This window comes from Helianthus annuus, chromosome 13 (assembly GCF_002127325.2).
Source record: "Helianthus annuus cultivar XRQ/B chromosome 13, HanXRQr2.0-SUNRISE, whole genome shotgun sequence".
In the NCBI taxonomy this organism is placed as follows: Eukaryota; Viridiplantae; Streptophyta; class Magnoliopsida; order Asterales; family Asteraceae; genus Helianthus; species Helianthus annuus.
Genome location: NC_035445.2, coordinates 114,064,452 through 114,208,630, shown reverse-complemented (window position 1 = coordinate 114,208,630; position 144,179 = coordinate 114,064,452). Strand labels below are relative to the sequence as shown.

The 144,179-nt window shown below is 37.7% G+C and overlaps 2 protein-coding genes and 4 long non-coding RNA genes across 18 annotated transcripts; 2 read left to right on the top strand and 4 right to left on the bottom strand.

Moving 5' to 3' along the window:
* The first annotated feature begins 49,151 nt into the window (after window positions 1-49,151).
* Window positions 49,152-52,223, top strand: LOC110899074. Of its 3 annotated transcripts, none has more exons than XR_004875926.1 (3): window positions 49,153-49,703; window positions 49,792-50,232; window positions 51,968-52,223. It is a non-coding gene; the product is annotated as an uncharacterized LOC110899074 (long non-coding RNA). The 3 variants fall into 3 exon arrangements; XR_002569908.2 differs by lacking the exon at window positions 51,968-52,223 and having other exon boundaries at window positions 49,155-49,703; window positions 49,792-49,911; window positions 49,985-50,367; XR_002569907.2 differs by lacking the exon at window positions 51,968-52,223 and having other exon boundaries at window positions 49,152-49,703; window positions 49,792-50,367.
* Window positions 52,224-59,264: 7,041 nt separating this feature from the next.
* LOC110899073 lies at window positions 59,265-63,559 on the top strand. Its single transcript, XR_004875927.1, has 2 exons — window positions 59,265-62,152; window positions 62,278-63,559. It is a non-coding gene; the product is annotated as an uncharacterized LOC110899073 (long non-coding RNA).
* A 7,060-nt stretch (window positions 63,560-70,619) lies between these two features.
* Window positions 70,620-73,830, bottom strand: LOC110901532. Its single transcript, XM_022148353.2, has 3 exons — window positions 73,059-73,830; window positions 72,565-72,789; window positions 70,620-72,322 (listed from the first exon to the last, which is right to left on the bottom strand). The coding sequence occupies exons 1-3, from the start codon at window positions 73,828-73,830 to the stop codon at window positions 70,620-70,622; spliced, it is 2,700 nt and encodes an 899-aa protein (XP_022004045.2).
* A 251-nt stretch (window positions 73,831-74,081) lies between these two features.
* LOC110899072 lies at window positions 74,082-83,958 on the bottom strand. 7 transcript variants are annotated; one of them, XR_004875922.1, is made up of 9 exons: window positions 83,720-83,958; window positions 83,008-83,287; window positions 82,787-82,895; window positions 82,349-82,581; window positions 82,030-82,071; window positions 80,530-80,596; window positions 78,919-79,087; window positions 75,784-75,850; window positions 74,082-74,314 (listed from the first exon to the last, which is right to left on the bottom strand). It is a non-coding gene; the product is annotated as an uncharacterized LOC110899072 (long non-coding RNA). The 7 variants fall into 7 exon arrangements; XR_002569894.2 differs by having other exon boundaries at window positions 78,933-79,087; XR_004875924.1 differs by lacking the exon at window positions 74,082-74,314 and adding an exon at window positions 74,345-75,592 and having other exon boundaries at window positions 81,657-82,071.
* Window positions 83,959-100,785: 16,827 nt separating this feature from the next.
* Window positions 100,786-103,117, bottom strand: LOC110901531. The gene is made up of 3 exons (XM_022148352.1): window positions 102,512-103,117; window positions 101,786-102,455; window positions 100,786-101,699 (listed from the first exon to the last, which is right to left on the bottom strand). Exons 1-3 carry the CDS (start codon window positions 103,115-103,117, stop codon window positions 100,786-100,788), a joined length of 2,190 nt encoding a protein of 729 aa, XP_022004044.1.
* A 17,639-nt stretch (window positions 103,118-120,756) lies between these two features.
* LOC110899071 lies at window positions 120,757-132,118 on the bottom strand. Of its 5 annotated transcripts, none has more exons than XR_002569892.2 (3): window positions 131,917-132,112; window positions 131,625-131,844; window positions 120,757-121,095 (listed from the first exon to the last, which is right to left on the bottom strand). It is a non-coding gene; the product is annotated as an uncharacterized LOC110899071 (long non-coding RNA). The 5 variants fall into 5 exon arrangements; XR_002569889.2 differs by lacking the exon at window positions 120,757-121,095 and adding an exon at window positions 123,225-123,266 and having other exon boundaries at window positions 131,917-132,110; XR_002569891.2 differs by lacking the exon at window positions 120,757-121,095 and adding an exon at window positions 129,829-129,946 and having other exon boundaries at window positions 131,917-132,111.
* Between the last annotated feature and the right edge of the window lie 12,061 nt (window positions 132,119-144,179).

The following is a 144,179-nucleotide window of genomic DNA, read 5'->3' as shown; positions in this document are numbered from 1 at the left end:
AGGCATTTCAACAAACACCTAGCGGGTCAGATTTTCTCATAATTATTACCAAGTTCATGACTTGTAATTATCATCTAATTTCACTTCAACTAATCAACTTTGCACATATTTTAGCATCAATATTTCAGAAATTACTTCCTATGATCAAATTATACTAGAATTATCATTCCAAGCCCTAGTGTTCATCATCATCATCTTGTAAAACCCATAACCTCCCTTCAATGGGTTCATGGAATTTCCTGAATTTGGACATGAATTCACATGTAGTTGTCTAGGTTTTACTCCTAGACACTATATCATCACTAATCTAACCAAATCACAAACATGCATCAACAAATTTCAGATTTCCTAAATTCGTGAGAATTTCAAGTAGAGAGTTCTCATCAAATTTTACATACCTTTTAATCCTCTTGCAATGAGGATCACAATTCTAAGCTCGGATTTCGTTTTGGACCAGATTTGCACCTTCAATTTATGAGATTTATGGATGTTAGGGTTTGAGAGTGGGGGTGTCGCCCCTGCTTGTTCGACCAAAACCCCAAATGGGGTGTTTGGTTTTTGTTTTTGTTACATCTAGTAACTTAAATTTCAATTTTTGACATTATTGGCCTCTCCACTTTTGTTTAACATATGGTTTTAGTTATTTAACCCTATTTCAAGTTATTTTTAGACTTGTAATTAACTAGGTTATAATTTTCCTAGTTAGTAAGTTCTTGTTTATTTACACTTTATAATTCTAATATAAAGTTTTATATTTTCGGGGTGTTACATTTCAATCGATCGGACATTGAATCGTAACAACGATCGAGTTATTACCCTGTTGTCGCGGCAGCGTTTCGTGCTGTGTGTGTGTTTTTGGAGTAAACAGAAGCTATCTCAGTGTACGAATTGAATTTTAACGTCGAAACAAGCGAACTGATCAAGCCCCAGGCCAGGGGCTTTATAGCCCATTTGGACCCTCCCGTGAGTCGCGAAGGGATCCTCCTCCCCTGTCGCGAGTCGCGGGGCATACCCCCTAGCCTAGGGTTGCCTCGTGTCTTATATAGCCTTGGCGAGTCGACAATTTTCGAATTTACGCGTTTTACAATCGTTTTGAGCAGATAAACATAATTAGGGAATACCCCCCTTGAGTTTTAGGGGGCCCTGATCCTAATTCCGGCTGTTTTGAAAATTTTAGGGGTCACACAATACTACTTGGGGGTTTCAATTAGGGTTTCCTATTAGACAAAATAAAATAATAACTAATAGTTTTGGTGAGAGTTGTTACAAAATTGATGGGGATAAGAAGGAGTTACGAGTTTTGAAGTAAGATATATCAGTTCTTGGAGCCCTTTTTGATCATCTCCTTCACCTTTAACCTTTCTCTAACCTCTCTAACCCTAACCTACCCTCTATCATCTCTAACCCTCATCCATTACACCATCATCATTCACCATCCTCTTCATCCATCCACACTCACCATCCAAACCCTAACCCTAACCTTCATCATTCATCCACGACTCAAGATCATGGTTCGGTGTTCGTGTTTGTGTTTGTCATCCGGTGTTCATGATGCATCAACCATGAGCGACTAGTATCTTCGGGTTTCACCCCGGTGTAGATTTTTGTAAGATTTTATAGGGTTTAAACATTTGTATTATATGTGATTTCGTGACAAGTTGTTTAGTATTTGAAACCTTTAATAATTGTCTTGCATTTGTTTTGAACTCGTAAATTGACGAGTGATGATAAAATTTGACGTTACGAAATGGTTATGTGCAATTATGCACTATCTTAGGTTAGGATTTACATGTTCTTGGTAAAGAAGTGCATTGCGGTCCGTTTTTGTAACGTTGATAGCTTTTGGCACCTAAGCCACGTGACACTAAATTTGTTAATCACTAAATTCAACTAAATCAAGTTAAAACATGTAGGAGCCCTAGGTCTTGCAATTATCGAACCGGGTATGGAACTTGTTTCTAAATTATTGTTTTAACTCATTTAGTTCAGTTCTGCAATCCTAGTTAATAAACAGCAATTTGTCGATTCACTACGACTTCTTTTCAAATCAATCAAACAAACAAAGAAAATTAGCAAGCGTCATAATTATTTTGCACATTTTTGTAGATAGTTTATATAATCAAACAACTCGTGCAAAACTGACCACATTCTCTTCATGGATACGATACTCGACTTACCCTAACTACCTAGGTTAATTGGGTTTTTGACTGATCGGGACGACACGGTCTGTCAATACACGTTTTTAATTAAAAACCAAGCCATACATCGAGATTATTTTTTTCTCAAAATGATATTCATACATGTCTATACGTTACACATGCTTACATACACCTTAAAACTCTAAAAACATTATTAACAATGCAATTAAGGCATAAAATAATAAGCCAAACAACTCACAGGGTGAACATGAAATTTTGGGTTTTTCGGATGGTCCACAAGGGGTCCCTCGAACATAACTCATTTCAGTTCGCGAATTTGAGTCCATTTTCTTTCCTTTCAACCCCTAACTGTCACACCCCAAAAACATCGCATCGGAAATACAAACGTGGCGGTGACGGAGGTTGGTACCTATAAAACATCCTAGTGGTCGATGCATTGTTTATATTGAACAATTTATTATTTAAAAACATTAAGTGTTAAAGTTGTAAACATAGTTCACAACCATAACATAGTTAAGTGACCCTTAAAGGTCTTAGTACACACGGTCCCATGACAGTTTTAAAAGTGTACAACGAAATTATTTAATTACGACAAGCATCAACAACCACATGATACATAAGTGACATACATGGTTTTATACATTTATTTACAGTATTTTCACACGCAACGAACCGGGTTTTAATATTTATAAAAATGGTTTATACCTTAACATTAAAACACACATAACAAAGGATAAGTGTATCCCGTCTTATATGTAGCAAAGTATTGGCAAGAGCCAGATATCGATCCATGGACCACGGGCGTTATTAAGCACTAAATCTTTGTCATTAGATTACCATATAAAAGGATAAGTGAATGGTTGTTTAACTAAAATTATCTAAAATTATATCTAAAACATAAATATATATTATCTTGTTTCACAAACATTCTAAACATGTTATCTACATCACATATGTCACAAAAGCACTTAATCAATTTTCCAATTTCAAGATAGTTAGTCATCCGCTAGGAGTTTTCTAACATGATGATTCTTCGGAAAGTTAACGCGATAAACACACGTTAACCACCTAAACTCATTCTTTAGCGAGCTATTGATATTCATTCATGTAAACCTTTAAAGATAGATTAGTCATCCGCTAGGAGTTTTCTAAACTCACTTATCAAAGAAAGCAATACCGATGGCCACAATACAGCCACGAGGATAAGCATTTAAGTAGACCATATAACAAAGTATTTCACCTTTACAAGTCTTGAGCACAAATCTACCATGTCAGCAATTTCAGACCAAAACTACTAAACAAAGATCATAAACCGCGTCAAGAACATGTAATCAACACCATATAATTCATTAGAACCCTTACGTGCAAGAAAGCATTCTCAATCAAAATCCGATATATCTTAGATAAAACCAATACCCCTCTCGAGTCTCATAGTGTAAACAAGTTTACAAATAAGTGATTAATCAAGAAATAGTTACCATCCCACTAACCACAGATTCATTATCCAAGACAATCAAACATAATCAAGAACTCAACATCAATGAAACATTCATTATATAATCATGAAGATTCAAACATGCAAAAGTACTAAAGATTCATACAAACAAGAGTACAACATAAAGATTATTCAAGAAACAAGTTCATTACTACTATTACACAATACTACATTAAACCTAAACTAACATCAGCTCAATACTTGAATAATGATCAGAATACATGTATAAGAACAAGGAATCGAACCATAAACAAGCAAAGAATTGATGGGTTGGATCGGTTATGCTTCCACTCGATCTTGGTGCTTCAAATGGGTCTGATCAGGATTGCTTCGGAACCCAGAAATCGCCCAGAAACATGGAGAAAAACCCAACATTGAAACCAGTAGCGAATGGCTCTATTCATAGGCAAAATTCAGTTTGGCACGACCGTGCCATCTGGTCGCACGGTCGTGCAATGGGTCTTGTCGGGTGACGTCATTTCTCCGATTCGGGGTTAGACAAGTGGACTAGTGGATGTGTTGTCTAGGTCACCAGATTGGCACGGTCATGCCATTGATCGCACGGTAGTGCGAGGTCATCATAATGGTGATCAAAAATCATGGTCCAGCTAGTGCACGGTCGTGTGGCAGGTCGCACGGTAGTGTGGTCCGGGAAAACATCGGCACCATCAGTCGCACTGGCAGTGCTTCCGAGGTCAGACGACTCGCACGGTCATGCGACACCTGGCAGTATCAGATTTTGTCCGTTTTATCAGAATTGCATCAGAATTTATCCGTTTTCATCAGATTTTTCTTTTGTGTTCCGTTTAAGACCTGAAAATATAAAAGTACCAGATTTGGTACCTAAACGTCACGGTTTCAGTAAAAAACGCTTAAAACGGAAGTGTTTTGTGGGATAAAAACATGTATAATCTAACGTATATCAAACATCCCCACACTTGAACTTTGCTTGTCCTCAAACAGACTTTAAATAAAGCAAGGAAATAAATTTGAATATTTACAAAGTTACTAATTTGTTTGGTGGTCAAATTGGTTTTCAAAAAGTCATCATCAAAGATTTAAAACAAACAAGCTTTGTTGGATGTATGAATGGATAACCATAAAGCAATGATTCTACGTTCGATTGACATGCAAATCTTTACATTTCTCACAATGTTCACACACATTCGGTTATATTTCTGAATCATACATATAATGTGTATGTAAAACACTCGATGCCTAGTCAATGAATCATGCAATATCATAAGCTTGTCAAAAGATCTAATCTCCACCAATTAATATGTGAAAACATAAATCAAGAGGTCTTTGATGGTTGTAATGATAGGCTATGGTTAAGCGTATGGAATGGATATTTGAAAGTGGTTAAAAGGTCAAAACTCGGCGATTTATTTTCTAGGATTCTGAACACACATTGCTAAGCTATTGTGTATATGTTCAGAGTTTATTCTTTTTACACTTCTACTCTCTATTTTCTTCTTAATGATTTTCCATAATTCTCTTAGAGAGTTTTTGACAAACGGGTTTTTTTTTCAAACAATCACAAAGGTTTACATCAATCTAGAAAGCTACGGCCGAATTTAAATTAATAGGGTAAATATGAAAAGGTTATATTTGGTTAAGTAGGCTTAAGATTTGGGTAAAATTTTGAAAAATACGGAAAATAGGCTCAACATGGCGAACTAATGGATAATGTTGAGTGCGGGATATAAACAAAGAAAAAGGCTAACAAAAGGGTATCCTAAGTGCCTCTATCATTTTTATGTAATTTCACATATTCATGATTTTGAAAAGTATACAAATGACAAGTTCTAAATTATATGAAACATCCGGCTCACTCATTTTCCGCAAAAACAAATAAGCATTGTCAAAAAGCAGTAAAGGCTAAAAAAATATGCTCACGTAAACGAAAGGAATGGGTATAAATATAAATATAAATATAAACATGCAAATCTTTCTTCTTGTTTTATCACGCTTTTAGTTATCTTTTTCAAAAATCAATTTGGCTTGTCGGTTATTATCAAATTTGATGCTTTCTACCAACCAACCAACCAACCAACCATACCCAGTAAATCCCACAAATAGCAAAGCTACTTATAGGGTCTGGGGAGGGTGGGATGTAGACAGACCTTGCCTCTATCCATAGGGATAGAGAGGCTGCTTCCAGAGAGACCCTCGACTCGAAAACGAATATCAAACCAATACACCAAGTCAAAAAAAAATATAGAAAGAATATAGAAATAAGAAGTCGCCCATGCCAAGTCAAAGAATATAGAAATAAGAAGTCGCCCATGCCAAGAAAGTGAACAGAGTGGCACAATATATTGTAAATCATGTAAGATTGCATACAACATCATTTGTGCATAAACATAAGAAGGCAATCACCGGAAAAGTCACTTAAAGAAAAACCTACGACCCTGAAATACACCTAAGAGCTTACTGCCATATCCTCTAGAGGTCCTTAACCCTAATCCTATGCCTCCACGAAGTCCTATCTTGGACCATGTCCTCAGAAAGATGCAACTCTAATAAATCATGCCTGATCTGCTCATCCCATGTCAGTTTGGGTCTGCCTCTTCCTCTCCTCCCCTCCACAGTAAGAGTTTCCACTACTCTAACTGGTGCCGTCGTTTCCCTCCGCTTCACATGCCCAAACCATCTCAATCTCCCCTCCTTAATCTTCTCTGATATACTAGTTACTCCTAATCTTTCCCTAAAAACCACAGTTCTTATCCGATCTAACCTCGTGTGTCCACACATCCACCTCAGCATCCTCATCTCTGCTACCTCCATCTTGCGCGCTTGTGTCTTCTTGATAGCCCAACATTCTGTTCCATAAAGCATAGCTGGCCTAACTGCTACCCTGTAAAATTTCCCTTTTAGTTTAGTTGGGAACCTCCTATCGCATAATACCCCACTGTCTGCCCTCCATCTACACCAGCCAGCCTGTATGCGATGGGTTACATCACTATCTATGTCACCATCTCTTTGTACAAAGACCCCAGATACTTAAATCTAGTTACCTGCGGGACCAATTGATCCTCAATGGTGATTTGGGTGTCATCGTCAACGGCTACACCGCTGAAATCACAGTGTAGATACTCAGTCTTAGATCGACTAATCCTTAGGCCCTTGCCCTCTAAAGCTACTCGCCACTCCTCTACCCTCGTGTTCAGGCACTGTTTAGTCTCTGCAATCAACACAATATCATCTGCAAAAAGCATGCACCACGGAACTGTCTCCTGAATCAACTTGGACAACTCATCCAAGACAACCACAAAAAGAAAAGGGCTCAACGCTGACCCTTGGTGGAGTCCTACCTCCACAGTAAAGGAGTTTGTATCTCCTACAGGCGTGCGGACACTAGTTTTCGTTCTATCATACGTATCCTTAATAACGTCTATATACTTCCCCGGTATCCCTCGACCCTCCAAACTATCCCAAATCAGTTGGCGTGGGACAGTGTCATATGCCTTTTCCAGGTCGATAAACACCATATGTAAATCTTGCTTCTTCGCTCTAGATTTTTCCATCAGCCTCCTTAGAATATGTATCGCTTCTGTAGTTGGCCTCCCTTTCATGAATCCAAATTGGTTTACTGAAACCTGAGTTTCTCTTCTAATTCTAGTTTCGATTACCCTCTCCCAGAGCTTCATAGTGTGACTTAGCAATTAAGGATATAAATGAGAACAATTAAGGACAAACAAATGTTAAAACCTTTTAAACCCCTCCCTTTCATTATGCTTTCTAAAGAACACAATTGACCTTTTTTTGTTTTATTTTCGAAAATATGTACAGAAATGAGAACAATTAAGGACAAACATATGTTAAAACCTTTTAAACCCCTCCCACACTTGAACCTCACATTGTCCCCAATGTGAAATACATATTAGTTAAGCAATTATGAAGAGCTAAACTAATATTGTGAAAAGGGTAAGAGGTACTCCCTCAGAGCTTAAGTTGACTCGTTTGAGTAGACTTTAATTGAAGTCTTCTCAACTCTGTGTGCATTCTTTACAAATCTGTCAAGCATGTCACTTGCTAAAACAGCCAACATTACCATTGATTAAAATGTTGGATAACCAAACCAAATCCATTATTGAAACAAAACAAACACACTAATTAAATATCAAAAACAGACATAAAGTTTTAAAGATCCCAAATAAAATAAAGTACTAAAAATAAAAAGAAGATAAACTATGATAAAACACCAGTTTTTCTGACTGGTCCGGTCCACCTCCTCCTACTCCTCCTCTTCCTCCTCCTCATCATCATCATCATCATGGTGGCGTGTTCCAGATGAACCCGCCCCGTAGTTACCTGGGTTTCCAAGTGGAAACTGTGGAGGCTCTCCGAAGTGGCTAGGATAGACACTTTGTAGCCCTCCGAAGATGTAGGAAAAACTTGCATACATCTCCTCCCTCATGGTGTCCTGAGTCGCTCGCATAGTCTCCTGAGTGGCTCTCATAGTGTCTTGAGTAACCTGCATGTGTTGAAACTGCTGGTATAACTCGGGATAGGAAGGGATACCTTGAGGCCAGTTCTTCTGTGGTGGATATTCATACTGGTGCTGGGGGTGTTCGTGCTGTGGCTGATCGTGTGGCGGCTGGTTGTGCTACGATGGTGGTTCTAGTACCTGATGTACGTGCATCTCGATGTCTTCGTCCTGTGGGTGTAGTGGATCCTATATCTCTCCATTTAGACCCTCAGTCTCGGGCCATTGTCTGTATCCACTACTAGACCCATTGCTTTCAAAGACTTCATGTCTACATCCCCTCCTGTGTGAACCATTGTAAGACCACTGACTACATCATCTGTCATAATACCCATATTGTATGTCAGCTTAGTCACATATTCACCACCGTGGATCTCGCTGCTTGTAGTCCTCCTCGCGCTGTTCAAGAAAAATTCAGCCATTCTGGTGGCGAGGTTAACATGCACTCCATTCACTATTGAATATAAGAAAAGAAGATCTAGAGTGGGACAGTTTCCTGCACTGTCCATGCGTCCGCATGTGGTGTGACTCATGACCTGATGAATGACCCTAAGAAGGGGGTCTTGTAGTCTTGATGCTTTTGCTTTCCTAGCATCATAGGGTGGCCCATCTGCCACCTGTGCCCAAAAGTTAGCCCGCTGCTAGTCATTGTCAAACTTGTAGATGTTGGTGAAAAGGTCTGAATCGAGGTCTTCAACTGAGTATATTCCTAGCCTTCTCCCCAATTTAGCAACTGACCATTTATGCCATTTTCTACCCAACCTGAATTGTATCGTCTCTTTATTCTTAAAGTCTGGATTTTCGCTTCTTGGTTTGTCATAGGAGTATGAAGCGAAAAATCCAAAGTAAGCTCGAGATACACAGGCCGTTCAATGTTAAACAACCTTGACATTGGATATGAAATCATGTTGGATAGTCTCTCGTCTTGGTTTAGGGCTGTCAGGGTGGTCCTCCTTCTTGGTTCGCCGATTTCCCCCGTCGATTCCATAAGGCCTCCAATTTGGCAATACATGGACGGTCTTTTGTTTTGTTTTGGTCGAACTCGAGGAATCGGTGGTTCATCTGCATACAGGAATATAGCAAAATAAGAGCAAAATCAAAAATTTTAAGTGCTGCCACCGTAACAGGCTATTTACGATATTCTGTTGTCGTTTCAGTAACCGCACGGTCGTGCGACCTGTCGCACTACCGTGCCATTCCGATATCGCTGACTGAATGTTGCCGGCAAGTGATGTTGCACTGCCGTGCCGATTTTGGCACTACCGTGCGTCTTGGAATCGTAGTTCTGGTTCACTGGTTTGGTTCAGATTTCGGATCGGCACTGTCATGTCGTTCAACCGCATGACCGTGCGTCTCGAAATATCATCAGAAATCAGTTTTATTCACTGATTTTAACCTTTATAATTCAAAATCTAACTTGTAAACATTGAATGGACATTAAATCCATGATCAGAACTATCGATTTAGCCTCAAACATTTTAGAACAAGGGTTTATTTGACTTTATGAAGAAAACCCCCAAATTTCTTGATTCAAAACCCCAGATCTACATCAGAAATTAAGTGAAATCTGAAAACAAGTAGGAAACATACCTTGGAAGAAGATTGGAGTGAAATCTAAGCAAAAATTGGTTGATTTTAGGGTGTGGGCGACCTGGAACTCCCGTTCGGCTATTAGGGTTTCGAGTGAATGAGAATTTTTTACTGAAAATTCGCTTAAATACCCTCTTTTTACTGTTTCAATTTTTACTCGCACGGTTGTGCGACCTGTCGCACGGTCGTGCCAATCCGGATCGCACTTCTGGTTTGCCCGACAGTGCCGTGTTGCACGGTAATGCAATGGATCGCACGATAGTGCGAGTCCGATGACTGTCGGTGCATATGTTCTGGTCTAGTCTGACTACAAAGTGCATGACCATGCCGATGACCGCACGGTTGTGCGTCACCTGGGCATTTTCTGGTCAGTTTCAACAGCAAGTTGTTAACTCCGTATTTTCGCCTAATTTTTCCATTTTTGCAAGATTTTGTATATTTTAACAGTAAATCAACTTCAAAACTCCAAAAGTTATGGATCGAACTTGTATGTACCTACGTTTAAATCGAAAAATTAATGAACTAGGAAATAAATATGACAAACTAATATGTACAAAATTACCCATAGCGTGTGAAAACACGCCCGCTAAATTTCTCAGTGAGTCGACAGCTGGACTCATTCTCCCCACACTTGTTTTAAGTGTGTGGGATGTAGAGTTCGAAAATTTCCTCCACTGAGTCAATCGGTCCGTTGATGTAACTTTTGAGTCTATGTTCGTTGAATTTGAAAGTGTCCCCGCTTAAGTTTTCGATGACGACGGCTCCGTATGGAAATACTTCTTTGACCGTGTATGGGCCCGTCCATCGTGATCTTAACTTCCCGGGGAATAAACGCAGTCATGAGGAGTATAACAAGACCAGATCCCCAACGCGGAAATCTTTATGTTCTCTCAATCTTTTGTCATGAAACCTCTTGACTCGTTCTTTGTACTTGCTAGAACTCTCGTAGGCATGGTTTCTTAGCTCTTCAAGCTCGTGGATTTGGAGAAAATGGGCTTCACATCCGCTCTTCAAATCCATGGTTGCCGTTTTCAAGGCCCAAAATGTCTTGTATTCTAGCTAGACAGGTAGATAATAGGCTTTTCCGTAAACCAACCTAAAGGGAGTGGTCCCGATAAGTGTCTTAAATGCTGTTCTAAAAGCCCACAGAGCGTCATCCAACTTGTCTGACCAATCAATGCGGTTGTTATTAATGGACCGCTCAAGGATTCTTTTCAAACCTCGATTCGTGACCTCTACTTGCCCGCTTGTTTGAGGGTGGTATGGCGTAGCCACTCTATGATGAACACCATAATGGGACAAGGCTCGGTGTAACTGCGCATTACAAAAATGTGTTCCTCAGTCACTGATTAGTGCTTTTGGAGCACCAAATCAGGCAAACAAACTTTTCAAAAACCTCACAACCACCCTAGCATCGTTTGTGGGCAAAGCTTGTGCTTCGGCCCATTTTGAGACATAGTCTACAGCAACTAGGATGTATTTGTTGCCTCGTGAGGCTGGAAATGGACCCATGAAGTCGACACCCCATATATCAAAGACTTCACAGACTTGCATTGGATGTTGAGGCATTTCATCACGTGTGGAGATATTTGTTGCCCTCTGGCAAGCATCACACGCTCTAACCCATTTATGCGCGTCACGAAAGATATTGGGCCAGTAAAACCCAGAGTCTAACACTTTCTTTGCAGTGTAATTTGCTCCATGATGACCTAAGGTTGGCCCTTCGTGACAGTGGCGCATAATGCTAGTTGCCTCCTCTCCAAATACACATCTTCGGATTACCTGATCGGCTCTGACTCTAAACAAGTATGGTTCCTCCCAGATATTATATTTTAAGTCTGCAAAGAACTTCCTCTTTTGCTGATATGATAACCCATTAATAAGGATTTCACATGCGAGATAGTTTGCAAAGTCGGCGAACCAAGGTGACTCGTCATTCATCTCGATACTCAAAAGGAATTTGTGGGGGAAATTATAACAACCCTCCTAAATAATCCGACACCCTGAAAATATTTAGAGTGCCTTAATACGTCATAAAATACACCTCGTGTATGAAAACAAGCCCCGAATACCTTTATTTTTATTAAATTTAATTCAAAACCCAGATTTTAGGGCTGTTGCGGGCCACGTAGCCCTTGGCTACCTCCTATGTGGGGCGCGACAGACTGGCCACCAGGCTTAACCTGGTGTTGCCACGTGTCGTCGATCGTGTCGAGGCTAGTTGGCTGATTAAGCAAAGCTAGGCCCTACCACCCTATGTTGCGGGTCGCGTAAGCCCCAGCTTAATCTTACGCGGGTCGCGAGGGACTTGAAATCAGGCCCTATATAAAGAGGGCATCGACATTTCAGTCGAATTCACTCACGATCTTTCCCTCTCTCGAATTTCTGCATAGTTGAAGTAATATTTGGGTAGTATACCCCCTAAATAACGAAGTGTTGCCTTGTTGTAAGTATCATAACCCCGGTTACGTATTAGATACGCTGCCCGATTGATCTAGGGTTCTGTAACGGCTGTCGAGGTTCTGCCCGACGTAGTCGTTGGAATGCCGTCTCGGGGAGGGTATTGCTAATGTAAATATAGGGTTATTATACTAACACGTGTGCATTTGTGTAATTTATAGATAATTACCAGGAAACCCTAAAGGAAAACCTAAGACAGCAATGTGAGTAATCTCCTTTTTGTAAACTGTTTTTACAAAACCTTAAATATTTTACAATGTGATTAAGCAGTGATTGAGTCTTTGTAATTCTTCAATTACTGCCGGTAAGTTGGGGGTTTGTATACAAAATGTGGAACATGTTACCATTGGACAAAGAGTTAGCCAGTGGGTAATATGACCCACCACTCAGGATTGACAATACTGAATGAGTAATTGTGTAGATGTAAACATTGTAATCGCTCTCAATACTGTTAATTGATAAAACTCTTCTTGATTAAACTGAGATCACTCACCAGTACTTCCCACTGACAAAATGTTTTTAAGCGTGTTTCAGGTAACAAAATGTGAAAGCCAACTTGAAGCCAGCTGGACAACACTGAAGGCTTGGAAAATTGGCTATAAAAGTTACCTAAATAAAGAAGATGTTTTATTTCAATAAAATGGGGTTTACCCCTATAAATCAGTTTGTAATGAAAAACTTGGGTTTTATCCCAATATACTTATTTATATAAAATATGGTGTTTTACTTTGATAAAATATTTCCTAACTAAGGTCCTGATGTAATTTTCGCTGCCAAATTGATAAACACCGATACCATCTGACAGGTTCGCGGCTCCCGCTCCCAGGATGGGGTCGAGGGTTGCGACAGAAGGTGGTATCAGAGCTAAGACACTGATTCAGCCATAGAAATGTTCTGTTGAGACCAATATATTATTCGGATTGTTAGGAAATTTTCTACGGAACTACGTGCATATCTGTATTTTATTGTTGTGTGTTATTTGACTATTTGTTAGTTTACAATATGAGCGACCAAGGACCTTCCGACGCCTACCGTCAGTTGTCCAGCTCACCTAGGAGCGAAGGCACCTCTTCACAGCCTACCCTCTCAGGGTATTCAGCTGACAATGAAGATGGGATATTCGTGTTTAAAGCTCAGTCTGAAGAGCCATTCCCTCCTAAAAAGAGAGGATGGTTGAGTAGAGGAGCGCATGAATGTAGGAAAAGAATGAAAAAGTTACAACAGCAACGTGTTTTAGCAGCCGCTAAGAGAGAGACAGATACCCATGTCCAGGATATGTTAAATAGGAGTCTAGCAAACTTCCATATTTTAGCAACTACAGCAGCAGATCCTAACTTGGAGCAACTTATAGCACCCCAACCATTACCCTTGTTTCCCACCCAGCCAATGGAAATTGAAAACAACCAAGAAATCAAATCCAAATGCATGATTTTAACCTAGAAGAGATACCTAGAGTGACAGCACCCAATCCCTTAGACCCAAACTATGACCCGTGGTTTGATGGCCATAGGGACTGCCAGCCACACTACCCAATACCAGAAGACGAACCCATGCCAAATCTAGCAGCCTACCCAGGTTTGGACCCTCAAGATCCCTTCTATGATTGTGATAAATACATTAGGGAAATTCTAGAGAATCCATACCCGTACCAGGAGCCCATGCCCCAGTTCCCAAACCCAGCACCAGCACCTGCACCCCCAATGAGTGCGAAAAATGTGCAAGAGCTCCGAACCTTCGGAGAGGAGATTTTAGAAAGTAGCGAGAGGATGAGGCAGGTCGGAGAGCGACTCGTCTGGAAGTACGACGAACGCAATATGGAGTTCTGGATGAACCCGTATCAGTGATGGTGGTGATAATAGTAGTAGTTATAATAATAATAATAATAATAATAATAATAATAATAATAATAATAATAATAATAATAATAATAATAATAATAATAATAATAATAATAATAATAATAATAATAATATATGATATGTGTGTATGTCTGAAAAAAAAATCTAGACGATAGCTGTGGATGCATAGTAGTATTGTAATTTTAAATTACAGTTCCAGTTTGTATTAGATGCATACTATATATAAGAAAGAGTAAGTCGCAATGCTCAACGTTTTTGATCAAAATGCGTGTTGTGTGATTGTTTGCATTGAATGTTATCTTGTGATATTAATAATTGGAAAATGTTTAAAATTCAGATGGACAACGAAGTGAACCAGGAAAACCAGAATGACAATAACCCGAATAACGATAACCAGAATAACAATGATAATCCGAACAACAATAACAATGGAAACCAAGTGGATAATAGTGCCATCCAACATATAGTGGCACAAGGAATTATAGATGCAATGCCATTTATTATTCAAACGGTTAAGGAAGCTGATAATAAAAGTAACAACGGCAGTAAGCGACCGACTGAACCTGAACACAACGTAAATAATGGACCCATACTTCAAGTACCCATTCCCAAAAGAAGAAGAACCATATCTTATGGTAGTTCTTATAAATAATTTTGGTCTTGTAAACCAATGGAATTCTCGGGCAATGAAGGGGCCGTTGCAACTCTACGCTGGATAGAAAAGACTGAGGCAGTCTTAAAAATAAGCAAGTGTGCGGAAGAGGATAAGATAATGTTTGCTTCCAATCTGTTTAAGAATTCAGCCTTAGAATGGTGGAACACTATCCTCCACTCTAGGGGAAGTAACAGGGTTTACAATATGGAATGGGAGGAATTTAAGAATATGGTAGAACGGAAATTCTTCCATCCCAATGAAAAGGAATAGATAGCAAATAAGTTCCTAAACCTTAGAATGACTGGAGTGGATAGTAAGGGTTATACTACTACATTCTTTGAATATGCTAGAATAGTACCAACCCTTGCATCACCAGAACCAATATTGATCTCTCGTTACATCTGGGGATTAATCGGGGAGATTAGGCGTGTAGTCAAGGCAGCTAGACCCCAAACCATAGAGGAAGCTGTAGAACTAGCAAATACCTTGACAGATGAGTTAGTGCGTACACGGGAAGAGGATCAAAGGAGAAACCTAGCTCAAAAGCTTACACATGAATTCTGTTCTGGAAATTCCAACCGTGGGAAAAATGTAGGTTCTACCTCTGCACCTTATTGCAAGTATTGCAAAAGGAAGCATTCTGGAAGATACTCTATATATTGCAATTTCTGCAAAATATCTGGACACAAGGAAGAAGACTACAGGAAGAAACCTAACAATAGGATATGCTACAACTGTGGAGAACAAGGTCACATCAAGCCAAACTATCCGAAACTAGCTCCAGCCATGAACACCAAGACTACTAAAAATGCTAGAGCATTTGTGCTGACTACAGAAGAAGCAAAGATGATTCCGGATGTGATTGCCGGTACGTTTTTAGTTAATGATGTTTTCGCTAAAGTATTATTTGACTCTGGTGCGAACCAATGTTTTATTAATACTTCATTTTGCAAACTTCTCAACCAACCATTAACTAAACTCTCACAAGAATGTCTAGTAGAGACAGCAAATGGGGAAACCATTAAGATTTCCGAAATCTTGCAGGAAGCAAGAATAGAGTTTTTAAATCAAAAGTTTAGTGCAAACCTTTATCCAATGAATCTGGCAGGATTTGATGTTGTATTAGGAATGGATTGGTTAATAACTAATAAAGCTAGTATTCTATGTGATCAAAAGTCAATCCAAGTAAATTTACCAAGGGGTGAAAAGATCACAATTAAAGGAGACAAACCCTCTAGATTCATGAAATTCATTTTTTTGATGAAAGTAGCTAGTTATATAAGAAAATGATCATTAGTGTATTTGATTTCTATAATCACTAATACTAAAGGAAAAGAACTGAAGGATATTCCAGTAGTATCCTAGTTTCCAGATGTGTTTCCAGAAGAACTACCAGGATTACCGTCGGACAGAGAAGTTGAATTCAGAATCCATCTGCTACCAGGAACAGCACCTATTGCCAAAGTACCTTACCGTTTGGCACCAGCAGAAATGCAAGAACTGAAGAAACAATTAGACGAATTGTTGGAGAAAGGATTCATACATCCAAGGTCATCGCCGTGGGGAGCACCGATACTGTTCGTCAAAAAGAAAGACGGGTTAATGCGAATGTGCATTGATTACCGTGAATTGAACAAAGTCACGATTAAGAATCGGTACCCATTCCCAAGGATCGATGATTTGTTTGATCAGTTGCAAGGAGCTCGATTTTTCTCGAAAATCGATTTACGGTCAGGATATCATCAATTAAAGGTACAGGAAGAGGACATTCCTAAGACCGCATTTAGAACAAGGTATGGCCATTATGAATTTACTGTCATGCCATTTGGTTTGACCAATGCTCCAGCCGCATTTATGGACATGATGAACCGAATATGTAAGCCATATTTGGATAAATTCATAATTGTCTTTATAGATGATATTCTTATTTACTCTAAGAGTAAGGAGAACATGCAAAGCATTTACACGCACTTCTAAGTTTATTGAGAAAGGAAAAGCTTTATGTAAAGTTTTCAAAGTGCGAGTTTTGGTTAGAACATGTGCAGTTTGTTGGACATTTAGTCAATCATGAAGGAATTCATGTGGATCCCACCAAGATCGAGGCGATTACCAAATAGAAAACCCCTGAATCACCAACCGAGGTTAGAAGTTTCTTAGGATTGGCCGGTTACTATAGAAGATTATTCGAGATTTTTCTAGAATAGCCATTCCCTTAACCAAGTTAACCTGTAAATCCATTAAGTTTGAATGGGGACCAAAACAAGAAAAAGCCTTTAGAATCCTTAAGCAAAAACTAACCAATGCACCCATACTAGCGTTACCAGAAGGAACTGAAGACTTTGTAGTCTATTGTGACGCTTCTAAGTTAGGTTATAGATGTGTGTTGATGCAACGTCAAAAGGTTATAGCCTATGCATCAAGACAACTTAAGAATTATGAAGAGAATTATTCAACCCATGACTTGGAATTCGGAGCCATAATTTTTTCCCTTTAGATTTGGAGACATTACCTTTATGGTAGTAAGTTTACCATTTTCACCGATCATAAGAGTTTAAGGTATGTCTTCGGGCAAAAAGAGTTGAATATGAGACAAAGGCGCTGGATGGAAATTCTTAGCGATTATGATTGTAATATCCAGTATCATGCAGGAAAGGCTAATGTAGTAGCTAATGCTTTAAGTTGGAAATATCATGAAAAGCCAAAAAGAGTACGTTCTCTTAAATTAAATCTACAAGTGGATTTAAGTGAATAGATTAGAGAAGCACAAGAATCAGTAATCAAGGAAGATACTGAAAATCTAAAAGGAATGATTAAGGAATTAGAACAAGGAACAGATGGAATTTGGAGATTCCATAAGAGAAGAATGTGGATACCTAAATTAGGAAACCTACGCCACCATATATTAGAAGAAGCCCATAAGTCTAAGTATACAATGCATCCTGGAAATGATAAAATGTATCAGGACTTAAGAAAGAATTTTTGGTGGATAGGAATGAAAAAGGATATAGAAGCCTATGTTTCTTAGTGTTTAACCTGTTCACAAGTCAAAGCTGAATATCAGAAACCCTCGGGATTGTTGCAGCAATTAGAAATGCCAGTTTGGAAATGAGAATTAATAACAATGGATTTTGTTACTAAATTACTCAAAACTAGAAAAGGTAATGATACAATCTGGGTGATTGTAGATAGGCTAACTAAGTCAGCTCATTTTCTACTGATGAAGGAAACTTTCAGTATGGAACAGTTAGCTAAGCTATATGTAAATGAAATAGTTTCATTACATGGAATTCCCTTATCAATTGTTTCTGATAGAGATAGTCATTTTACCTCTCATTTTTGGGCAAGTTTCCAAAAGGCAATGGGAGCCAAGTTGAATCTAAGCACCGCTTATCATCCTCAAACTGATGGACAAAGTGAAAGGACAATTCAGACAATGGAGGACATGCTTAGAGCTTGTGTAATTGATTTCGGAGGTAATTGGGACGATCACTTACCATTAATAGAATTTTCTTACAATAACAGTTACCACACAAGTATCAATGCTGCACTATTCGAAGCACTTTATGGACGAAAGTGCTGAACCCCAGTCTGTTGGGCAGAAATTGGGGAAAAGCAACTATCAGGACCAGAGATAGTGCAAGAAACAACCGACAAAATCATTCAAGTCAAGGAACGACTAAAAGCAGAATGTGACCGACAAAAGAGCTATGCAGATAACAGACGCAAGCCGTTAGAATTTCAGGTAGGAGACAAAGTGTTATTAAAAGTTTCTCCTTGGAAAGGAGTGGTAAGATTCATCAAAAGCGGAAAGCTAAGCCCCATGTATGTTGGACCTTTTGAGATTATTAGAAAAATAGAACCTGTAGCCTATCAACTACAACTGCCAGAGGAAATGGCAGGAATACAAGACGTATTTCATGTATCTAATCTCAAGAAATGCTTAGCCAATGAATCACTAGAAGTACCTCTTAAGGATATAGAGATAAATGAGCAACTTAAATTTGTAGAAAGACCTCTACAGATTGAAGACAGGAAAGTTAAGAACCTCAAACACAAGAGATTAGTTCTGCTCAAAGTGAAATGGGACTCCAAAAGAGGACCAGAATACACATGGGAGCTTGAATCAGAAATGCAAAAGAAATATCCGCATCTATTCCAGTAGATCTCGAGGACGAGCTCTAAAACAAGGTGAGGAGGATATAACAATCCTCCTAAATAATCCGACACCCTAAAAATATTTAGAGTGCCTTAATACGTCCTAAAATACACCCCGTATATGAAAACAGGCCCCGAATACCTTCATTTTTATTAAATTTAATTAAAAACCCAGATTTTAGGGCTGTCCCCTTGGCTACCTCCTACGCGGGGCACGACAGACTGGCCACTAGGCTTAACCCGGTGTTGCCACGTGTCGTCAATCGTGTCGAGGCTAGTTGGCTGATTAAGCAAAGCTAGGCCCTACCACCCTATGTCGCGGGCCGCGTAAGCCCCAGCTTAATCTTACGCGGGCCGCGAGGGACTTGAAATCAGGCCCTATATAAAGAGGGCATCGACAGTTCAGTCGAATTCCCTCACGATATTTCCCTCTCTCGAATTTCTGCATAGTTGAAGTAATATTTGGGTAGTATACCCCCTTAATAACGAAGTTCTGCCTCGTTGTAAGTATCATAACCCCGGTTACGTATTAGAGACGCTGCCCGATTGATCCAGGGTTCCGTAACGGTTGTCGAGGTTCTGCCCGACGTAGTCATTGGAATGTCGTCTCGGGGAGGGTATTGATAATGTAAATCTTAGGTTATTATACTAACATGTGTGCATTTGTAATTTGTAGATAATCACCAGGAAACCCTAAAGGAAAACCTAAGACAGCAATGTGAGTAATCTCCTTTTTGTAAACTGTTTTTACAAAACCTTAAATATTTTACAATGTGATTTAGCAGTGATTGAGTCTTTGTAATTCTTCAATTACTGCCGGTATATTGGGGGTTTTGTATACAAAATGCGGAACACGTTACCATTGGACAAAGAGTTAGCCAATGGGTAATATGACCCACCAGTCAGGATTGACAATACTGAATGAGTAATTGTGTAGATGTAAACATTGCAATCGCTCTCAATACTGTTAATTGGCAAAACTCTTCTTGATTAAACTGGGATTCACTCACCAGTATTTCCCACTGACAAAATGTTTTTAAATGTGTTTCAGGTAACAAAATGTGAAAGCCAACTAGAAGCCAGCTGGACAACACTTAAGGCTTGGAAAAGTGGCTATAAAAGTTACCTAAATAAAGAAGATGTTTTATTTCAATAAAATGGGGTTTACCCCTATAAATCAGTTTGTAATGAAAAACTTGGGTTTTATCCCAATATACTTATTTATATAATATATGGTGTTTTACTCTTATAAAATATTTCCTAACTACGGTCCTGATGTAATTTCCGCTGCCAAATTGATGAACACCGATACCATCTGACTGGTTCGCGGCTCCCGCTCCCACGATAGGCGAATGTGCCGAAAGGACATGTGAATGTAGTCTTTTCCTGGTCCTCATGAGCGATAGGAATTTGAAAATAACCTGAAAACCCATCTAGAAAACAGAAAAATGAATTCCCCGACAGACGTTCCAACATCTGGTCGATGAATGGAAGCGGGAAGTGGCCCTTACGGGTGGCATCATTGAGTTTGCAGTAATCGATGCCAACTCGCCATCCGGTGACAGTACGGGTAGGAATAAGTTCATTCCTATCGTTTGGAACTACAGTAATACCACCTTTCTTGGGTACTACTTGCACTGACTTACCCAAATAGAATCATATATAGGAAAATACAGCCCTGCATCTAACAACTTAATTACTTATTTCTTTTCCATGTCTTGCATGTTTGGATTCAAACGCCTTTGATGCTGTGCACTAGGCTTGTAATCGTCGTCCATTAGAATCTTATGAGTACAAAAAGAAGGCTAATGCCTTTGATGTCCATAGTCTTCCACGCCATGGCTTTCTTATGAAGCTTTAGAACTTCGAGAAGCTGTCTCTTTTCCTCTTTTGCTAAAGATGCTGAAATGATGACTGGCAAGTGACACTCCTCATCAAGAAATGCATACTCGAGATGCGGTGGGAGTTCTTTTAACTCTAAAGACGGGGGATCTTCAACCGACGATTTTGACTTTTCTTCAACTTCACGGTTAATTTCCATAAATTGATCTGGACTTTGGGAACCATCATCACCGATTTGGCAAACCGGCTGCTCAACTTCGTGGCCCTCCTGCGAAATACCATCTAGGTTCTCAAATAACAGATGTGTGTCCGTATCAATTTCTTCGATCGTGCCTTGGAAATGAGAGCATAAACAAGTGTTAACAATGTCTACATAGTAAAGCATGTCATCGTGACTTTGCGGATGTTGCATTGATCTTTTAATATCAAAAGTCACGTGCACGTCATTAACTCGGATCGTGATTTGGCCAGCTGCCACATCAACAATTGTCCTCGCAGTATTGAGGAACGGGCGTCCAAGTATTAATGGCACTTTTTAGTCTTCGTCCATGTCTAAAATAACAAAATCCACTAGAAACACAAATTTATCGATTTTAACAAGCATGTTTTCAAAGAATCCACGTGGATACTTGATTGAACGATCTGCAAGTCGAATGCTCATTCTAGTGGGTGAAGGTTCACCCAGATCTGTTGGTGCAGTCATCTGTCGACTTCGTCTTAATGTCGAGTCTCGATCTCGTTGCGGATCCGATCAAGTGTGACATCACAAGTGACATCACCCAAGTGACATCACCCAAGTGACATCACCCAAGTGACATCACAAGTGATGTCATGAATCAATAAATTGAGTGATAGCCGTTTAATGTCAAAAGCCACAAAAGATATATATGTTCACAAAAGACAAATCAAGATATGGTCCAATAAGATACTTAGGCTAAAAGGTCCAATGATATGTTACCAATTGAAGGTCCAATGAAAAAGTTCATGTGAAGACAAAAGTCAACTAGGAGGTTTGCTTTTAAGTCAAATGGAGGGGTTCGCTTTTACGGCAATCAAGGGAGGCTCGCTTTTACGGTTTTTGTATGGTCCGCTTTTGTGGTTTATGTAGCTTCGAGCGAACCGGCAGTAGTATAAATAGGATTGTTGTCATATTCATTTGTAACGTTGTTCAGATCTGCTACCGAGGTATTGCCGGTGTTCCTTCTCAATGTAAAAGCTGTAAAATCAATATACAAGAGGTTTAAAGTATAATTCTAGCTGTGTACACGTCCGTTTCTTTGTTTCCGCCTCTGAAACGGATTTGAGCTCTTCCGGACGACTCGTTTAGGTCGTGACACGATCCTACAATTGGTATCAGAGCCAAGGAGGAGGAGATCTCGCATATACAGCTCGTTTTCATCACTTTTTCTGTTTCTACACCTTTCTTTTTCGAAAAAACAGAACTTTTTACGGTCAGAATCGCTTTAAATTCACACAGTGTGTGCGTAATCATGTATTAACAAAACTTTGAAAATTTCAGAACTAAAATCGGCTTAAAATCGATTCAAATTGAACTTTCGCTCGAAAGTTGTTCGTTATTTGCTGACATCACCAAGGTCCGCTCCAAAAAATTGCTTAGATTCGCTCATAAAAGTCAGGTCCGCTCCAAAATTCAAACAGGTTCGCTCAAAAATGAAATGGATCCGCTCAAGTGGTTTCATCATTCTTGGTCCGCTCATTGTGAATAATAGTGGGTTCGCTTTTTGAGACAGTCGAGGTTCGCTCTTTGTGACATTTGAGGTCCGCTTATAAAACATCATCGGTTCGCTTATAAGGCATTAATATGGTTCGCTCTTTAATGACATTAGTCTTCACGTGAAAGTACATCATGTAGTGTGATACATAATTCGAGGTGTCAGTATTGGGAAAGGAAGTAAGAATCAAAAATATTTTGGACGGTTGTCGGCCACTATTTTTGATGATGTTGAAAGTATTTGAAGTTTCATTATATTAGCGGCCCTATCAGAACAAAGTTTCCACCGCCCATTATTCATAAATCATTGGCCCAAATCTTCGGCCCAATCGGAATTTAAAAAAAAAATATACATAACCGCCCCATTATTCTCAAAGGTCCTATCAAAATCATTAGAAAGCGGCAGCCCATATAATCGGAATTGTTGAAAGAATTGTATGTTGAAAATCAAATAAAATTGAATATAAAAAAATCAAAATAAAAAAAGGTTAAAAGGTCACGACCAAATTTAGGTGTGATCAAAGTCTTGATATTTTTTGTGAGCTTCATATATCAACATCAATTACCAAATTGTTATGTGTAAATCTCGGCTCAAGGTTTGATATTGTCCACATCTAATTCAATTTACACCAGTTCAGTCAGGTTGTTTGAAGTTTGGGTTCATTAGATCACACGAGTTGTTCAATTTGCTTGAAAAAGTCATCTTTTTACTTGGAGTGGTTAAAATCGTCTTCAGGTCGTACGAATTCCAGATCATTTGAATTTTGTACAGTTCGTTTGCCGTATTCATCAGATCATTTGAAAGGCAGTCAGTCTACACGAAAAAGGGTCACGCCATTCGTATTTGATCCTGGTCAAAGCAGTCCGCACAGTGTGTCAATCTTCTGTCCGCAAAGTGTGTCAACTTTCAGTCTGCACAGAATTTTCACCAGTTCGAGTACCAGTTCGTTTCCATTAATTGATAAATTTTTAAACTGATTGTGTTGTTTGTGTGTCATTCAGGTATTTCCCGAAGTATCATCTGATTATTGAAACATGGAAGAGAAATTTTACAATGCTCTTGCTACATCGGTTGATACAGTTTCAGCTGCGTTATTGAAGAAATCATTTGATATGTTTGTGGCTTTTGAAGATGAAACAACAAAGCAGATAATTGATAGATATTGTCATATGGTATTGGAAATGGGTAGATTGGACATTAAGAAAGAGGATGATGAGTGGGTCGATAAGCTAGCTGAGGCTTTACCCCAACAGAAGTGGGGAACTTATCTGTTGATTGTAAAACACATGAGGAAGTCTCAAGATATGAATCTGGCACAGTTTATTCAGAAAATTGAAGAGCATGAGTTGGATATCCAGAAAAAAGCAAAAGTTGAAGAAAGTTTAACAAAGGAAGCTGAAGGACAGAAAGCTGAAAAAGAATCTGATGAACCAGTGACTGAGAAAGAAGTTGAAAAATTAGTGGATGTCGAGAAACTTGTTGAAGTTGAAAAGACTGTCGAAGTTGAAAAGATAGTTGAAAAGGTGGTTGAAGTTACTAAGCCTTGTGAGAAATGTTCAGAATCTTGCAAAGAGTGTGATGAGAAAGACAAAAAGATTGTCGATTTAGAGAAGATTAAGGAAGATTTACTGTCAGATGTGAAGTACGTGAAAGAGTCATACGACGTATTGAACAGGACAGTTGACAGTTTGAAAAGAGCAAATGCAGAATTTGAAAAAACAAATGACAAGATGAGTGCAACTTTGATGACAAAGCAAAGTGTCATAAATGATTACATTGAAGATTGTGCAAATTTGAAGAAGGAGTTGGAACTTGAGAGAATCGAGAGTGAAAGGATCAATCGATTGTTGTTGAGTTATACTACCTGTGATTATCTGATTGATCGTGTTTATCCTATTGTCGCAGGTCTTGAAGCTTTCAAGAAGAAAGAAAAAGAAGAGGATACTGGTAAGAAACCAAGTGTCAAGTATAACAGATGTCCGCCTCCTATCTTTGAGAGTTATTCCCCCAGGAAACCAAACGAGGAACAAGTAGACAAGGCTCTAAACATCAAATTAAAGTCTGAAATCACTGATGAATTACCAGACAATATTGATGTTACATTCACAGCGTCTGACACTGATCATGAGTTTGAGTTAGTCAAAAGAGTTGTCGATCAGGTGTTGGATATGGATGAAGAGTCAAAGTCGGAGTCTAAGTCAGATAGTTTGAGTTCGTCTGAGAAAAGTCTGAGTTCGCCGGCTAAGAGGGTTTACAATAAAGAATTCCTGTTATCAAAATCTAATTTGAATGACGAATCAATCAAAGTAGCATATACATTGAATGATTCAGACAAATTATATTCTGATGAGAAATTCCCAATAAGAAGTGTCAAAACTGAAATGATCAAACAGGTTTTCAAATTAACAGAAATTAATATTTCTGAAATAAAAGATGTAAATCTTACTGAAAAACCTAAAAAGTACACTTCAAGAGTTCAACAGAGATTGAACAAGAAAAAGGGTTATGATTATGGTTCAGGTTATCGAAAGAAACCAAACCATAATGGTAATCTCAAAAAGAAAGGTGTAGAAACAGAAAAAGTGATGAAAACGAGCTATTTTTGCGAGATCTCTTCCTCCTTGGCTCTGATACCAATTGTAGGATCGTGTCGCGACCTAAACGAGTCGTCCGGAAGAGCTCAAATCCGTTTCAGAGGCGGAAACAAAGAAACGGGCGTGTACACAGCTAGAATTATACTTTAAACCTCTTGTATATTGATTTTACAGCGTTTACATTGACAAGGAACACCGGCAATACCTCGGTAGCAGATCTGAACAACGTTACAAATGAATATGACAACAATCCTATTTATACTACTGCCGGTTCGCTCGAAGTGACAAACTACATAAGCGAACCACATGAATGCCGTATAAGCGAACCAAACCAATTCTGAAAAAGCGAACCCCACATGTTCCAAATAAGCGAACCTCTTCATTTCTTTTGTCTCTAAAGCAGACCTTCTCATTGTTTTGTCTTCAAGTGAACCTTCAATGTGATTGAACCTTCAAACATAAGCACTTCATTGGACCTTCACATCAAAACTTCTCATTGGACCATTTCTAATTTTGTCTTATGTGAACATGCAAAGGATGTAATTAAACGGCCACCATATTTACTTTGTTTCATGACATCTCATATATCATGATGTCACATGTGATGTCATCAAGGTGATGTCACATGTGATGTCATGCTTGATCGGATCCGCAACGAGACTGAGACTCGACCTAAGACGAAGACGACAGATGACTGCACCAACAGACTCCCCCTCAGATGTTGACGAGTCTTAAGTGTCGAGTCTTCAACGACTTCAGTCTTTCTCACAGTGTAAGCATCCTCAAATCTTTCTCTTCTCTTTTCATCATCACCAAAAAACTCTCCACGCACAATCTCTACTCGGATGTCATCAGACTCCCCCTTTCGATATGCTGGGATCGCAGTCTGGCATGTTGTAATCACAAAGTCTTCAGATATCGGAACCTGGATCTCTATCTCTTAGAAACCTGCACATCCTCTACCCAAAAATAAATCTTCCGATGATAACATGTAAATATCTAACGAATCATTCACAGAAATACAATCAAAGAATGTTACAATGTTAATCTTTGAAGAACCATTTGAAGATATATCATTTTTATTTTCAAAATAAACACACTCTCCCAAATCATTTGTTCATCATGTTTAGCACTCGGAATTTTGAACATCAACTTTTCAATATCAGTTGTCGAAAATCTTTTTGACTTTTTCACAAATTTATGCTAAAACACACTGAAAATCTTTTTGGATTTTTGACATAAGAGAAATAAAATGCAGTAAAGAAATATTTACAAACATTATTTTTGTGAGTTCGTGTAAGAGGATCGTATCAGCTTATGAGACAAATCACCAACACCGTTAAGCTTCATTTCATTTTAAGTTCTAAACAATTTACCTAGATTGTCAGTATACTGGTCCATTTAAATTTTCACACAAAGTTCAACTGATCCGAGATACGATATTAATGTTTTAAGCACTTAAACTTATCCGTGTGTCCCACTACTTGAATATACTCCCGTATCCAGATCCCAATATTCAGTCTTACAGGTGAGTATACCACAGCTGATATCTGTAAGGGGTTAGGTGCGAAACCGTGAGAGCTCAGGTCAGAACTTCCGTTCAGCAGAGAGATGACGGCTCGACTTTTGGTGGGTCCCCTTTAGAGGATCTTTTTTACAACAGCAATGACTATCAATTTTATTGTTTCATCGATTTGCTGAGGGCGGCGCTTTTTCAAGCATTTGCAGAAAGTATTATCCGGGGACTAGGTCAGTACTTCCATACAGCAGAAGTCCCGGGATAATACCCCAGATATCACTGTGCATAAAGACCTAGTATCTCAGAATAAGGGACCTTTCAAACAAGATTTCAGGGGTTACCTATATATCCAAGTTTGTGTTAACCCACAGAACAAGCAAGTTTGAAATTTAGGTTTATATCTCATCACAGTTTATTAAATGTGCAAAAATCTACTGACACATCCACAGTAAGATTGTTTAACACTTTTAAACTTTCCAAATCTTTAGCATGTTGTGATAGTCCGCTAATGTACTATCATTTCCTCTTTTTCACAACAAACTCATTTTTGGTTTTATCATGTTTTTGTTTTTTTCAAATTTTCTAATGTTTTTGGATTTTCAGAGCCAATAAGATCCTACAATTGGTATCAGAGCCAAGGAGGAATAGATCTCGCAAAAACAGCTCATTTTCATCACTTTTTCTGTTTCTACACCTTTCTTTTTCGAAAAAACAGAATTTTTTACGGCCAGAATTGCTTTAAACTCACACAGTGTATGCGTAATCATGTATTAACTAATCCTGGAAATTTTCACCTTTTAAATCGACTTATTTCTGGTTCAAATTAGTGTTTCGCTTGCACTTGGTTCGTTCGTTGCTGACGTCACATTTGGTTCGCTTTTAGAACATGAGGTTAAGTCTGGTTCGCTCCAAGGTCAAGTCTGGTTCGCTGATAGTGACAGTAAAGGTCCGCTCTTGTGTCACATCATTAGGTCCGCTTTAAAAGACATTCTGGTTCGCTTATTTGACAACTCAGTCTCGCTTTTGTGTCACTGCAAACATAGGTCCGCTCATTTGTTCGATATCAGTAGGTTCGCTCTTGTGGTTTCAATAAGTTTCGCTTTATCAGTCATCACGTGAAAAAGTATGTCGGTTCATGTATTTGCACTGCTCGAGGAGTACATGTTATTATAAAGGTCCAATCAGCATTAAGGATTGCATGTGTTTGTCGATTATCACGTGAAGTTCTTTGACCCATGTGCATTTGAATTGAAGAGATTAAGTAATTATTGGCTGATATTGTGCATATTAATAGACCAAGTCAAACGGTCCAATCAGGTTAATGAATACATAAAGTGGCAGTTCATTTTAATATTGTTCACGTGACTTGTAAATTTGGCCCAATCATCATTTGAGAGATCATAAGTTGCGGCCCTATCAAGTGTTTAAAAATTGTTGGGAGTTGGTTGTGTTTTCGGTGTGCATGTGAAGAAAGGTTCAATAGCATTGATAGGATAACACATCTTGCCACCAATTAAAAATTAGTTGGTCCAATCAACGGTTACACTCATTTTAGTGCAAATTAATATCGGCCCTATCACATCGGTATCACATTAATAATTGTCGACCCATAATCATTAAAGATATATCTGCGGCCCAATACAGTGGTAATATTAGTGGCCCTATCAAATCTCATATTTTACTGTTTTAAGTTGTGTTGAGGACGACCCAATAATCAGCCCACCACACAATATCGAACCAATCACTGATTTTTGGATCTGAAGTTGACGGCAAAATAGTTATTGATATGATAAAAGTGCATGTGATACATTTTCATGTGATCATTGTCATGTTTCTCATGTGAGTGGATTAGAATTATCAAGCATTTTTTAATTGTTGTGTGATGAATTAAATCGATCCATGTGAGTCACATTGCGGCCTAATCGTACTAAGTTGTACAATTTAGAAGCACACTCATTTGTGGTAAATTGGCAAAACAAACTCAGCCCAAGGTTTGAACTTGTCCACACAAAATTTTACACGCACCAGTTCAGGTTGTTGATCGTTTGAATTGTGTCCAGTTCGTTTGAAGAATTCATCAGGTCATTTGAACGTCAGTCAGTTTACACGAAAAAGAGTCACGCCATTCGTATTTGATCCGAGTCATAGCAGTCCGCACAGTTGGTCAACCTTCAGTCCGCACAGAACTTTCACGAGTTCGAGTACCATTTCGGTTCCATTAATAGATAAATCTTTAAACTGATTGTGTTTTATTTGTGTGTTGACAGGAATTTCCCGAAGTATCATCTGATTTTTGGAACATGGAAGAGAAATTTTACAATGCTCTTGCTACACCGGTTGATACAGTTTCAGCTGCGTTATTGAAGAAATCATTTGATACGTTTGTGGCTTTTGAAGATGAAACAACAAAGCAGACAATTGATAGATATTGTCATCTGGTATTGGAAATGGGTAGATTGGACATTAAGAAAGAGGATGAGGAGTGGGTCGATAAGCTAGCTGAGGCTTTACCCCAACAGAAGTCGGGAACTTATCTGTTGATTGTAAAACACATGAGGAAGTCTCAAGATATGAATCTGGCACAGTTTATTCAGAAAGTTGAAGAGCATGAGTTGGATATCCAGAAAAAAACAAAAGTTGAAGAAAGTTCAACAAAGGAAGCTGAAGGACAGAAAGCTGAAAAAGAATCTGATGAACCAGTGACTGAGAAAGAAGTTGAAAAATTAGTGGATGTCGAGAAACTTGTTGAAACAGAAAAGACTATCGAAGTCGAAAAGATAGTTGAAAAGGTGGTTGAAGTTACTAAGCCTTGTGAAAAATGTTCAGAATCTTGCAAAGATTGTGAAGAAAAAGATAGAAAGATTGCTGAGCTAGAGAAAATGAAAGAAGATTTACTGTTTGATGTGAAGTATGTGAAAGAGTCATACGACGTATTGAATAGGACAGTTGACAGTTTGAAAAGAGCAAATGCAGAATTTGAAAAAGCAAATGACAAGATGAGTGCAACTTTGATGACAAAGCAAAGTGTTATTAATGATTATATCGAAGATTGTGCTAACTTGAAGAAGGAGTTGGAACTTGAGAAAATCGAGAGTGAAAGGATCAACCGATTACTTTTGAGTTATACTACTTGTGATTATCTGATTGATCGTGTTTATCCTACTGTCGCAGGTCTTGAAGCGTTCAAGAAGAAAGAAAAAGAAGAGGATACTGGTAAGAAACCAAATGTCAAGTATAACAAATGTCCGCCTCCTATCTTTGAGAGTTATTCCCCCAGGAAACCAAATGAGAAACAAGTAGACAAGGCTCTAAACATCAAATTAAAGTCTGAAATCACTGATGAATTACCAGACAATATTGATGTTACATTCACAGCGTCTGACACTGATCATGAGTCTGAGTTAGTCAAAAGAGTTGTCGATCAGGTGTTGGATATGGATGAAGAGTCAAAGTCGGAGTCTAAGTCAGATAGTTTGAGTTCGTCTGAGAAAAGTCCGAGTTCGCCGGCTAAGAGGGTTTACAATAAAGAATTCCTGTTATCAAAATCTAATTTGAATGACGAATCAATCAAAGTAGCATATACATTGAATGATTCAGACAAATTATATTCTGATGAGGAATTCCCAATAAGAAGTGTCAAAACTGAAATGATCAAACAGGTTTTCAAATTAACAGAAATTAATATTTCTGAAATAAAAGATGTAAATCTTACTGAAAAACCTAAAAAGTACACTTCAAGAGTTCAACAGAGATTGAACAAGAAAAAGGGTTATGATTATGGTTCAGGTTATCGAAAGAAACCAAACCATAATGGTAATCTCAAAAAGAAAGGTCTTGGTTTCAATTCTTCGGAAAATTATAAAAATCAGAAAACTTATAAACCAAAAACAAAATTTGTTTCAGGAGGAAGTTCAGAGGATGAACAGAAGAAACCGTTCTGGAAGCAGTCGAATCAAGAGTTTCTTGCTGAAGTAAAGAAGAATGTGAGGAAGTTTGCTTCGAGAGTTGATAGAAGAACCTGTTTCAAATGTCAAAAAGTTGGACACATTGCTTGGAACTGCCAAGAGTCCAATTATTCAAAACAGGGAGTGTCTTCTAACTATGATATGAAAAAGAAATGTGTTGATAAATCGACTTTGGAAGTTGGTGAAACTTCAAAACGTTTTTACAAAAGACAAGTCGATTTGAGTAAACAAAAATGGGTTGTAAAGTCTGAAGGTAATTCTGACAATGAATCTGATTCCATAAAATCAGAGGAGTCATTGGTTGATAAAAAGATTGTGAATTCCGTTCCAGTGTTGAACGATGAGAATTTTCCGTCACTGTCAAAGGAAAATTTGATGAAGAAAGTTGGAAAGACTGAGATCTCAAATCAATTCTTCGCTGATAAAGGAGAATTTGATGTTGAGAAGGCTTTCAACGGGAAAGACAAACACATTTTTGGGAAGATGGTTGATAAGAAGGTAAAGGGTGCTAAAGAGTTTTATAAATCAAAATGTTGGTGGGACAGATGTGTTCCAAAGTCACCCAAGGCTGGTGAGGCTTCGGTGGACATTATGTTTGAGTAAAACACCGGACTTGCCGGAGATCCCAAGTTGGTAATCGTGGATTAGGAATCGGCATCTTTCATGTTTAATTAGAATGATTTGAAAATGTTTGAAATTGTCAAAATTTTACAGGTTAAAGGACTATGCCGGAGCTCCCAGGTAGGTAAGCGAGGAGCAGGTATCGGCATTTTTCTTGAGGAATTTACTACGGTAATGTCAATCATGCAAACGGTAAAAAGGTTTGTTTGTGTTTGTTTACAAGTGGTTAGAAGATTTGATTGTGCATAACTTGTGCATATGGTAAATCAAGGACATTAATTTGTACTTGCATTTTCCTACAAGTGATTGAGAGACAAGATGATGAACCACAGCCCCGAACTTAGTAGTGATATACTTACAAGTGGTAAAATCAACCAAACTTATTTTCCGGAAAAATCATTTTGATTAAAACAAACTTAAGTGTTTTGAAATCTAAATGAGAAAATAGTTTGTTGATAGGGGGAGTTATGATTGTTTATGCCAAAGTGAATGGCGATTTGATGCGATTTGATATCGATTGTCATGTTTCTGTACAGTTTGTTTTCAATTTTCGTTAATGTGTTTGCATTTTAGGGGGAGTAGAAAATTTCTGAAAATCCAAAAACATTAGAAAATTTGAAAAAAAAACAAAAACATGATAAAACCAAAAATGAGTTTGTTGTGAAAAAGAGGAAATGATAGTACATCAGCGGACTATCACAACATGCTAAAGATTTGGAAAGTTTAAAAGTGTTAAACAATCTTACTGTGGATGTGTCAGTAGATTTTTGCACATTTAATAAACTGTGATGAGATATAAACCTAAATTTCAAACTTGCTTGTTCTGTGGGTTAACACAAACTTGGATATATAGGTAACCCCTGAAATCTTGTTTGAAAGGTCCCTTATTCTGAGATACTAGGTCTTTATGCTCAGTGATATCTGGGGTATTATCCCGGGACTTCTGCTGTATGGAAGTACTGACCTAGTCCCCGGATAATGCTTTCCGCAAACGCTTTGAAACACAAGCATCGCCCTCAGCAAGCTGATGAAACAATAAAATTGATAGTCACTGCTGTTGAAATCAAAAGATCCTCTAAAGGGGACACACTGAAAAGTCGAAGCCGTCATCTCTCTACGTATACGGAAGTATCGACCTGAGCTCTCACGGCCCTCGCATTTAACCCCTGAACAGATATCATCTGTGGTATACTCACCTGTAAGACTGAATATTGGGATCTGGATACGGGAGTATATTCAAGTAGTGGGACACAAGGATAAGTTTAAGTGCTTAAAACATTAATATCGTATCTCGGATCAGTTGAACTTTGTGTGAAAATTTAAGTGGACCAGTATAGTGACAATCTAGGTAAATTGTTTAGAACTTAAAATGAAATCAAGCTTAACGGTGTTGGTGATTTGTCTCATAAGCTGATTTGATCCTCTTACACGAACTCACAAAAATATTGTTTGTAAATATTTCTTTGCTGCATTTTATTTCTCTTATGTCAAAAATCCAAAAAGATTTCCAGTGTGTTTTAGCATTTTTTTGAAAAATACAAAAAGATTTTCGACAACTGATATTGAAAAGTTGATGTTCAAAATTCCGAGTGCTAAACATGATGAACAAATGGTTTGGGAGAGTGTGTTGGTTTTTGAAAACAAAAATGATATATATCTTCAAGTGGTTCTTCAAATTGTAAAATCATTTTTTGATTGTATAATTTCTACAAGTGATTCATTAGATTTTTACATGTTATCATCAGAAAATTTATTTTTGGGTAGAGGATGTGCAGGTTTCTAAGTGATAGAGAACCAGGTTTCGATACCTGAAGACTTGGTGATTTCAACTTGCCAGACTGCGATCCCAGCATATCGAAAGGGGGAGTCTGAAGACATCCGATTAGAGATTGTTCGTGGAGAGTATGTTGATGATGATGAAAAGAGAAGAGAAAGACTTGAGGATGCTTACCCTGTGAGATATTTCAGAGAGCGTTCAGACTGATAAAGACTGAAGTCGTTGAAGACTCGACACTTAAGACTCGTCAACATCTGAGGGGTTGTCTGTTGGTGCAGTCATCTGTCGACTTCGTCTTAATGTCGAGTCTCGATCTCGTTGCGGATCCGATTAAGTGTGACATCACAAGTGACATCACCCAAGTGACATCACAAGTGATGTCATGAATCAATAAATTGAGTGATAGCCGTTTAATGTCAAAAGCCACAAAAGATATATATATTCACAAAAGACAAATCAAGATATGGTCCAATAAGATGCTTAGGCTAAAAGGTCCAATGATATGTTACCAATTGAAGGTCCAATGAAAAAGTTCATGTGAAGACAAAAGTCAACTGGGAGGTTCGCTTTTAAGTCAAATGGAGGGGTTCTCTTTTACGGCAATCAAGGGAGGCTCGCTTTTACGGTTTTTGTATGGTCCGCTTTTGTGGTTTATGTAGCTTCGAGCTAACCGGCAGTAGTATAAATAGGATTGTTGTCATATTCATTTGTAACGTTGTTCAGATCTGCTACCGAGGTATTGCCGGTGTTCCTTGTCAATGTAAATGCTGTAAAATCAATATACAAGAGGTTTAAAGTATAATTCTAACTGTGTACACGTCCGTTTCTTTGTTTCCGCCTCTGAAACGGATTTGAGCTCTTCCGGACGACTCGTTTAGGTCGCGACACGATCCTACAAGATCTAATTTAGCAAAAACCTTATAAGACATAAGATTTATGCTAGCTCCTAAATCACCCAATGCGTGACTGACAGACATGCTGCCAATGCGGCAGGGAAGAGTAAAACTGCCCGGATCTCCCATCTTTGCAGGTAAATGATTTTGGAGAAGGGCTAGACAGTTTTCATTCATCAACACACAAGACAAGCTTTCGAGTTTCTGCTTGTTTGTGAGGGTGTCTTTTAAGAACTTTGCGTATTTAGGCATTTACGCCAACGCCTCAACAAATGGTATGTTTATATGTAATTGTTTAAACATCTCTAAAAACTTACCATGTTGTTCATCGTTCTTCTGCTTCTTCAGTCTGCTCGGATATGGAACTGGAGGAATGTAATCTGCAACTGGCTCTTGGAGTTGTGCTGTACTTACTGGGACTCGCCTAGCGTGCACCTCGTCCGAAGCGTCAGTATGGACCGTCTCATGGATGGGTGGTGAGTCCGATTTGTCGGGTCCTATGGTTTTACCACTCCTTGTCATTACTGCATTAACATGCCCTCTCGGGTTTGGTTCTATGTTACCTGGAAGACTACCTTGGGGCCTTTCAGACAACATCTTGGCTAACTAGCCAACTTGATTCTCAATGGTTTGTATTGAAGCCTTCTGGCTCCGCATTTCCCCTTCTTGCGCCATGAAACGCTCCTCATGCTGCTGGTATCTTTTCTCAAATATTTGATTGGCATTGTTAGAGTTGTTTAACAGCTGTGCTATCATCTCCTCTAGTTTTGAGTTGTTTTGATAGGCTTGTGGTTGGGAAGTGCTTCCTGAACCTAAATTATTGTAACGTGGTTGAAAGGTTTGCCCTGATGGCTGAAAAGATTATCTCTGGGGCTAAAGGATTGCCCCTGAGGCTGTTGTGGCGCGGGAGCGCGTTGAGCATATCCGAGTGGGTTTTAGTTATTGGAATTAGATTTCCACCCAAAGTTTGGGTGATTCCTCCATCCCGGATTGCATGTGTTTCTATAGGGGTTATTCTGGGGCCTAACTTGATTGCCTAAATAGTCCACCTCTTTGTGGCCTGTAAACATAACACCCTGCTCACATGATGATTATACCTGCGAAACGTTCTGAGCTTGATCAAACTTTGCTTCCAAAGCTCCAATCTGTGCTTCAAGAGCCGTATACGTATCCACCTAATGAACTCCAGGAACAGATGATGCTTTATTTCGCACTCCACTGTGGCGAGAACTCGACTTCAAGGTAGCTTTCTCTATAATTGCGTAGGCTTCATTGGGTGTTTTTGTTCCAAGATCGCCTCCTGCATACAGCTTTAATAGATAAACGCCAAACTTAATGATGTGATGCCTTACATCCTTATCTTATTGAGTTTATCCTCACCTATTTTATTTACTGAGAAATGTTCTTTTTCTTTGGCGTTTATGTGTGTGTGCGATCTTCTATGGTTTGTTATGCACAAAAAAATGATGTAGGTTTCAAAACGCCATAACATTATTTTGCCTTACAAAAGGTAATTAGTTGTATTTTGTCATCTTTATCTAAAATGCCATTCATACCAAAACGCCAAACTTAATGATGGGACACCTTACAGCTTTAACAGATAAAGCTGAACAAACAGTAACTGAAACGATGGAAACTTTATTACTAACATTTATTATAATAAATTCTCGCCTAAACTACGCGCCAAAAATATCTTATATAAACAAACGCCATCATCATTTACTGAATATCATTCAATTTAAAACGCCAGAAAGTTCAAAAACCACACATGGCAAACGTCGTTTCTTGGAGATTCAGTTTTGTTCTCCATAAAGTTTCACTCAATGTGTTGGACAAAATTCTTAAGTGAGGATTTTGTCCATCTCAATGAGCAAAATCGTATTAAGTATATCCTCACCTATTTTATTTACTGAAATGTGGTCTTTTTCTTTGGCGTTTATGTGTGTGCGTGATCTTCTATGGTTTGTTATGTACCTTCTAAATCACATGTTATGCAAAAAAAAAAATTATATATGAAGAGGGCCATTGAAACACAAACGTCTATTTCAAAAAATACTTTGAAAAAATGCCATTAAAACAAGCATAAAGAACAAAACGCCATATCTATTGCATATAACGCGACTTATTGAGGGGAACATGAACAATGACAATCCTGCCCCTGCATATCATTTAGCGCCCCTGCCACGTGTTCGACCAGGATCCATTCTCACCGTTTCCACTATGAACCGCTTTCTCCTAATCCCATATGTGACAACTCGTAGTTCGAGCTCACTTCTGTGTAACATTATGTGCCGATGTGAACTATTACGATTGATATGACGTTATGATTCTGTGTTTTGTGTTATATGAGTGCATGTATGTATGTCATAAACAAACCGAACCACACAACATGGCCTTGGGTCGTAATATTTGTACTCGAGATGTGGGGCTCGGCCCACTCTCATGCCCGCAAACAAACACCTCTTTAGGGGTTATTGCCCTTAGTTAGTAACAACACACACACACAAGACTCTCGTCTCTCTCTCTCTCGGCTTAGGCTGAAACCCGACGGCATCCACACGCACAACCGAAGATCTTTCTTACTCGGATCACCTTTGTGTACTCTAATCGGTTAGTGTCTGATTATGATTGATGATATTATTCTATGTGTGATAATCTAGTATGATGATCTAGGGTTCATGATAGTATGTTTGATTTTGATGTTAACTATTAATGTTCATGGATCGACTATTATATGTGATTACCGGATATATATTGTATGATGTGTTAATGGTATCTTGGGTTTGATTATGATTTAGCTGGGAAATTGTTATGCTTTAGGGTCTAAATCGATTTATGTTTGGTGAAAAATTGATGTTCACGCTTTGATCATGACTAGGGTTCATGAGAGTTATGTTAAAACTGCCTGTTTGATTCGTTTGAATGGTAAACAAAACTGTTAATTGATTCTGATTGAATTGCCAAAATTATGCATAATCTGTTACGGAATTTAGATGCTACAAATCAGGAAAACTGTTACACACTTGGTTGCGACACATGGTTGCGAGTCGAGACCATGGTTGCGGGTCTAGTTACGACTCGAGACCCCACACTGGTACACACATAGCACAACTCGAAACCGTGGTTGCGAGTCCAGTTGCGACTCGTAACCAACGCACACCGACACAAAACAGCATGAACCGAAACCACTGTTGCGAGTCAGGATGCGACTCGTAACCAGACCATGACAAACCGAAACCACAGTTGCGACTCGAAACCCCTCGTTGCGACTCGAGACCATATAACCGTACATGCTGATATTGGGCCTGCACAATACGAGCCCAACTGATTGGGCTGAACACTTGGACTTTTCTTGTTTACGTGACTGTTTACGTCGATGCCTATACGTGAAATATGATGTCGAATACTTGTACAAACTTGTATACGAATCTGACTAGCATAATAACTTTGGTAGGACGGGGTTGATCACTTTGTAACTTAATTGAACTGTGTGAATCATACCGAGCAATTCCAGGTGAGTTCATTGCATTTTCTCGAGCATGTGTCCCGGTGGTTTGGGACAACTGGTAAACATTGGACGGGAAACATTGGGTAAACAACTTAATCGGTTTTGGTCATTGCCTGGAGGGCAGTGGGGGTAATTAGTTGATAGCGCTATTAGGTACTAATTATCTGGGTTTCACTATGGTTGTTTAGAGGCACACTCCTCGGTTACGTAAGGGCGGTTCCCCTAGGGTAACTAACCGAACAACATAGTGGGTTGCTAAGAGGCACACTCCTCGGTTACGTAAGGGCGTAGTCCCTAGGGTAATCTAACTTGAGCAACATCGTAACATATCATTGAATCGTATTAACATATATCTGGTAACACAACGCGTAATAACACCTTGAACTCACCAGCGTAGTCTGACGCACTTGTTGCATGCTTGTAGGTCGTTAGCTTTGGAACGTGGTCTTGCTGTCTGGAAGTGCTGGAGTTGTCATGGATCGAAGTTATTGGAATACTCGTATTGACACATTGGTTTTGATTTATTCTGAAACGATTACTAAACAATTTACTATATGCTTCCGCTACTCAACATTATTGAATTGATAATATGTTTCATTAAGTATTTCCTATTGGTTCAATGTGATTGGTGGCTCAGACCCTGATGTGTAACACGCCTCGCGGGGGTTCCCGCAGGTGGTAATTTGGGGGGGGGGGTGTTACAGTTGGTATCAGAGCCACTGGTTATAGTGAACTAGGTTTTAAAACGTTTTGTAAAACCAGACTATAACCGAACAACTTCGAAACTCGATCATGACACTCAGCTCCAGATTGCAAGGTTCGTCTCTCTCACTTTATACATTATTTACTTAGCAGCCACACACTCATAACATATATCGACTGAAACATCTAACACCATAGTGACTTGATGGTGTGACACTACTCTTCGACTCATGTGAACCATAGACTTGTGATATCATCTGTTGTGTTGTTTGAACGGGGGAAACTTCGAGCGTAAGTTAAGAGGCACTGAGATAAGCATGCAAATTGCCTTATTATTATGGGTGCACACTTAATAATAACGCGGGGTGCATGCAAGTCCCAGTGAGGCTTATCGAGCGTGAGAAGGGTTCTGCCTTACTATGTGTGAACTTAGTAGTACGCGAATATCAGTATGATACTTGACTCCTGTTCCATTTCGATTTCTAAATCGGTTTATTCCCAACTATAGAAACATGAGTGGACGAGGACACGGACGTGGCAACATCAACATGACTCAGGCTGAGTTGAATGACCTAATCAATACCCGCGTGGCTGAGGCTTTAGCAGCCTATCAAGCTGGTACGGAATGTACCAAGTACTCTTTACTCCTATACCACGTACACGTCTTTTCATTCCTATAATGTGTTTCCTCCCGTTATTTAGGTCAACAAGCGCAACCTCAACCTAACCAGCCTGCGTGTACGTTCAAAATGTTTATGGACTGCAAGCCACAGACCTTCACCGGGACTGAAGGGGCTGTGGGACTTCTAAGATGGTTCGAAAAAGCAGAGTCTGTGTTTGCTATCTGTAACTGTCCCGCTGGGGACAGGGTGAAATATGCTGCGGGTACCTTGGCAGATGGTGCCCTAACGTGGTGGAACGCCCAGGTACAGTTGTTGGGCATCGAGGCAGCAAATGCCACGACCTGGGAAGACTTTAAAGAACTGATCAGGGAGGAGTACTGTCCTCGGGATGAAGTCCAGAAGTTGGAAAACGAATACTACGACTTGAAGATGGTTGGATCTGAAGTCGAAGCGTATGTGAAGCGATCGTATGAACTGGCCGACATGTGCCCGAACTTGTCCCGGCCTATGTCTCGAAGAATTGAGTTATTCATCAAAGGATTGCCTCCGCGTGTGAAGAGCTTGGTCACTGCAGCCCATCTCAATGATTTGACACAGATTGTTCGTCTGACTCATAAGATTGTGGACCAAGAGGTGGAAAGTGATTCGTTACCTCCGCGCATTTCAGCCACTGCTGCTGCGACACCCACTGCTACTACATCTACCAATGATAACAAACGAAAGTGGAGCGACTACGACAAAGCATCCAGTGCTGGTCAGACTCAGAAAAGGCCAGACAACAGCAACCGCAACGTCAGCCAGTCGTCTTCTGTCAATCAAGGCCAGGGAAGTGGCCACAGCCAGGGTTCATATGCAGGGAGGAAGCCACGGTGTAACAAATGTGGCTATCATCATTGGGGGCCGTGTGGTCGGACGTGTAACAAGTGTGGCAAGCCAGGCCATGAGGCCAGGGATTGTAGGACCTCACAACCCAAACACCAGCAGCAACAGAACCAGCAAAACCAGAGACAACAGGGGCAACCACCCCAGCAGAACCAGGGTTTCAGAAAGGGGTGCTATCAGTGCGGTGACGAGGGTCACTTTAAGCGGGATTGCCCTCAGTTAAACCAGAACGCTAACGACAACAACCGCCCGAATAACAACAACGCTGGGAACAACAACAACAACAACAACGGCAACAACGGGGGTAATGGTGCTCGGGGCAGAGTGTTTCAGCTTGGAGCAGGGGATGCCAGGAATGACGGCAACGTTGTAACTGGTACGTTTCCTGTTAATGATCGTATTGCTTCTGTATTATTTGATTCGGGTGCCGATTGGAGTTATGTGTCCCTAGAGTTTAGTCAACGATTAGGGATAACCCCAACACCTCTAGAAGTTAAACAAGTAGTAGAATTAGCTGATGGTAAAACGATAGAAGCCTCGAACGTTCTTTTCGGGTGCAAACTAGATCTCGTGGGTAAGGTGTTTGATATTGACCTCCTTCCCGTTACGCTCGGTAGTTTTGACATAGTGGTAGGCATGGATTGGTTGTCTAAGCACCAAGCAGAAATTCTATGTAAAGAGAAGATTGTGCGTATTCCTCTCATTGATGGAGAGTCACTGTTAGTTCAAGGGCATCGTAGTGGGACGATGGTTGGAATTATCACGGCCATGCGTGCACAACAGTATCTACAAAAGGGGTACCCAGCAATGTTAGCGTTAGTTACCAACGCTCAATCTGAAGAGAGTAAGATTGAGGAGTTACCAGTGGTGCGAGAATTCGCTGATGTATTTCCAGAGGAGCTACCAGGATTACCTCCTCACCGTCAAGTAGAATTTCAGATTGATCTTGCACCGGGAGCGGCTCCAATTGCTCGAGCTCCTTACCGGTTAGCACCAGGAGAGTTACAGGAACTGTCTAATCAACTGCAGGAGTTGTTGGACAGGGGCTTTATTCGACCCAGTTCTTCGCCTTGGGGAGCCCCAGTCTTGTTCGTAAAGAAGAAGGACGGGTCATTCCGTATGTGTATCGACTATCGAGAGCTCTACAAGGTGACCATTAAGAACTGCTATCCGTTGCCACGTATCGACGACTTGTTCGACCAGTTGCAAGGGTCGAGTTTCTATTCAAAGATCGACTTAAGGTCGGGTTATCACCAGGTAAGGGTTAGGGAAGAGGATGTTCCCAAGACAGCCTTTCGAACGCGCTACGGACACTATGAGTTTTTGGTCATGCCGTTTGGATTGACCAATGCACCAGCAGTTTTCATGGATCTCATGAATCGCGTATGCAAGCCATATCTTGACGAGTTTGTTATAGTGTTTATTGACGACATCTTAGTCTATTCCAAGAACAAGGAAGATCACGAGCGTCACCTACGTCTCATCTTGGAACTCTTGAGAAGGGAACAGCTGTATGCGAAATTTTCTAAGTGCGACTTTTGGATTCGGGAAGTGCATTTCCTTGGGCATGTTGTTAACGAGAAAGGGATACATGTGGATCCTGCGAAGGTGGATGCAGTCAAGAATTGGGCGGCACCAAAGACTCCGTCTGAGGTGCGTCAATTTCTTGGTCTTGCTGGATACTATCGAAGGTTTATTAAAGACTTCTCGAAAATCGCGCAACCTCTCACCTCACTGACACAGAAGAACACGGCGTACTCTTGGGGAACGAAGCAGGAAGAGGCCTTCCAGTTGTTAAAACAGAAACTTTGCAGTACACCAATCTTGTCGTTACAAGAGGGTACTGAAGACTTTGTGGTTTATTGTGATGCTTCGATTCAGGGTCTCGGTTGCGTGTTGATGCAACGCGAGAAGGTAATAGCTTATGCTTCTCGTCAGCTGAAGGTGCACGAGAAGAACTACACGACGCACGACTTGGAGTTAGGAGCGGTGGTGTTTGCGTTGAAGATTTGGAGGCACTATCTGTACGGTACCAAATGCACCATCTACACCGACCATAGGAGTCTCCAGCACATCTTCGACCAGAAAGAGTTGAATATGCGACAACGACGATGGGTGGAATTATTGAACGATTATGAATGTGCCATCAAGTATCATCCGGGCAAGGCGAACGTTGTAGCTGACGCCCTCAGCAGAAAGGATAATGCACCTAGGCGTGTGCGAGCATTGCAACTCACGATTCAGTCCAACCTCCCTTCCCAGATACGAGACGCTCAGTTGGAAGCGTTGAAACCAGAGAACATTCGAGCTGAAGCTTTACGTGGCTCGAGACAACGACTAGAACAGAAGGGAGACGGCGCTTACTATGTAACTGGACGCATTTGGGTCCCATTCTTTGGCAATTTACGGGAACTTGTAATGGAAGAGGCACATAAATCACGTTACTCTGTACATCCTGGATCAGATAAGATGTACCACGACTTAAGAACAACGTACTGGTGGCCCAGCATGAAGGCTCATATAGCAACCTACGTCAGCAAGTGTTTGACTTGTGCTAAAGTCAAAGCAGAACATCAAAAGCCCTCAGGTCTACTGCAGCAACCAGAAATACCCACCTGGAAGTGGGAACAGATCGCTATGGATTTTGTGACAGGGTTGCCCAGAACTCAGACTGGGAATGACACTATCTGGGTGATTGTTGATCGCCTCACGAAATCAGCACACTTCTTAGCAATCAAGGAAACAGACAAGCTTTCTCAATTGGCAGCAATCTACCTTAAGGAAGTGGTCTCTAGGCATGGGGTGCCAACTTCTATCATCTCAGACTGTGATCCGCGTTTCACTTCAGAATTATGGCAGTCAATGCATAAATCGTTTGGTTCCCAACTCGACATGAGTACCGCTTATCACCCGCAGACGGATGGTCAAAGCGAGCGCACCATCCAAACCCTCGAAGATATGCTTCGAGCGTGCGTACTCGACTTTGGAAAGGGATGGGAGAAGCACCTACCGTTGATAGAATTCTCCTACAACAACAGCTACCATTCAAGCATTAAGGCAGCTCCATTCGAAGCACTGTACGGACGGAAATGTCGCTCACCTCTCTGTTGGCATGAGGTGGGTGACAGCCAGATCACAGGACCTGAGTTTGTAATTGAAGCATCGGAAAGCATTGTGCAGATCAGAAACCGTATGGCCGCAGCTCGTGACCGACAGAAGAGCTACACTGACAAGCGTAGTAAACCGTTGGAATTTGAAGTTAATGACCGCGTTATGTTAAAGGTTTCACCCTGGAAGGGTGTGGTGCGTTTTGGGAAACGCGGCAAACTAAACCCTCGTTATGTGGGACCGTTCAAAATTCTAGAACGAATTGGAAAGGTGGCTTACAGGTTGGAATTACCGGCTGAGTTGGGTAATGTCCATGATGTATTTCACGTATCGCAGCTAAAGAAGTGTTTGGTTGATGAAACACTAGTAGTACCATTTCAAGAGCTGAAGATAGACGACAAATTGCAGTTTGTCGAAGAACCAATTGAAATTATGGATCGGGAAGTTAAAGTTCGCAAACACAGCCGTATACCGATTGTGAGAGTTCGTTGGAACTCCAGACGTGGTCCAGAGTTCACGTGGGAACGCGAGGACCAGATGAAACTTAAGTATCCACATTTGTTCCCCGAAGGCCAGTCAAAACCTAGCAAAACCAGTACTGATGCAACTAGTGAATTTCGGGACGAAATTCCCATTCAAGTTGGGGAGGATGTGACACCCCAGGAAAACCAGCAAACGATATAACTTACCTAACTTGAACTTATCTAGCTTTCTAGCTTTCTCAGTGTGTGCGTACTAAATTTCGGGACGAAATTTCCTTTTAGTTGGGGATACTGTGACAACTCGTAGTTCGAGCTCACTTCTGTGTAACATTATGTGCCGATGTGAACTATTACGATTGATATGACGTTATGATTCTGTGTTTTGTGTTATATGAGTGCATGTATGTATGTCATAAACAAACCGAACCACACAACATGGCCTTTGGGCCGTAATATTTGTACTCGAGATGTGGGGCTCGGCCCACTCTCATGCCCGCAAACAAACACCTCTTTAGGGGTTATTGCCCTTAGTTAGTAACAACACACACACACAAGACTCTCGTCTCTCTCTCTCTCTCGGCTTAGGCTGAAACCCGACGGCATCCACACGCACAACCGAAGATCTTTCTTACTCGGATCACCTTTGTGTACTCTAATCGGTTAGTGTCTGATTATGATTGATGATATTATTCTATGTGTGATAATCTAGTATGATGATCTAGGGTTCATGATAGTATGTTTGATTTTGATGTTAACTATTAATGTTCATGGATCGACTATTATATGTGATTACCGGATATATATTGTATGATGTGTTAATGGTATCTTGGGTTTGATTATGATTTAGCTGGGAAATTGTTATGCTTTAGGGTCTAAATCGATTTATGTTTGGTGAAAAATTGATGTTCACGCTTTGATCATGACTAGGGTTCATGAGAGTTATGTTAAAACTGCCTGTTTGATTCGTTTGAATGGTAAACAAAACTGTTAATTGATTCTGATTGAATTGCCAAAATTATGCATAATCTGTTACGGAATTTAGATGCTACAAATCAGGAAAACTGTTACACACTTGGTTGCGACACATGGTTGCGAGTCGAGACCATGGTTGCGGGTCTAGTTACGACTCGAGACCCCACACTGGTACACACATAGCACAACTCGAAACCGTGGTTGCGAGTCCAGTTGCGACTCGTAACCAACGCACACCGACACAAAACAGCATGAACCGAAACCACTGTTGCGAGTCAGGATGCGACTCGTAACCAGACCATGACAAACCGAAACCACAGTTGCGACTCGAAACCCCTCGTTGCGACTCGAGACCATATAACCGTACATGCTGATATTGGGCCTGCACAATACGAGCCCAACTGATTGGGCTGAACACTTGGACTTTGCTTGTTTACGTGACTGTTTACGTCGATGCCTATACGTGAAATATGATGTCGAATACTTGTACAAACTTGTATACGAATCTGACTAGCATAATAACTTTGGTAGGACGGGGTTGATCACTTTGTAACTTAATTGAACTGTGTGAATCATACCGAGCAATCCCAGGTGAGTTCATTGCATTTTCTCGAGCATGTGTCCTGGTGGTTTGGGACAACTGGTAAACATTGGACGGGAAACATTGGGTAAACAACTTAATCGGTTTTGGTCATTGCCTGGAGGGCAGTGGGGGTAATTAGTTGATAGCGCTATTAGGTACTAATTATCTGGGTTTCACTATGGTTGTTTAGAGGCACACTCCTCGGTTACGTAAGGGCGGTTCCCCTAGGGTAACTAACCGAACAACATAGTGGGTTGCTAAGAGGCACACTCCTCGGTTACGTAAGGGCGTAGTCCCTAGGGTAATCTAACTTGAGCAACATCGTAACATATCATTGAATCGTATTAACATATATCTGGTAACACAACGCGTAATAACACCTTGAACTCACCAGCGTAGTCTGACGCACTTGTTGCATGCTTGTAGGTCGTTAGCTTTGGAACGTGGTCTTGTTGTCTGGAAGTGCTGGAGTTGTCATGGATCGAAGTTATTGGAATACTCGTATTGACACTTACTAAACAATTTACTATATGCTTCCGCTACTCAACATTATTGAATTGATAATATGTTTCATTAAGTATTTCCTATTGGTTCAATGTGATTGGTGGCTCAGACCCTGATGTGTAACACGCCTTGCGGGGGTTCCCGCAGGTGGTAATTTAGGGGGGGGGTGTTACACCATATATATATATATATATATATATATATATATATATATATATATATATATATATAGGATTCGATTCAAATGAAAACCACTACGAGTTGCGAGAACCGTGAGAACTTTTTGATCCGGTGCGAGTTGGGCCAAATTTTTTTGCACAAACGTAGATAAAAACATTATAAACACATATAAAAAAGTAAAAGAAAATTGTCGAGGCGTTAGTTTTGACTGATGCAAGTTCTTTTACGTGATGGCTTAAAATTTTACAATTGATAACTATTTTTTTTATCAGCGCGTAAAAAAAACCTGAATCAGTCAAAACTAACGTCTCAACAATTTTTTTTACTTTTTTTACAGATGTGTTTATAATGTTTTCATCTACGTTTGTGCAAAAAAAATTTGGCCCAACTCGCGTTGGATTAAAAAGTTCTCACGGTTCTCGCAACTCGTAGTGGTTCTCATTTCAACTCATCCATATATATATATATATATATATATATACAGGATTAGGTTCAATTGTGAATAACATCTTGAGAGTGAACTGTATGAACTGATCTAGACCCTTGATTTTTATGATCTTGAGATTTTAAATGAATGGCATGATGGTAATTATTTGGTTCTTTTACCATTTAATTAAATACATAAGGGTATATGTGTAATTACACAATCAAAAGAATTCAAACAAGAAACCTAAATTGTTTCCATTATTTAAAATCTAATCAAAGTCAAATCCATTATTTTTGTTTCTCCCCTTCTCGATACAAACAGAGTGCAACTTCTCAACAAAGATATTCTAGTTTCTATAAAGTCTACAGAGGAAAAAAAACTCCATCAAACCAAAAACTTTGTTTGCGGTAGAAGTTTACTCTGAATCCATTACTTTTGTTTCTCTCCTTCTTGATACAAACAGAGTGACACCGACTCGATACAAACAGAGTGCCGACGACGAAACAGAGTATCGTCTATGAAACACAGGCGACTAAGCAGAGTGTCGCCGATGAAGAAGAAAGCTACCGTCGACAAAGAAAAAGAGTTGCCGTTGACGAAGGAGAATAACTGCCGTCGACGATTAAGATTCGCCGAAATCTGCAGACATTGTCCAGCCACAAAGGTACACTGATATCGTATGAGAATAAGTATGTTTTGCTGTCATTTCTAATGCCAGAATCTTCAATCTAGGGCTTTTATTCAATATACTTTTTTTTGTTTTTTCTGATCTACTAGTGTATTAGGGTTTCGATTAAGTTGTTTAGTGTTTAGTGTTTAGTTTTTGCAAGACTTTGTTTTGATCCTGTTGCTGTTGAGTGTGTATGTGCCTACGAGACCGATTGGGGGTTAGGGTTTAGTTTCGTGTTTGAGGTCGGTGTACACATGTGTACTCTGTTTATGTAAATTGGGTATACACCTGTGTATAGTAGTAGTTATGTGATATTTCAAAAACTTGTGTCTCTTGTTTATGTAAATTGGGTGTACACCTGTGTATACAGTGTTGGTCTTTTAATTTATCTAAGATATTCATTGAACTGTGTAAACATATTTGTTTTTTACAATTGGTAACATATTGTAATTTGATTTTCAACGCAGAAAGACATTTTCTCCAAATACTTGAAATCAGTGAACCATCCGAAATGTGGACTATTTGAATGAATAATACCAGATAGGTTGCTGTGAAGTATGCTGTGAAGATTGCTGTGAAGAAGTATGATGCAAATATTTTGTTCTCCTATGCTAACACGCTCCGTGATGAAGTAATGGCTGAATCGGTAGCATACAACGTGGCGAGTAGGCTTACTGTTTAAAACATTCCATGCAAACAATAGTAGTAAAGACTATGTTTTTGTTTTTCCGATATGTGGTTATTTGTTTGTTTGGTTGGGTTATTTTTTGTATGTAAACTGGATGTTTAGTTGGTTGGTATACTTTATAATATGTTCTTGGATTTGTTTTTGGGACATGTTACGGTTTATGGTGAAGTAGTATGACTTTACTAATCTAAAAAAAGGATTATACACAAATGTATATATGACTGTACATAGGTGTATTAAATTTAAATACACATGTGTACTTCGAGATTCATGAATGTGTGTACGTAACTAAAATCTGGGGTTTTTTATCGATGAAGAAAAAATAAATAATGATGAACAACTGCTCGATTGAAAAAAAAAATCTGAAAAATGGTGATTATGATATAGATCTTGTTTAGATTTAAAAGATATTTTAAGTAATCACAAAAGATAGAAAAGTGTAACTGCCATGGATTAATTAAAATAAATAATTAATAATAACTTAATGTATAATTACAATCATATCCTTTATAACAAAAAAGATAATCAAGGACTATAATCAGTTCACACAGTTCACTCTTGAGAGGTTGTTCACTTTAGAACCTTACCATATATATATATATATATATATATATATATATATATATATATATATATATATATATATATATATAAATGAGATGGATTTGGGCCATGTGGCATGTGATTTTGGAGCTTTTTGATGATGTGACAACCAATGGTGGAGGTGGATTTTGAGTTTGGGTGGGAATCCATTCTGATTTCTCAATACACACACAATGACACGTGATCCGTTTTTAAATCGGGTTGGGCATTGTTTTGGGTCAAAAACCCTGGGTGATTCTTATGATGTCGGGTTTTGACACCGCTTTGCAGGTCTAATCTGTTCTGAGGGATGATAAGACAACGTCCGTGGCATAGCATTGTCAGGCACATTCACTTCCGATTCCAAGCTCGATATGTCAAGATCAACGGTTTAATCCTCAGCTTCCGTTGGATCCTCGTCAAAAGTCGGAGCGGGTTCCGCTTCTGAGTCGTCAGATTCGTCAAACGATGGAGCTGGTTCCTCTGGTGGTTCGTGAGTTGTTCCACTCGGTCCTGCTTCATTGTCGTGAGTACCCACAGTGGGTTGAGGAACTACTGGCGGATTAGACACTTGCTCTTGTGGCATGCGTTGCTCATACTGATGCATAAGTGCTAGTTCCACATCACTCGGCTCGACCGACAGATGAAACGACTCCCAGAGCTTATCGTAATCGAAAAGGAATCTTTTTCCGGGAAGTTGTGGCGATGGAGTGTGTTTCTGACAATCCACGTGCTGGACTTGAATCACCTTCCCCAGGCATGGTACGAACACCCTCTTCAGCGGGCTTGCGTAACCTACAAAGAAACCCTCATTAGATTTAGGGCCAAATTTACCATTTTCTGTGACAACCAGTAATTTACGCCCTTAATTATGTGATTAACAGGCAATTTACACGACAATAAATAGTGTTTACAGCGCAAATAAACTTAATTAGGTCTTTGGAGTGCCTAGGAACGTCTATACGACTTTACAATACGCGTGTGAAGATTCGCGTGGGATCTGCGGAACATCAAACAACAACGGACTGACACCGTACGAAATGCTGACAACGCCAACAAATATGGATGTTGCACAAATATTTTATGCTTATGAAGTTTGGGTCGCGATACCGGGTCTCGTAGTAATTACAGACCACTTACACATGAGATAGACTTGTGGGCCCTAGGCCCAAGCCCAAAACGCACAAGCCTAAACCTACACCTAATATATTAGATCTTATAAGATCTGGACAAAATATTGCCAAATCTCTACAAAAGATTTGCAAAATCTCACCAAATCTCTGAAAATCTTTACAAAATCTCTAAGAGATTTTTGGTCTCTAAAGTTTGGAGCATAAGAACTAAAGGATAATAGATTGCTGGAAAATAATGATATTAACCACTAAACAAAAACCATATTCAAGTTTATAAATAGGGATCCATATCCCCACAATTGTGCAAACCAATCACAGTGTGTCTTCACACACTTAAAACTTCACACAAACAACCCTCACTACCCACCTCCCTCTCGATTATTTTTCAGTAAACATAAAGAACTCATGACACACACACACACATAAAATACCTCCCTCTCTCTCACTATTACCTAAACAAACACAGGAATCAACTCCTCACAAAACAAAACCCAACCCAGCCACACCCCTCCCCTCCCTCTCGATCTTTTCTCGGTGAAGACAAGCACCCGACCGGCGAGACCACCGGCGGAGCTCCGGTTGGTCAGGTGGTGCCGGTGAGGCCCCCATGACTCCCCCGTCTTCTTTCTTGTCTGACGGATCGGACCACCGCCACCACCACCGTCTAGTGGTGGTGCGGCGACTAACAAACAGAGAGAGAGAGAGAGAGAGACAGAAGGAATGGAGAGGAGAGAGAGATAACCGGTGGGGTGGTGAGCGGTGGTAACTTCTCGGACCGGTGGTCCTCACCTCGAACTAGTGGTCCTTGTCTCGGACCGGTGGTCCTTGACATTATCCGTCGCGTTTCGCGGTAAGACTCCTCCTCCCTTGTTCATCTCCATTTCTTTTGATTGACGTTATTGAGGTCCGGTGATGATGATCGTGATGTTTCAAGCCAGATTTATTTTTCGTTCGGGTCTCGTAAAGTTTGGTTTCGGTTCAAAGCTCGATCTCAGTCAGGGACGCCCGTTCGGTTAACTCGGTGGTGGTTCGGTTCAGTCGCGTATGAGGTTCAACAGGTTTGGGTTTGTTTCGGATATCTCTTTTATTTCAGCTCAGATTTTCAGCTTCGGGTGTTTTGTTTCATCTCAGATCTTGGTTCGAGAGTTCAAGTCAGCCGCGGTTCAGGAAGTTCGAGTCACGGTTCGGTTTTTGGGGTTTGGGTGACGTCTCGGCTCGGGTCAACAGTCAAAGTCCGTCAACGGGTCAGCTTGGTTCGGGTCAGATTATGAAGCGGTTTGGTCGACTCGGTCAAACCGAGTCAACCCGGTCAAACACGGTCAACCCGAGTCAACTCAGTTGACTCGGTCGACTTGCAGCAAAAGCGGGGCGAAGACTCGGTAAAGAATTTAGGATACGTACAGTACGTTAATTATTCCTTATTTTATTACGTGATACGAGCTCGAACTGGCCGATTACAATTTACGTTTGTTATATATTTGACAAAATACATATGGTTTAATTGATATTGATTATATTGTCGAATTTTGATAAAATGACGACAACTTGTGTTGCCGGGGGCGTCCAAAAATAGAGGAAACTCTGCCCGTTTTTCGAGAAAACCCGTAAAATAAAACGAGTTTTATTATAAAAACGTGCTTTTCTTGTAAAACGACAACTACTGTATTAAAGCGACTTTTACGAGATACAAATATAAAGTTTCCTTCGACAACGACTTACAACTTACGAGAACAACGATATGGAAATTATTTCGACAACAAGAATAAATATAGTTATTATTATATTTATTTCAACGAACTCGAATCCTTTTATAAATAAATATAGTTATATATTTATTTTTCCAATACAGGTCGACGAATCTTTTACAAAATAAATATAGTTCACATATTTATTTCGAATATCAAATGACATGATTTCATTTTGTAAAAAAATAAATATAAAGTTTTTATATTTATTCTAAATATCAAACAAGATGGATTCGCTTTTATAAAAATAAATATAGTATATATTTATTTTAAACATGCAACGACTCGATGAAGTTTTCATAAAATAAATATAACTTATATATTTATTTCGAACGCCTAAACGACATATACATTCGACATATAGTAAACGAAACTTAGCAAGTATAACTTCTTCGTTTCTTATAAGTTAACAGCAAACCGTCGAATAGTTCGGTTAACGATTCGGTAGAGCTCGGTGACACGTAGTTAGTTACTGCTTTTATTTAGAAACTTATTAGATATTCCATGTTAGGAATATTGTAGAATGCACGCTAGCGAGTCTCGTCTTGGAAACGACATCACGAAGTCGTATTTAGCTAGCTTTGCACAGGAATATTTAGGTGAGTTCATAACCCCACCTTTTCACTATTTTACATATTTCTAAATGTTTTCGGGGTGGAAAGACATGCACATTTTACAAAGCATACAAGAATTACACATTTATAAACCATTTTACAAGCAAGTTTTAACAGACACAAATGGTTTATGAAAAGCTTATGTTTTAATGCCGGTTTTTCAAACAAGAGTATTTTTTTTCGAAATAAGCATACACACAAATTCTAGTTTCTAAACTACGGGAAAATACAAATACAAGAGCTTACAATACATGTGTTATGGGATGATGGAGTACAAAAACATTCAAGTGAAACATTCTAGATCATGTCTCGAATAGGGTACCATAAGCACCATTAATCAACGTATACATTCAGACCGCGGAACAAAAGGTTAGATCTAATGGGTTTCAGGCAACCCCACTCTTGGCCTACTTCTACCAATGAGTGCTTCTGTGTCTCAGTCAAGGTGACAAAAATGCCTAGGTTTGGTGGCTTCCTATGTCGTGACACATGTTAGTGGCCTTGCAAACCACTAGCGATCTCAAACATTCATAGTACTCGGTTACGGATACGTTTTACAAGTTACATTCAAACATTCATACATTCTTCAAGTTACATACCGTATTTTCATTCAAATATTTAAACATTCCAGTATTTAAACATTCAACAACACTTCAAAAACCGGTAATTCAAAAAGATTTATTTCAAATCTTTTGCAAACAAACTATGAACTCGCTCAACTTTATGTTGATTTTTTTTGCATGTTTCTTTCTCAGGTTGCATTTCTAAGACAAGGCACGGTTGGAATAGGAGGACCATGAAGAGTCGAGTACTTAGTGGCGTTCATTTTCTAAAAGACTTAGATTGTTTGCTTCCGCTGTGCAATGAAGATACCAGTCCAGTCACGCCAATGCTCTGATAATTTCGGGGTGTGACATTTTCATCTATAAACGTGCAAGGAGACCCAAACGGCTCCAAAAACTCAAGATTTGGCTTATAACGGTGCAGCAGCTCAAAGCAAGTCTTTTTATATTTCTTGACAGTGAGAACTCTATTCAAAGTGTAACAGGCTGCTGATACTGCTTCACTCCAGAAAAAGATTGGTAGCTTGGAATCAGCTAACATCGTACGGGCTGTCTCAATCAGTGTCCGATTCTTTCGTTCAGCTACGCCGTTTTGCTGTGGAGTGTACGGCGCACTGAATTCATGAAGAATTCCCTTCTCATTGCAGAACTCGTACATCTTGTTGTTCTTAAATTCCGTTCCATTGTCGCTCCGAATCCTCCGGATTGGCAATTTATACACCGTTTCCATCTTCTTGAAAAGCACCATCAATAACTCAAAGGTTTGATCTTTTCTTTCCAAGCACACTACCCAAGAAAATCTCATAAAGTCATCAGTCACCACCAGGCAATATAAGTCTTTGCTGATGCTCTTTACGTTGATAGGCCCGAAGAGATCCATGTGCAATCTCTCAAGAGGTAACCTGATCGTGTTCATGATCTTCAATGGGTGTGACTTCCGAGTCTGCTTTCCCTTCTTACATGCTACACAATCATCATTCAAGTGAAAATTTTCCAGATTTACACCATCAACCAAATCATTATGTACTAAAAAGTTCATTTTGCGAACATGAATGTGGCCCATCTTTCGATGACACATTATCAAATCTTTTTCTGTCGCTTTGGTTTTAGACACAAAACACTGTTTCTGATGAGATGTTGGCGTTGCGACGCTCATATCCAAAATATAAAGATCATTCTCCCGCGGAGCTTGCAACAGCACCATCTCATCAGGGATTTTAAACCCTGGTTTCAAAACAACACATTCAGTTTTAGTAAAGTGTACACTAAACGCTTTATCACAGATTTGTGAAATACTGAGTAAATTGTTTGTTAACTCTACTATGTAGTTCACTTTGTCGAACGAAATTACTCCATTTGACAGCGTTCCTTGACCAATGATCCTTCCACCTTGATTCCTGGCAAATCCAACATAGCTTCCGTTTATGGATTTGACATCATAGAGCAGAGCAAGCGTCCCAGTCATATGCCTTGAAGCGCCACTATCCATAATCCACTTTGATAGAATTGACTTGGGCAGCCCCTGCAAACATCAAATCAAATTTATTCAAACAATGAAGCCCAGGATTTCTTAACTTCCGACACACTTCCGAACACAACATCACACTTCTCATTTGTTTTCGGAAAATCAAATGTGACATTTGGAACCTCTTCTTTCACACTTGTTTTAGCTTTATTAGTTATAGGTGGAAATTCAACAAGAAATTTATCAATATCATTTTCAAACTCAACAACGTCATCTTTAAAAATTTTTGAATCAATTTTCAAAGCGTTCTCCATCTTTTTGACCTCAACCAACGGTTTTGACTTCGCGACCCAAGATTGATTTTCAAGAATTTTCGTCTTAGGGTAAATTTTTGAAGTCTTTCGAGTCTTAGAGGATTCGCCAACCTCGAAAGTCGATTTCGGCTTATCCTCCGACTTCAAAGATTCACCTCTTTTCAAAATTCGAATCGAAGAAACCATCGGCTTTTTGCCTTTTGTGTCGGTCGGAGATTTAGGTCGAGGTTTTTGAACGTTTGGCTTTTGAACAGTTGGTTTAGAAACAGTTTGTTTTTGAACACTTGGTTTTTGAACAGTTTGTTTTTGAACCGGTTTTACAACAACAGGTTTCTCAATCACTTTCTGACACTGTTTTGCCATGTGGCCGATCTCATTGCAACGGTAACACACCCTTTTGTCATATTCGACAAAAGTAGATTTGACTGACTCTTCTTTCAACTTCTTTACTGCATTGAAGTCGTCCACAGCTTTTTGACTGAAAATATAATCTTTCTCATCGTCAACACTTGGACCAGCGACAAAAATTTCATTCATCTTCTCTTTCGGCTTAAACACCTGTTTAGCCGTTTTCTTTTCAAACCCGATTCCTTTGTTTTTAAGATTGTTTTTCTTGTTTTGACTTTTACCAACCCCTTCTTTCTTTCCCGAACTTGTGGGACGTGAAGTAACAAACGACTTTTTAGGTTTCGAAAAGAATTCATTGTTATTAACTTCGTTAATGTTCATTTCAACCAGTTTAAACACTTTTTCGACATTCTCTATCTTCACATTCTGAAGTGGATACTCGCAATCGGAATAAAGTTTGTCTGTTCCAATCATGGTGTATACCACCATAATTGGATCATCATTCGCACTCTTTTCCGATTTCGGTACATATCGATCTAAGAAATTTCCTTCATCTTCAGAATCACTAACAACTTTCTCAGATTGAGCCTTTTCAGATTTCTCACTCTCCTCATCCAACACCTGATCGACAACTGTTTTGATAACCTGTGATTCGTTGTCGGTATCGGATAGAGAGAATGTGACATCTATGGTTTCAGGCAAATCATCCTCTATCGATCTCAATTTGAGATTCAACGCCGCTTCCACCCCATCTGGATATTTCTGTGTGTAGTGATTCCACATTGGGGGTGGAACGCTCTTAAAGACTGGTGTCGTATGTGGCTGTTGGGGAACAATTTGTTCAAGAACGTACGATGAAGCCACATAACTCATTAACTTTTTATCAATCCGATCGTTTTCAATTTTAACCAATTCGAGTTCTTTCTTAAGCGATGCGATTGTGTCTAAATGAAAATTGACTTCATTTTGTTTATCGAATAGTGTTGCTTTAGCTAATTTTGTAGCTTTATCGTTTTCAACACTTTCTTTTTGTATCATCTTAATTGACCTGGCGAGAGTATCGTACGCCTCTTTAACTTGGCCAAGGTCAAATTTAATCATATCAGCGTGGTGTTTCAATTCCTGATACTTAGTGTCTCTTTCAAGACACTCCGTGCATGGTTCTAAACACTGTTTGCACGGTGTTTCAGGGATTGAAACAACTTTTTCAACAACCTGCTCTACACAATCAGTTTTACCGACATTGTTTGACTCAGACTCAGATAGTTTGACTGATTTGATCTCCTGAACTCCAGATTCCTCTCGTTTGACAGACACACTACTGACAGACTTTGACTCCTCGGATTCTGAGTCTACCTCATTGAGTTTTCCCATTAGAGCTTTGTCAGCTATGTCTTTCAAAACTTCTCCGGTCATCTCTTTCGACACATCTATCAACTCTTCAACGACTTATTTTTTCTCTTCAAACCTTGGGCATGATCTGCTCCTTGGTTCTTCAAAGTAACCTGCAAAAGATTCAGAAATGTTAGGAGGCAATACAGATTTCATTAAACTTCCCAAAACCTCCTGCTCTGACTGATAGTAATACACTTCAGCAGCTATCTCTTCAATATTGACCGCATTTTCACCAGAAACCTCTTCAACAACTACAAAAACATCTTCAGTAACTGTTTCTGGTTCAGACACCATCTCAGAAATCTCAACAACTTCACCCATCATGGCCTATCCATCACTACCGGGGATATATTTATCCCAGCTGAAACCTGCAGCTACCTTCTCGTCGTCTTGATTCACGATCAGTGCCTTTTCTGGTTTATTCTCAATCTGTGGCCTCTGAACAGTTGGCTGTTGATTTGGTCGGTGATAAATCGCTTGCCTGTAGTAGTCGTTGGTGAACGGGTTTTGATGATTGTTTACTTCACGATTAGGACATTCTCGTTTGAAATGACCACGTTCTTTACATTTAAAGCATGTAACTTTCGACTTATCAAACCCTAACTTTTGTTCGGGGCCTGATAGACTGTTCCGGCCTGTAATTTCCATGAAACGTTGAGCCCTACGCACCAAACTTGCCATACACCACTTTATGTCGATCAATTCAAGTTCTTCAGGATCGATTTGGTCGTAATCCTCCTTCATCATGTCAGGATTATCGATCCTCCCTGCTACTAAGCCCTCATAAGCCTCAAGAACAGAAGCAAGCAGTGCTATGTGCTGTTTTGCGGCTGTTTCCGTGATCTCGTTTCCATTCTTTATGTTTACCGCAATATTGCACTGTACCCCAAAAACATACGCCTGTTGGTTGGATCCTGTTGAGCTTTGAGGTGAACGCTGTTCCTGAGCTTTGACATTCGGTTCAAAGTTTGCGAATGGTGAAGAATTGCCAGATTGCGGAGTGTTTGAAGAAACACTTGAGGTGTTATCAGCAATGAACCCTGTCTGTATTTTTGGGCTTTGATTGGTTAAAACTGTAGGGTTGCCTTTGTAATACAGCGACACATCTTGCTGCATACTCGCTGAGTTCATTTTCTTGATTTTCAGCAATTCCAGCTCGTGGGCTTCGATCTTCTCGATGAATGAGCTAAGATTGAGATTCACAAAATCAGAATTATTCTTCAGCATCATTAGATACGTGCCCCACTCATCTTACGGAAGTGCATCACACAGTTTATCAATCCATTCTTCATTCGTCTTTGTAATATCCAAACGCTTCATTTCAACCACAAGATGACAGTATCGTTCGATTAACTGCTTTGTTGTCTCGCCTTTAATCCTAGTAAAAATATCAAATTCTTTTTTGATTAAAGCCTTCTTGCTTTTAATCATTGAAACACTGCCTTGGAATTTCAGCTTCAAAGCTTGCCACATCGACTGAGAATTGTCTTGATGTTGCAGTAAAACTAGAATATCTTCTTTGATGGCCTGTTGCAGAATGCTCACCATCTTCTTTTCAGCCTTGTAGTCAATCTGTTCAGTTTCCTTCAAACTCCCGATGCCCTTTTCCAATCCCATACCATTAACTGGTGGTACATACTTCGCCTCTATTTTCATCCAACATTCGAAGTGATTGGCTTGCACCCAGTTTTTGAAACGGCCTGACCAACCCGCGTATTCATCCAAACTCATAAGCTTCGGAGGCTTTTGCATTGTCCCTAATTCATTCTCCATGTTAACGTTCTGAACTATACTCGCCGGACTTTGCGTAACCGACATGCCGCTCCCCGCAAACAAGTTATAAAAATCTTGATGTTCCATTTTTAGTGACAAATTTCCAAAAATGTTTAACTTTTTGATTAACAGGTTGTTTTTATCGAAAAACTTTTAAAACAGACTGAGTTTCCAACATCGATCACGTACGAAATGGACCAAACGCTCAAAACATGATTTTTACACTAAAACAGGCCTTATAAGCGAAATCAGACTCTAAGTGTTGTAAACGCGAAATCAGTAATTGACCTAATAAGCGAAATCAATATATGCTCTTATGAGCGAAATCTGAAATTGGACTTATGAGCGAAATCAACAAATGGCCATATGAGCGAAATCAGGGTGTCAACTTGAGCGAAACCACAAGAGCGAAACCAAATATGACACTATGAGCGAAACCACAAGAGCGAAACCCCTGATTTCGCTTATACCGTATGAGCGAAATCACTCAAGTACCTTCGAGCGAAACCTATTCACGAGCCATTTTATGTCACTTTTAAGCTGTTTTTAGGTCTGAATTTCTCAAGGTTTGTTATTAGACAATTTTACACTATGTGTTCAAATTTCAGTCCATTTTGTCCTTCGGAAAGTCCAGAAACTCAAAATGTGCTAGAAAAAGGCTTTGATTCGGGTAAACTAGCTCACAACTGGCTCTGATACCAATTGTAGGACCGTTATTGACAGTCGTTTGAGTCAATCAGAGCTAGCAACTACCGAAAATGCAACGAAAATACAAAATCGGCATGAATCAAAGCAGAAACGGAGTAGAAACAGAAGGAAATCACTTTAAAACAGTTTTCTCATTGATCTTTCACAAAATACACGAGCAGCAGTTCGGCTACACTGGAGACATGAACGTACATAATGAGAAAACAACACTACTATATATAGGGGACAGAGTTTCGCTTATATGACCATGTTCATATGAGCGAAATCATCTTGATGGGATTTCGCTCATATGACACAATGTCCCTAAAAGCGAAATCATAACATTTCAAACCCAAATTTACATATTAACCCCCTATACATTCATAATTAACACATCTAGACCCTATACATTGATCAACTAAGACTAAGACGCAGGCTTTAGACATTCATGCACCAACACCTTGTAGCGGTCATTCACCTGCATGTAATTAATATCAAATATGATTGCAAAAAAGTAGTTTCTACAGGTCATAGCACTATAATAAACGTACTCGAATACTACAAGCTGCAGATGCTAAAATAGATGGTAAAAGTAACGGTGACAGAACCAAACATACAACTTAGGATAAGAGTTACCAACCTTCTTAAGGTATCCTTTCAACTCAAGTGCTCTGAGCACTTGTGAATAAAAATTAAATTAGCAAGATCAGTTCTAGCCAGGTTAAAATTATAAAGATAATTAGAGTAAAAACTCAGCACATACATTCTCTAGCCTTCAACATAATATGTAATTGCCCAACACTGAATGTCTCTTTTATAAAAGCACCAGTAGGACCATCACCATAATTGAAGCAATCATCCACCGTAAATTTTGTTATTTCACCACATATTCCCCCTCTTGTCACCCAATTGCATTTTATATTCTACCAGCTACTTCAACTAATTTCAATCATTTTAAAAATAACAAATTAACAAACCCTAGATCTATGAAAGAGATTAAATGCACAGCACATCAAGAGGTTTTTGTGAACGGTGGTTAAACACAATCGAAAACATCTGAATCTATTATATGATGAACACCGTAAACCCTAATTTCAACCAAAAAGATTACCTTTATTCTATCGGATCTTCACTTGAAATATAACCGTAGATGATATTTTTAACCCTAAATCAGAAAGAAAATCAAGATAAATTAATCAACCATTTTAAACCCTAAATCAGAAAGAAAATCAAGATAAAATAAAAAACCCTAATTTCAACAACCAAAAAACTTAAAATCGGAAATAGAAGATGGTTATTGTCAATCGAAAACATTTGAATCTATTATATGATGAACACCTGCAAACCCTAATTTCAACCAAAAAGATTACCTTTATTCTATCGGATCTTCACTTGAAATATCACCGTTGATGATAACATTAAAGTGCTTGGCAGAGGCAAATCTTGAAAAGAACAAATGGAAGATGATTCATTGAGGATGAGAAGGATTTGAAAGTGGAATCATTGAGGAGGAGCGGATGCGTATCTAAGAAGATAGAAAACACAGACTAATGAGATGAAAGGTTAGGTATAGAATTTTATTATAAGAATATATATGGATCCGAATACTGAATCCAAATACAGACGGACCATCTCGAAATGCTAAAAAAACCCATCCCATTTCCCGCCAAAACCAAAAAAAGAAGGCTCTAATCAAGTGACACGTGTCCCATATTTTTTTGTTTATTATATATAATAGATTATTAACTATGATTGATGTAGATTTAGGTTTTATTACTTTACACACTCTGTAACAAAAAATCCTTCGGAGTTCAGTATATTCTTTTGTTAGTTTATGTATGTTTTGTTGCTGATTTTCAGCAGAGAAAAAGGCCAATGGGACTATGGATTCTGGCAACACTTTGAATAAACACTATGTTTCGATGTCATATTTTGGATTGCTATAAAACTTCCGTGAAAAACACTTTGGATAAACACTGGTTTTTTTTGTTTGTTGTAGAAATTCCATGATTTTGGCACACATCCATCCGATTCTTTTTAATTGTTAATGCATACTGAAACGGGTTTTTCCATCCATTCACTTGCCGGTTTTATATCTTTACAGATTATTGTTGATTCCAAAATTTTTGGCCCTTTTTATAACCTATGTAAATACGCCTCATTTTGTTTTAGGTTTGATCATGATTGGAAGAAAAAATGAAGAAATGTATGTTCAAGAAATTGAAATTAAAGACAGAAATGTATGTCCAACACTTTAACTTCTATGTATTTTTTTACATCTTAATCTTACCTCATATGCATTTGATGTTGCTCCATTACTCGGTTGCAATAGTTTAAGAAGCTCACAAAGTAGTAATATTTAATTGTGCTTTAAATTTATGTATTCGGCATATATTCGATCACAGGTCTTCATTATTGCTATTGACATTGCTGAGGTTGAACCTAGCAGAATGGTACAAGGACCTAACTCTTGAAAATTTTTACTTATAACCTTTTTTTGTTTGGTTTCACAATCGCCGATGAAAGATAGACACCCTATCCCATTTTGATTGGTGACTATATATTTGCGATCTAGCGAGTTACAACATTGCAAAATAGCCAAAACGTTTGGTTTGGTCCTGGTCTACTTTATTTTTGGTTTGTTCCAAGGGTTTAATTTCTTGATCTGGTTATGGCTATTTTTTTATTGATTTTATAAATTAACTGTTTCATTTGTTTTAATTTAGGTTTCCATGTTTGCAAATAAAAAAAATGCAAAAGGTAAGCCTTCAAAGCTCACATGGACAGCTTTGAATACAAGTTTGTTGATTGTTAATATAGGTACATGTTGTCCCGAGCTTAAGGTTAGTTAATTGCACTTTTCAATTTTTCTTTTGATCAGTCAAATATCACTAATGGCAATGGTTTTAATGTTAGTGTGCATCAATCTATTGAGGTTTTACATGCTGGTATAAAAAATAAATTTAAAAGGAAATGGTCAAACCTTGCCAGAATGGTTTCAGGTTCGTATCTAGATGTAAATAGTTGCTTTAGTCTAACAACATGTTTTTGTATGTTAGACAGATCATGTGAGCATCCATTTAGCTTATACCAGAAGATCCTTCGGTTGGAATCCCAAATAAAGTACCACTGGAGTATAGAGCTATTTCTTTTTGGCAATTCAATTTGCTCCATCTGTGGTGTTGGGAACTAGGACGTGAACCATATTCTGATCGCTTGCCAATTTTCCAATTTGCCAATTCTGTTTGGAGTCAAATTTGCCTTTGGATTTAAATCCCTCCCATCAAGCTGAACATATAAGTGAGGTATGTGCTTTAATACTTTAATGAATGGGGTTGCTCTGCAAATAGAAAAAAAGATCATTCTGGTCATAGTTTATACTTGCTTTTGGATTTTGTGTCTTCTGGAAATGAGAGTCCTTAATGGGAAGTTGGTGTCAACTTGAAAGGTGTGGAGGATATTAGGACTCAACATTGATAGTCGGTTATAGCAGCAGTGGATGTTTCTTTAAGGCTATCGTTGATATTTTGGTATAAAATCAATTGTTAGGATCATAGTTAGAGTTTCTTTTAATTTCTATTCTTTAGGCTAATTGATTGTAGTTTTCTTAATCTTTAGAGTTTGAAATTGAAACCGAAGAGTTTGAGTGAAATGCCTTAGGATTCGATTGTGAAAGGTAATGAGTCGACTGAGGCGAAAACAGAGTTTGCTATGTTGTATAGTTATGGGGATATGGGGGAGAAGTTAAGGATATTGAAGCCAGCGAATAAGAAGGTTAGGTTTTCTTTGGAGGAGTTAAATGAGAGGCTACAAATGGGGGAAAAGGAGGTAGCCGTTGGGGGATTTAGGCCATTAAGGGAGAGCCTTATAAAGTTGTACACTAGAGACCAAGAAAATAAGAAACCAGGTTTGTCAAGGCTTAAATCTATTTTTTTTCTTCTAAATTTCTATATTTTTTTAATATTGGCATTTGTTGTCAGGTTGTAGACACGTTTGGATGTGGTCTGACAATTTGTTTGTGTTGTTTCTTGGTAAATAAATTCTCATCATCTCTAAGCAAAAACTGTTTCCATGATGACTTTTGGTGCTTTTTAACCTGTTTGACCCGCATGTATTTTAGCTATTTTTTTTTTAATTTGATTACTTTGACCTGTTTGAGATAAAAACACAATCCCTTCATAAATAAACGGGTCAATGCATTGAACAATAATATCTGAATTTACAGGTGATCTCCGGTGACTCGAGTTGATATCAAGTTGTTCTTGATAGTGTGGACACTAAGCTTCAAAGAGATCTATTTGATATTTGGAATAAAGATTCTAAAAGTTTGTTCTTTGCAGGTCAGAAACGATTCCTCGCACGTTTATGTATATGGTACAGAGCAACCTAAGCAAGGTGGGTCCACTTTCTTTGCAACTGATGTGCTTCTTAACTACCAATAAATCACAAATCCTAAGTTGTTTTTATATTTTGTTTTAGACTACTCTAAGCTTTTGTTTATTGTGATGATATTGGTTCAGGAAGCAAGAAAATAGGAAAAGGCTACACTTTTTATGATTTCCATTTGGTAGGTTTAGTAACACTTGCTACTTAATCTTTTTGACTGTTTTGGGCACCATTAAACACTTTAATGGGTTCGTGAAACCTTGGATTTGAGAGGGAATTTATGTTTTTGTAATTGCTCTTTGCTAGCATCCTACTGGCATTTTATTAAAATTATTCATTTTGTTAAAAAAAAAGATTCATCACATTTTTATTTCTTTGAAACGTCAATTATGGAAACCCGTTATAAATTGGATTTGCAAAAACTATTTAGGGACAAGGAAAAGATTAGTAATGAGATTATAGGTTGGATTTGCAAAAAAAAACAGTTTTGGTTATGATGGTTAGGCACCAGAACTTTGTTATGTATTGGTGGAAACATGTTGGCATATTGGGGGGAGGGGGGATCAATGGAATCTGACACGTTAAATTAACATACAAAAGCATTTTGGGTGAGATTAACATACAAAAGTATTAGTTTTGACCTCCAATTTACCACCTGTAAGTTTTCTTTTTATGAACTGAGAAATCTACCTCTTTGACCCGTGGTATTTATCACACATTTGACCCATTATCTGATAATATTTGTTCTTTGGTAACAAGTCAAAAATGTCATTTTAAATACTTGGAAGAACAGGAGTCAACAAAGTCTGATGTTTCTCTCTAATCCTTAATTGAGGAAGAGACTGCAAACCATTTTTTCGCTTCTTGCTTAATGGCGAAAAGCGTGTGGTGGGAGATTTTTAATTGGATCAGAGTGTCGATGCCTCAGAACATGAACAAGCTGGTGGACATTTTAAGTGTTTTGTGGACAGCATCAGGAGAAAAAAAATGTAAGAAGCTGGTCTATACGGTGGTTATGGCGTCGGTGTGGAGACTTTGGAAGGCGAGGAATTTAAAGGTGTACGAAAACAAGTTTTTGCACATCTGGGAAGTCATGGAGCTGACTAAAGAGGACACCTTTGTTTGGATATGCAATAGAACCAAGCTCCCAACGCCGAAGTAGGATAATTGGCTACAATTGGATGTCATAGAACTGTTGTAATAGGATGTGTTTTTTGCTCTTTTTGTTTTGTTTGTTCTATTGGAGTTGGGTTCTTGGATTGCATCTTCCCAGCTCCTCCTTCCTGGGAAGTTTCTTTTTTCTCTGTATAGATATAGATTGTAGGCGTTAAAAAACACAAAAGACATTGTATTAGTAGTTTAGTACTCCTTATTATGTTATTAAGGTATCAAAACGTTCATCAAGTACTTAATGTACCACTTCCACATATTTTTGCCACCTTCTCATATAATGTTTGGAAATTCCTCCGTTAATTGTTGGCGGGATAAAAAAAAATCGAGACAACAGTTCCAATTCATCATGTGGTAGTCTTTTGTATTTTTTTCTTATTCGACTGGTACTTTTTCGTCATTTAATGTAAAATGTAATTCATTTAGTGTTTTGATAACCAAGTATCTTAAAATTCATAAGATGCACCACCTATGTTACCATTACAATATATTTTTAGCATAAGTTTAAGCTAATACTAAAAACGATTTATTATCTAACCTTTTTTGAAATAAATACATTCCGAATTTTCTTAATGTCACTTTATTTGCATTTGTTTTATTTACAAACTGTGGGGAAGGTTCATTGAGGAACACTAAAAAGTGGAGAACGAGAAACACTTATTAAAATTCAACTTTATATGTTAAAAATTAATTCTTTCTAATTTGTTTCGGCGCTTTTCTTAACTATAATTTCACTTTGTCAATAAGTAATTTATGTAATGTGTTACTTTTGTATTTGTATTTATATTTATACACTTTATGATAATTTAAATTAAATTTTCCTACCCGGAAAGTTTCCGGGTTATAACCTAATATATATATATAAAGAAAATTTATAGTTATACTTTAAATGAAAGTTAGTGAAAGGTGGAAAAAAACTCATATGTGTGATCATATTTCTTGTATTTGTGTAAATGACATAAATACCCCTTATATGAGGGACACTTGACTAACATTTAATTATTTTAGTGATGAGGACTAAAATAGTTAGAAAAAATAACGTAAAAAACACATATATTAAAAGAATCCTTTTTAACCTATCGGGTAAAAGTGAATTAAATACAGATACCAAAATTATAATTTACTCTAGAAAAAATAGTGTTTAGTAGCATAACTTTTCTTAGTGCACATAGTGTATAATTTCATCTTTTTATTGAATATGGTACTCCATCCTTGAGTTACAAGATATGACTCCACTACCGTTTTGTTTGAATTGCATATAAAATGTGTCTTCTTTATTAATTCTTTCTAATTTCTCTTCAAGGGGAAATTGGCCTGCAATAATCTCATTTAAACCTTATTGGCCATTAATAATCTCACTTTAGAATATTACTACTACCAGTCCCACCTTTCACCTATTTTTTCTACAATTGTCCCCCGATAAAAAACTTAACAGAGTTAAGTTTTTTTTTTTCCAAATTACAAAAAGATTTTTTAGGACTTTTGATTAGAACGACGATACAAGTCCATTGATGTAAAACTTGTCTCGAAACGGTGCTCTAAACGATGAAAACGACGCTTCAATTCGGGTGTTTAAATTTCCAATTAACCAAAATCAAGTCACTTGGAGCACCATTTCGAAGTAAGTTTTACATTAATGGACTCGTATCATCGTTCTGATAAAAAACCCCAAAAAATCTTTTTGCAATTTGGAAAAAAAGCTGAACTCCGTTAAGTTTTTTTAACGGGGGGCCATTGTAGAAAATATAAGTGAAAAGTGAGACTAGTGGGGGGAATATTCTGAGGTGGGATTATTAATGGCCAATAAGATCTAGGTCGGATTATTACAGACCAATTCCCCAATAAAAATGACTTAAACTTTAAATTTTCATATAAATGGATGTAATACTTATTTAATAATCATTATCTTGTATGTTATAAAATTTTGTTGAATTTTCTAAGAAGTAAAATAACAATTTAAATATCTTAATATAAAAAACTAAGGGGATGTTTGGCAACATCTGAATGGTTAAGTGCTGAACCAGTAAGAGGTTCTGAACCATTAAGTGTTGAACCAGTAAGAGGTCTGAACCATGAAGAGCTTGTATAATACTTAACCGTTCAGAGGCAAATGACTGACTAATTCAGATTAGAGGTCTTAACCATTCAGACTCTGTATAAATCTTAACCATTCAGAGGCAAATGTCTGAACCATTCAAACATCTGCTCGTGAAACAAACAATCTGAACCATTAAGTGCTGAACCAATAAGATGTCTGATCCATTAAGAGCCTCATTAAGAGGTAAACAAACAGCCCCTAAGGGGTTGTTTGTTTAACTCTTAACAAGGCTTTTAATGGTTCAAACCTCTTACTGGTTCAACACTTAAGCATTATAAAGAGTCTAAATGGTTAAGACCTCTAATCTGAATTGGTCAGACATTTGTCTCTGAACAATTAAGACTTATACAGGTCTTAATGATTCATATCTTTTACTGGTTCAACACTTAATCATTCAGATGTTTTCAAAGAGCCTCTAAATGGCATAATATTAGATGATGGCCAACCATATGGATTAGTAGTGGATGTGATAATTTGGGCGTCCATCATTCATGGATCTACTTGCCACGTGACTTCGGTCTAAATTATTTGGGTGCGTGGTATTGGGTAAAAGAATAAATTTAATGATGTCAATAGGATAATTTATTGTTTATTATTGAAAAGAATACGTTTTATTGGTCCTTGCATTTATCAACTTGTTACTTGAAAGGGTGTTCAGGTTGTAAAATTGGTCGACTTGATATTAAAATCATTTATATAATTGGGTGTATATGGTTGGTAAAATGATGGATTTTACAAACCCAAATCGGTTTGTTATAAACTAGAATTTTTACCCGTCGCGCGTTGCGGCGGCGTAAAAACACGGCGTACAGACGTAAGCAACTGATTGCGATTTTTTTTATTATACAATGACAACCAAAATTACAGTGTGTTTTCCATGCTTTGATTGATTGGCACTGTAGTTGCCGGTGTCATTTCTAGGTGTAGCATTCCTGACAATAAAAAATAACGTTATATGTTAGTTAGCTTCAATCTAGTTATTTGAGAAAGCAGATTCGCTAGTAGGGTAAATGGTTTCACAAATTGCGTTCATTTAGGCATACCTTTGTATTCGGAGACGGATGTTGAAGCGACTGCAAGTATGTCTTTGGACTGAATGTTATCTCCAAATTAACATCGCCTTGTCTTCACAAAAGGTTATCACAATCTTGTTTCACGGTAAAGTTTCTACAAGCATCAAAAAATTTCAAACTCAAAAAATAAAGAAATAAAAAATAAAATACATGCCACATTTAAAGTTACAGCAACTTTATTGGGGGGCACAAAGTGAACTAAGAATGTGGGACCTAATCCACGCAACTTTATGGGTTTCAATAGAAGCAGAGGCAAGTAGCTCATGTGCTTTTTATGTTGCTTGAACAATATAAGAGACTGAAGTACCATGGTAATGTGGTACGAATTCTGGTGTGATCCTATCGAACTGAGGCGAAACGCAACCTGATTGCCGCTCATAAATTCCACTTTGTGTTTCTTTGGACGGACATACTGAGTTGATTTATTCAAAACAAATGGCATACTCAATGTTGATGTTATCTAAAACAAATGATAGTACCCGTCACAATTTATAGAGGCAATAACTAATTAACAAAAAAATGAGCATGATAAGTGAAAATTACCACATTATTCACGTGTAAAGTAAGTACGAATGTGGCCAAAAAGGAGTACCCTGCATAAGGATTGCTGCATTAGTAATAGTAAACACCAATTCGGCCGAATTACGAAAACTCAACCTTCCAAAGTAAAGAAGTGAAGGAAAAATTACCATAATCTATTGAAAAGTTGGCTTCCCACTTTGACAATAAGCCTTTTGCTTGCATCTGTTGATTCGACCAATTTTTTTTTCCGACTAACTGAAATTGTCGTGGCACGTGTACCCTACATACGAAGAGTTGTCTTAAGCGTGTCTTAAAACAGGACAGTAAATGACAACTGTATCCACATGAAATGTATTGCAACTAAGTTGAATCACTTACGTTTTAATGTCAAGTCTGATTTTTAATTTGACGTACCAATTTGATTGGTCCAGTTTAGTAAATTTTAAGAGATCTGCAAAAAAAGATGTTAGAATATTTTAGAGTGTAATGTAGACGTAGAAGAATATTATGGATCTTACAATGCTTATCATCATCATAGTGATCACGTCTTTCCCTGATATTCAAATGAGTGAGACTGTACAGAAAACTGAGGAAGGAAGCATCACATAGCATTAAGAAGACATCAACATGTAGCAATGGATTACGCGTGTGGCTGTAGTATGAACATTGTGATGGACCAATAACCACATGCCAGCCTAGCACAATAGTAATGTACTAATACGTTGTTATGTGCCATACCTAGTTATAAAGTGTTTGGTTGGATAAGATGTAAATCTGTTGCATTGTTGTTGGTATACCCTATGCTGTTGTAAAAGTCTCCTGTTTTGTAGCGGTTTTTGACTTGAAAAATGTTAGTGAGCTTTATGACCCAAACGTTGAATGAAAACTCCCTGTAAAAATAAGTTAAAACTTTTATATTTGCAGCAGTAGTAGCGGTTATTGATAGTTGACTTACATCACTTGTCAGAAATGAAGAGTAGGGTTCGTACGGTCTAAAGTGTGGAATGCAGATTCTTAAAGCTCTGATCTGCTCAGGTCTTCCTGTCTTCCTGGATCAGAGATTTGAAGAGGAAATGTTCTCATGCTGCATTTGTGTGCACCTGTTTAAAAGCATTGTTACATATAATATTGGAAAATAGAAAGATTTGTACAAGTTATACGTTTCGTCACCACTTTGTGGAAAAGCCTTAGGTATGAATATGTTAGATACCTGTGACTCGATTGCTGAAATAGTATCTCTCCCCCAAAAAGCATGTTTTTTTTTTACCGACGCACAAAGAAAATATTTTGTTGCGAATGAACAAGATATTGAGGAATTGTCCATACGTAAAATCATAATTATTGATACAGGCCTTTTCCACATAAAAGGGGAATCTTTTGTTACAATAGAAGCAGAAGTGATGTGGATTATTCAAGAATCGAAGTTGATTTCCTTTATAAAAAGAATATCTCAATGAACTTCTATGAAATGATTTCACGGGATTCAGCCAATTGTATTGATCGTGGAATATCATTGAGAAATAGGAATCCGTGTTATCAAAGGATTTCCTACGATTATTTCTAGTATGGAATGAGTCAATCATCCACTTTGGTATCTTATTGAACAAAAATGGGGATATTGTTCCTCCATTGATCAAGAATTTTGATTTTTGGCAAGTCTCATGATCATCCAATAAGAAGGGTTTCAATTTTTTCAAATGAACGATTTGAAGACCTATTGATTCTAAAAACTGTGGATCGTTCGGACCTTTCAATTGATAGATGTAGATCTCGGACCTATGAATGGGGATATTCCCGAAACTGACAAACAAAAAAGGAAGTGAGTTAGACAAAAAAAGAAGCAACTTGGACAAAAAGAAACGAAGTGGCTTAGACAAATCTTTTTTGTCGATAACCTCAGACCAATCAATCGAATATGGATTAATACGTAATCGATCGAACACTACTTGCAAACGGCTCTTCTGCTCAGAAACGAAATGTTCCAAATGTTCCTGGAAATTATTGCTCCCAGTGGACCATTTGTATCTATATGCATCAGGATCCCGATTCATGGATCTCTCGGTTCGATAAAAAAAATAAGAGGATCGAACCATCTCTTCTGACTCTTTTTCAAATTCGATAAATGTTGGTTGATCGTATATTTCATTAGAGTTCTATGATTCAGAGTATCCTTTCTTATTTGATCCCTTTGAATTCCATATTCGAAGTTGCGATCGGATCTATTCATTAAAAAGAATCGATTCAATACATTTCTTATGTACCTATGGGTGCTATGTTGGATTTGAATCAGATTTCGGATCAATCTATATTGATTGACTGCCTCCATTATGTTGTTGCTAGCAAATACCACTATTTTTGGTTTTGGCTCTTCCAAATATTTCCCGCAGGAGATCCGGACCCTATTTTTTCTGATCCTTCGATAACAAGATTCATTCTCTTCATAAAAAATAGGAAATAAAACCAATAAAGATGTCGTTTTCCATTCATACCTGGAGTTGAATACCCCATTCAAGAATTGTTTTGGATCCAATCCATAGGAATCCATAGAAAAGGCAAATCTCTTATGATACACCAGATCCGGGTCGGTTATTGATAGAGTGAATAAATCTGCCATTTCTTGAAATCTATCTTCTGATTCAAAATCGTGGTGTAACGTGTATCCTCCCCTGTTCCGGTCATGGAATAGATGAAATAAATCAAAAAATGGATTTTTGTTCAAGAATGAAATCTTGTTGGAACTGTCCATATCCGGTTCATCCTTTGGAACCATATCACGTCCCGAATCTAATGAAATAGGATGAATTGAGACGGTATTTTGTAAATACGGAAAATGTAGAAAAAATATGTAGAACAAATATTTTGTAAGAATGACCTCATTGTGGTTTACTTTTTGCAAGAACTCAGAAAACACCACATTTGTTTGTAGTGTTCAAAGTATTATCTTCATTACACGTAATAAGAATTTTAAGTGAATTTGGAGATGTTGCTCGCGAGAAGGCAACGTATAATTGTCCGTGAGTAAAGACGGGTTGTGGAAGATAAACACCTATTTTTTAAGAGATTGGCCTTGGCTTTTATTTATAGTCATAGCATAGCACACTTTTATTGGGAATTGGCGTCTTGTGAAAACAAATGGTAAGTCTTTATTATTATGCACAAATTTAATTCTAGGTATATACACACGTTTTCCTGTTGATATGCCTGTTATTATATATGCCTCTATAACTTTTGGTAACAACTGGGATACTAACAAACGTGTGCCATTGCATAGACCGAGTGTTTGGTTTATGTTTCTGAGCTATATTACAGGAGTATTGACATTTAAGTCTAATTTATGAGAAGGGATGCTAGAAAAACTTAGCTGATTTAAATATTCCTGTGGATACAAAGTTTCAGAATCTACCGAGTCTTGCATACGAGGTATCATAGAGTCGTGACTTGTATAAGATTTGATTTCTCCAGGAGTCATATTTAAAATCATGTTGTTGATCTTGTCAGCTGTATCATTTTTTGGACACACGATTGCTCTAGTTGACAAATTGTTAGCGCATGGATTTTTGAGTATTGAATCATCATAAACAAAGTTGATTAAAGATTGAAGACTGTTTGCTTCTTATTGAATAAGAAAGTCTGGTGGGATTTCAACATTTTTTGTATTATGGGGATCATCTGCATCGGGTTTGCCAATCAAACCATTTCCAATATCTAACAACCATGACGCAAACATAACAGATGTTCGAGTAGTAGATGAGCTTTGAGTATCCCCATTGAGACGCATGTTCTGGGTTAGTGTGTATACTTTGAAAGACGGCCATAGATAAGACCTTGGTAACGTTGAATTGAGAATCTCAGACTGTGTACTTTTCGGTTTGACCAGGAGAGTTTGCCTAAAATCACCTCCTAGAAGTATAGACATACCACCAAAGAGGTCCGTATCGTTTCCCAAAACATCTTTCAATGATCTATCAAGACACTCAAAACAACGCCGATCACTCATGGGGGCTTCATCCCAAATTACTAATGATGTCTGTTTTAAAAGGTCGCCCAACTGCGTTTTTTTCTTGATATCACACGTTGATTGTTCTGTAAGATCTATAGGTATTTTGAATCGAGAATGAGCCGTTCTTCCCGATGGTAAAAGAAGGGAGGCAATTCCTGATGCAGCCACTGCTAACACAACCTTCCCAATGGATCTAATAAAAGAAATGATCGTATTCCACAAAAAAGTTTTCCCGGTGCCACCATGCCCGTAAACAAACAGTAACAGCTGAGTTTTATTAACATATGAATCTCTAACTGCATTGTAAACTAGAAGTTGGTCCATATTTAGCTGTGAATGCATTTGCAAATGTTGTAGACTCAGTGCTGATCTATCATAACTGACTTCCTGTAACAAAAGGCGATTTCTCAAAGTTGCAAGGACACTCTCAGAGGGTAAAGGAAGGCCGAAATCCTTAAGTGATTTAGAGGGAGTAGTGGAATTCAATATTTTTTCAAGCTCTAATAGGACTTTCTGTTGCAAATCAAAATCGTTCACAAGTGAGGTCGGATTTGACAAAGTAGAGTTAAGAGTCAAGAGTAGATCATCAGCCATCTTTTTCCACTCTGATTGCCATAAAACTAAAGGGTTACCGACCTCACAAAATAAAAGCAAATGACAGAAAAGAGACCTTAACTCTGAAGATGTGGCCCACGCTGATGCTTCAGTGAACGCTTCAGCCCACTCTCTGTCATCACCTAATATACCCAACGACTCACATGCCCCTCTAAAAGTTGTGTATGTAACAGAAGACACGGTACGTACATCAGAGTAGGACTTGCAACCTTTTTGATGACAAAGTAGCAGGCACAAATAGAAAAGTTCACCAGCTGTGGGATGTACGTACACAAGGCGTCCAATTGCTGCAGGTCTTGCTTGGACTCTACGAATCCATACTTTAGCGGATAACTCCCAACGGTATCTTGATGGATAATCTCTATAGGTAAGGTCCAATCCATTATAGTCCTTGTTGTTATTAGAGAACCATTCAGTTAAAGTCGTTTTTCCAAAAGACGGGTTGTTGATGACAGATTGCAATTTGCTTCTCTCCTTAAAAGTAACAGTTTGCATATTTTTCAAGTGAACAGCTAAGACTTGGACCGAAGGACTGCGTTCATGAATTGAGAAATTCAAAATTCTCCACGAAGCTTCATGTGGGGAAATAAACCGGCCGTCTAGAAAGTTTTGAATTTTATCAACCACAGGAGGCGCATCAGACGATGTAGATGGTGAATGAGTTTCAGACTTACGAATTGCAAACTTAATACGATCAACTCCTTAGAGATGTATTTAAAGAGGTACTTAATCATCATGTTCCAACCACAATATTCTACATTAATGTGCGCATTGAAACAGCTACATAGACGTTTATTGTATGGAACAACATAACTGCAATCAATTTGGAGGCCATTCCTTGACACATGATAGTTGGTAGCTTGTCTTTTGCAATGAACATAGCCATCCTTGTCAAACAGCGTAGCGGCTTCAAACGACTTTAGAAAATGCTTTGAACATTTACCTTCACGCATACAAGGAGCGTTAGGATTGAGCAACCCGCACGGGCCATGAATCATGCATTCAGTAATTGTCTGATACAAAAGAGGCTCAGAATTTTGATCCGGGAACTCAGCAGTAATGTAACTATCTACATTTGAAGCGTCTCGTATTCTATCGACTGCTGTGACCCAGATTAAAGTGTGATAGTGCGGTAATCCCCTTTTTTGAAACTCAGTAGTGTATAAATCTGCAAAGGAAACAAATATAGGGACATTTGGTGATGATGAGAAAAGAAACTAAATTGGAATGTGAGAAATAAGAACTTTCATGCTACCACTTCTCCAAATGTGTTATCTTCTTTTATATATTTTATAAATTCTTCGACTTTCATTTGGAAAACCCGAGCTATGATGTCAGGACGATTTTTTGAATTAACGCACCCAACACGTTGCATATATCTCATAATTTCAGGCCACCTGACATTGCATGTGAAAGTGATGAAGTATTGCGGATTACCATGGACCCTGCAAATTGCTAAGGCGTCTTGGTAATGCTTATACATGTAACATGGCCCACCGGTAAACGAAGATGGTAAAAAGATCCGCTTTCCTATATCACGACATTCCGTATCACCTCGTGAAAGGGCAACGTACATGCCAACGATATATTCTGAACGAAATAGATCTTGATTTGCTTTAAAGTAATCGAGTCTATTCTGTTCTATACATGAATAAGCGTCTACTAAATACTGTTGAAAAAGTTGCCCACCATTCAAGAGGAGGGAATAAACACCTACACGCTCATGAATCTGGTAACTGTAGTACATGTTAACGGTCAATCTCTTGTCTTTAGAACCATCGACCTTACGCAATTGAAGCTTCGGAGACCAACCTTCCTCACCAAAAGGAAATAGAAGTGGATATTGTAATGGCATATAAGATTGATGAAGCTTACTAACTCTCTGAGGCATTCCGTCTTTTGAGTGAATGATGATGTCATAGTTGCTAGCATTGAAATTGTCACCGCATTCTATTCCACCCAATGCGTCTGCAGATGGAGCACCATATCTTCTATCAGGTACGTTACTATAAAGACGAATGGAATAACAGCTACCTTCTATCGTTCTGCAGATGTCGCCGGAGTTTTTAAAGAGGCGAGCATACCCATTGTAGGTATTTAACATCTGGCTGAGCGTGCCAACAATACTATCTGAAAGGTTGTGTTGATGTGAGTTATTGAAGAATCGGAGTCTGTTTGAAATCTCATTCTCTGTGTCGTATATGTACATTTGTAAAAAACATGGTTTCTCAGTAGGTAGAGGGCACAAAGATCCAATCCAATGTGAAACTTGGCCTGAGATTTTAAAAACGTAAGGACCACGACCATCATTAATAGTGTCGTTAGCCTCTGCCCCAAATGAGGTCATAAAAAACATATTGTTATATGCTCTAATATTGTATAGGAACCAAGGATCTTGAAAAAGTTGCCTAATACCAGGTGGTGGTTCAAGAGGAAAAGGCAACCTCTTTAACAACCATAAGTTTATTTAGCGATTTCCATAAATATTCACAAATTACTGAGTATTTATATTTAAACATTCATGCTCAAATACGGGTTTATTAGAACTTTTCTAAACTTGAAAGCAAGACAAAATAGTGTAATTTAATTCATCGTTTTAGAATAACGACGAAACAGCATTGCGGAAGCTTCGTTTAACGTGTGTTCGGTTCTTGCTCGACGCTTGATCTTCATCCGGGACTCTCGACATTCACCTATGATCAAAACCAACTTAAAAGTCAGTTTTGATAATTAAATAACTAGTAATACAAGGAAATTGGGTCGAATAATCAAATTAAACAAAGAAATCAGGAAACACCAACATTGATCTCTTGATCCTAGAAACAAGAACTTGAAACTGGCCTCCACCGTAACTTACGGTGGGCACCGTAAGTTACGGTGGCCCTTGTTCTAAATTACCTCCACCGTAAGGCAGGAGGTAACTGGCGTAGCGATTTCAGCCCCCCACCGTAACTTACGGTGCCCACCGTAAGTTACGGTGGCCCCTGAATCAGACCCTTCCATTTTTGCCGTTTTTGACACGAAAACTTTCGTATCTTTCAATCCGCTTGTCCGTTTGACCTACCGTTTCTTCCTACGTGATTGTAATTTGATCCCCCATCATATGGAGTTAAAATCCAACATCCTACATAATAAATTTTGAGACTTCTAAGCCTTCGACTCCTTGCCGTTTTACCAAATTTCAACCCGTTTATGCATTTTATCAAACAAACATATTTGTTTAATCCTTATTTCACATGCACCTCTTCAAATTAATGTTATCTACCATGTTAGATTCTAATCACAGGTTTCTTACACAATTTAAATACGTTTCCACTCGTATACTTATTTTGACCCGTTAAGGGGTATTTAAGCACTTTAGAACCTGAACTCGCCTTCATACATTTCTAGCATCTTATTCCTACATTCCTTACCAAGTAATCTTCCACCACAACTATATGTGTGTTGGATTTAATGTGGATATCTATATGTTTCGAGTTATACCCCTCGAATTATCATTTTACGGCAAAGACCTATATAAAGTCATTCGACCCAAGAATCTACATCTTTCACTATCTTTTCTTATTCTAAGCATTTATTTAATCAAAAAACTCGTTTCCGAATCATTTTTAAGGGTCGTTCATTCGAATTAGCTTACAAGGGCAATTTGGTAAATTTTCATCCTTCTTTTACTACAAAGGAACTTTTAAATACTTGTTTGACCCAAAATCCGACCTTTTAACTATAATCTTGTTTATAAACTCATATGCTTCTAAAACACCATAATCATAATTCAATTTATTCGGTTTACCGAAAAGATAACCGAATAAATATATTTTAGCATTGTCTAACTCTTATAAAATCTCAAGTTCTACCCGATGAGTTGAATCATTATACATACCTGGCTCGGATCAATATATTGACGCGTTTCGATACCTTGCCTTAGTAGCCGCTAAGCAATAGCGCTGTACGTATCCATTTGATATTTATTCCTATAACATGTAACTCGACAAACCATTAGTCGATATTGTCAAAGGGTGATAATTTCACCTTTTGACTCGTTTATTTACCTAGCGATCTTCGTCACTTCAAGTAAATTCAAATTTCATGCATTATACTAATTTAAAGTCTACTAGCGAAAATACGAAATCATGCATAACGTAACGAAATCATAGTTACGTACCTTTTAAGAACCCGTTTCAATCACGTATTTACACCGGCTTGTCCTCTTGACGATCCGGATTCCTTGCCTAAAGAGTTCAATTCACAATCCGTTAGAACCCTTTTTATAAGTCTTAACGCATAATTTGCCATATTCATCAAACATGCGTTTTTGTCCGATTTTCAACATTTCTCTTTCATTTAGGCATTTTAACGAACACCTAACGGGTTTAATTTTACATATTTAAAACCAAGTTTATAACTTGATATTTTTGCCCAATATAAACATACATATTGATTCCATTATGTCAAGCATGCATACTAATCTCAGAATCATTTCATAGTAATCAAGTAACACCACTTTTGGTAGTCATGATTCTTGTGTTCATCTTAATTTCACAAAACCCATTTAACTTATCAATGGATTATCATGAATTTCATAGATTATCCACTAATCCAATATGTTATTGACTAGGGTTTACTCCTAGACATCATATTACTTCAAGATTTATCCATGCATGACATATTTAAGCTCGATTTCAGTTTCTCACAATTAACCTAGAACTCAAGATGAATCAAAACATCATAATTTTACATACCTTATGATCCTTTCAACTAGGTGATCATGAATTTATGCTTGAAATTCGATTTGGACTTGTTTAGAGGCTTCAATTTGTGAATTTTGTGAGGATTTTAGGGTTTGAAGAAAACCCCTGTCGCCCTTTCTTGTTCTGTTCGACCAGACACTCACGCATGTGGGTGTTTGGTGTGTAAATTTCTTATTTTAATATTTAACTTTCAATCTTTGCAAGTTTGATCCCTTAGCTTTGTTTAATTTTGTAATCTAAGTGTTTTAACCAATTTCTTTATTACTACAAGACTTGTGACTAACTAGGTTATTTATTCCTAGTTATTCTATATTGTTCATAACCCGTTTTATTTTAAGTCCCGTTAACTCGGGCCTTTTATATACTTTGTTTTCTCAAAGTATTTATCCTCCTTAAATCTTTTATTCACTTTTTATTTAATATTAAGATTATTTATTTAAATCCTAATATTTACCGGGTTACTTTTACCGATAACGGTATTTTACCCGTCATCTAGTACTAATGTGGTTTGATTACCAAACCCGTTTTCGGGGTGTTACAAGTCTACCTCCTTAAAGAGGTTTCGTCCTCGAAACCTTATTTACAAAGTTCATTGGTTTAATCAAACAAACCAAGTTTCGTTTTCAAGACACCCGTTTCTTCAGGTCAAAAGTTTTCATTTATATCGACGCGTACGTTTTTCGTGTGTAAGGCCTCGAGGGCCGTTATTTTTAGCTTATATCCTTTATCTTTATTGACTGAGTTGTCACTTGACCGCTCATTCGCGTTAGGCTTGTTAACTTGTTTTATCCCGCACTTGTCCTATGTTAACAAGCGCTTGGTATTTGTCATGACACTATCTTAACTTCGAATAGTTTTACCGACTAGACTAATTAGTCGCTGTCACTTCATACCTCGTCATCTGGGTATACTATTTTGCCATCTCCGGTCTTATGTGTGTTTTATATTTTCTAATTTCCCTCATACTACTTATGTTTGTTAAAACGTTGCTCTTGACTAAAAACTAAATTTTTTTAGTTTATGTTTCCTTTTTGTCTTACATCTTTCTCTCATTTCTAGGAATGTTACTTCCGAGGATCTATTCATTTCCGTTATTATTTAATGCGGGGAATTATAACCAATTCCCACGTTTAACCCATATGACCCGTAGGTTCTTTCACTTAGCATCGTAGGCTATTTATTTAGATTTTCACATTTTTACCCTTTTAAGGTGAGACCCCTACAATTCTTTTCTTTCTATTTGTGACCCAAAGGTCTTTTGGTCCTGTAAATTTTAACACTATTTACTTAACTATATATATATTTATGGTGTCAAGGTACCCTTTTTATGTTTAGAATCATTTACTTTTGCCTTTTGGATTTCATTTGACCTTGACCGTAGTCTAAGGCTTCATTTGTTTTCTTTCGAATTATCTTTTCGACTTTATGACTTCTAACTTCATTTGCACGTCAGTTTGTCCTACGCTTACCATTATCCGGTTCTTACCTGTACTTCTTTACAACCCGTTACCCGGGTTCCTTATCTTAATGTTTTTAACATTTTTGTTCCGCTAGTTTGCGTTTTTCCTATATATATTCCTTTATGACCCATCACGTAGGTTCATTAATGTTTCGCACTTCCATTATTCAGTTTGCGCTTACTTGCACTACCAAATTTTTATATCTTATTTATCTCGTTTGACTTGTTCGTGTGAAATTTCATCACTTGTGAACGTCAAACTCCATTCTTTATTCGACCCGTTCAACTTTAAAATAGTTGAGCGTAGTTATTAACATTTCTGTTTGCAAATTCTCATTGTCTTTTAGTCATGACTCATATTCCGAGTCTTTTGACTTTCTATTTCGCATTCCCGTCTCTTGGTTTACGCATTCTTTCCAAATCCTACCCATTTATCGGGTATCTTTACCGTAATCACTTTCAAGTAACCATTCCTATATGATTTTAGACGTTATTTTAATTTATTTGGTCGTCTTAGCGAGATCCATCACTTTTATTCAATCAAGTCCTTTATTCTTTATTCAATTCGTTTGACTTGTCCATGTGAATTTCACCACTTGTGACAGTCAAACTTTTATCCCTATGCCTTAGCATTCCTATTGGTCGGTCTGTATTTTCTTTTTACTTGATCCTTGTCCCTTCTCTCGGGTTCGTTATTCTTACGTAATACGCTTCCGTCATCCGACTTACGTTTACGTTTACTATCAAACATCTTACTTATTTGATTCATTTGGGTACCATTTAAGTTAGTCCCATTCACCCCACCTTTACTACATCGGACATAAATGTGTCCATCATAAGAAGTTCATGGTACCACGTGTTCACTACTTACTTGGCTAGAGTAAGCGATCAACACCTGTATACATGACCTTTTTTATAATTTTCACATTACACCCTATGTAAGTAATGCCTCTATTTGTTTTTCTTGGAAACAATATCCCGGATAGGTTTTCTATTCAGGTTTTTCCAAGTTTTCAATCTACATATGCAACTTTCAATCTCTACGTATTTGTTGCATATTACTATTTATGCAATAATTTAAAACGTGCACCTGATAATGCTTACTCTAACAGGCTCTCTTTGCCATTAACTTATTCGCAATCATTGCGTGATTTAGGTCCTTGGTGAGCGTGCTCTATTTGTCGTACTTTGGACCGTTCCTCTGTCAAATCCACGATTTGTTAAACTCTCGCTATCTTCATATGCGAGTGTCCTTCAATCTAAAACGTTTACAATAGTTAGTAATTTCGGCATTAATAGGTGCCCGTATTATAATACGAGGCTTTTCTACTATACGCATCAATGCGTGTAATTTCGTTGACTATATCTATTCTATATCGATTTTATTGGTGTAACGTGTATTACACGATAACAATATGTGTTGTTCTCAACACTTTAATCATACTAAACCATTGATATACATATACTTACCGGATTTGCGATCAAGCCTTGAACCGAACACCTATCTTTATCAAGAGCATAAGGTTTAAGTCCAAGCATGGTTTTTCCCCACCATACTTGAATCCCTTAAACCAGGGCTCTGATACCAACTTGTAACAACCATAAGTTTATTTAGCGATTTCCATAAATATTCACAAATTACTGAGTATTTATATTTAAACATTCATGCTCAAATACGAGTTTATTAAAACTTTTCTAAACTTGAAAGCAAGACAACATAGTGTAATTTAATTCATCGTTTTAGAATAACGACAAAACAGCATTGCAGAAGCTTCTTTTAACGTGTGTTCGGTTCTTGCTCGACGCTTGATCTTCATCCGGGACTCTCGACATTCACCTATGATCAAAACCAACTTAAAAGTCAGTTTTGATAATTAAATAACTAGTACTACAAGGAAATTGGGTCGAATAATCAAATTAAACAAAGAAATCAGGAAACACCAACATTGATCTCTTGATCCTAGAAACAAGAACTTGAAACTGGCCTCCACCGTAACTTACGGTGGGCACCGTAAGTTACGGTGGCCCTTGTTCTAAATTACCTCCACCGTAAGGCAGGAGGTAACTGGCGTAGCGATTTCAGCCCCCCACCGTAACTTACGGTGCCCACCGTAAGTTACGGTGGCCCCTGAATCAGACCCTTCCATTTTTGCCGTTTTTGACACGAAAACTTTCGTATCTTTCAATCCGCTTGTCCGTTTGACCTACCGTTTCTTCCTACGTGATTGTAATTTGATCCCCCATCATATGGAGTTAAAATCCAACATCCTACATAATAAATTTTGAGACTTCTAAGCCTTCGACTCCTTGCCGTTTTACCAAATTTCAACCCGTTTATGCATTTTATCAAACAAACATATTTGTTTAATCCTTATTTCACACGCACCTCTTCAAATTAATGTTATCTACCATGACCCAAAATCCGACCTTTTAACTATAATCTTGTTTATAAACTCATATGCTTCTAAAACACCATAATCATAATTCAATTTATTCGGTTTACCGAAAAGATAACCGAATAAATATATTTTAGCATTAGTCGATATTGTCAAAGGGTGATAATTTCACCTTTTGACTCGTTTATTTACCTAGCGATCTTCGTCACTTCAAGTAAATTCAAATTTCATGCATTATACTAATTTAAAGTCTACTAGCGAAAATACGAAATCATGCATAACGTAACGAAATCATAGTTACGTACCTTTTAAGAACCCGTTTCAATCACGTATTTACACCGGCTTGTCCTCTTGACGATCCGGATTCCTTGCCTAAAGAGTTCAATTCACACTCCGTTAGAACCCTTTTTATAAGTCTTAACGCATAATTTGCCATATTCATCAAACATGCGTTTTTGTCCGATTTTCAACATTTCTCTTTCATTTAGGCATTTTAACGAACACCTAACGGGTTTAATTTTACATATTTAAAACCAAGTTTATAACTTGATATTTTTGCCCAATATAAACATACATATTGATTCCATTATGTCAAGCATGCATACTAATCTCAGAATCATTTCATAGTAATCAAGTAACACCACTTTTGGTAGTCATGATTCTTGTGTTCATCTTAATTTCACAAAACCCATTTAACTTATCAATGGATTATCATGAATTTCATAGATTATCCACTAATCCAATATGTTATTGACTAGGGTTTACTCCTAGACATCATATTACTTCAAGATTTATCCATGCATGACATATTTAAGCTCGATTTCAGTTTCTCACAATTAACCTAGAACTCAAGATGAATCAAAACATCACAATTTTACATACCTTATGATCCTTTCAACTAGGTGATCATGAATTTATGCTTGAAATTCGATTTGGACTTGTTTAGAGGCTTCAATTTGTGAATTTTGTGAGGATTTTAGGGTTTGAAGAAAACCCTGTCGCCCTCTCTTGTTCTGTTCGACCAGACACTCACGCATGTGGGTGTTTGGTGTGTAAATTTCTTATTTTAATATTTAACTTTCAATCTTTGCAAGTTTGGTCCCTTAGCTTTGTTTAATTTTGTAATCTAAGTGTTTTAACCAATTTCTTTATTACTACAAGACTTGTGACTAACTAGGTTATTTATTCCTAGTTATTCTATATTGTTCATAACCCGTTTTATTTTAAGTCCCGTTAACTCGGGCCTTTTATATACTTTGTTTTCTCAAAGTATTTATCCTCCTTAAATCTTTTATTCACTTTTTATTTAATATTAAGATTATTTATTTAAATCCTAATATTTACCGGGTTACTTTTACCGCTAACGGTATTTTACCCGTCATCTAGTACTAATGTGGTTTGATTACCAAACCCGTTTTCGGGGTGTTACAACCTCACAGAGCCCGATTTACAACACTGATTGTAGCGAGGATGATGAACATGTGGAGTATGTAAAACCCTCTCAGCAAACCAATATAGAGCACTGCAGTGTTCACAAATATAAGTGCAATCTCCACAATCTGAATACATTGGCAGCGGCCTCTCTATTGACCCTGAAGTTTGAGAAATGATTGAACACAACCGTTGTGAAATCCTGCGGCGAGGTGTGCTAGAAGTTTCACCTGTTTCACAAGAGGTAGCTATTCTCCGCCTTTTACCAGACGTGTCCGACGACAACATATTTTTAAGCAAACAAAATGTGCATACACAAAAGCATATAAAAAGTAAGAGTAAAAAAAATAGTATACTAAAAATACAAATTTTACCAGACTGAAGTAAAGCTGCCAACACAATGAGTTGGTAAGAACCTACAACAAAGAATGGACACAAAACTAATAAGCTCTTTACGGCAAAGAAGAATGAATTGTTTAATATATATCGTTAAGAAGGTGTGTAATATTTGTGAGTTTATACTTATATTACAACAAAGATACTATTTATATATATACACACGCATAACTTCGATTTCATTATAAATATGATATGATGTATACAGAAAACAAAATAAAAAGGTATTTGATGTGTTTTATAATTGATCTTAAATGTAGTGACGTAGTAAGAAAACAAAAAATAATCGAATCATACCTGAAAATAGTGATGAGATGTTGTTTTCGTGAGTTTGGCGGCCGAAATTGCGCTGGGTTGGGTTATTATATTTTAGTTCAAATTAGATTATGTAATTGCGGTGGGTTGGGTAATACACTCTAAGGGTAGTTTGCTTGACAAAATAAGTCGATGACAGTAGTCCGAAAAGGGGTCTGTTTAGAGAAGTGAAACAGCCGCAACCCAAAAGAAGGTCCGCTTTGCATTAAAAAAAGCTGCAAAAACAGGAGACTACATTTAAGATCAATCAATATATACAACATTTAAGATCAATCAATCTTCAGCGTCTTCTTCAAGATTACATTACCCTTTGTGACTCCAAAGTTGGAAAAATTACTCAATTCATTAAAAAATTCCCCAAACTTTCTTCCTAACAAACAGTCAAAGTTGAAAAATGTAATCTAAATCGTCAAATCATACCTGCTGGAGCCGTAATCGCCTAAAGAAAGCCTTCGACTTGGTTGTGGTTGTGTCGAGGGCCGCAAGTTTGAGAGCGGAGTAGTGTTGAGCGCTGTTGCTTGATGTCCTTCTGAGACGCCAAAGTTTGAAAACAAACAGTCGATTTGTTAAACAATTTCCCAACTATCTTCGTAACCAACAATGAAAGTTGAAAAGAGTAACCTAAATTGCGCAAATCGTACCTGGTGGAGCCCTAATTGCCTGACGAAAGCCTTGAATTTGGTGGTGATTGTGTCGCTGGCGTTATCTCGTAGAAGAGTGCTGGTGAGGGACGGATGCATTAGGTGATGCCGACTGTAGCGGTGGTAGCAATTCGAAGCATAAGGTGGTATGGCAGAGTGGATGAGAAGGTAGAAAGTGGAAGGATGAAGTGCTGAGCTGCTCGAAAGCTTGACGAACAAGGGTGGATGACAAGTTTTGCAGAGGTGGGAAGACGACGGGCAGATGGCAGTCGTATGTAACCTGGAAACGTACACTTTTCTTAAGGGCCTTCATCATTTGTATATATATAAATAATCACAAAATATCATCACAATTTTGCTCCTTCGTGCATAAACATAAGATTCCTTTAATAGGCATATTAATTTGGTTGACAGTAGGTCAACAACAATATGAACAATATAAAGCAAATGGGTGAACTTTAATTTTTTCTTCAATATTACCCTAAGTAAACCCAAATCCATCAAAAAAGAAAACAAAAAGACAGAACGTTAGCAGCAAATTGAGCCAGAAATCAAGAATCATATTCTTCTTCGACATTAGGTGACCCAATAAAATGATATATCCAAAGAAAAGAGCTCTCCATTCATTCAAAAAAATTTCGGTACAATACCTTTTGATACAACAAATCCAGATTCTTCCTAGTGAACTGAAAGTTGAAAAGAGTAAGCGTACCTGTTGGAGCCCTAATCGTCAGACGGAAACCGTCGCTTAGGTTGTGGTTGACGAAGTAGGTAAAGCTGCAACCTTTTGATTTGGTAGGCGTTGTGTCTCCGTCGCCAATTTGGGGCAGAGAGGCGCCAAATATGGAGCAGAGAGGTGTAGATCAGCGGTGTTAGGTGGCTTTGTTCGGAGAAGAGCGGTGGTGAGCAATAGATGTATCAGGTGATGTGTACACGTGGATGTCATCTGAGAGCTGGATGACGTGTGCGCAACTATTCATAAGACATTACCTAAATTATATATATAGAATAATGAGTTAATTGCCAAAATCGTCCCTGAGGTTTGGGCAAGTTTGCCATTTTCGTCCAAAATGACACTTTTGTACCAAATTGCCCCCAAGGTTTGTAACTTTTTGCCATTTTCATCCAAACCACTAACTTAGTTTATTTTTTCTCTTAAGTTGAGGATATTTGGATGAAACTGACAAATATAAAACCACAGGGACGATTTTGGCAATTGACTCAAACCCTTTTTAATTTCTTTTATTTAATTATTTTTGTTACATATATAATAAAAAGAATATACATGGAGTTTTTAGAAAAAAAATTAATAATTTTGTCACATAATTTTATAAATTTTCATCTAAATCACTAACTCAGTTTATTTTTCCTGTTAAAGTGAAGGATGTTTAAAATTTTATAAATTAATACAGAAATTAAGTTGCAGCTCCTTTATATAAATCAGTTTTATAAAGAGAAAACGTCATTGGTGTGCAACACATAACAATTAATTACAACTTTTAGTATTTATCAGTTGTAGAGATAGAAAAAAATTATAAAACGTTACATATTTTTTAAATGTGTTGAGCACCTAGGAAATATGTTGGTAGAAATAAAATATTTATTTAATTAAGATTATGAGGGTAACTAACTAATACTTATTCTGAGTGGCTTGAGTAAAGAAACTTTTGGTTCATAGCATTAACATTACAATTTGGTGGGTGATTTTAAGGTTTGGTAACGATACGTTGTTTGATAGGGAGGGCACTGGTTTCTGTTTTTCCTTAGGAGCGAATTTAAAAGAGTAGAAGATGAATTACAAACTTTGTACATATGATAAAAAAAATTTATTTGACCTTTTTCAATAAGGTCACCAGCATTTTAGTTTTATAAAATTTAGAGGTTTAAGTAGATTTTATTTTTATATAACTGATTTATATAAAAAATTAGAAATTAATTTCTGTCTTTGTTTATAAACATCTTTCGCCTTAATAGAAAAATTAACTTACTTAGTGGTTGGATGAAAATTTATAAAAATTATGTGACAAACCTATTATTTTTTTCATTAAAAAATTGCATGTATATTCTTTTTTATTATATATGTAACAAAATTAATTAAATAAAAGAAATTTAAAAGAGTTTGAGTAAATTGCCAAAATCGTCCCTGTGGTTTTATATTTTCCAGATTCATCCAAATATCCTTAACTTAACAGAAAAAATAAACTAAGTTAGTGGTTTGAATGAAAATGACAAAAAGTTACAAACGTTGGGGGCAATTTGGTACGAAAGTGTCATTTTGGACGAAAATGGCAAACCTGCCCAAACCTCAGAGACGATTTTTGCAATTAACTCTAGAATAATTTAATTGTTTATAATTTTTTTGGAATCCCGATTCTAACAAAAGGTTTTCAAGTGGCAAAACTTTTGTCATTATCTTTTACTAAATAAATGCTAGTAGTGATTTACAAACAATATATTATGAAAGCAAAATTCCAAATATGAAAAAGATTTTACAAATCTTGAATGTATCTCGGTATTGTTTGTTCCTGTACCATTGCATGATGGGATACAATTTACTAGTAGCATACACAAACAACATATGCCACAAATAACTATCATCTAGCAGGCGGAACTAGGTAGGGAGGATGATTTTTCTAATATGTATGTGTGATTTAATCTCCAGAGGCGTCTCTGAGAATACGTGTACCCTATTCGAGCTTGAAAAAATGCGTCATTTCGCAATGTTTTATTATTTATATGTTTTTTAAATCAAATGGGTGTTGGGCTCACTAAACTTAATGCCAATGGACTAACTTCAAAACTATAAAAATTGTTTTGTAAATGGGCCTATCTTAGAGTTGGTATGGTTATACAATTTAAAAAAAAAAACATATAAATATCGGATTTTTTCTAAAAAAACACGAGGCTCTTGAAATCACGGGCCCTGTGTCACACCCTGAATTTTGCGGAAGCGTATGATGTGTGACTTGCTCAATATCATTGCATTCAATTATAATAAACAACTATATGATTAAAACATGATGTTCATCCATTCATAAGTTTGAAATGTTACAAACACCAGTTATTTAAGTTTCAACCAACATATCCTCAAGTTATGTTACAAAACAAAAGTGGATGACATCTAAACTTGAATTTTACGTCTTGAAAACAAAACCAACGCTCAAGATCCATCTTGTCTCCTGAAATACATGTAATTTTGAAAACATCAACAAAAGTTGAGCGAGTTCATGTGTTTCTGTATGAGTTCGAATAATCTTGTAAACATTTGTAAGTATTCCTTTGTAATCCGGTATGAAAGCGTCTATGAACAGATTAATTAATGATTTGCAAGTTCATTAATATGTGTGCAACGGTGTAGGAAGACTCAAACCTTTGCGTATTTCATACCGGGCCACCCGACGGGAACGACATAGTCACCACATGGTCCAACTCGCGGTTTTATGGGTGGGGCTCGCAACACCCAAACAGATCTATCACTTATGCCCCTCGGTCCTTATACAAGGATTAATGGTCTTAAGTGTGCGCCTACCCATTCACATGATCTAACAGTTCATTCCTTAGCTAACCATACCATTTGTAAACGCTTGAAACATTTGTAACATGTATTTCACCCCCGAAGTTATAAAACTGAAAACAGTTAAAAGAAAAAGGGGACATGAACTCACAGATTTGCGTCCTGTATCCTGTAACTTAAAGATCACTTCCTGATGTCGTACTGCTGCCTACACACGTGTTATGTTTTATTAGACGTTTAGGTCGTGTAACGACTCTTAGTCTTAGTTATTTATCAAGACTTAATTTGGATTCTTGGTGTACTTTGAGTTACATCTTTGATGTACATTTTATAATTCCAAGGTATATAATTATTAGTTAAAATAATATTATTTTTAATTTTTAACTTAAATTATATTTATTTCATTATTTGGAATATTGTTAAAATAATATATTTCTAACTTGGTTTATTACGTATTTCCACATATATATCTTCCCAAGTATGGGTGTACTTGTACTTGTGTATTTTCATACTTGTGTATTTGTGTATTTTGCCAAGTATTGGTGGTGTATTCCGGTGTGTATTTATACGTTTGAGGATACGTATTTTTTGTATTTATTAAGTATTTTATGCTTAATCTTGTATTAATTTTTCGGAATATTATTTTTAATCAACTAAAAATCACCAAATTTGTATTCTTAAAATATATGTATTTTAAGAAAATTTTTATAGAAAATTATCTATAAACTTTACTTCGCAAAAATATATATATACTTTCATATGAACCTCAAAAATAATATATTTTTAAGATTAACTTAGAAAAATATATATATTTCTAATATTTTCAAAAAATAACATGTCTTCCAATTGTTTAAGAAAATATATATTTTTCTTCACTCAAAAATAATATATCTTCAAATTGTTTAAGAATATATATATTTTTATTCACTCAAAAATAATATATTTTCTATTTGACAAAATATAAAATGCTTAGCAGATAAATCATTAGTGGTACCTCTTAAGGGCATAGAGGTAAACGAGAAACTCAAGTTTATAGAAAAACCCCTACAGATTGAAGACGGAAAGATCAAGAATCTCAAACACAAGAGAATGGTTCTAGTCAAAGTAAGATGGGATTCTAAGAGAGAACCAGAATACACTTGGGAACTCGAGTCAGAGATGCAGAGTAAATATCCACACCTGTTCCAATAGACCTCGAGGACGAGTTCTAAAACAAGGTGGGGGAGGATATAACAACCCTCCTAAAATTTATTATAACATCCCTATACGCCCTAAAATACACCTCGTATACGAAAAACGGCCCAAAATACCTTTTATTTTTACAAAAAAAAAATTAAATAAAAACAAAGTCTATGGAGCACTCACGGGCCGCGACCCCCTAGACTAACTCTGTCGCGGGGCACGACCTAGTGCCACCAGGCTCAACCAGGTCCCGACACGTGGCTATTGACTCGACGTGGCTAGGCCCCTGACTCAGCCAAGCTACGCCCTACTATACCTAGGTCGCGGGGCGCGACACACCCCTGTTTGTCTGTCGCGGGGCGCCAGAGACCCCCTGATCAGCCCTATAAATAGCAAATTCGAGATTCAGTTTTCGTCGTTCAAATTCTCAATCTCTCTCTAAATTTCTTTATAGTAGAAGTAATACCCGAGCATTATACCCACTAAAATAGCGAAGCTCTGCCTCGATGTAAGTATCATAACCCCAGGTTACGTATTAGATACGCTGTCTGATTGATCTAGTGCTCCGTAACGCATATCGAGGCTCTGCCTGACTCAGTCGTTGGAGTTCTGTCTCGGGGAGGGTATAACTAATGTAAATTTGGGTTATTATACTAACGTGTGTGCATTGTTTAATTTATTAGATTATAACCAGGAAGTCACAAGAAAATACCTAAAATAGCAATGTGAGTGATTCCTCTTTTCACGAAGTGTTTTTACAAAACCTCAATTGTTTTAAATTATATTTAGCAGTGATTAAGTATTTGTATTCTACAATTATCGTCGGTATGTTGGGGTTTTGTATACAAAATTTGTTACTACACTGTGAGTAGTAACATTACCACAAGTCAGGATTGACAGTACAGTGGGTGGTAATTAAAGTAGATATAAATAAATGTAATTGCTGGATTGCCCTCAATGCTGTAAAATGATAAAACCTGTTTTTATTAAATTGGGACTCATTCGCCAGTATTTCTTGCTGATAAAATGTTTTTAAACGTGTTTCAGGTAACAACATGTGAAAGCCAATTAGAAGCCAGCTGGAGAGCACTAAAGGCTTGGAAAAATGGATATAAAAGTTACCTAAATAAAGAAGAAGTTTTATTTCAAATAAACTAGGGTTTATCCCTAAAAACATGTTTGTAATGGAAACTTGGGGTTTTCCCATATATTTATAAATTATAAAATGTGGTGTTTTACTCTGATAAAATATTTCCTAACTACGGTCCTGATGAAATTTCCGCTGCCAAATTAATGATAAACACCGATACCACCATCTCCTAGTAGGCCGCAACCGCCCGCCTCCCGGGGCAGGGGTAGGGGGTTGCGACAGAAGGTGGTATCAGAGCAACAACCATTGATTTCAGCCACAGAAGTGTTCTGCTAACATCAAAATTTTTTTCCATTGTGTTAGGAAATAATCTACGGGATTACGTGCATATCTGTATATTATTGTTTTGTGTTATTTGATAATTTGTTAGTTTACAGTATGAGTGATCAAGGACCATCGGACGCCTATCTTCAATTGTCTAGTTCTCCTAGAGATGAAGGAACTTCTTCCCAGCTTACCCCCTCAGGGTATTCAGAAGAGGGGATTTTCATATTTAAGGCACAATCCGAAGAGCCATTCCCTACCAAAAAGAGAGGATGGTTCAGTCGGGGAGCTCACGAGCGTAGGAAAAGGATGAGGAAGTTACAGCAACAGAGGGACTTAACAACAACAAATAGGAAGATGAATGCCCAGACCCAGTACATAATCAATAGGCGATTGGCTAATTTTCACATATTAGCTACCACAGCCGCATACCAAAACTTAGAAAAATCATTGCACCATAGCCACTACCCTTATGCCCAACTCAACCCATGGAAATAGAACCTAACCTAGGAGACCAGGTTCCCATACCCGCCTTCGACCAAAACGAAATCCCTAGAGTTCCAGCACCCAATCCCTTAGCCTACGATCCGTGGAATGACGACCATAGGGATTATCGAGAACTCTACCCACCGGAGGAACCCATACCAAACCCTGTATCACACTACCCAAACCTTGACCCTCTAGATCCATACTGGGATGCTAATCAGTATGTTAGGGAAATCCTAGCGAACCCATACCCATATGGAGAGCCCGTACCACCATACCCTGACCCGATACCAGCACCACCACCACCCATGAGTACCGAAAACGTGCAGGAACTCTGCACTTTTGGTGAGGAGTTATTAGATGAAGGTGAAAGGATAAGGCAAATAGGGGGAGGCTCGTTTGGCAGTACGACGAGCGAAACATGCAATACTGGATGAACCCCCACTAATAATAATAATAATAATAATATAGATATAAATATATATATATATATATATAGGGTAGGGATATGGTAAAAAGTGTCTAAAATGTAAGAAGGGTAAGAAGTGTTTTAAACCATTGGATATTTGATCTAATGGTTGAGATCAATAGGGTATAAAATGTAAATTGTGTTTTAATTAGAAGGACCTTATGTAAAAATTGAAGGGCAATAGTGACTTTTCCAACGTTTCAAATATGGTAACCATTTCAAAACCCCCCATCAACTTCCTAAAGATCAGCGAATTATATGGTAACCGTCATCAATCTCCAAAAAATCAACGAATTTCTTCATACTTTATCATAAATAGATCTATAATCAGATTCATGGCATGGTGTTTTAAAACAACTGGATAAATTGACTATGATTCAGGTCATGGTGTTTTATCTGGAGACATTGTTCATGTCGTGGTGTTTTAAACGCTTATGATTCAAGTCATGGTGTTTTATCTGGAGACATTGTTCATGGCGTAGTGTTTTATCAATAGAAAACATTCCCAGATTTTAAAACACCATGACTATGATTCAAGTCATGGTGTTTTATCTGGAGACATTGTTCATGGCGTGGTGTTTTAAAACATCTATGATTCAAGTCATGGTGTTTTATCAGGAGACATTGTTCATGGCGTGGTGTTTTATCAATACAAAAACATTCCCAGATTTTAAAACACCATGACTATGATTCAAGTCATGGTGTTTTATCTGTAGACATTGTTCATGGTGTGGTGTTTTAAACATCTATGATTCAAGTCATGGTGTTTTATATGGAGACATTGTATAATCAGATTCATGGCGTGGTGTTTTAAAATAATTGGATAAATTGACTATGATTCAAGATGGTCGGAGAAGATGATCTGAATCGGAGATGGAGATTAAACGATCAATCCCTAAAAATTCTCATCGCCAGTTGTTTTTTCAGTTATATTGTAAATCAATTAAATGACAAAAATGTACAATTACTAATCTACCCTTTAGAATTAATTAAGAGGAGGGACACTTGTCATTCCAAGATTATTTCTTACACTTCTTACAAAAGATGGACTTTTTACAGGATCCTTTACCTATATATATATATATATATATATATATGCGAGTAGTTTGAAAAAAAACATATAGATAACCTAATCACCTACTGATGCATAACTAGTATTGTATTTTAAATTCCAGTTGTCGTTTATAATAGATATAGATATATGAAATAGAGTAAATGTCGCGATGTACGATGATTTTGATTAATGTGTTTGTTTGTGTGATTGTTCGCATTAAATATTGTTCTGTGATATTAATATTTGGTAAATGTTTATAATCCAAATGGACAACGAAGTGAATCAAGAAAACCCAAATAACGATAATAACGGGAACCAATTAGATAACAGTGCCATCCAATACATAGTGGCACAAGGGATTATAGAGGCCATGCCATATATTATCAAAACGGTTAAGGAAGCGCAAAATAATAAAACTAACAGTGGAAGTAAACGACCACCTACTGAACCCAGTCATAGCCTAAACAATTGGCCATACTTCAATTGCCTATTCCAAAAAGAAGAAGAACCATGTCTTATGGTTGTTCTTACGAAGAATTCTGGTCTTGTAAACCAATGGAATTCTCGGGCAATGAAGGAGCCATTGCAGTTCTGTTGGTGCATGCATCTGTCGACTTCGTCTTATATTGAGTCTTGTATAGAACTAGTTAGATCAGGGCACGAAAAACAAGAAAGTGTGAATTAGAGGTGATTCCGCTTGAAATGACACCATGTCATTTCAAGCGAAATCAAAAATGTTCTAATTCCGCTTGAGTTATCAATGCTGATTTCGCTTGAATCTATTTGTTAATTCCGCTTGAAATGAACATGTTCATGTTCAAGCGGAATCTAATCGCCTATATAAAGGCCATTCCAAGCGAAATCAGATGAGATTTTCCGGTCAGAGCAACGAAGTGCTGCCGAAGTGTCGTCACACTGTAAAACGTCATTATATCAATCAAATTGACAGTTAAAGTAATATGTGTGCTGAATTGAACTTGATACGATTGTTTCCGCCTTTCGTATTGAGATAAACTCTTCTGATCGACTCGTTCGGGTCCGCATACGATCCTACAAGTGGTATCAGAGCTCAGGAGGAAGAGTTCATACCAATTTAGCTGCAAATTCTGATTTCTACACCTTCTTTTTCAAAATTCAAAATTTTTCACAGTTAAAATTGGCTAAATTTCTCACAGAATGTGCGTAATAGTGTTTTAACAAAGCCTTGAAAGTTTCAGGCCTAAAATCGATCTAAAACTGATAATTTTCATAATTCCGCTTGAAAACAACTTGAGGATGATGACATCAGCAGCATTTCAAACGGAATTAGATGCTTAATTCCGCTTGAAACCGGGGTTTCGCTTGAGAAATTGGATTGATTCCGCTTGAAACGGTATTCCGCTTGAAAAGTTCTGTTTATTCCGCTTGAAATCTGCTAATTCCGCTTCAATTAGTGATTCCGCTTGAAAAAGAGTTAATTCAAGCGAAATAAGATATTTTGTTTGAAATTAGTTATTTCGCTTGAAAAGATATTTCGCTCGAAAGGAGTTTTCGCTTGAACATACTGATTCCGTTTGAACATGGATTCCGCTTGAGATTGTGATTTCGTTTGAAAACACTGTTTGACAATTTTTTGAAATCCAAAACATGGAAGAGGAATTCTACAACGCCTTTGCTACCCCGATCATTATGACTCAGCAGACAATGTTGGAAAATGAAACGGGGACTATGCAAAAACCGCCTAAACTCATGAACATCGAGGAATATAAAGGTTGGGAAGGATGGTTTGAAAACTGGGTACAAGCAAACTATTTAGATGCTTGGGAATGCGTTGAGACAAAATACGTTAGACCGACAAATGACGATGAAGAAGAGATTGCCATCAAGGACATGAGTGCTGATGATAAAAAGAAATATAAGAATGAAAAAATGATGCTAAGTCTGCTACAAGCTGTGAAAGAAGACATCTTGGTCTTGCTACAACACAATGGTAGTGCTTATTCGATCTGGAAAGCTTTAAGATCAAAGTTTGTTGGTAGTTAAGAAATGATAAAGAACAAAAAATCACTTTTGAAGAAGGAGTTTGATCTATTTCGAGGATTGAAAAATGAGAGCACAAAGCAGATAATTGAAAGGTATTGCAATTTGTTGGTAAACATGAGAAGAGTGAGCATCAACAAAGACAATGAAGAGTTGATTGAGAAATTGACTGATGCATTGCCACACGAAACTTAGGGCACATACTTGATGATGCTAAGAAACAAGAATGGTTTTTGCAATCTGACACTTAGCAAATTCATTGAAAAGATTGAGGCTCAGGAGATGGAACAGATAAAGATTTCAAGAATGAAAGTGTTTGATGGTGAACAAGACATCCGTTTGTACTACAAAGCAGGATTGAATGAAAAGACAAACATGTCACCGAAAGTTGAAACTGCATTCAATGCAAAGGGTTCATCAAGTGGTTCATCTAAAGGATCAAGCAGCAAAACAAGTTTTTCTTCATATCCATCATTTGATCCAAATTTGGCAACAACAAAGAATGGCAGGAAATTACAGTGCAATATTTTTTTGAACCTTGAGGATGATCAAGATTACACAGAAGAAATTGCAAAAAGTCACATGTCTTTGTTGGGAACTATTCTTGAATCATATGGAAGTTTTGTTGCAGGTCGGATCGGGAATCCAATGCTGACTAAGGAAGATTACGACCAGATCGATGCTGAAGAGATGGAGCTAATGGATATAAAATGGTGCCTGGATAGTGTGTTGAGGAAAGCTGAGAAATTCAAGCAGATCACAGGAAGAGATGATCTACGTGAAGCTAATGTTTCTACTTTAGGTTTTGATAAATCTAAAGTCACTTGTTTTCGTTGTAGGGAAAAAGGACACTTCAAGAGGGAGTGCACCAATCGCGAGGCAAGTGGAGCTCAAAATCCGTTTAACAACAATGATTACTACCGGAAGGCCATCTACCATCAAGTTGCTCAACAACCAACTCAACAACAGGCACAAACGGCACATGGAAGGAATGTGATTGAAGAATCTTCAAAGAGAGCTTGTATGGTGAATCAAGATGAAAAGAAGCCATCAACAGGGTTCAACTGGGACTGTTAGGTCTAGAGTTTTACGCTCATCTTTATTACGTTTTATTATGTTTATTTGGTTTATATTATGACTTGGGCTTGGGCTAGGCCATGTGGGCCAATGGGGTAGAGGCTCCTATATATAGTCTTGATTAGGTTATTGTAGTAGAGCTCTCCTTCACACTTGTAATCATGTAGCCCCAATAGAGAACCTTGTACCCGAGAATCCTAGGGATTGTGTGCAAGGTTCTCGAAGATCGTACCAGACAGTTCGTTGAAATCGTGTGCGATCTAAGTAGCAACACTAAGATTTGTAATGAAAAATTTCTTTTCGTTCTTTCGGTTTGATCTTACTTTCCGCGTTCGACTGAACCGTTGAGTGAAATCTCGGGTTTTTCGGGACCTACAAGTGGTATCAGAGCCATTGAAGTCTTTCAAAGGCTCGGTTTTGATATCACTCGAAGAACAAGAAGAAGCTTTGCACAGTGTCGGGGGATGAATGCTCGTCAAAGGTAAGATATCCGGTTTATGAAATCTGGTTTTCATTTACAGATCTAAAAAATTCAAGATCTGGTGATGTTTCTATTCATCCAACTACACACTGCTGAGTGTGTCTTGTAGATGTTTCGGCCACCAAACGGAAAAAGGATGGAGGTGGTCGGAGGTGGTGTAGAAGATGACGGTGGTGAAGAAGGTGGCTGGAGGATGATTAATGGAACGAAGATGGTGGTTGTAAGATGGTTGTAGGATGAGGTGCTATGATGTTTAACGATGGCAAAAGAAGTTGAGAGGAGGTGTACGGTGGTCGGAAGCGGATAAACAACGGAGACGCTAAGTGACGGAGAGGCAGTGAGGTGCTCGTCGGTGGTGCGATGCTGATGGATAACGATGGGTTTGAAGTGACTCGCAGCTGAGATGAATGGCAACAGTAGCGGCGTGGTTTTGAGGGTTTCCACGAACTCCGGCAACCTGTGATAACACAAGCTCTAACGGTGAACTGGGTGATGGTGGTTATTTTGAAGCAGATGGTTATTGACAATGGGTCTATCAGCGGTTTCGAGATGGAGAGGGACGAAGATCGAAGGACGTATCAGAGAACAGTGAATAGTAATGAAGACGACGACGGATGACATTAATGTTTTTCCGAGTTTTCAGGTTTGTTTTCTTTATTGAGCACTGTGGGTGATTTCCGGCGTTGGTTTAGTGCCGGTTGCTCAGGTTTCAGTGATTGGAGGTCATTGCTCAGTGATTTTTTTTATTTTGGGTGTCTCCGGCGAAGTTAGGGAGGTGACGGAGATGTACGTATGTTGAGGGTTGGGTTCTACGGTGATGACGGCTGGGTTGCTTGTTTGTCGGCTAGGGTTTGTTAGAATTGAACCACATGAGCTTCATTGATATTTGGGCCACATGTTTTTGTTTTATTTGCATGATTGGAAAAGGAGTGTCTCTTGGGCTACGATACAAATGTTCAAGGGTTGGCATGATTATGTGGCTAAGGCCGTCCGGGGCACCCTCGGTGACTCCCTTCGGGGACCAAAGTCGCCGAGTGGTAAGGTGATGCCAACCAAGAGGGGAGGTGAAATCGGGGGGCCAAATCGGTGGGGATTCACCGAAGAAAGGAAGGAGAGAGGGAGGAGAGAGGGAGGAGAGAGAGAACTCATGGACCAATGAAAAATTTCCTTTTTTTAATAAAAAACCAAGTCACCTAAGAGGGGAGTGCCGCCATCAATTTAGGGTGTTAGGGGAGTTTAAGAAGGGAGTTGACGTGGCACACGAGGATTGGTTAAGCGTAAGAGAGGGGACTCCCCTCTTAGGGGAGTGCCCCTTACACCCTAAGGATATAAGCCAAATGATTAGCTAATCATTACTGAATAATGTCCATCTTTCAATTAAATTATCATATTTAGGGCCCACCTGATTGTTGATGAAGGTTGTGATTGGGTTTTAAGGTTTATCTCATCCTTCAAATGTTAAAGATTGTGGTTGGGCCCTACAATTTTTTTTGGTCACGCATGGAAATATCATCTGTCAACATTCATCATTGTACCATCATCAAACGACATTATCAGCTGTTATCATCATCTACGAGCATCAGAGTCATTCAATTATCAAACATCATCTCATCATCAAGTCATCATCTCGGATAGAAGATTAAGTATCTCGAATCATCAAGACAAACCATCTCGGACAACAATCTGTCATTCGAGATATACCATATTTACATCCGAGATAATCACATTGCATCCGAGATCGTCTAAACCGTAATAAAGAGAGCATAAAACTAGGGGGAGATTGTTAGGTCCAGAGTTTTACGCTTATCTTTATTGTATTTAATTTATGTTTATTTTGGTTTAGATTAGGTCTTGGGCTTGGGCTAGGCCATGTGGGCCAATGGGGTAGATGCTCCTATAAATAGTCTTATTAGATTGTTCGTGGTAGAGCTTTTCTATTCTTGTAATCATATAGCCCCAATAGAGAACCTTGTACCCGACAATCCTAGGGATTGTGTGCAAGGTTCTCGGAGATCGTACCAGACAGTCCTAGAGACTGTGTGCGATCTAAGCAGCGGCACTGAGTTTTTGAATAAAATATTTCTTTTTGTTCTTGTCGGTTTGATCTTACATTCCGCATTCGATTGAACCGTCGAGTGATGTCACGGGTTTTTCGGGACTAACAAGTGGTATCAGAGCATAAAACCGTAATAAAACTAGGGGGACCACCAGGCAACGAAACCAGATCAGCAAACACACGATTCTTGATTACATTCTTGAACTTCTTTCCATCTTAACTTTCAACAGACATTAGCATACCCACATCGCTTTGTAGTTGCTCGATCGTCTGATCTTTGCTTGATTTTTAAGCTTACAAAGATGAGATCTGAGCTTCTTTCAGGGCAACATCTTTCTTCAATAAATTTCATTTTGTTGGCTGCAAAGCGCATGGCTGCTTCTTCATGCTCAGAGAAATCGGCACCACTGGAACTTCCTACATTGAACCTGATGCCGCTTGAGCTTTCTGGTTGCAAATGAGTTGTTTCAGGCAGATCGAGATCGAAATCGAAATCGAATTTTAAATCAAAATCGAGATCTTGCGTGCTTGTTTCTTGAGTAGCAGTAGTGACTTGTAGATCGGTGGGCATAGTAGGCTATGGTTCTGAGCTTGGGCCAGAGAAAGAAAATCAGGAGCTGTTTCGGTTCTTCTTTTCTTGTTGGATGCTTCTTCAGCATCATCTGTCGCATTATCTTCAATCTCAGGAACAGATACGGAAGGAGGGTTTCCGATACTATCCTTCAAGGATTCAATCAGGGCTTGAAGATCTTCAGTTGTCATTTATGTTGATTCTTGAACGGGTTCCTCAACATTCTCAGAGACAAATACTTCCACATCACTGTCTTCGTCAGATTCATCTTCGTATGAATCTAGAATTTCTATTTCTATCTCAGCTTTCTCATCAGCAAGTGTCTGTTGCACGTCATGCTCTTCGGCAATTGTGGCATTCAAAGGCTTTGGTTTGAAAAGTATAGGAACCTGCAAACCTCGTAATTCGAATAAGTGATCCGCGAAGATGATGAGAGGTTCCGAGATAATTAGGAGATGAGATTAGTCCGAATATGTGACTCTTATGAGAAATGTTTGACAATTTATAGAGTTTCGGATTGGGCCTGAGATCAAACAGCCAAGCCCCAACTCGGAACAATGGTCCGAATTACATTCGAGAGCAATGGGCCGGATCTGATTCATTTTATCCGAAATAGTGGGCCTCAATCCGAAACAATAGGCTAAACTATCACTTTAATGTTTTGCTTTTTCATGACAGAAAACATCTTTCTCAAAATCTACAATCCAACCAACCGAGCAACCTTTTTTAGCAAAGTGATAATCAAATCAAAACAAATTAATAATAGAAAACTAATGGAGGAGTAATATAGGGAGAACCTGCCATGGGATCAAAACCGTTCTCGAACTGATTAAGTGACACTTTTCAGCTCTTCGTTTACTTAGGCTGGTCCACGCAATTGTTGATATGTTTGTCCTCTTAAATCCACCGCTCAAACTTCAACCTTTTGCTTTGTGATACGCTTTTAGGTAGTTTTATACTGTGACATCTGTGTGTCCCATTCCAAGGCATACCCCCGCGATCAAGGTAAGCACAACGGTTCATCGTAGCAGGTGAGTATACTGAGATCATCCTTTTATTCAGTTTTATTTATTTCACGCCAGACTTCCTGGTGAACAGGTCAGTACTTCCGTACAGCAGAGAGACCAAGGAAGATCTGACGAGGCCCCGTTTTTTTTTTTTTGTCAGACTTCCTGGTGAACAGGTCAGTACTTTCGTACAGCAGAGAGACCAAGGAAGATCTGACAAGGGCTTATTTAAGCAAGATATCCTGACTGTGCCCAGGTCTGCATATAATCTGGATGCAACAGAGGGACAGCCCGGATGATACATCAGTATAAAGACCCGAAACTTCAGATGTTGGCTATCTATCAACGCAGGATTTAAGACCATGAAATCATACACCGTTGGTCTGTTACCCACAAGATGTCCAATCCATTATGTTTGTATCACTTTGCTTCTTTTGTTATTCGAGCGGCAGACCTATCAACACATCGCAGTGGAGCCGAACCTATTTAACATTGAAACCTTACGTGTGTTAATCAAGTTCTTTAACACGAAAATTCATTTCATTTCCCAGCACTTTTTCTCCCCCTAAATTTGTGCAAAAGTAGAATACTTTATGCCTAAATTTACCGAACGGAAACACATAAAAACCCTTTATTCAAGTTTACAAGAGTTTGAGGTTTTTTTTTTTTTTTTGAAGATTTTTTTTTTTTTTTTGCTTTTCTCCCCCTTAAACAATGTGTATCTAGATATATATATGCATATATGTCCCTCTCCCCCCTAAATTTGTGCATCACACTTTATGCGCAAATTTACTTATTTATTTACATTAGTATAGAAACCCTGGCTTTTTGTTTTTTTTTTGTTTTTTTTTTTTTGTCGTCGCTCAGTCGTTGAAAACGCATCATTTTCAAAAGATCCACAAGCACATTGAATCTCAAGATGCTGACAGGTTTTGTAAAAAGATCCGTTGAATTAGTATCAGTGTGGATCTGTTTAAGTTTAAACAATGCTCTGTCATAGCAATCTCGAATAAAGTATACCTTGATATCAATGTGCTTGCTTTTAGAGTAGAAGACAGGTTTTTTGATAATCTGGATAACGACATCCTTATCAAAATAAGTAGCAGAGTTTAGATAAGTCAAACCGAAATCCTTGAGCTGGTGTTGTATCCAAAGAACCTGAGAGCAGCTGGCAGCAGATGCTGCAACGCACTTTGCTTCCGCTGCAAATGTGTGTTGTTGCTTTGCACTGCCATGAGATGAGACTGTCCCCCAAGAATTGGTATCCAGCTGATGTACACTTCATGTCCCTGTTTTGATGAACTTGTAAGCCCAAAAACATTTTCACTTCTCTCAACGAGCGCCTTTCGAACTTCTTTCTCATCATACGAAAATACAAATGGCCTCCAGACGTGCCACCGGTGTGCATATCTCATCATAATCCAGACCTTCACCTTGTTCGAAACCTTGAACTGTCGATCGTGCCTTGTTTCTCACTATCACGTCGGGATCATCTTGTTTGATTTTGAATAGTCATAAGTCGATGCCCCTTGATTTTGCTGTGGGATCGCACACCAGCAGCTTGAGATTAAGAAACTTCTAGATATTATACCAGATTGCTCCCCCTCACTTGATGCAGTAGCGTTGTTGATCACCGGTGGATCTACAGTGCAATATGAGGGAATTGCTCCCAGAAACAGAGAAGTTCCTTGAATGTTTGAGAGTCCTGAGGAGACTTCAGTATTACGTAGTGCACCATCAGGGATAACTGTAGCAGGTTCAGAAATCGGCTTCTGAACAGTCGAAGAATGAAGTTGCGAGCCACTCTTCGTGAAGAGAACCTCCATTCTTTTGTCGCACATCAGAGATATGCTCAAAGGTTGTGCTTCAGATCAGGGACATAATTGACGTCTGAGAAGGTGCGAACCCTGTTTCTGACAGTACCCTTCATGGTAATTCTTCCAGTTTCCTCTCTCGCGAAGTTGACAAATCCACCATCGAATACCCTTTTTTTGTTATTCAACTGGGATAAGTCTTCTATCACGTGTCTGGAACAACTACTATCGATAAACCAAGGTCTAACGATTGCCCTCCATAGCCGTTCCTGCACACTTAGCGAGATTAATTAGAAACTGGAACCCAGGCCATTGTTGACCTGAGTTGACCATTGTTATCAGTGTATGAAACCTCACGAAAGATCATATAACTTTTAGTAGAGTTTGAGGTTTGAGGTGAAGACGTCGATGTTGACGGTTGTGAACTCTGAGACTGGGATCTAGTAAGAACCGTGGGCTTCCAAATCTTAGAGTCAGTGTTGTTGTTTGACATATTTTTGTATAAAGATGAGACTTTTGACTCCATGTGATGTCTTTGGAACCCATTTGTGTTTGAAAACTTTTGATTGTTCTTTTTCACTACATTCCAGTCTCCATCAGAAGGCTTGGCTCGAGAAAATCGATTTCCGTCCGATCAATAATGCATAGCCTTCTGATGATGTGTGTTACCAGAGTAGTGAGGCACGAAAGGCCGATTAACACAATTTCTAGCAATGTGCCCTGGAATTCCACAATTAAAACATGTTTGTCTCTTTGAGAAAAAGACATTTAGTTCTGCTTGTGTTATTCCAGGGAACTGATCAAGTCCTTTCTTTTCTTTTGATGCTGACTTCTTGTGTGTATGTTTTGTCTTTGAAGAACCCTGCTTACAGTTATCAGCACAAGAGCAAGTATCGACAGTTTTACCCTTCAGCTTAGGTTCAGTTTGCCCGAGGCTTAGGTTTTCCTTTCGAACTTTCTTTTTGCGTGGTCTTCTATTTTTACGTGATCTTTTCTTCTTAGAAGGAACAGATTCAGGAGATTTTGTTTCATTAGAAACACTTTCTTCAGAGTCTGATCTTTTGGGGTCAAAAGTTGAATTATCTGTTGAATTTACTTCCACAGATTCCTTTTCTTCAGAACCCATCTTTTCAGGAGTTTTGGTAGAAAAGGTTTCCACAAATATCTCTTCTTCAGTTTCATCATTTGAATCAACTGACGAATTAATGTCTATGGACCTCTTTTCCTCAATCTTCGAGATCCCATTAGTTTCTTCAGAAATGGATTCTGCGAAAATCTTTTCTTCAGCTTCGTCAACCTCCGAGTCCTTGACATCAGCTGATTCTGGTTTCTCATGCGAAGAGCAGTCTATGTTTGAAACTGTTTGACTCTCTTCGGGCGTTGCACTACTTAAATCTGAGTGTTTGGCACATTCAGAATTCTCAGAAGTACTACGCTCGTTGTCTGATGTACCAGAATCTGCAACTTGACTGTCAGGTTCATTAGATGATCCCTCTTCTTGAGTTTCTGATGTATCATCTGATGTTTCAGGCACACTAGAATAGTTGTCTGAACCATCAGAATGACTTTCTGAGTCACTTGAGACACAGGTCTCTAGTTTATCAGTCGATACATCAGGTTTCTTGTGAAAACACTTTCATTGCGATCTAAAATCACAGCACCAGATTCACTAGTTCTAGTCGGAACACCATGAGCCTCAGCAAATGAAGACATAACATAATTCCAAGCATAATGATCGGGTTTGGCAGCATCCGAATCATCAGCAACATCAGCAACGATTGAATGTGGTTCATCATCTACTGCAGACTGCTCTTCAACTGTCACTGATTCTGCACATGTACTAAAACAGTTAATGTTATCTACAGAATCGGAATCAGAACTTGACATAACTTCTTGGTGCTCCTCAGTTGACATTTTTACTGGTTCTGTTTCATTTTCTTTTTCAGATTCGCCAGCCGATTCATTTGAGCAATTTTGATCCGCATTTTTAACAAAATTCATTGGTTTTTGAAAATCAGCGGGTCTCGCATTCTTTGGTTTGAAAGGCTCCCATGGCACATAATCACTCGGTTTACCATAAATCATTATATCATAATTTTCTTGTTCTTGCTCAGTAGTAGGCATTCTTGAGTAATTATGATTATATGGCGGTGGAACCTGTTTGTAGCCCAAACCCTTACCCGTATTTTCTTTATAAGCAAGTTGCACATCGCACAGATTACGAACAGTGTCACTGGAAGTATCAAACTTTTTAATGTTTAACTCGTTTTGTTTATACTTTCCAGTGAGGAGCTCTAGCTCACCCTTCACAGAGTCACATTCAAGAGTTTTACTGTGAGTCTATGTTTGTAGTCGTGAACCCAACATTGCTGTTGATTCACGTCTCTGTGAAGTTGAGCTATGTCCTTCTTAAGTGCGTCAATCTTTTCATAGAGAATTTTATTGTTCTCTCGAAGACCGATGTACTTTTCCATGACACGGTTGTAATCATCCATCATTTTAGAATTGAGTGCCCTAAGTTGCGCAACCCTATTCCTGCAAGGTTCAGTACACAACAGATAGTTGACAGTGTCAATGAGCGATCTTGGTTTGTCTGGTTGAGTTTGGACTTGGGCTTGGGATGCTGGACTATTGACTGTAGCTTGCTGGGCTTGAGGTTTATGTTTCGCCACTTCATCGGGATGAGATTCTTTTGACTGTGCGTATAGATCTTGGTTTGATTGTAAATGATCCCACAACCAAGAAACAAAGGAGTCTTTATCATTACCCAAGAAGGTATTCATCCAATTCCTTACTTCCTCTTTTCGTCCCCCTCTTTTAAGCAAGCGCATCACAAATTCCACGACAGGATCAACATTGTATTCTCCTATAAACTCAAATAGCTTTTCTTTCACTTGATCCCGCAACCTTCCAGCTCCATCTTCAGAAATAATGATTTCAAACGGCGAATCGTCAGCACTATCCATCACGTTCAGGTTCTGGTTTTGGTTTTGATTTTGTGTCTGGGGTGCAGTGCAGTTAACGGTAGTTTGGATGATTGGGCTGAAGACAATGTTTGAGTACTGAGTTTGGGTTGTAGACATTTCGAACACTTGCATTCGAACGATCCCGCTTCGTATACCGTACCTCAAAATCCTGGCAAAACTTATACCGCAAAGCGAACAAACTCCCCCTTTTTTTTAAGATTTCTAAATAATTTTTAACTTTTAAAATATAATAATATAATATTTAATAATTTTAATATATTATATAAAACCTTTTAATTAATATTAAAATAAACTATTTATAATATTATAATTATATATTATATATTTTAATAAAAACCTTTAATTAGTATTAATGATTAAGTAATGATTATGTTATGATTATTATTATTATAATTATATAATATTAAAAAAACAAAATCGACAAAACGTTGTCTTCTTCGTAAACGGCAACCCCAAACCCTACTTTTCTTTTAAACGCCGACGCCGCCAATCGTTCTTAACAAGATGAAGATGATCGATGATGATGGAGGTGATGACGAATCGAGAGATGGAAGATGCTCGGAGAATGGCGGTGGTCGGAGGTGGTGATGAAGACCGGAGGAGATGTGAAGTGATGCAGGTTATGATTTGCTCGCCGGAGAAGATAACCGGAGAGGTTAACGGTGGTTATGAAAGAGTGAGGTTTCGTTGTTGGACACACAGAAGTATGAGAACGAGTTCTGTTTCAATCTTTTCAAACCATAAACGATGTCTTTGCTGAAAGAGAAGACGGTGCCGATGATGAAAAACAATCCGAGAGTTGAAACAACCCGGAGATGAATGTTTACGGATGAATTGAATGCCGATTACGGATGAAAGAAATGGCGAATACGATCCGAGATGACGATTCCGGATGATTACGGATGATGTCGGATTGTGAAGTTGAAGATTACGGATGAAGAAGGTTGATTTCGAATGATTACGAATGATGAAATATGATTCCGGATGAAATTGTAAGAATCTTGAATAAAGGAATGATGATCACGGATTGAAGAAGATATGGGGTGGATTGAATTTCTGGATGGAACTATGAATGGCTGATGAAGATGGCACGATGATACATATGAGTCTGATGATTGATGACGTATGTTGTCAGTTGTAGATAAGATGATGTCTGTGATGATGAGATGATGATGATTTCGGATAAGATATGATGATGTCACTGATGATATCTGATGAAGATATGAATATTTTTAACACTTTTCCAAACAGATCAAAAAGCAAAATATGGTGATTCTTTGAAGAACCCGATGAACAACCCGAAGAACACTATGAAGATCTTCAACCAAAATTCAAATTTTTCTTGAGAGTTTGATATCAAAGTGGCTCTGATACCAATTGTAAGTCCCGAAAATCCGGATCAAACAACGATATCAAACGATCAACAAGGATGGGCGAAATCCAAACTTGATGATCTTCAAGAAATCAAGAACAATAAAGATGAAGATTTGAAGAATTGATTCAAAAGCTTAAACTTGCATACAATATGGAATTGTCTAATACAAGTTTCTAAAACCAAGGAACCAACCTTTACTCCTATTTATAGTAAGGGGTTTCCCCCAAAACCCTAGGCCCATTAACCTAAATAAGCCCACTCTAATATCCACTAATCCATAAGCCCTCTTAATCATTAAGCTACTAATCCATAAACCTTCAAGGGCCTAACAATCTCCCCCTAGGTTTACTGGATTAGTTGTTGCGTCGAACTCGAGGACCTGCTCAGAACTGGATTAGGATCAGCAAACAAGCAATTCCCGACGACGTCTGCAACAACACTCGTCCAGGGCTTCGCACATTCTTCATTTTGTCGTTGTGGCGAATTTTGATGATGATTCAGAACCAATATATCTTCCTCATGAAAACTCATTTGATCCAACGTATCTGGTATGCGTAAAACCGTAATAAAACCGTAACTTGTGTGGCTCATCCGAGATCGTCTAAACCGTAATAAAGAGAGCATAAAACTAGGGGGAGATTGTTAGGTCTAGAGTTTTACGCTTATATTTATTACGTTTTATTATGTTTATTTGGTTTATATTATGACTTGGGCTTGGGCTAGGCCATGTGGGCCAATGGGGTAGAGGCTCCTATATATAGTCTTGATTAGGTTATTGTAGTAGAGCTCTCCTTCACACTTGTAATCATGTAGCCCCAATAAGGAACCTTGTACCCGACAATCCTAGGGATTGTGTGCAAGGTTCTCGAAGATCGTACCAGATGGTTCGTTGAAACCGTGTGCGATCTAAGCAGCAACACTAAGATTTGTAATGAAAAATTTCTTTTCGTTTTTTCGGTTTGATCTTACTTTCCGCGTTCGACTGGACCGTTGAGTGAAATCTCGGGTTTTTCGGGACCTACAGGGATAAATATATTCCATCTGATGCTAAAGCATGTGTGATTGATCAAGATGATGAAAAGTTACCTGAAGGGTTTAGCTGGGAGAATTTCAATTGGGATGATTATGATCCTAACAAAGCTCCAGTTCACACAGCTTTTGTTGCCCGAATTGAAGAAGATAGTGATGATGACACCGAATATTATGCAAAAAGAATGAGAGATCATTTGAAAATGCTGGCTGAAAGTGACAGTGAAGATGAAAAAGCTAAACAGAAAAAGAAAAAGATCAAAACACCGGTCAGCAGTGATGATGAAGATGTTCCGGTGGTTAGAAGAAAAGTTAAAGAAGTTCCAAAGTTCAAGGTTAGTGGAGAGGTTGATGCCAGAGAGATTCCTGTGGATTGCGAAACCTGTGAGATTATAAAGAAGAAAAATAGTGAGTTGATCAACAACATGAACAGGTTAAAGGAATCTTATGATGTGTTGAACAAAGAAATGAATATGTACAATGATACAATTGAAGAACAGGCAACAGCAATGAAGACACTTCAAGGAGCGTTTATGATCAAACAGAAAGTCGTGAACAACTACATCGAGAAGTGTGCTGTTCTAGAACAAAAACTGAAGACTCAAAGAATTGAAACTGAAAGAGTAAATCGTTTGTTGAAAAGTTACTCATGTACTTCTTATGTCATTGACAGGATTTATCGTTGAAGGTATGAAGGCATTTGAAGAGGATGAAGTGACTAAAGAACAAACTGAAGAAAAGACTTCCGAGAAGAAGAACGAAAAGAAGAATGACACAAAGAACAAGACTGACAAAAAGAATTCTGGTAAGAAAAAAGGTGTCAGTTATAACAAGTGTCCACCCCCGCTGGAAAATGGATATTTGCCCAGAAATCCAAATTCTGAAAGAGTTCAAAAGGCTACAAACTTACAGTGGGAGTCAGAGTCCTTAGTCAAGTTGCCAGAAAGTATTGATGTCGCGTTTACATCGTCTGACACTGATCAACAATCTCAATTGATGAAGAAAGTGGTGGATCATGTGTTAGATAACGATGAAATTGAGGAGTCAAAGTCGGAGTCAAAGTCGGAGTCCAGCACTCCGGGTCAAAATTAAAAACAGGGCAAAAGAGTTTATGATAAAGAATTCCTGTTATCAAAATCTAATTTGAATGATGAAACATTTAAAGTAGCTTATACTTTGAATGATTCTGACAAATTATATTCTGATGAGGAATTTCCAATAAGAGGTGTCAAAACTGAGATGATAAAAAAGGTTTTCAAACTAACAGAAATCAATATTTCTGAAATAAAAGATTTAAATCTTACCGATAAACCTAAAAAATACACCTCAAGAATTCAACAAAGAGAAAACAAGAAAAAAGGTTACGGTTCTGGTTCTGGTTTTCAAAAGAAACCAAACCATAACGGTAATTTCAAAAAGAAAGGTCTTGGTTTTACTCCAACTGAAAAATAGAAAAATGAAAAATATGTTCGCAATTTTAAATCAAAGATGACATTTGTTTCAGGTACATCTTCTGAAGAAGAGAAAGAAAAGTTATTCAGAAAGCAGTCAAACAGAGAGTTCCTTGCAAAGAAGCAAGAAGAAATGCAGACTGTGAATCAGAAGAAGAAAACTCGAACCTGTTTCAAGTGTGGAAAAACTGGTCACATTTCCATGAAGTGTTTTCAGGCAAATCAATCCAAACAAGGAGTTTCTAAAATAAAAGAGAAAGTGATTGAGTTTGAACCACCAATTGATAGAACCAAATTATTCAAAAATTCAAAATTTGAAATTGGTGAATGTTCAAATAGATTTTACAAGAAAATAGCTAAATCTGACAACCAGAAATGGGTTGTTAAGAAGTCTGTTGATAGTTCTAGCGATGATTCTAATAGGTCAAAATCAGAGGAGCTATCTCATGGCGATGAATCTGATTCCACAAAATCAGAGGAGCCACAGATTGTAGAAAATGGTGAAGAATCAGTTGCGACTGTGGATGATGAGAATTTTCCACCACTTCGGGCTGAAAATTTTAAGAAGAAAATTGGTAAAGTTGAAATTTCAAACCAATTTTATTCTGACAAAAAGGTTTTTGATGTTGAAAAGGCCTTTAACCCTAAAGTTAAACACATCTTTGGAAAAATGATTGACAGAAAAGTCAAAGGGGTTAAAGTGTGGCATCTGTGTCACTTCAGCCATCAAACAAATACCAAACCAATGAAATATTGTATTTCATACTTGGGATTTGTATAAACATGTGTATCATTTGCACATATCAACTCTTGTTCGATTTCGGGCTCTAAATCGCTTTCTGGAAGGTTATACGCGCACTGATGCGTAAATATAACCAGTTTAATGCAACAAACACTTCGGAATAGTGACATAGGCTTAACATACCCTAAATAACCTTTATATAACTTAAAAATAAGTTTTGGAAGGTTTAGTATGCCGAAATCAAGTCTATTCGCTTACAGGGACTAAATATGACAAACTGCGAAAGTATGCCAATTTGAACTGTAACGAACATTCCGGAACATCATCATAAGTTAAACACACCCTACTCCTTTACATAGCTTAGAAATAGGCTTTGAGGTGTTTAGTGTGCTAAAATAAACTTTTTGGTCATTCAGGGACTAAAAGCGTCAAAAAGTGCATAAGTTTGCATTTTCGCGCATAACTTACGTTCTGAATACATCCGGACATCCAAAAATTTATGCAAGCATTAAAATATTTTATTTTAGTGTTTGGCATGAGAAAAATCCATTCGTCGCTTAATTTGGATCGTTTTTGCGTTCGTTACGACTTCCGTCGTAATTAACCGAACAACGCAACCGTACGACCAAACGAACCGACATCCGAGATATTTTTGAGCATGTTTTGAGTTCCCTATACTTTAACTTCATTTTAGAGCCTTGAAATGAGGTTAACGGGGCTTAAACGTGTCAAAAATGAGCCGAAATGCAAGTTTCTGATGTGCAGGGACCTGTTTTGACAATCTGCCAATGTTGGCCAGGCGGCCCGCGTAAGCCAAGCTAAATTCTTACGCGGGGCGTGAGAGCCTGTCAGACAGAAACTTCAGATTTTGCAATCTGGGTCGAATTCAGGGGTTTTAATGCAATTTTTGCAATACCATGGGCTAAATTTGATGGTTTTTTGATGTTGAAAAGGCCTTTAACCCTAAAGTTAAACACATCTTTGGAAAAATGATTGACAGAAAAGTCAAAGGGGTTAAAGTGTGATATCTGTGTCACTTCAGCCATCAAACAAATACCAAACCAATGAAATATTGTATTTCATACTTGGGATTTGTATAAACATGTGTATCATTTGCACATATCAACTCTTGTTCGATTTCGGGCTCTAAATCGCTTTCTGGAAGGTTATACGCGCACTGATGCGTATATATAACCAGTTTAATGCAACAAACACTCCGGAATAGTGACATAGGCTTAACATACCCTAAATAACCTTTATATAACTTAGAAATAAGTTTTGGAAGGTTTAGTATGCCGAAATCAAGTCTATTCGCTTTCAGGGACTAGATATGACAAACTGCGAAAGTATGCCAATTTGAACTGTAACGAATTTTCCGGAACATGATCATAAGTTAAACACACCCTAAACATCCTTTACATAGCTTCGAAATAGGCTTTGAGGTGTTCGGTGTGCTAAAATAAACTTTTTGGTCATTCAGGGACTAAAAGCGTCAAAAAGTGCATAAGTTTGCATTTTCACGCATAACTTACGTTCTGAATACATCCGGACATCCAAAAATTTATGCAAGTATTAAAATATTTTATTTTAGTGTTTGGCATGAGAAAAATCCATTCGTCGCTTAATTTGGATCGTTTTTGCGTTCGTTACGACTTCCGTCGTAATTAACCGAACAACGCAACCGTACGACCAAACGAACCGACATCCGAGATATTTTTGAGCATGTTTTGAGTTCCCTATACTTTAACTTCATTTTAGAGCCTTGAAATGAGGTTAACGGGGCTTAAACGTGTAAAAAATGAGTCGAAATGCAAGTTTCTGATGTGCAGGGACCTGTTTTGACAATCTGCCAATGTTGGCCAGGCGGCCCGCGTAAGCCAAGCTAAATTCTTACGTGGGGCGCGAGAGCCTGTCAGACAGAAACTTCAGATTTTGCAATCTGGGTCGAATTCAGGGGTTTTAATGAAATTTTTGCAATACCATGGGCTAAATTTGATGGTTTTCTTGTGCCCCATTGTTTAACAATACCATGGGCCCAAGTGGAGGGTCTAGATCGAAGCTCGTTTCCCGATAAACGATCCTAACGGTTCTAGCTCTCCTATAAATACCCACCTTCATTTCATTCATTCCTCACTTGAATTCTGAGATTTTCTCTAAGTTGGAGTGATTATCACTTCATACCTGAGAAATACTTGGAATTCAATCTTGCGGGGACCCTCTGTAAGTATTCTTTTGCGTTTTTCATTCGTTTTAGCATTAAAGTCAAACTGCGTTTGACTTTCTGCATTGACTAGTTTATGGTCAACGCGAAGTTCGTTTGAACTTCATAACGTGAGCGTAATCACGATGGTTATAGTCCCTAGTGGCTATACCTACTGATTACCACGTTATCTAGGCTCAGTGACGAGTCGTAGTTTTAGCCAAAGTACGTTTTCTCGCGTATTTTGTAACCAAACTACTCTAGGGTATTAAAACCGTTTGTTTTAATACCAAACCTGTTTTCTCACTTAACTAAACATGTTCTAGCATGTTTAGCTCGTCACTTTTAGATTTGTGCTTGTCTAGGGTCTTAAAGGTAAGCGATCTAAACAATCGCTTATACTTTCGAACCCGACCCATTTGGTCGATCTTTAGGATCCGACCAAGCACTTTAGGTGACCATAGTTGTATAGGGAACAACCTTCCGAGGTGATACCTTATGGTCACATCGTTTAAATAGTTGTATGATGAGTAGTTCTTATGCCTTAGGTAAATTACCAAAATACCCTTTTTACGCATAAATTCATTTTAAGCATATGTAACGTAACTTTTGACATCTAAACTGATCTAGCAACAATATTAAACATGTTAAGGCATATTTCACTTGTCATAGGGCTAGTTAGGCGTTCCGAATGCGTGTTACACGAGCGACGCGTTAAAGTAGCATAAGCTACCTAAACGGGTCGTAATGGGTCTTAAGCACTTAGATTAGGTTTCATTTTAGTATGTAGGCTTTATTAAACCATATCACATGAGTTCCAATACTCATTTGGTTTACAAAACCTCATACTATCCAATCCCCCGATTTAGGTCCGGTTATTTATGTAGTTATCTATATAGGGTGCCGTTTGATTCCGTGATCCCTCTAGCTTTGCTTGGTTGTTGTTCAAGACTTCTAAGCACCCTCAAGTGAGTACATAGACCCCTCTTTTACTGTTTTCAAACGTTTTGGGGTGAAACACATGTGCCTACTTGTTACTTTCATGTTTTTCATGTTTTCATATCATATACTTGCTATGTTCACTAGTACACTATTAGTACATGATTTCATTATGTTTTTGCTATGTATGTCCTTTGTTGCATACTTAGTGCATTTGATTTACATTACCTTTTCATGCTATGTATGTTCATCATACTAGTACATTGTTTTACATCACATCACATGCTATGTATGTTCATTTTGTTCATACTTAGTACATTCACATCACATCACATGCTTACATTTTGGTATGAGATTTGGTTTGTTTAAATGGGACAATGTACATTCATTAACATTGATCACGCCGCTCGGTAGTAGGTAGTGGTACCATAGGACTTGACAAATCCCGTTCCTAAAATCCTAGGTTTGTTTGGATGGATGGAATGACCGAATCCGAAAACATTTCTTTTTGATAACCTTTACTCTAAGGTTATCCTGCTGTCTCAAGGCTTGAATGTATGGAATTTTCACAATACCGCATAAATGTTTGTATCAGTATAGCATGCATTTCCACAAAACATAACATTGATTTAAACTGAGTTTTACTTCAATTCATTGTTTTGTGCATTTTCACCTATGGTTTAGTTGATACATATTTCACTTGCCATACATGACATTTTATTTACACATTACATGATTGACATTTGACATAAACATTTTGACATGGTTTTCACAATGACATTTGACAACTGGTTTAGACATGGGCAATTTACATTGGTGGTTTGTTTGGGTAAGTGATTTAAGTAACGAGGCGTGTGTAATGTGATACAAGCATGGTGGATACGCCGCTGGTACTTCCTATATATAAGTGCTTGTATTATATTACATGTCGTAGCGTTATTTAAATCATTCAATTTGGATTTACATATTTTTACACGAATAACGTATTTTTCACAAGACATTGTTTTACAAAAACATTTTGTTTTATACAAATTCATTTTTACTTGGTTATTCATTTAACCTTACAATCATTCTTTTATCTATACATATCTATCATCGCTTTTCAAATGATTAATAAAACAAAACATTTGACAAGGATCATGACTGATTTTTGTTAAACAACTTTTTTTCTAAACTTATAAGTCATGAATCCTAAATCAATAAAACCTATGTACTCGCCGGCATTTTTATGCTGATGTACTTATTTTTACATGTGTTTCAGGAGATGATGCATAGGATTGATCAAGATACACATAGGCGAACTTGGGCCTTAGTGACAATAAAAGATGCAAGACTAGTTAATTTTGTTATACATCTTTTGTTAAGACATTGTAACTCTTTTTATCAATAAAACAACATTTTAATTTTTCCATGTGTTATGAAACAATGATTCTGTTACAACACTCCCCGACGATTCCGTCACGTTTTGTTGTTTTACGTGGTCGGGGTGTGACATAAAGAGTTCTATGAGAAGATGATGGGTGGTCAGAAACCGAGTGTTGGTAGCTCGGTAACACCCAAGGCTGGTCAGGCTTGGGTGGATATTTTCTTTGAATGAAAAACCTGACTAGCCGGAGCTCCCAAGTTGGTAATCGTGGAGCATGAATCGACATCATTCTTTGTATTTGGTTGATAAACTTTCAAGTGGTAAATCAAGGACATTAAGTTGTACTTGATTTCTTACTAAGTGGTACAGAGGTTTGTTCTTACAAAGTGATTAATCAAGGTCATTAATTTGAACTTGATATAATCCTCATACAAGTGGTTGAAATATGATGAACTCTGAACCTACATGTGGTAAAATCAACAAAACTTATTTTCCGGAAAAACCATTTTGATTAAAATAAACTTAAGTGTTTTGAAATCATAATGGGAAATTAGTTTGTTGAGAGGGGGAGTTCTGATTATTTATGCCAAGTGAACGGAGAATTGAAGCAATTCACAATAGTTGTAAACTTTGTTTGTACAGTTTGTTTTCAATTTTTTTTAAATGTGTATTGCATTTTCGGGGGAGTAAGACTTTTCAGAAAATCCAAAAACATTAGAAAAATTGAAAAAGCCAAAAACATGATATAATTAAAAAATAAGTTTTGTTGAAAAAAGAGGAAATGATAGTACGTCAGTGGACTATCACAACATGCTAAAGATATGGGAAGTTAAAAATGTGATAAACAATCTCACTGTGGATGTGCCAGTAGGTTTTTACACATTTAGTAGGTTGTTTTTTGAGATATAAACCTAAATTCAAACTTGCTTATATCGTGGGGAACATTTCTTGGATATATGGGTAACCCCCGAAATCTTGTTTGAAAGGTCTCTCTTTCTGAGATACTAGGTCTTTATACTCAATGATATCTGGGGTATTATCCCGGGACTTCTGATTTTGCGGAAGCAATGGCCTAGTCCCCGTATAATACTTTGCAAAATGCTTGAAATATAGCACAGCCCTCAGTACAAAAAATGATGAAACATTGCAAAATGCTAATCATGTGCTGTTGAAGAAAAGATTCTCTAAAGGGAACACACCTAAAGTCGAGCCGTCATCTCTCTGCTGAACGGAAGTTCTGACCTGAGCTCTCACGGTTTCGCATCTAACCCCTTACAGATATCATCTAGGTATACTCACCCCCTGTAAGACTGAATACTGGGATCTGGATACGGGAGTATATTCAAGTGGTGGGACACGCGAATAAGTTTAAGTCCTTAAGACATTAATCTCGTATCTTGAAATAGTTGAACTTTGTGTGAAAATTTAAATGGATCAGTATATTGACAATCTAGGTGAATTGTTTAGAATTTAAAATGAAATCAAGCTTAACGGTGTTGGTGATTTGTCTCATAAACTGATATGATCCTCTTACACAAACTCACAAAAAAATATTGTCTGTAAATATTTCTTTACTGCATTTCATATTATTCAAAAATCCAAAAAGATTTTATGTGTGTTTTAGCATAAATTTTGAAAAATCCAAAAAGATTTTCGTCAACTGTTGTTGGAAAGCTGATGTTCAAAATTCCAAGTGCTAAACATGAAGAAGATTATTTTGAGTGGTAGATTGTGTTTAAAAGGTTTTTAAAATCTATTCTGCAAGTGATTCGTCAGAGATCTACAAGAAGTGTCTAAGACTGTCAAATCTTTATCATAAAAAGCTTATGTTTGTGGTAGAGAATGTGCAGGTTTGAGTAAGAGTTGGGTTAATTGATCCTGAGAAGCTTGAGTTTAGAAAGCCAGGTTTCAATTCTGAGCAGAGAATAAGCCAGGAGACGATCTTGAACCTGTGAAAGCCAGACTGCAATCCCAGTTTATTGAAAGGGGGAGTCTGAAGATGCTAAGAGCCAGAGCAAAGTTTGATTCTGGATTTATAGTGATGCAAGAACGAAGAAATCAACATTCGAGGAGGAGAGTATTTGTTCGAAGGGAGTCTGATGGTATGATAAAGAAGAAAAGAGAGAGATTTGAGGATGCTTTTTAGTGTAAGATACTTCGAATAGAAGCCCGAAGGCTGATAAAGACTGAAGATGCGAAGACTCGACACTTTAAGACTCGTCAACATTCGAGGGGGAGTCTGTTGGTGCATGCGTCGTTCGACTTCGTCTTGTATCGAGTCTTGTATAGAACTAGTTAGATCAGGGCACAAAAAACAAGAATGTGTGAATTAGAGGTGATTCCGCTTGAAATGACACCAGGTCATTTCAAGCGAAATCAAAAATGTTCTAATTCCGCTTGAGTTATCAATGCTGATTTCGCTTGAATCTATTATGTTAATTCCGCTTGAAATGAACATGGTCATGTTCAAGCGGAATCTCATCGCCTATATAAAGGCCATTCCAAGTGAAATCAGATGAGATTTTCCGGTCAGAGCAACGAAGTGCTGCCGAAGTGTCGTCACGCTGTAAAACGACATTATATCAATCAAATTGACAGTTAAAGTGATTTGTTTGCTGAATTGAACTTGATACGATTGTTTCAACTTTCGTATTGAGATAAACTCTTTTGATCGACTCGTTCGGGTCCGCATACGATCCTACAAGTTCTACGCTAGATAGAAAAGACTGAAGCAGTCTTAAAAATAAGCAAGTGTGCAGAGGAAGATAAAATCATGTTTGCTTCCAATCTTTATCTAGAATGGTGGAACACTATTCTCCAATCTAGGGGAAGTGACAGAGTCTATAAAATGGAATGAACTGAGTTTAAGAACATGGTTGAAAGGAAATTTTGTCCTACCAATGAAAAAGAAGAAATAGCTAATAAGTTCTTAAACCTTAAAATGATTGGAGTAGACTGTAAGGCTTACACTATCGTATTCTTCGAATATGCTAGAATAGTGCCAACTCTAGCATCACCAGAACCAGTATTAATCTCCCGTTACATCTAGGGATTAATCAGCGAGATTAGACACGTAGTCATGGCAGCTAGACCACAAACTATAGAAGAAGCTGTAGAACTTGAAAATATCTTGACTGATTAATTAGTACGTACACAAGAAGAAAACCAAAGAAAGAACCTAGCTCAAACTTACCCAAGAATTTCGCTACGGTAATTCCAACCGTGGGAAAAATATAGGTTCTACCTCTACACCTTACTGTAAAGCTTGCAAGAAAAAGCATTCAGGGAGATGTTCTACATACTGCAAATTCTGCAAGATACCAGGACACAAGGAAGAAGACTGCAGAAAGAAACCTAGTAATGGAGTATGCTTCAATTGTGGAGAAAGGGGGCATATTAAGCCGAACTGTCCGAAACTAGCTCCAGCCATGAACAACAAGACTACTAAGAATGCTAGAGCATTTGTTCTGACAGCTGAAGAAGCAAAGATGATTTCGGACGTGATTGCCCGTACGTTTTTAGTAGGGGTGCAAACGAACTGAGCTACTCGCGAGCTACTCGAGCTCGACTAAAAAAAAGCTCGAACGAGCGAGCTTAAACGAGCTCAAGCTCGAGCCCGAGCCTAAAAATTTAGCTTGTTTAGTAAACGAGCCCGAGCTTCACCTATCGAGCTCGAGCCGACTCGCGAGCCTAAACGAGCTTTAGGTTTATATATTTTTTATTAATATATTAAACATATATTTATATAATAATAATTTCCATTTATATAAATACTAAAAAAATAACTTAATTATATATATAATATAATTATAATTAATATAAATTAATTAATAAATACCAAACGAGTCAAGCCCGAGCCGATCTCGAGCTTGAAAAATTACCTTCAAGCCGAGCTCGAGCTTTAGAAATACAGCTCGAATCGAGCCAAGCTCGAGCTTTCATATGTTAAACGAGCTCGAGCTCGAGCCTAGCCGAGCTTGGGCTCGGCTCGGCTCGTTTGCACCCCTAGTTTTTAGTTAATGATGTTTTTGCTAAAGTTTTATTTGACTCTGGTGTGAACCAAAGTTTTATAAATACTTAATTTTGCAAACTTCTCAATCAACCATTAATTAAACTTCAACAAGAATGCCTAGTAGAGACAGCAAACGGAGAATCCATTAAGATCATTGAAATCTTGAAGGGAGCAAGAATAGAAATTTTAAACCAAAATTTTACTGCTAATCTTTACCCAATGAATCTGGCTGGATTTGATATTGTGTTAGGAATTGATTGGTTAGTAGCCAATAAAGCCAGTATTCTGTGTGATCAAAAGTCAATACAAGTAAATTCACCAAAGGGTGAAAAGATCACAATTAAAGCAGATAAGCCATCTCGATCCACGAAATTCATCTATGTGATGAAAACAGCAAGTTATGCAAGAAAAGGGTCACTAGTGTACATGATTTCCATAATCATTAACACTAAAGGAAAGGAATTGAATGATATTCCCGTAGTATCTCAATTCTCCGATGTTTTTCCAGAATAGCTACCTGGACTACCGCCAGACAGGGAAGTCGAATTCAGAATTCACCTGCTACCAGGGACAGCACCGATTGCCAAGGCACCTTACCGTTTGGCACCCGCAGAGATGCAAGAACTGAATAAACAGTTAGATGAACTTCTGGAGAAAGGATTCATATAGCCCAGTTCATCGCCATGGGGAGCACCAATCTTGTTTGTTAAGAAGAAAGACGGATCAATGCGCATATGCATTGATTATCGAGAATTGAACAAAGACACGATTAAAAATTGGTACCCATTACCAAGAATCGATGATTTGTTTGATCAACTGCAAGGAGCTCGATTCTTTTCCAAGATCGACTTACGCTCAGGATATCATCAATTGAAGGTACAGGAAGAGGGCATTCCTAAAACCGCTTTTAGTACAAGGTATGGCCATTATGAATTTACAGTCATGCCATTTGGTTTAACCAATGCCCTAGCCGCATTTATGGACATGATGAACAGAATATGTAAACCATATCTGGATAAATTCGTAATTGTATTTATAGATGATATTCTCATTTACTCTAAGAGTAAAGAGCAACATGCAGCGCATCTGCATGCACTCCTAAATTTGCTGAGAAAAGAAAAGCTTTACGCTAAATTTTCGAAATGTGAATTTTGGCTAGAAGAAGTGCAATCCTTGGACATCTAGTTAATCATGAAGAAATTCATGTGGATCCCACAAAGATCGAGGCGATTACTAAATGGAAAGTCCCTGAATTACCAACAGAGGTGAGAAGTTTTCTCGGACTGGCAGGTTATTATAGACGGTTTATCCGAGATTTTTCTAGAATAGCTATTCCTTTAACAAAACTAAGCTGCAAATCAGTTAAGTTTGAATGGGGACCAAAATAGGAAGAAGCCTTTAGAATTCTTAAGCAAAGATTAACCAACGCACCCATATGAGCGTTACAAGAAAGAACTGCAGACTTTGTAGTCTATTGTGACGCTTCTAAATTAGGTTATGGATGTGTATTGATGCAACGACAAAAAGTTATAGCCTATGCATCTAGACAACTTAAGAATCATGAAGAGAATTATACAACCCTTGATCTAGAATTAGGAGCCATAATTTTTGCCCTTAAAATTTGGAGGCATTACCTTTACTGTAGTAAGTTTACCGTTTTCACCGATCATAAGAGTTTAAGATATGTTTTTGGGCAAAAGGAGCTAAGTATGAGACAGAGACGCTGGATGGAAATTCTTAGTGACTATGATTGTAATATCCAGTATCATGTAGGAAAGGCTAATGTAGTAGCTGATGCTTTAAGTCGAAAGTATCATGAAAAGCCAAAAAGAGTACGTTCTCTTAAATTAAATCTGCAGATAGATTTAAATAATCAAATTAGAGAAGTACAGGAATCATTAATCAAGGACGATACTGAAAACTTGAAAGGAATGATTAAGGAATTAGAATAAGGAACAAATGGAATTTGGAGATTCCATAAGAAAAGAGTTTGGATACCTAAACGAGGAAACCTACGCCACCGAATTTTAGAAGAAGCCATAAGTCTAAGTATACGATACACCCTGGAAGTGATAAGATGTATCAAGACTTAAGAAATAATTTCTGGTGGATAGGAATGAAAAAAGATATAGTAGTTTATGTCGCCAAGTGTCTAACCTGTTCACAAGTCAAAGCTGAACATCAAAAACCCTCAGGTTTATTGCAGCAGCTAGGAATGCCAATATGGAAATGAGAATTGATAACAATGGATTTTGTTACCAAATTACCCAAGACACGAAAAAGTAATGATACAATCTGGGTGATTGTAGATAGATTAACCAAGTCAGCTCATTTCTTACCGATGAAGGAAACCTTCAGTATGGAACAATCAGACAAGTTATATGTAAATGAAATAGTTTCATTACATGGAATTCCTTTATCTATTGTTTCTGATAGGGATAGCTGTTTTACTTCTCATTTTTGGACTAGTTTCCAAAAAGCAATGGGAACCAAGTTGAATCTAAGCACAACTTAACATCCCCAAATGGATGTACAAAGCGAAAGGACAATTCAGACAATGGAAGATATGCTTAGATCTTGTGTAATTGATTTCGGAGGAAATTGGGACGATCATCTACCATTAATAGAATTTTCTTACAATAACAACTATCATACCAGTATCAATGCTGCACCATTTGAAGCACTTTATGGACGAAAGTGCCGAACTCCAGTCTATTGGGCAGAAATTGGAGAAAAGCAACTGTCTGGACCCAAGATAGTATAAGAAACAACGGACAAGATTATTCATGTCAAGGATAGACTAAAAGCAGCACGCGATCGTCAAAAGAGTTATGCTGATAATAGGAGAAAACCATTGGAGTTCCAAGTAGGAGATAAGGTATTATTAAAAGTTTCTCCATGGAAAGAAGTAGTCAGATTCATTAAGAGGGGGAAGCTAAGCCCCAGGTATGTTGGACCCTTTGAGATTATTAGAAGAATAGAACCTGTAGCCTACCAGCTACAACTGCCAGAGGAAATGGCAGGAATACATGATGTATTTCATTTATGTAATCTCAAGAAATGCTTAGCAGATGAATCATTAGTGGTACCTCTTAAGGACATAGAGGTAAATGAGAAACTCAAGTTTATAGAAAGACCCCTACAGATTGAAGACAGAAAGATCAAGAATCTCAAACACAAGAGATTGGTTCTAGTCAAAGTAAGATGGGATTCTAAGAGAGGACCAGAATACACTTAGGAACTCGAGTCAGAGATGCAGAGTAAATATCCACACCTGTTCCAGTAGACCTTGAGGACGAGTTCTAAAACAAGGTGGGGGAGGATATAACAACCCTCCTAAAATTTATTACAACATCCCTATACGCCCTAAAATACACCTCGTATACGAAAAACGACCCAAAATACCTTTAATTTTACAGAAAATTAAATAAAAACAAAGTCTATGGGGCGCTCGCGGGCCGCGACCCCCTAGACTAACTTTGTCGCGGGGCGCGACCTAGTGCCACCAGGCTCAACCAGGTTACGACACGTGGCTATTGACTCGACGTGGCTAGGCCCCTGACTCAGCCAAGCTACGCCCTACTATACCTAGCTCGCGGGGCGCGACACACTCCTGTGTGTCTGTTGCGGGGCGCCAAAGACCCCCTGATCAGCCCTATAAATAGCAAATTCGAGATTCAGTTTTCGTCATTCAAATTCTCAATCTCTCTATAAATTTCTTTATAGTAGAAGTAATACCCTAGCATTATACCCACTAAAATAGCGAAGCTCTGCCTCGATGTAAGTATCATAACCCCCGGTTACGTATTAAATACGCTGCCCGATTGATCTAGTGCTCCGTAACGTATGTCGAGGCTCTGCCTGACTCAGTCGTTGGAGTTCTGTCTCGGGGAGGGTATAACTACTGTAAATTTGGGTTATTATACTAACGTGTGTGCATTGTTTAATTTATTAGATTATAACCAGGAAGTCACAAGAAAATACCTAAAATAGCAATGTGAGTGATTCCTCTTTTCACACAGTGTTTTTACAAAACCTCAATTGTTTTAAATTATATTTAGCAGTGATTGAGTATTTGTATTCTACAATTATCATCGGTATGTTAGGGTTTTGTATACAATTTTTTTTACTACACTCTGAGTAGTAACATTACCACAAGTCAGGATTGACAGTACCGTGGGTGGTGATTAAAGTAGATATAAACAAATGTAATTGTTGGATTATCCTCAATGCTGTAAAATGCTAAAACCTGTTTTGATTAAATTGGGATTCACTCGCCAGTATTTCTTGCTGATAAAATGTTTTTAAACGCGTTTTAAGTAACAAAATGTGAAAGCCAATTAGAAGCCAGCTGGAGAGTACTGAAGGCTTGGAAAAGTGGGTATAAAAGTTACCTAAATAAAGAAAAAGTTTTATTTCAAATAAACTAGGGGTTATCCCTAAAAACATGTTTGTAATGGAAACTTGGGTTTTTCCCATATATTTATAAATTATAAAATGTGGTGTTTTACTCTGATAAAATATTTCCTAACTACGGTCCTGATGAAATTTCTGCTGCCAAATTAATGATAAACACCGATACCACCATCTCTGAGTAGGTCGCGGCTGCCCGCCTCCCGGGGCAGGGGTCGGGGGTTGCGACAGATAATAAAAGACAACACGAGTTATAATGTTTTACAAAAGACTTGTTTCATAACGAAGTTTTTAAAACACAAAGGCTTTGCATCCCATGTTTCACTCGAATATGAGATATATGGATCAAACCCTTCAAAGGCGGATGACATCGCCAACAAGACAACCATATTCTTCGTGATAACCATAGCGCCAAGATCCACTTAATTCCCTGAAATACATATAAGTTTAAAAGATCAACAAAAGTTGGTGAATTCATGTGTTTTGAGTTCGTATCAAATGAATCTTAAAAACATTTGAAAGTTCTTGTATAGAAAACCAGTATGTAAGGCGTCTATGAAATCGTTGATTATTAATGTTTTGCATGGACATTAATATGTGTGACGACATAGGAAACACTCAACCCTTGACGATTTAGTACAGATCCAGTCGGATGGGACAACAAAAGCACTACATGCGGCCACACAAGGACCCATGAGTGGGGCTCTCCCGTACCCGATAGATCTACCCCTTTTGTTCCTTGGTCTTATAAAAGATTAATGGCGCTTAAGAGACACCCTATTCGCACATGATCTAGTTGTCTCATTCCATAGCTTAACCATACCATCGTAACATGTATCCCCCCCCCCCGAGAGTTGTAAAACAGAAAACAAAGAAAAGGGGGACATGAACTCATAGTTTTGCATCCGAATGAGTGTGCTAGCAAAAGGAGTATTCCAAATGCATGAGTCAACCTACAAGTGTTCTAACTCATTAGACACTTAGGTCTCTACTAGACCATGTACGTGTTGCTCATCTTGAACGTTGTTAAGTTTGGATTTGTTATTTGTTTAGAACCCTTGTGTATTTTAATATGTTGGCATTTGTTTCATATATCTGTTTTAATATATATATATATATATATACACACTTCTTATATATATATATATATATTGCATTCATAATGTGTACGATTAGGCCTCGCCCTTCGTGAGTCTTCGAGCCTAGCACGAGCATAAGTGGGCCTCGCCCATGAGAGTCTTTGTGCCTCGCATAAGTGGGCCTAGCCCATTTGAGTCTCCGTGTTCCACATGGTGTGAGTGGGCCTAGCCCATGAGCGTCTCCATGCCATGCACGGTATAAGTTCGTTATGCGTTATATATATTCCTTCAATATATGTTTTAAGCGTAGTGAACCTCGTTCACATGTCTAAGTAAGTTCAGTTCGAGTGTATATATTTGCTTCACAAATAGATATATGTATATCTTGTATAGATATAATAGTTAATTTTTTTAATATTGTATTTATGTTGATGTACATGTACGGTATTCTTTGTATATCTACACTTCAACAAGTGTATTTGAGTATATTACTATGTACTTGTGTATTTATACATGTACGTATACCATGTATATACTTCACTTGTATATTGTATTGTCGGTATTTATGTCGTATTTATATGAATTTGTGTACATGTACATTTCTCGCATTCTTGCAATTTCACCAGGTGTATTATTGTACATATCCTCATACGTATTATTATACTTGTATACTCATGTGTTCACACTTAGTAATTATTCATTTTATACTTTCCGGAATTTAAGAATATTGAAATATATATATATATTATCAAAGGTCTAAAAATATATTATTTTTAGAGTTTGTCGTAGGAGTTGTTAAGATATATATTTTCGTAGCGAGAATGCCCAAGTGTCATCCGTGATATGTATCCGTTTCTTGTTGTGACGATTTGGCGATCATGGATGATGACGATATATAATTTTATTACTGAACTTATATTATATTATATTTTGTTTCGGTTTCGAATATATATTATTTTGTCAATATATATTTATGTACGGTTTAGGGATATAATATAAGCGTGTTCGTATATGTATTATTGTGTGATTAACCTTCTAAGTATTTTGGGGGTTTTCTTTGTGTTGTGTATTTCTATCTTATTAGTATTCTCCTAACTTCTAATACATACACATAACACACTTATACATATACACACAAAAAGTATTTTCTAAATATATATGTTTTCATCCTAATATTTCCATTTTTAATTGATGAAATTTGTATAAGTGTTTAAGAAAATACTTTAGGAGTTTAGGACTTAAACTTTTTCCATCAAGACTTGCCTAATCATGATTAAGGTGTCACACCCTGTCTTTTGCGGGAGTGTATGATGTGTGACTGGTTTAATATCATTGCATTCAATCGTAATAAACAACTACATGATTCAAAACGATGTTCATCCATTCATGAAATTTAAGTATTACAAACATTGTTTATTCAAGTTTTTAAAACACAACCTTCGACTAGGTTGCAAACCAACAAAAGTGGATGACATCTAAACTTCTAGTTACGACACCTGCGTCCAAGATCCACTCCTGTTACCTGAAATACATGTAGTTTTGGAAAACATCAACAAAAAGTTGAGCGAGTTCATGCGTCTAGTTTGTGTACTGTAATTCTTGTAAATCTTTGAGAGACTCTTTTGTAAACAGGTATGAAAAACGTGTATGAACATGAATGTTTTACAAAAATTTTAAGGCATGTGAGGACATGGGGAGTACTTGTTATGACTCCTTGTCGGAATACTCGTTCTGATTCCTTGTCGGAATACTCGTCCTGATTCCTTGTCAGAGTACTTGTTCTGACTCCTTGACTGTGTCGATTACCCTCGACTGTGTCGATTAACCTCGACTGGGACTCCGAAGCACTACTAGGTACTAGTTTTGACCATGAGTGGAGTTCGGCCGTACCCGTTAGATCTAACCCTCGTCCCTAATTAATGAATGTTTTTAATGGCTTGGTACTAGTTTTCACCAAGACTGTGGCATTTTTAGTATTTAGTCTATGCTCACATGATCTAGTATTTCATAGGCATTTCATATCGTTTAAGTATGTGTACATGTATTTCACCCCCGAGAGTTATAAAGCTGAAAACAGGAAAGAGAAAAGGGGGACATGAACTCACTGTTTTGCGTCTTCAGTTCTCGTAACTCAAATCTCGTCAGCGAACACGACTACCTACAATGTGCTAGGGTCTATTAGACGAGCGGGCTGTGCCTTGCATTAGTATTCATGGTTGAGTTACGTTTACTTTATGTCTTTACATCATCCAGAGTTATAATACTTTTCAAGTATTTGTTTTCGTGTTACCTTCCCAAGGATGGGAGTATTTCATACATGTATTCTCGTATCCTTGTATTCTTGTATTCTTGTATTCTTGTATTCTTGTATTTGAAGTTTCCAAAATAATACATTTTCATTTAGAAAATATACATAGACTTGTTTTGTCCAAAAATAATGTATCGTCAAGAAAATATATATTTTTCTTCGAAAATCACATACCTTCTAAATATTCTAAGAAAATATATTTTTACTTCCAAAGTAATACATTTCCTCTTTGTCGAAAATATGATATACTTTGTAATAATAACGAAAATCATATTTTCACCTCTTTCGTTTCCAAAATAATATTTACCAAAAATATATTTGTAATGGTATTTTCCGGAATATTTTATAAGTTATGTTCTTGTTCGGTTGTCAATATTTAAGTGTGTAACTTATATACTTTATTCCTTGTAATTTTTGGTATTATTTTGGTGTTGTAAGTTCTTGGTATTTGTAAGTTATATTATTTTCCCTAAAATAATATAACTATTTCACATAATCACACACAAATGTCTTTAATGTAAATATATATCCTAAATACATATTTACCCATTTTTATTTGTAAAATCCAACCTCCAATGCTTGTATTTTTGTTACAAAAATCTATGGCAAAGTTTATATGGAAAATCATAGTTAAAGATACACTTGTAAACACTTGTTTAGAAAATATTTTCTAAGTGTTGGTATTTTTAGAAAATTTTGTCATAGTTTCCCCTGAAAATGGAGGTTTCCATGCTTTCAAGCATATCATTTTCTTTTGTAAAATCATCACCAATCATCAACAAATCATTCAACACTTACCATATGTCAAAAATATGAAATTTACACTATGTCATGAACTTGAAAATTTACAAAAATTTGTAGTAACTTACTAGTGTGTTTAGTAAACTTAGTTACCCTTTAAAGTGTGGTTGTTTATTTAAAAACATCATTTTTGAAGAATTTAGATCTTTACAACTTGTAAAATATTTTTCTAAAAATATTTCTTCTTGCATTTTTCTTGTTAAATACATGTTTATACACTTGATTAACCACTAAAAATGTGATTGGTTTCTTTAAGAACCAAGTTTATGTAAATCTTGTAATTTAACTTAGTTTCTTGAGAAAACTAGTTTTGTAATCACCCATTTACAAGATGCATAACATGTTTCATACTTCATCATACATAAAAATAACTTTATTTTTCAAGTTCATGTTTACATAAAGGATGACCATTATGATTTTCTCAAGATCTATCCTTATACTTGCTAGATCATGTGTTTAATCATCATCTAGCAAGGTTCTTATTATGATCAACATCATAAACACAAATAATCAATCATCAAGAAGCATAACACCACTTAACAACATGATTTCTTATGATTTTTAAGCCTATGTTTTAAGTTTCATGTTCAACATTCATGGTGTTCTTCAAGATTAGTTACTTATATCATTCTTTAACCAACTAAATAAGATGTAAAATGGAGTTTAGATGATCTTACTAGTAGCTCAAGGCTAGGGATGATCACAAGATGAAGATGAGGTGGTTAATAGCACTAGAGAGAGATCCTTCAAGTTTCAATGCTTCCACACTTCTTCATTAAGCTTCTTACACCATAGAACATGCTTAGAATGGATGGAGATTGATTGAAAATGGAGAGTGTATGGTGGTGGTATTGGGCCGTAGGTTAGAGAAGGGGAGGAGAGGAGATGAGTGGTGAAATGTGGTGATGAGAATGATGGTCTTAACCCTTCATATAATCTCTAATCTTTTGTCCAATGTATATCATGTCTCATAAGTACCATACAATATCTTATCATATCTAACAAGATCAATCAAGGGATCTAGGAAGATTAGGGAAAATCTTGTGAGATTTTGGTGGTCCTTATGTGACCGTCCCATATATGGGGGGGGGGTATTAGTTTGATTTCAATTGCTAGTTACAAGTTAGTGTTAAATTTTGGTGTTTTGAGTGTTTTATATGTTTTAAGTAGTAATATGATGTTTAGGCTTCATAACTAGCTTGGTAACATTAAAACAATGCTTCTAGTTAAATTTTGGTGTTTCGGGTAACGTCCGGTTGTTCGGTTAGATACCGGTTCGTTAAAGCGTCAAACTATACCGTTTAGTGTGCTTTATGTTGTCTTTTATGACAGTTTCGATTTCCGACACTTAGGAAAGTATTCTGGACCATTAAACCGTAATTCTGCTTTATATTTTGGAGTTTAAATGCTGAAAATAGCTTAATTTTGGTTATTTTCTGCAGAATTCTGCACTTTTAGTGTGTTTTAGGCACTTTCTGGCACTTTGTCTATCACTTAGGCATGCAGTTTTGTGGTCCTTACTTCCCTACACACTATACTAGTGTAATACGTCATCTTCAGTTCATACAGGGCCTCAAAATATTGTCTGTTTATGTACTGAGCATCGTCAGTATTTTTTTTTGTTTGTTTGTCTAATAATGGTGCCAATTCTGTTCTGTGCATTATTAGCACTATATCGTGTTGCATGTAGCAACGAATATGAAATGCCATTGTATGTATATAACAGTAATCAAAAATTCATTTGTCTTGTAAACTAGATCATGCACAATCATTTAAGTATAGATTACTGTTCAACTAGTGTACGGAATTTACGGAAAAGTGATGGTTGTCACATAAGGTCACTAATCACGTTTAGTCATGTTAATCACCTTTTAATTACATCTTAATCACGATTTGGATTTTAGAAAATTTCTCTATAGTTTCCCCTTAAATTATGGCGTTTTCGACGTTTTTAAAACATATTTTAAACCATGTTTTAGTCCCATAATCATCATCAATCTCAAAAAGTTATATCATCTACTTTGCATGTATAAAATAACACATAACACCTTCATTTTTCCATGAACTTTTCTATATATTTTAACATAAACTTCTAAAAATAATAACACTTTCATATACTTTAACATGTTAATTAAAACTAACATTATATCTCATGAACTTTACTAGTTCATCCATGTAACATAAATCTGTTTAGGCTATTTTTTAAGATCACCATAATATAAATCAAGATTTTATCTCTTGTAAAAGCCATATTTGTTAAAAATCACTTTCAAGTTTAATGTTTAAGTTCATGGTATGAAGGTGATGATCTTGTTAGATCTAACATCTTGATGTTTAATCATCATTTTTTAACCATGTTCATACAAGATATTACTACATAACAACTTACTTTAACATGTAAACACTTTATTTTTCTAAGATATTAAGTTATATTTTGAGTTTTAGACTTTATTTTTCATGGAGTTCAAGATGGCAAGCTGTACACTATCATTCTACATAATATAACAAGTATGAAAATGATGTAAAGAGCCTTACTACTAGCATAAGGCTAGGGAAGCACTAAAATGAAGATGATAAAGAGAATGTGAAGATGTAAGAGTTCCAAAGTGCCTCCTAATGCTTCTCCATGGCTTGTAGCTTTTTGGATCACCTTGAAATGGTTGTTTAAGGTTTGAAAATGGGTGTTGTGTGTGTGGTTGCTTTGGCCGAACCCAAGAGAGGACAAGAGAAGTGTTTGGTGTTTGAAAGATATGAAAGTGATAAGGTAATAAGGTGATGTTATGTAATAGTTATGGTCTTGCCACTTTGATGGTCAAAATAAGATCTTGCACCACCATACTTCACAAGATCATGGACTAGCCATAGGTTGGCTTGTGGGGCCCACCCTTGGCCAATTTTGAGGGCATGGGGTATTGATTATTTTATATATATTTTTTAAAAGTTATACATATGTATAATCATGTTATGTTTAGGTATTTAAGTAGTTAGTAGAATTATGGTATCATTAGGCCACTAATGATAGTTTAGGGTGTTAATTAGTCTTAGCTAGTTCATTAGACTAGTTAACTAGGTGTTAGGATAATAAAAATATCGCTAGTTCATTCGTCGGTTCGAAACCGGACAATGTGTGAAAAATGTGTCGTAATACAGGAAGCTATGTTTTTGATATCCCATTGGTATTCCCGGGTTTGTTTAAGGTGTTTAATATCATTTCCAAGCTTCATGGACACTACGCAAGTTGAATTTTTGGTGTTGCGGACAATTAAATTGTTACAGTATAGTGCGTATCGGACAATTTAATAGTTTTGGCATTTTCCAGAAAGTTAGAGTTTCATTGCAATTTATGCCCCTAATTAGGGATTTTATTGAAGTTTCTATGATGATATGTTTTCATATCGTTCGGACAGTTCTTAGAATTCGCTGACTTGAATAGTGCTTTCAGTACTTTCGCCAACATATTAGGACATAGTTAATTGTTGTCTCGAGACGCGACGAAAGTAACAATATCAATTGTCAAGTTTCAATATGTCCTAAAGTTGCTAGACTTGTATGACTTAATCATGCACAAATTAAGTCATAAATGAACGTAATTAAATGTATAAATACTTGTTAAGTCGCACGGAATTACAATTAAATTTTCCGGTTGTCACATTTTTATGAAAATAAAAATAAATGATATATTAATACAAAGTTTGGTTTCATGATAAATAATTTATTTTATTTAAAAATATCTAAAATTAATAATTTTAATTTGTGGATAAAATTTTATTAGAAAAAATAAGGATTATATTCCACACTCAAAATAGGATAAAATTTATTATTTATTTAATTATAAGATAAGTATGAGAGAGATGCGGGAAAATAAAATAATAGATGTCTCTAATGGATGATATGTGTCACACATTGGTTTCTTTTATTATTTAGTATAGATAGATACATATATAGATATAGATTATTTGCTACTTTTCTATACTGTTTGTTTTTTGTTTAACGTTTTAGAGAACTTTGATTAAATTATATATATGTTAAATAGGTTAGAACCCCGTGTATTACACGGGTTGAATAAATGTAATTTTATATATTAAATAATAAAAACTTATATCTTTATGAACCTTGTATACTGTACGGGTTAAATAAATGTAATTTTATATATCAAAGATACACTTGTTTAGAAAATATTTTCTAAGTGTTGGTATTTTTAGAAAATTTTGTCATAGTTTCTTCTGAAAATGAAGGTTTCCATGCTTTCAAGCATATCATTTTCTTTTGTAAAATCATCACCAATCATCAACAAATCATTCAACACTTACCATATGTCAAAAATATGAAATTTACACTATGTCATGAACTTGAAAATTTACAAAAAATTGTAGTAACTTACTAGTGTGTTTAGTAAACTTAGTTACCCTTTAAAGTGTGGTTGTTTATTTAAAAACATCATTTTTTGAAGAATTTAGATCTTTACAACTTGTAAAATATTTTTCTAAAAATATTTCTTCTTGCATTTTTCTTGTTAAATACATGTTTATACACTTGATTAACCACTAAAAATGTGATTGGTTTCTTTAAGAACCAAGTTTATGTAAATCTTGTAATTTAACTTAGTTTCTTGAGAAAACTAGTTTTGTAATCACCCATTTACAAGATTCATAACATGTTTCATACTTCATCATACATAAAAATAACTTTATTTTTCAAGTTCATATTTACATAAAGGATGACCATTATGATTTTCTCAAGATCTATCCTTGTACTTGCTAGATCATGTGTTTAATCATCATCTAGCAAGGTTCTTATTATGATCAACATCATAAACACAAATAATCAATCATCAAGAAGCATAATAACACTTAACAACATGATTTCTTATGATTTTTAATCCTATGTTTTAAGTTTCATGTTCAACATTCATGGTGTTCTTCAAGATTAGTTACTTATATCATTCTTTAACCAACTAAATAAGATGAAAATGGAGTTTAGATGATCTTACTACTAGCTCAAGGCTAGGGATGATCACAAGATGAAGATGAGGTGGTTAATAGCACTAGAGAGAGGTCCTTCAAGTTTCAATGCTTCCACACTTCTTCATTAAGCTTCTTACACCATAGAACATGCTTAGAATGGATGGAGATTGAATAAACATAATTTGTATACCAAATAATAAAAAAATATATTCTTAAAAACCTCGCGTTTTACTCGAGTTGAATAAACATAATTTTGTATACCAAATAATAAAAAAAAAACTATGTTTTTAAATAATTAGGATAACATTTAATATTAATTTATTATTTATATATTTAATATAAGATAAGTAGATAAGAGAGGTATTTGCTTTAAAAATATATTAAATTAACAATTTAGATTTGAGGATAATATTTTATTAAAGTATGATAAGATTTAATATTAATTTATTATTTATTTATTTAGATAAATATAAATTTAAGGATACCTACAATGAATGACACGTGTCCAAAAGTTGATTTCTTTTATTATAGTAGTTAGATTACAAGACTCGTCGTTTAGCTTATTTGTTATGTTAGCTTGAAACTTAATGGATGTTGAAAATTTTATTTATAGTTGTTTTTGTTATATTGAAAAAAATGTTGTTTAGGAATGTTTATGTACATATGTAATGGCTAACTTTCAGAAAATGAAAACTTGTAAAGCCTTAACTATAGAGATATTGTATTTATGTTTTCCATTTCTAATGATGACTGACGTACTGTATTATGAATTTGAAATTTACTTTAATTTATTTTTTTATTACGATATCTGAACCCGATTAATTTTCTTTATATATATGTATATACTAGTAATTTGCTCGCGCGTTGCGGCGGGACGGTGAGATAAGACTATTAGCAGCTGGAAGCATACACAATTCATAGTTGTTTATCCTAATGTTGGAACATAAATTTTCATTTTAACATGCAAAAACATTTTATATAGTGTAGCATCCGTGTCAATCATACAGGAACATAAATTACCATTTTAACATACAAAAACGTTTCATACGGTGTGCATCCGTGTTAACCCTACTTATCTTCTTCATAGCTAGATCTTCCTATGTAAAGAAAAACATAATAAAGAATCAATAACATGGTATTTATACTGCATACATAACATATTTGATTCAGTTTGTCTAGTTTTTTATTCTACTTGCATATTAGCACAAAGAGATCCCTTATTGGCTGCAGTCTTTATATAATATCAACATACATAAAATGTAAAAGTCCATACAATAAATTAAGTAAAAATCGGCCTCTATAATTCAATTTACATTCCAAGTGTTCAAGTCATATCCTACCACAACAAAGTAAATCACATTTCGAGCATTCAACTCATATCCTACTGCAGCAAAGTAAATCAATTTTTCTTAACAGTTGAAGATAAAGTCCAATTTGTAAGCAAAAATAAAAATCAAAGCTAAAATGGGTCAAACGTCTAACAACATTGTCAATTGTAGTTTGTTGGGTTTATGTAGTCTGACCCATTACTCAATTTAAAATGTAACTTGTTATTGTTATTGGATTTCAAGTCAATTAAACCAATAAACAGAACCAAAACCATGTAAAACTGAACCAAGTTGCACTTAAATTAACCTAATTAGAATCTCATCAGAAACACTCAACACGTACCATACTTGGAAAAGAAAGCAAAAAAGGTGAATGCAATTACAATTCAGCCAGGCATTTATTCAAACACTTGGTGCGTATCCAGTTATAATAATCACAAAGCCGAACTAATTGCGAAGAAATTGAGGCGTGTGTTTACCATTTTAAAGAAACAAATCGAATAGCTGCCAAATGGGTGTACTTGTCAGCTGCCATCAACTCTTCCATTAGAGTTGTTAAGTTAGAATCAGGAAAGGTAGGTAGAGAAGACGACAGCTAGACCTAGATCAACGATAAATGAGGCAATTGTGTGATGAAGCGTTGACGGGGAAGTTAGAGATAGAGATGTTGATTAGCTTCCAATTTCCCACAAACACAACCTAAATTACCAAGAATGGGCCATGAAACACACATAATAACCAATTAATTATGAATATGGGTTAAAATCTTACCGATTTGATGATCTAGGAATAATCATGAGTAGCAAAGACTTCTAATATGTTTAGAAACCCATGATCAGTATGCAAATTAGAGCTTTAGAAAACCATGATTTGCAGGAAATATTGCTTATTCTCTGATGGAGATGGAAAGAAACTTGAGAAGGAAAGTAAAAAGGGGATATCTGGCAACCCATCCTACTGACACGTGACAATAAGTAAAATTGTTGACATTATACTATGAGAGGGACTGAAACTGCAAATAGTAAGATGATTGGGGGTTGCCGGTGGAAAAACCACCGACATTTGGTTTTAAGATATATAGAAATATAGACAGCCGACCTTTATAAAAAAGATAATCCTAGATTTATAACTGTGCGTATCAATGCTTACTATACTTGTTACAAGTTCTGTAGTCACACATAGAAAGAGATCGTGTTAGGCAATTATCCTACATATACATTTACCAATCGGGGAATAGTGCCAGACAGCTACCTGGCACTCCCCCATTGGACCAACAAGTTTACTATTTTATATTCATTTTAAAATTACGCTTTTTGCTCCTGCTTAAAATTACTGTTTTGCCCCCAGCTCAAAATAAAATTACGCTTTTGTCCCCCATCTCAAAATTACGATTTTGCCCTCAATTCAAAATTATTAGACCAATCAGTTTATTATTTTATATCCAATTTAAAATTACGGTTTTGCCCCTCTTTCAAAGTATGATTTTGCCCCAGCTCAAAATAAAATTATGCTTTTGTCCCCAGCTCAAAATTTCGATTTTTCCCTCGATTCAAAATAAAATTGTGGTTTTGCCCTCAGCTCAGAATTACCTTTTCGCCTCCAGTTCAAAATAAAATTCTGTTTTTCCCCCAGCTAAAATTACGATTTTGCCTACATATAAATTTACCAATCGGGGGAATAGTGCCAAGCAGCTGCCTGGCACTCCCCCGTTGGACCAACAAGTTTACTATTTTATATTCATTTTAAAATTCCGTTTTTGCTCCTGCTTAAAATTACCGTTTTGCCCCCAGCTCAAAATAAAATTACGCTTTTGTCTCCATCTCAAAATTATGATTTGCCCTCAATTCAAAATTACTATTGTCCCTTGCACTCCCCTATTAGACCAACCAGTTTATTATTTTATATCCAATTTAAAATTGCGGTTTTGCCCCTCTTTAAAAGTACGATTTTGCCCCAGCTCGAAATAACATTACGCTTTTGTCCCCAGCTCAAAATTTCGATTTTTCCCTCGATTCAAAATAAAATTGTGGTTTTGCTCTCAGCTCAGAATTACCTTTTCGCCCCCAGTTCAAAATAAAATTATGTTTTTCCCCTAGCTAAAATTACGATTTTGCCCTCTGTTCAAAAATATGATTTTTCCCCGTTTAAAAAATTATGATTTCGCCCTCAGTTCAAAATTACGTTTTCTCCCTAGTTCAAAATAAAATTATGCTTTTGCCCCCAACTCAAAATTACGATTTTGCCGTCGGTTTAAAATAAAATTGTGGTTTTGCCTCCAGCTTAAAATTACGATTGTGCCCTTAGTTCAAATTTATATTACGTTGTTACCCTAAGTTCAAAATTATGAATTTGCCCCTGTGAAAATTTATAATTTTACCCCCGTTTAAATTTACAGTACTGCCATCACTTTAGCTTTTGGCAAATTACGATTTTACCCAGTCAAAAAATACAACTTTCCCTTAGTTAAAAATTACAATGTTGCCATTGTTTTAGTTTTTTTAATCAAAACTATAAAAGTATTTTGTTTTAATTGGTTGACTCAATTTAATTGTTTTTCGTGTCAATGAGTTGCCTAACACTCGCTCATTATTCGGCCATCGCCCCGCAACGCGGGCGGGGCATCAACTAATTAGTGTTACAAAAAGAAATGAGTGAAATTAAGATATACTAGAAATACCAATATTAGGAATGCATAATACGATAAGCAAGGATGAGTTCACTCAGGTGATGCTTGTTTTTTTAGAAAAAGCTCTTCTTATCCTCTTTTGTCTGTGTCGCGCAGACGTTTAGTTCTGCAGAATGTTTGTTTTTTGGAAGACCTTTCATTAAAAAAGGGCACGTGCGCCCTCTTCTTGCTGTAACTCTAGGCCAGCTTCTTCTAAATTCTTCTCGTGCCCTCATATCATAACATCAGATAGAAAAACATGAAACCCTAGCACCAGTCACACCACCCCTCTCCTCCTGCCTCCTCCACCCCTTCACAAGTATGAAATCCTCATTGTGTTTTAAATTTCAGCTTATTTTAGTATTCCACATAAGTTAAAAAATAAACAGTCTTCTTCTTGCAGACTGCAGAGGTTTGATCCACTTCTTTTTCTACAGATGTATGCAAATTTGGTCCACGAACTGCATACATTTTACATTTGAAAAAACAAACTGCACCTCAATTCCATCCTCAATCTTATTTAGGTTTGCTGATAATTGAATAATCTCTTATCAGTATTAACCAATTCTTGATTCATACCAAGCATTATGAATTTCCTTAAACGTTCCATTTATCATCAGAAAGAATACCATTTGATGTCATGGTGATAGTTGATAAGATCACTACATGTACGAGCGTCTACCATGCTGGGTTAGCAAATTTAACTAATGTATTAGATCATGACTAATATATCTATTTGTGTTAAATCAAATCTACTCTAACCCAAAAACAACTAAAATAGTGTAATCCAAACACGACCTATGCAACTCATTTCTCTTTAACAATGTTAGCGTATTGTAAATAGCATGTAAAATACGTTGTCGGGTTGTATTACATGGTCTAAAATAGTCATAGATGGCTGACCGGCCGGATGACCTTATAAAATACGTTTTTTTTCTAATTTATTTTTAATGAGTTGACAGGTAAATAACATGGTTAATTAAGCGGTGTGATAAACCAAACACCTTTGTATAATTAAATAGATTACCCAAGTTAACCCATACACAGCCTGATCTATACCTAATAAGACAATTGGTTGCATCACATATCATAATTTTATGAGCCTATTATTCTTTTTTTTTTTCACATCTCTTATTTCACCAATTCATATATATTTGCTTATTTTCTTAATCCTTTATACCTAAATCTTCATTATTAAAAATTTAATATTTTCGTACTTAGTAATACACGGGTTTCTAACCGCCAGGTGCTAACAACACAAAACATAATCAAAGACTATCTTCTCTGTTAACCTTTTACACCCACGATTTAATTACACAGACCCCTTAAGCATAACCTTACAAATGTATCCTACACTCATATCCAAATTAGGTGTCTACAAATCTTATTTTTTTATTACTTTTTTTTGAAGGCTTATCTTAAATTTAACATTATCTTAAACCTACTTTTTACTCTGACGAGTACTTACTCATTAATATCTTTTAAAGAGTTGTTAATAAGCTTACATCAAATATTCACTAGCATATCTTCACTCAAAACAAACAGAAAAAAATACATGATGACACTAACAACACATGGGACATATATCCATGATGAGATGACATGACATTAATATATACTAACTTAACATGTGACATACATGTAAAGGTACTAACCAATATATGATACATCAATCAATGTATGTAAAGTCACATAATATGGATAAGAAACATATGATACAAGTTAAACCCAAAAAACGACTCTTTTGTGTGACCACTCGATTTTCATAAATCTTTTAACTCATGTGATCGTTTTCTAGTAGCGGCATATCATATCTAACATTTCGTTCATGAAAATTGTCATTTGACCCATGGCCTTAAGTTTGTGAACATATCTATTAGTAAGAAAAGTGTTTTCATTTATCATACACAACTATTCAAAATAGGTTACCTTCTTCGTGTCAAGATTTTAACTATTTATTGGCTTGAAAATGTTATTTATATACAATTTGGTAATCAAAATTATCTTCTATAGCATAATGATATGCCTAAAGGTTTACGACTGTTTCATAATACTTTCATGATTAACTAAAAACTTATAACTAAGTTTTAAGAGTAAATTACGATTTTGGTCCCTGTGGTTATATCACTTTTACCCTTTTAGCCCCAAAAAAGAATTTTTTAACATCTGAGCCCCCAACGTCTTTTTTTCTAACCCTTTTGGCCCCTAACGTCTTTTTTTTCTAACCCTTTTGGCCCCTAACATGTAATGGATCGGGTTAGTGTTAGGGGCCAAAAGGGTTAGAAAAAAAAGACGTTGGGGACTAGATGTTAAAAAATTCTTTTTTGGGCTAAAAGGGTAAAAGTGATATAACCATAAGGGCCAAAATCATAATTTACTCAAGTTTTAATTTTTTTTTTTTTTTTGAATAGCAAACGGGACATTATTCCAACCAAAATAAAACCGGTAACTCCCAGCCAGGAACTCAGAGTCAACGATTATAGATACAGTAAAGGAAGAAAAGAAAAAAACAGTTACATCATGACTATTATACGATAAAATTGAAATCCCACCATTGTTGCCTCGAAATTGCTTTGAATTTTGATCTTTGTTTCACATACTGATATGATTCTTCCTTTATATCTTCTGTCGCTTTTTGAATGACGCCCGGTTTGCCTTTAAATATCTTCTCATTTCTGATTTTCCATAGGCTCCATATTGTTTGTAGAACGATTGCATGGATTATCTTTCTTTTATTTCGACTCCTTTGTAAATCATTTACTTCCTGTAGCATCTGTTTTAAAGATCCTTTCGAACTTATTTATCGGCACTTTACCCACTCGAAGATTATTTTCCACACCTGTTTTGCAAATCTGCATTGCCGTAAGACATGGTCAGCCGTTTCTTCCGCTACGTCGCACATTCTGCATCTATCATTTGGTAGTGTCAGTCCCCTTCCTCCTAATGTTGTTGCTGTCGGTATGTTGTTATCAACTACACACCATGCAAACAGGTTACTTTTACCGGATGCCCACTTGTTCCAAACAAACTCACCGCCTTGTGTGTTCAAATCCAGCTGCTGTGCTAACGATTCTCTAACTGCTTTTACCATAAAACTCAGTTGATCCCCATCTTTCCAGTACCATGTATCGCTTACTTTACGGATTGTATATTGCATTAGTTGTTCGTTCAGCCCAGCCATCTCCTTTTTTTCTCTTTCGGTCTCCGGTGCTTTCGACCATGCCCAATCCCATATGCGGCCCCCATTATTTACCCATTATTTACCTTATAACATTCCTTCACAAGTGCACTTTTTTCCACTGCTAGTTGGTACACCCGTAAATGTTTTTTTTTCACCGGAACTGACCTAAGCTTTCTTCTATTACAATGAATAGCGTTTACTACTCTAGCCCATATTTGGTTTGGCTCCATTTTTAGGCGCCACCACCATTTTAATAATAGTGCCAAGTTCAAGTCCTTTGATGCCACAATTCTTTCCCACCTAACCCATCTGATTTTGTTATTCATGTTGCTCCCACCCCATAGAAACTTCTAACTCAATTTTTAAATAACAAATTATTTTTTTTTATTACATGTTTATAGGTTAGTATCACTTTAATTACTAGAATAGCTTGAACATCACTAAATTTGCGCAATTTACTTTGAAAATTAAAATATTATATTTTATAAATTTGCTTAGAACTGAAGTTTGTAAATGAAGAGATATGGTCCTGGACCCCCCCACAGGTCCCGGCAAAGCCCATATCCGACCGTCAACCTAAACAATTGGCCATGACAAGTCATCCGCGGGGCCCATCAGCTACGTGGAAATATGCCACACTAGGGAGACAAAAAGGACTAGTTGAAAGCGACGTGTAGCCAATGACAGTCGCGGATCACTATTCCAGGCGATCTCCACTAGCGGTTATTGCAGAGGAGACAAGTACAACTGTACACGTGATATCGACATCTGGCCAATCACGTGTCACGGATTCACACAATCCCAAAGCTCCACTAATGATTGACTCAGAAAAGACAACAAGGACATCCCAAAGGCCACAGACGCTCACCCTACTCTGTGAGCACTAACGGTCAGCAAAAGTCATTCCATGCTCTTTACTCTCACTCTCATTTACAATTTACTCTCTAAAGAGCAATACTTATTGTCACGTCAGGTATTTTGTTTCGAGCAACGCAACACACGTGCCTATATCGTTTTGGGCATATCACAACCTTATTGTCAGGTATTCTGAGTCGATTGTTAGGGCTGCAAACGAACCGAACGAACACAAACAAAACCTAGTTCGTGCTCGCGTGTGTTGAAACAATGGTTAACACTAGGATAACCAAGAGGGTCGTTTCACTTATGGGGTTCAACCTCTTCTCTTGCTCGTATCAAAGGCCTGGGATCTGCAAAACAGTAGCACCGTTAGTCTCGTTAAGAGGGAGAAAGGGGTTTTCCCTCTTAACCAGGCTCCGGCGTGAGAATAAGTACTGCTCTGAGATGAATAAAACAGTGTGTGTATAGAGTGAGTAAAGAGAGCCAAGATCCTTAACCTGAATGATGAAGGGTCCTATTTATAGCCGGATGGTGAAGAAGGAGGAAGCAGCTGTGCCAGCTGTGGGTGTGCGCCAGCTGTCCGACCAAGGGGAATATCCTCTTGGTCTGCTCTGTCGCGAAGGGTGTAGTGGTACACGTGGCGTCCTTCTATTCGCTTGCGCTGGGTACCTCGTACTGGTTGCGTCAGACCTGCTCCCTGGATTGTCGCAGGCCTATGTGGCCTTCTCTCAATGGTGACACGTGTTGTCCTTTATGTTGGGCAAAGCATCTTTGATGCCAGCTATGAACCGCCTAGATGTCTTCTGGAAGCTTCTAGAAGGTTCTGGTGACATGGGTGCCTTGTGTGCACAAAAAGTGGTGTGGTCCCTGCCATGTAGGCAGGGAATTGGGACCATACCTCTTCAAGTCCCCCCAGTCCAGTGTGCCTTCTAGTTGAGTTGATCGTCTAGGAGGGATTCTGGACTTATGAGAGTTGTGGTTTCTATGCATCGCGTTGAAGTTGGTGAATATAAAGTGAGCCAAGTGGGCGCGTGCCGTCTGGTTATTGGCTCTCTGAGAAAGTGGGCCAAATGGACGCATGCCGCATGGGTTTTGGCCTTCTGAAAAAGTGAGCCAAATAGACGCATGCCGCATGGGTTTTGGCCCTTTGAAAATAGTGAGCCAAATGGACGCATGCCGCATGGGTTTTGGCCCCTTTGAAAAAAGTGAGCCAAATGGACGCATGCCGCATGGGTTTTGGTCCTTTGAAAAAAAAGTGAGCCAAATGGACGCATGCCGCATGGGTTTTAGCTCTTTGAAAAAAAAGTGAGCCAAATGGACGCATGCCGCATGGGTTTTGGTCCTTTGAAAAAAAAGTGAGCCAAATGGACGCATGCCGCATGGGTTTTAGCTCTTTGAAAAAAAGTGAGCCAAATGGACGCATGCCGCATGGGTTTTAGCTCTTTGAAAATAATGAGCCAAATGGACGCATGCCGCATGGGTTTTGGCCCCTTTGAAAAAAAGTGAGCCAAATGGACGCATGCCGCATGGGTTTTGACTCTCTTGAAAAAGTGAGCCAAATGGACGCATGCCGCATGGGTTTTGGCTCTCTTGTGCTTCCTTCTGTTGGAAGTTTGGTGGTTATGGGGAAGTGTGTGGTGTGACCGTCTGACGTCCCTGTCTTTTCGGAGGCGAACAGTTGCTTTTGCAGTGACTTTCTGTCACATCAGCAGACCCTGTCGCCCATGCTTCCTGAAAAACGAGACGACGTCTTCTCTCTCCTGTGACGTGTCAGTCATCTATTGGGCGCTTTTTCTGTTCCCTGACGGTCCACTACCCATCGCATTAAATGCGATGGGTATAAATATGGGGCGGTTATCTCTTTCTTCCCTCACTTTCGAATTCTAAGTGCGATTTCTCTCTATCTTCTTCCCCTTTGTTCTATCTTTCACCTTTTCAAGTCATCTTCTTCTTGATTTTTATCATGGCTGATAAGAATCCTACTCAAAAGAAAAGGAAACATAGGAGTAGAGCGCCTCCTGGTCCTGACCAGGCTGTGATTAACTGGAAGGAGGATGAATTCCAGATGCTTGTGAGGGGACATAACTTTCGTCCTGAGTGGGGAGCTCGTTATCCTCCCTCTGGATCCACTGCATTGGATGCCCCTCGGGGTTTTATCACGCTGTATGCTGCTTATTTCCGGGAAGGCAATTTTAGGTTGCCGATTACGAAGTTCACTGCTGATGTTTTGAGGGGTTATGGGCTCCATATTTCTCAGATAAATGCGATTGGGCTCCCTCGGATTACTCATTTCGAGTTTGTCTGCAGGTCGTACCGTGTTGAACCTACGTTTGAGATGTTCAACGCTATCTACAGCGTTTCGTATTCCAGTGGGTTCTACTCTTTTCAGGCTAGGATGGGAGTTGCTCAGGTGTGTTCGGTGCCGATAAAGGGCATTCATGATTGGAAACAAAAGTTTTTTTACATTCGCCGTGGTGTGATTCCGACGGATATGTCATATAGGCAGGTGGGTCAAGGGGTCCCTAAAGTGGATGTGTTGCCAAATTACGCTGCCCAAGAATGGTATGGTAAGATAACTGCTAAGCCGACTGCGATTTCTCAACTGGATGAGATGGCTTTGGTTGGTGCAGGGATGAGTTTACTGTGGGTGCCTAAACATCCGCTGGGTCAGCCTGCGTATAGCCATAAAGGCAAATGTATTGTTCTTTCGTGTCTTACCCTTTGGTTATTTCCTTCTATGTTTACTATGTGTCCTTATTTTGTTGCCCTTTTGCAGTTGGTTACAGTTTGTTAAATGCCTTGGACCCTAAATCAGCGGGTGCCATGGTTGAGGCTATCCAGGCTGATGGGAATCCAACGTGGTTGGAACAGATACGGGACCGTTTCTTGCATCCCACCGACGCTAGTTTGAGCAGATATGCGAATGAAGTTCTTGGTGAGGATGGTTGGGATGACTTTGTCGACTCCGGTCGAGAGGAAGTCGTTATCCTTTCTAGTGGGAGTTCTGACCGGGATGTTGAAGATCTAATATCTCCTTCCGCGCGTGCAGGTACCGCGCCTGGTGGTGTTGTTGAGCCGGTACATGGATTTGAGGATGATGATGATGCGGAGGCGTCTGTTGATCCGTCTGCCCAGTTGGAGACGAGGAAGAAGGCACGGAGTGATAGGTCTGGAAGGAGGGAAGAGAAGAAAGAAAGCGGAGCTGCTGGATCTTCTCGTAAGCAACCTTCTACTCTTCCATATCTAGATTATGTGGTAGTGTCTGATACATTGTCTGGCCTAGGCCCTGGGGAGGTGCGTCAAGGGTCAGATCCTGATGATAAAGCCACTTTGACTGAGCATATGAAGAAGAAGGCTCTTGATGATCATAAGCGTCATCTTGATGAACAAGCTGCTGCCCTTCTTGCGGCCAAGAGGGCCAAGCTTCAAAAGGATGCCCCCCCAGCCCCTTCTGAATCTGAAGTTGATTTGGGTGTGTTTAGTGGGGGTCGAGGGAATTTGTTGGAGGAGATATTTGCTGCCTCTGCTCCCCGCCCTGGTAACTTAGTTTCCGTGTATGTTTCTGGCATCTTTCCTTTGGTGCTTTTTACTAATTGTAGTTTTATGGCAGCAACCAAGACTGGCAAGAAGCCGCGGCCGGTGGATATTTCTCATATTACTCCACCTACTTCTCCTCCTTCGAGGACTGTTGGCTTGACTCCTCCTCGAGATGGTGCTGATGCCACTGTGAGGGGCGGTGAAGGGTTTTTTGAGGGTATTTTTGAGGGAGGTGACGCTGCTGGAGGTGATGTTGGTGGTGATGCTGGTGGTGGCCACGGTGCCGGAGGTAATGTTGCTGGAGTTGATAAGGGTAAAGGTGTTGAAGTGGAGATGGAGTCTAGTGAGACTACTCCGCAACAAACAATTTACACATAGCGTCCGCCTGGTGGGGGTGGGGCTACTTCTGGCACCGTGCGGGACTCGCACTTTGAACGTGTTCCTGATGATTCATGGGGCAATCCGGCTTGCGATGATATGCCTCATGTCCCTCGTTGGAGCCTTACTCAGGGTTCTCGCATGACTGACTTGCAGAATTGTCAGGAGTTTTTCTCTTTGTCCCTTCCTCCTGCCGAGAGAATGTTTCAGAAAAACCGCATCCGCTTTGCCCTTATAGATGATCATGTTACGGCTGGGGTTAACTTCTTTGCCACCTCTCAGGAGATTCTTCGCGAATGGCGATCTATGGGAGAAGAAACTATGGCGTTTGAAGAGGCTAAGAAGGCGTTTTCTGAAGAGAAGGAAAAATTTAACGCAGAGCAGAAAGGTTTGCAATGGCGGGTTACTGAGGCTGAGCGGAAGCTCGAAGAGCAAAAACAGTTGAATGAGCAAAAACAAAAGGATTGGGAATCCGCATGTGCTCGTACGAATACGGAGATGCAGTCGCAGCGTGATGCTATTGTGCGGCTGTCTGGTGAGAAGACGGCCCTTGCGGAAGAGGCTCATCAAGCGCGTCTTGCTGCGGAGAAGAAGGAGAAGGAGTATGTTGCGCGGATCGATAAGCTGGAGCTTCTTGTGCAGGAGAAGGCTTCGGAATGTGAGGCTGCTCAGCGTCTTCTTGATGAGAAGACGGCTGAGTGCCGTGCGTCTGAGCTACTTGCTGAGGAAGCCTCAGCTGATAGTAGGTGGTTGCTATCCCGTGGCGTTCCATTGGTAATGTTCTTTGCTTGCTCTGTTGCTGTCTTCCTTTATTTTTACTTCTGTGTATTTATTTCTGCTATCTTATTCGACCTTGTTTTTCATGCAGCTTGCTGATCGTATCTTGCATTCTCCTGAGCTTGCCCGCTACATGTTTGAGTTGGGTGGGGCAGGCTATAATAGTGGCCGCAAGAATGGGTATGCTGAAGGCAGGTGTGCCGCTGTAAACAATGAGAAGGATTACCACTTTGAGTTGTTTAAAGAGGATTGTGAGGGTGCTTATGCTGCTAAGCGCCGAGAATTTTCGATGCTTGATTTTGCTGTCGTTCGAGCCGCTGGTAAGTTGGCTCATAAAGCGAATGGGGTGGCTTTGTTGAAAAAAGCCTTAGGAGAAGAAGGCGATGATGCTGCTGGAGGTGCTGGCTCCAGCCATACTTGATAGGTTGCTTCCGGCCTGCGTGCCGTGTATGGCCCTGAATGGGTTTGTAATGATTGTTTTTGAGACAATTTGGAATTTCTTACCTGTGGTGTTATGTATTCGACAGACATGGTGTTACTTTGATTATGGTTATGCAAATTTTGAAATCTTCATAATATGTGCATGTTTAATTACTTTGATTAGGTGTCACGAATGAATGACGGCGCTGACAGGTGATGTTGTGTTACTACAACGTTTTTTATTCTGTCGTTTAAGTATGCGCGCTTGTATGTGACGTACGAAGTGATCGAGTTGCAGGTTATTGTGTGAGCTCAGCTGGGTTCACAGCCTTGGGAGCATTACAATGTTTAGTTGCCTTGCTATCGATATTTTCGTGTTTATGTGGGCACGAAGTTATGTTTTTTGGCGTTTTGTAGGCTTTGGTTGTGTTTCTGACCCGGCTGTTCACTTAGCTGTGACGAGCCTTGGAGGTCTACAACGTTTCCTATGGTCGAGCCGTTGATGTTTTCGTGTACGCCCGAAGTAATAAATGCAGTTGTGACAAAAAATTTGCATGAAATAAAGGTAGCCAAACACTTCTTGTATTAAGTAAATGTGTCGGCGATTCGCCCTATACGATTACATGTTTATATGTAGCATTTTCGTAACTGTTGGGCATTCCAGGTTCGTGGAACTGCTTTGTCGTTTATGGTGCGTAGCTTGTATGCTCCCTTGCCGAGGACCTCATCAATGATGTACGGGCCTTCCCATTTGGGAGCCAGTTTCCCTGGTTTTTCTGCGTTGGATGCTTCATTGTCCCTTAAGACATAATCGCCTGGGTTGAAGGTGCAGATCCGGACTCGGGAGTTGTAATATTTTTCAAGCTTTGTCTTGTATTTGGCTTCATTGATTGCGGCCATCTCTCTCCGTTCTTCTAGGAGGTCCAGGTCGATCCTCCTTTCTTCTTCGTTATTGATCAGATTCATGGAGAGCATTCTCGGAGATGGAAGCCCGATTTCTGCTGGAATCACCGCCTCGGACCCATAGACCAAGCTGAACGGTGTTTCTCCATTGCTTGTCTTGGGCATTGTTCTATGGGCCCATAATATGCTTGGTAGCTCGTCGACCCATCCTCGTCTTTTTTCACCGAGTCTTGCTTTGATGCCATCAACGATGCTCTTGTTGACTGCTTCAACTTGACCATTCCCTTGCGGATGTGCGACCGACGAGAAGGTATG

Bases quoted from the DNA above. Each gene is read 5' to 3' on its own strand.
- LOC110901532 (XM_022148353.2), bottom strand. From the start codon at position 73,830: ATGTACATATACGACACAGAGAATGAGATTTCAAACAGACTCCGATTC. The intron at 72,790-73,058 runs GTAATCCGCAAT...TTTCCTTTGCAG, and splicing joins AGCAATTTGCAGGGTCCATG to ATTTATACACTACTGAGTTT. The intron at 72,323-72,564 runs GTAAATGTTCAA...TACATCTCTAAG, and splicing joins CGCTCCTTGTATGCGTGAAG to GAGTTGATCGTATTAAGTTT.
- LOC110901531 (XM_022148352.1), bottom strand. From the start codon at position 103,117: ATGGATAGTGCTGACGATTCGCCGTTTGAAATCATTATTTCTGAAGAT. The intron at 102,456-102,511 runs GTTCACGACTAC...GACTCTGTGAAG, and splicing joins TGAATCAACAGCAATGTTGG to GGTGAGCTAGAGCTCCTCAC. The intron at 101,700-101,785 runs GTGTTTTCACAA...CTGATGGTTCAG, and splicing joins GATTTTAGATCGCAATGAAA to ACAACTATTCTAGTGTGCCT.